Source organism: Salmo trutta, chromosome 26, assembly GCF_901001165.1.
Source record: "Salmo trutta chromosome 26, fSalTru1.1, whole genome shotgun sequence".
Classification (NCBI taxonomy): Eukaryota; Metazoa; Chordata; class Actinopteri; order Salmoniformes; family Salmonidae; genus Salmo; species Salmo trutta.
Genome location: NC_042982.1, coordinates 15,264,658 through 15,394,692, shown reverse-complemented (window position 1 = coordinate 15,394,692; position 130,035 = coordinate 15,264,658). Strand labels below are relative to the sequence as shown.

Here is a 130,035-nt window from a genome sequence, read left to right as displayed (position 1 = left end):
AAAGAGAATTGTAGATAGTGAGCAATATGTAATACAGATTAACGTATTAATATGGTACAATAAATAAATAATAAATAAGTGAAATTAGGCTACTAACAAACTGCATTTGTCTAAAAATTAATAATCCATATTTATTCAACGTTCATAAAAAGACAATGTGTTACATTTATAAAATGACTCACAAACCATTACATGGCACATTCAATTCACAACTGTCTCATCATATAACATTCATACAGGATATCATGGGCTACAAATCTGCCCACATGAAGAGAAAAATATAATGTTGTGTTATCTTAGCTACAGATTTTACATTTGATTGATTATAATGATGTCCATTATAAATCATTTAAAATCATCCTAGGCTGTTGGCTGCAATGGTACCAGATGGGTTATATGGTACAATCACACAGAACGCTTTCCTCATCTCCGCCTAGTGTCAAAGCAAAGACATGCACAGCATTACTACTGTATGGGTAACACTGGATTTGGATAGTCCTCTATAATAGAGCCTACAGATGGACCCGTTTATAGATGCTCAAGCACTATCAACAAACTTTAGCCCTAACCGTAGGAAGCCGTGGTGTTTCAAGTTAAGTCGAGTTATATAACAGAGTTGCAGTTGATAGTTTGAGCATCAATTAACCATTTATGTGGGACTATCAAAATAAAGTGACCAAACTATGACAAATAATTAAGCTCTTTTACATTGATTTCACTGCGTACACAGTATACAGTTTTGTTTAAGATGTGAAAGTATAAGTCTTATCAGTCTTCCTTGATCCAGATACAAGCCCACTACAGCACCACCACTGCCGGGCAGTTTCGCAGCTGAGCCAAACTGCATTGACAAGCAATGTAAGCAAACACAACGAATGATGAACAAAAAGTACAAAGAAACATAATAGGAAAAGATAAGAGAATCTTGAAAATTGTAACTCTATACTGAACCTGTCTTGCCAGTTGCACCATTTTGAGATTACCTGGTCCCAAACAGTCTTCTGTGTACACAGACCTATAGGACAGAGATTGTACCAGTATTAGTGGTTTCCTGTGTGAACAAAAAGTTGCCCTTACATCTTACTATGTAAAATCATACTGTTCGTTGATGACAATCAACTCTTTAGGGCCATGAGTTTTTCCTGATCAGGTCATGCGGTCAGGAAAATCTTTCTGGCTCTATGACATTTGGCGATCATGTTTTATCTTTCCAAGGTCACAGATATAAAAGCCTAATTCATGGGAGCAAAGAGATTAACTGCCTCAAATCAATGACAGACTCAAAGGATGTCACGCTTGTCTTTACCATCACAGTTCTAAATTCTCATCCATCAACTGGGCCAGCCTGCTCCAGTCCATTCCCTGCAGTGCAACCCTGTGGAGGACAAGAGAACCCAACCGTTACATTACCCGGTAATGCTCACTTAAAGATGCACTCTCAAACGTTTGTATAACTTCAGCCAGTAGTTTTGAGTGGTGCTTACGAGCCAAAAGTGGTCCCTGTTTTTTGTGTACTCTGTCATCAAAGTGTGTACTACATCATCCATTTCATATGATATGTTACATCCTGCAAATACATATATACTTTTTAAACATTACGAATTTGTTGTGCTTAAGATCCTAGATTGGCTCTTTAAGCCATATCAAAATCGATGAAGTGATAATTCCATCAGTACAGGAAGAAAAACTGAAATTCCCAATGGAATTGAACTCGACCTTGGTGAACATTGCTGCCTGCCAACTGAGCTTACCGTGTGTGTGTGTGTGTGTGTGTGTCTTACAGTTGAGACAGCGCTGTCAGATAAGCTAACCAGAACAGTGGCAGGTTGCTCATGTCCATAGGAGTGTAATCCCCTGTGTACAGTCAACACACAAACATGAACATTTTAAATGTTCATTGTAAACTCAGTTACACAATGTATACATAAATGTTCAGCTCTAGATATATGCAAGAGGATGCACAAAGATATCCACAGGTGCCTTTAAAAACACGCATGCACAAACCCTCATACGCCTAAAGAAATGAATTACCTTTCAAAAATCATTAATCAATCATTAGACCACACAGGGTGGGGCCGAGAGTCTGCGGGGTGTTCTCTCCACCCTTCTATTTGACTTATGAATTAAGGTAATCTGGTTGTCTAGGTATAAATTGAAAGTAAAAAACAAAAACCCGCAACTCGACAACTAGCCTATAATGAATTTGAGAATGATTAGTCACTGCATTCAAAGTCAGCCACGCCACACAACTAGATAGCAACATCTCACCCCAGGGCTATAAAAACTGAACCGATGGACATGGGGACATGACATTTGGTATGTAAACCTTAAGAACATTTCCTTAGAAGCTGTGTGAATATAAAGTCACTGCCACCTTAGATGGCTGCACCAGACTAGTTGGTGGCACTATAGACATCATTGGCACCAGTGCTAGATACAGTTGAAGTCGGAGGTTTACATACACCTTAGCCAAATACATTTAAACTCAGTTTTTCACAACTCCTGACATTTAATCCTAGTAAAAATTTCCTGTCTTAGATCAGTTAGGATCACCACTTTATTTTAAGAATGTGAAATGTCAGAATAATAGTAGAGAGGATGATTTATTTCAGCTTTTATTTCTTTCATCACATTCCCAGTGGGTCAGAAGTTTACATACACTCAATTAGTATTTGGTAGCATTGCCTTTCAATTGTTTAACTTAGGTCAAACGTTTATGGTAGCCTTCCACAAGCTTCCCACAATAAGTTGGGTGAATTTTGGCCCATTCCTCCTGACAGAGCTGGTGTACCTGAGTCAGGTTTGTAGTCCTCCTTGCTCGCACACGCTTTTTCAGTTCTGCCCACAAATTTTCTATAGGATTGAGGTCAGGGCTTTGTGATGGCCACTCCAATACCTTGACTTTGTTGTCCTTAAGCCATTTTACCACAACTTTGGAAGTATGCTTGGGGTCATTGTCCATTTGGAAGACCCATTTGCGACCAAGTTTTAACTTCCTGACTGATGTCTTGAGGTGTTGCTTCAATATATCAACATAATTTTCCATCCTCATGATGCCATCTATTTTGTGAATTGCACCAGTCCCTCCTGCAGCAAAGCACCCCCACAACATGATGCTGCCACCCCTGTGCTTCACAGTTGGGATGGTGTTCTTCGGCTTGCAAGCCTCCACCTTTTTCCAACAAACATAACGATGGTCATTATGGCCAAACAGTTCTATTTTTGTTTCATCAGACCAGAGGACATTTCTCCAAAAAGTACGATCTTTGTCCCCATTTGCAGTTACAAACCGTAGTCTGGCTTTTTTATGGCGGTTTTGGAGCAGTGGCTTCTTCCTTGCTGAGCGGCCTATCAGTTTATGTCGATATAGGACTCGTTTTACTGTGGATATAGATACTTTTGTACCTGTTTCCTCCAGCATTTTCACAAGGTCCTTTGCTGTTGTTCTGAGATTGATTTGCACTTTTCGCACCAAAGTACGTTCATCTCTAGGAGACAGAACACATCTCCTTCCTGAGTGGTATGATGGCTGCTTGGTCCCATGTTGTTTATACTTGCGTATTATTGTTTGTACAGATGAATGTGGTACCTTCAGGCATTTGGAAATCGCTCCCAAGGTTTGAACCAGACTTGCGGAGGTCTTGGCTGATTTCTTTAGATTTTCCCATGATGTCAAGCAAAGAGGCACTGAGTTTGAAGGTAGGCCTTGAAATACATCCACAGGTACACCTCCACTTGACTTAAATTATGTCAATTAGCCTATCAGAAGCTTCTAAAGCCATGACATAATTTTCTGCAATTTTCCAAGCTGTTTAAAGGCACAGTCAACTTAGTGTATGTAAACTTCTGACCCACTGGAATTGTGATATTCTAAGTGAAATAATCTGTCTGTAAACAATTGTTGGAAAAATGACTTGTGTCATGCACAAAGTAGATGTCCTAACCAACTTGCCAAAACTATAATTTGTTAACAAGAAATATGTGGAGTGGTTGAAAAACGAGTTTTAATAACTCCAACCTAAGTGTATGTAAACTTCCGACTTTAAAAACACGCATGCATAAACTCCCAATAACTATTGATCAAGTGGACTTTGTCTCATGCAAAATAATGTTAATTTTAATTATGCATACAAACAATTTCAAATATCGTGACTAGTAGATCAGTGTAATCACATAATGTTGCCCTATTATGTGGTATGAATAAATAGAAAAGTGGATATTTTATTTGGGAAAATAATATACTGGAAGTACTGCTGCTTGCACACACAATCAGCATATACAATGTGTACAAAACATTAACAACACCTTACTAATACTGAGTTGTACCTCCCCCTTTTGCCCTCAGAACAGCCTCAATTCGTTGGGACGTGGACTCTACAAGGAGTCGAAAGCGTTCCACTGGGATGCTGGCCCATGTTGACTCCAATGATTCCCACAGTTGTGTCAAGTTGGCCGGATGTCCTTTGGGTGGTGGATCATTCTTGATACACACGGGAAACTGTTGAGTATGAAAAACCCAGCAGAGTTGCAGTTCTTGACACAAACCGATGCAACTGGCACCTACTGCCATACCCCGTTCAAAGGCACTTCAATATTTTGTCTTGCCCATTCACCCTCTGAATGGCACTTCATACACAATCCATGTCTCAATTGTAGTTATTTAACCTGTCTCTCATCTACACTGATTGAAGTGGATTTAACAAGTGACGTCAATAGTTTAAATAAAGGTTAAATTAACAACAACAAAAAAGGAATCATTGCTTTCACATGGATTCACCTGGTCAGTCTGTCCTGAAAATAGCACGTGTTCTTAATGTTTTGTACACTCAGTGTGTATATATATATATATATATATATGTATAAATACTCATATTTATATATAAACTCAGTACATTAAGTATGATTACCTGCTGCATTCCAAGATAACCAACCTATACCACTAGACTTCACTTGTGTCATCCTTGTGGTATTAAGAGATAAACGTGGTAATGCTTTCACAGATTGCACGTAAAGGAAGATAGTTCCTACATGATAAAGTGCTTACTTTGTTATGAGACTGATCTTGTGTCATTTCTGACATCCTATGAACCCTGTTGATTGCTGCTCGCAGCTGTATTTATCATTATTGTTAGCGTTAATATACTGGCAGTCTATAGGGGCCCCACAAGTGTGCATGCTCAGCCCCCTCCTGTACTCCCTGTTCACCCATGACTGTGTGGCCACGCACGCCTCCAACTCAATCATCAAGTTTGCAGACGACACAACAGTAGTAAGCCTGATTACCAACAATGAAGAGACAGCCTACAGGGAGGAGGTGAGGGCGCTGGCAGGGTGGTGCCAGGAAAATAACCTCAACGTCAACAAAACAAAGGAGCTGATCGTGGACTTCAGGAGACAGCAGAGAGAGCATGCCAGTATCCACATCGACGGGACCACAGTGGAGAAGTTTCTTGCCGTACACATCACTGACAATCTGAAATGGTCCACCCACACAGATAGTGTGGTGAAGAAGGCGCCTCTTCAACCTCAGGAGTCTGAAGAAATTTGGCTTGGCCCCTAAGACCCTCACAAACTTTTACAGATGCACAATTAAGAGCATCCTGTTGGACTGTATCACAACAACTGCACCGCCAGCAACCACACGGTTCTCCAGAGGGTGGTGTGGTATGCCCAACGCGTCACCGGGGGCTCACTGCCTGCCCTCCAGGCAGTGGTGTAAAGTACTTATGTAAAAATACTTTTAAGTACTACTTAAGTAGTTTTTTTGGGTATCTGTACTTTACTATTTATATTTGACAACTTTTACTTCACTACATTCCTAAAGACAATCATGTAATTCTTACTCCATACATTTAACCTGACACCCAAAAGTACTCGTTACATTTCGAATGCTTAGCAGGACAGGAAAATGGTCCAATTCACACACTTATCGAGACAACACATGGTCATCCCTTCTGCCTCTGATCTGGCGGGCTCACTAACCACAAATGCATCTTTTGTAAATGATGTCTGAGTGTTGGGAGTGTGCCCCTGGCTATCCATACATTTTAAAAACAAGAAAATGGTGCCATCTGCTTTGCTTAAAAGAAGGGATTTGAAATGATTCATACTTCTACTTTTGATACTTAAGTATATTTTAGCAATTACATTTACTTTTGATACTTAAGTATATGTAGAACCAAATACTTTTACTCAAGTAGTATTTTACTGGGTGACTTTTACTTGAGTAACTTTCTATTAAGGTATCTATACTTTTACTCAAGTATGACAATTAGGTACTTTTTCCACCACTGCGTCCAGGATACCTACAGCACCCGATGTCACAGGAAGGCAAAAAAAGATCAAAAGACATCAACCACCCAAGCCACGGCCTGTTCACCCCGCTATCATCCAGAAGGTGAGGTCAGTACAGGTGCATCAAAGCTGGGACCTAGAAACTGAAAAACAGCATCTATCTCAAGGCCTTCAAGACTGTTAGGTAGCCATCACTAGCCAGCTACTACCCAGTTACTCAACCCTTTACCTTACAGGCTGCTGCCCTATATACATAGACATGGAATCACTGGTCACTTTAATAATGGAACACTAGTCACTTTAATAATGTTTACATACTGCTTTACTCCTCCCATATGTATATTCTGTATTCTACTATATTTTAATCAACGCCACTCCGACATTGCTCGTCCTAATATTTATATTTCTTAATTCAATTCTTTAACTTTAGATTGGTGTGTATTGTTGCGAATTGTTAGACACTACTGCACTGTCTGAGCTAGGAACACAAGCATTTTGCTACACTTGCAATAACATCTGCTAAATATGTGTATGTGACCAATAACATCTGCTAAATATGTGTATGTGACCAATAAAATGTGATATTACATATAAGAGTTCATAAAATATGTTAATGTGCCATAATAGCTATAATAGCTACAGGGTTAACTGCTATGGAGATATGTTCTTTTCACATTGTCCTTTCCAAGACAATTACAACTACAGTAACCATGCCAGCACAGTACAGCTTGGCTTGGTTTGGCTCAGCTCAGTAGTGTGAAAAGGGGAGAGTTGTCTTTTTATTGCTGACCTGAACAACTCTGTCCTGAAGACCAGCAGTGGCGAAGAGTTCATCCGTCTCTTCGTCACTGCTGGTCTTGGCCCTGATGGGTTTGGAAAGGTCCTAGGGCTAACAACGGAACAAAACAACTTAAAACACAGGTTGATCATTTGGCACATGAGTAGAGTGAACTCCAGGTAACATGTTATTCCTCTTAAACTTTCTGTGATGTTGTAGAATATCACTCTTCAGAGTGGCAGAAACTATTGCACTGTTAAAGAAGAGAACGTTATAAAATTGTATAAACAAATAGATGTAATTATTAACACAAAGGGAGTTCGAGATAGAAAAGATAAGACCAAAAAAAAGGCAAAAATCAAGAAGTATATGACTCAGAAGTAATACTGATTACTATGTGGTTAATCTATAAAATATAGAAGAAAAACTGAACACACTATTCTCTCAGGGACTTTCACAGGATAACTGTCATGAACTAGGCTCATGAGACATTTATAAGTGATATTCTTCAAGAATGAATGGGTATCATTAATTCAAAATGAACAAAAATACCTAATAAATATCACAGAGTGGGCCTTTAAATAGAGAGACTGTAGTGAAGACACTTACCACCGGGCAAGGAATGTTGGTATCATATTTAAGAGTGAAGTTCTGCTTTGTCAAAGCAGTACTGGCAAAGAAAGCGTGCAGGGACTCAAATTAGCATTAACCATGTCAGATCTCTGAATGCTCGGCTATGAAAAGCCAACTGACATTTACTCCGGAGGTGCTGACCTGTTGCATCCTCTTCAACCACCGTGATTATTATTATTTGACCCTGCTGGTCATTTATGAACATCTTGGCCATGTACTGTTATAATGTCCACCCAGCACAGCCATAAGAGCACTGGCCACCACTCAGAGCCTGGTTCCTCTCTAGGTTTCTTCCTAGGTTCCTGCCTTTCTAGGGCGTTTTCCCTAGCCACCGTGCTTCTAAATCTGCATTGCTTGCTGTTTTAGGTTTTAGGCTGGGTTTCTTTATAGCACTTTGTGATATCGGCTGATGTAAAAAGGGATTTATAAATACATTTGATTGATTGATATGAGCGGCATGTTATAGGTTTGGCAGAGTATTCCTGTTGCTGGGCAGAATAGTGGGCAAGCCATTTGGTGTAGTCTGACAGCCCCTGTGATATCCAGAAGAGAAATACATATTGTCAACATACATCATCATCATCAAATTACTCTTTCCAATAGAGCTAACACTCTAGTCATACCACCTTCCTTCCACTATATTGTGATGCTTAAATGATTGTCAATCTATTCACATGCTCTCCAGTGGACATTTACAAATCTCATTTCATAACAACTTGAACTGAAACTTACACTATAGTAACACCATTTGTCATTCAGCATATTCTGTTAACTGAGCTGGAACCCTGTGGGCAGTTTCATGACAAACACAGATAACTTCTCCTCATTGATAATCCACTGCTGGGTGAAAAGACAAACAGGGAGTCTTGTGACGCGAGTGTTAGTTGCTAACTGATTTGATAGACAGTACTAATGATATAGTAATAACCTGGGTTGTTACTGAATTGAAATTCAAATCATGACTAGAAAATCCTTCTATAAAACAATAATATAATACATTTTACTTCCAGAAGTCACTGAATTGAAAACTGAACCCTGAACTCACAGTCCTTATTGACCCAGAACCTGCTGAAGGTCCTGTCTGGGCTTGTGGCTGCAGGATGAGGAAATCTGAAAGGTAAGGCAGTGTTGCTTTGTAAAGGCAGTAGAACACCACACTGGCCAGACGCAATGCTGTCACTCCCTCCTGTGGCTTCTGAAGGAAGTGAGTTATCCTAAAATACACAGAGATACCAAGGCTTTTAGGCTTTTCTGTTGGTGGCAAATGACCAATACAGTCATCAAATGTGAGTACTGTTATCAACAATATACTGGTATCAAGATGGGTTGATTTTTCCTGTTGCCTACCAGTGGGTCTCAGAGCATACCCCCACTATACCCTTTGAGCTGCTCTTCTCTCCCTCCTCTTGCTCATAGTATATGGCCAGCTCTCCATGCAAAGTCAAAGAGAGAGATACTAACATGTAAACAAGGCCAAAAAACCTACTCCACTATGAATTTGGTTACAGCTTCTCAGAGGTGAGGTACATGTTGTTATTCACCAGAAGGAGCACATATGTTATCTTACCTTGGAGCTGAAGAAGCGGAGAAGCTGAGCAATATCAAAGTTCTGGTCTGCACAGAACATATCCCCTGCAATCTGTGGGTTATCAGCCACTGCTCCTAGCCGGCCCTCGAGGGTGGTGCTGCCGTCATTCGCTACATTCTCCACAGAGAAGTTATTAGCCGTTGCCCAGCACGCATAGTGCTTATACCTGGAATGGGAGACAAGTGTCAATACTGTTACTACATGTTACTGTACTTACTTGTCTGCATTTGTGACCAGACAGACCTCGCTGCACAACTGCCGCCTGGAGAGAAATGAATATTCCAAAGTTAAAGGGATTCAATAATGTATTTATGTAAACTGGGACTGAGTATAAGACATGTAGTACTGTTGGTGCTGACATCTTCAGGACAGGAATACCGGTTTACTTAACGGAGGAATAAACACACATGTTCATCATTGGTGTCTTAACCAGAACGGGGGAAAAATGCACTTTATTTATTTTCGCACATGCGCAGTCATACATCTCTCATATGGCATGACTGTACCAGTGTAAGAACACAACTCAACAACATATTAGTCCACATGCCAACACCCCCACTTGCTCTTATACTGTACAAGTCGTATTCAACCTAACTTTATCAACACATTTAGCTTACAGTTATTCATCTCACAAATGTCAGTTTATATTCCAAACATGTAACCCAAGAATTTTTCATTTTTGAACTTCGTTACAGGTTTAGTCAAAACATCTGCAGCCATGTCTGCCGTTGGACAATATTCAATACTTATTTTACCATCACTGAGTGCAGATCGAATGAAATTATATCTGATGTTGACATGTTTACATCTCTGACGACACACTGGGTTCTTTGACAGAGCAATTGCACCTTGGTTATCTTCAAAGATTGTTACTGGTGTATATTGGCACTCACTATCCATCACGCCCAATAACTGTACAAGGTACAAACTTTCTTGTGTAGTAGCAGCCAGTGCCATGTACTCTGCTTCACATGTAGATAAAGCTACTGTTGGCTGCTTCTTAGACCTCCATGAAATGACAGGTCCACATTTAGTTAAACTAAAACAATACCCTGTTATGCTTCGTCTGTCACTTTGATCTGCTGCCCAATCAGCATCACTATATGCTGAGGTTGAGTTTTTCCACCCCCTTTTTGTAACACAACTCCTGATTCATTGTTCCCTTCAAGTACCTCAACACATGTTTAGCTGTTATCCAGTGTTGCTCTTTTGGTTCTGATAGGTATTGTGACAGCTTGCTGACAATCCAACTGATATCCGGTCTTGTACATGTCATTACATATATCAAGCTGCCTATCACTTCACAATACCTTTTTGAATCAATAAGTTCACCATCAAAGTTTGGTTTTTGTTCACATGGTGTTGACCTTGTTTTACAGTCTGACATACCAAACCTTTCCAGTATCTTGGTTATATACCTTGTTTGGTTCATCGTTATTTTCCCTTCACTTTGTGTAAAATCAATGCCTAGGAAATGTCCAAGCCTCCCAAGATCTTTCATCTTAAATTTTTCACGTAACATTTCTTTTACACTTGTGAGTGAGTCACTATCACTAGCAGCGATAATTAGATCATCGACCCAAATTATCAAAATGATCCTTTCTGTTGCAGTTTGTTTGTTATAAACACAGTGATCAGCTGGGTTCTGTGTAAAACCATTTTCACTAAGGTGATCATGCAACATTTTGTTCCAGTTCCTTCCTGACTGTTTCAGGCCGTACAGTGACTTGTTCAGTTTGCAGACTAGTTGCTCACCTGTATCTGACCTTACTTCAAAACCCTCTGGTTGCTCCATGTACACTTCACAGTCAATAGGAGCATGTAGATATGCTGTTTTGACATCCATCTGATATAACTCTAAGTCATACTGAGCTGCTAGCTGCATCAAACAGCGTACTGATGTCATATTTGCAGTTGGAGAAAAAATCTCCTTATAGTCTATTCCTGCCACTTGACTATACCCCTTTGCAACATATCTTGCCTTGTATGTCTCAGTCTCATCTGAATTGTTTTTGACCGCATAGACCCACCTGCCCCCCACTGCATTTTTACCCTCTGGCAGTGTGGTTAATGTGAATGTATCATTTTCCCTAAGGGAATCCATCTCCTCCTTCATAGCAGTAGCCCAAATCTCTGATTTTGGTGAAATCATTGCTTCTTTGAAGGTTTGTGGTGCATTGCACATTACTCTGTAGCAGTAGTCAACACTAGGTGGTATCTGGTCATCACATTTCACTTTACACTCATAGTCTTTTAAGTACTGGGGTTTCTTCCTCGCTCTGTCTGGATAGCGTGGACTCTGACCATCTGATGTCTCAATTTGCACATCTTGTGTCTCTTCTGAGTTTTGATCTGCCATCTTGGCTTTCGGCATGGGGTTTTCAAATCTCTTCCCATGAAGATCATCACTGATTTCCAAATCTGTCTGAGTTTGGTGTTCGACTACACCTTTTGTAACACACTTGACTAATCTGTTTTTAAGAACTTTCCCAGTGTCTGGGTAGTAGACTAGGTATGCTGGACTATTTTTATCATACCCGACAAAAATACCCTTTTCACATCTTGAGTCTAACTTTTTCTTGTTCTGTCTATATGCATAGCAAACAGATCCAAATTCTTTCATCTTTGAAAGATCAGGCTTTCTCCCAGTAAACATGTAGTGTGGAGTCTGTCCTACACGCTTATTGTAACACCTATTGCGAATTACTGCAGCAGTCATTACAGCATATGCCCACAAGTTCTTTGGTAGGTTGCTTTCAAGTAGCATGCATCTTGCCATTTCGAACAATGTTCTCCAATTTCTCTCAGCCGTCCCATTTTGATGGGGTGAGTAAGGGGCTGAAGTTTCATGTCTTATGGCGTTCTTACTGAGCAGTGACTGGAACTCTTTGGCTGTGAATTCTGTGCCATTATCTGACCTGACACACTTTATTTTCCCATAAGGGGCCACATCAGCAATAAACTTCTCAGTAGCTTTTACAGTATCACTCTTTGCTTTTAGGAAATACACAAAAACTGCCCCTGAATAATCATCCGTAAATGCTAGAGTATATCTGAACCCATCTTTCGCCTCTGGCTCAATAGGGCCAGCCAAATCAGTGTGCACAAGCTCAAGAGCCGCTTTTGCTTTTTCATCAGGCTCTCTGTTTCTGCTCTGAACAAATTTTCCCTGAGTGCAGATTTCACAGTTGAGGGTAGATTTGTCAATCTTACCTGTGATTTTCATTCCCTCTGTCACATTTTCTAACTTTGACACATCCTCAAAATTACAGTGTCCAAGAATTTTGTGCCATGTGTGAATATCATAGCACCCATGACATCCATCATCATATTCATCACTTACAGTGTTAAGATAGTAAAGTCTATCGTACTCCTCGATGTCAAAAGTGGTACCGTTCTTGTGAATGAGCTTGTTACACCCCTGTCGAAAGTTGACTGAAGCTCCGTTGGCTGTCGCTGCTTTAACAGAGAAAATGTCCTGTGGAAACGACGGCACGTACAGCGCCTTCATCAGCGTTGTTTTTACCCGACGACCCGTGTTGTCTCTCAGGTAAACCTCCGCTGCACCTCTCCTCTCCGCGACACCATTCGTTCTTGTTCCGTCAGCCAGCTCCACGGAATGTTTTTCCGGTTTGAAAGTCTCGTCAAACTCCTTAAACTTCCCGATGTCCGTGACTATATGTGACGTTGCTCCCGTATCAACCATCAGCCCTTTCTGTTTCAGTCCACTAACCTGACAGTCACTTATTCTGAATGCAAATGTGTGGCTTTCAGCATCTGTTGCTTGTTTCACATTGTCTCTTCTTTTTCGTCTGCAATTTGCGTCAGTATGAGTGGAGCTCTTGCAAAAACTACACCACTTTCTCCGTTCTTTGCGCTCTCCAGTAACGGTACATTCCCGGGCCTTGTGCCCTTTCTGGCCACAGTTGAAGCAGGTTATCTCGGTCCCTTTATCTCTCCCTCTTGGCCAGCTAACTTTAATGTTACTTGCCTTCATCACGTTGTCGTCAGTGGAAATGGCGCTAAACTTCTCGGTGCTTTCATAGCTCCTCAACTTGGTTTTGAACTCGCCAAAAGTTGTCGGCTCGTCACTCTGCGTTATGTGGATGGCAAACGGCTTAAATGATTCGGGCAAACCTTTCAGAATCATTGCAATCAACAGCCCGTCACTTAAAGTCTCTTCAGCATTTCTCAGTGCTGTAATAGCCGTCTCAGCACGAATGATATAGTCCGTAACACTTTCGTCAGCGGCTTTCTGAAGAGAAGTTAGTTCAGTGTAGAGGCTAATCACACGTGGCTTCCCTTTACCTGCATAATGTTCCCTCAATATCTTCAACGCTTTTCTCCCATCATCTGCTGCTTCTCTCATTATCAGGGAAAGGCTTTTATCATCCAAAACCTGTATCAATTCGGCGTAGGCTTCTTCATTTTTCTCTCTGTCTTCTTCATCTTCATCCACGCTCAATATGGCGGCCTTTAGCCCAAGCAAACGCAAGTGCCCCAAAAACTTTGTCTCCCATAACTCGTAGTTTTTTTCATCTCCGTCGAAATATAATCTATTCCATCGGCTTCCATGTTCCCTCCTGGGCCCATAACCTGTTGGTGCTGACATCTTCAGGACAGGAATACCGGTTTACTTAACGGAGGAATAAACACACATGTTCATCATTGGTGTCTTAACCAGAACGGGGGAAAAATGCACTTTATTTATTTTCGCACATGCGCAGTCATACATCTCTCATATGGCATGACTGTACCAGTGTAAGAACACAACTCAACAACATATTAGTCCACATGCCAACAAGTACAGCAAAACTGTAAGGGCAGTCGACAGTCATTAACTTGACTGATAACTCACTTGTTCACGTCTCCCACCAGGAATCCAGGATTTTATTTTCTCCTATCCCAGACAATGCATTTGGTACCCCAGTCAGCTGTCCATACAAACCTGTGACATCATTCTAGAAAAATGACAAATATGAAGTAAAGGGATGTGGGTTTGGCAGTTGTTGCAAACCTTAGAACTTTATTTACTCTTCTTAAAATAATATTCCCCCAAAATATGTTGATACTTGAATATATTTCAGCAGGCCTATAGCATAGTGACCAGTTATCGCTCTGTCGCTCACACCTCAGCCTGGCCTACAGTCGTAACGGTGAATAGGGATAAAGGGACTTACGTAACTCTCCGAGACTGACTGAACGCTGCGTCATTTAACATACCCTTTTCTTCCTGAGAAAACTAAACTAAATCTTTGCATTATTTTGGTAATTTGCCTATCTTGTGCGGCGGTAAGTCTGATTTGTTATTATTTAAGTGCAGTTTATGTGTTTGTGTGCATTGACCTGCTTGTGTTGTGAAATGAACCAACCACGTATGCGAATTCTGCACCCAAACCTTGCCTGCTCACATAAACAACCTACCTTCATCTGAGTTTATAGAATGGTGCTGTGGCCAGCTACCAATAAAATGCATATACTTTTCTTGGCCCTAGTCTTATTCGCTTGTAAACGACATCAAATACATTGGTTTATGCGATACAGTACAACAAACAGCAAAATTGTGTACCCATACGATTTCACGTCGAAATGTGACTGCTACACTGAAGCCTAATTCTTAAAGGGCCAGAGTCTCTGAATGATGACTCCTGGCCGACGAGTTCCCATAAATTGCATGCATTCAGGAAACAGTAAAATTCCAAGTCCATATTACTTGTATATTTGTGTTTAATTAAAAATGCTAATAACAATCATACATTATGTAATAGGTTAGCTAATGATGAAATGAAAAACTCAGAATGATACAATTGATGTTCATAGTGGATTCAATAAGTGAACCGAACAGAAAGCTCTGAATCCCATTACGTTTTTCACTCAATTGTGAAGTTCCATCATAATTTACCAATACAAAGATACTTTATTACAATATATATATATCATTGTAATACATATTCCACTGACAACTTTAGAAAAACAAAGTGCTGAGCCATTTCTGGAAGTGGGGACATCTGATACTAGATGTATCAAATGTAAATGTATTTTTGAGACTTACACTAAGAGTTACTAAATATACTTGATACAATGAAGCGCAATTGTGTCAAAGGTAAAAAAGCTAAACAATTGTATGTACATGACAGCTGAATAGCTGCAGGGAAAATCTTTACTTATAAGAGCTAAGATGGTTTTCCGTATGTAAAATGTGACCATTTAATGACCTATCTGCAAACTCCTTCAGACTGATTTTGTAGTGAAGTGAGAATTTTCTTCTGGTTTGAGGTCCAAAGTTCTGTCACAAGGTAATTCTACCATTCCTCCACTGAGATATTCAAATTCTATGATCTAACATCTTTCTTCTCCCCTGACTACCCATGCTGCCCATCACTGAGGGTCTGCTGTTGCTGCTCCAACAATGCCATTCTGTCGCATCTGGTTCCTCAGAATCTGGTTCTTGGATTTCCAGTCTTCTACCTGTGCAAAATTGGAGGGAAAAAGCAGCCCAAACAAAGCCTATTATTACAGCTGATGCATGGATTTGTGAAAAGCTATCCTATGGTTTGGTATTTTGTTTGAGGGATACAGTTTGAGCACAGCGAGGTGCAGAACACCTAACCTTGATCACTTTATAAGTAGTTAAGTTGTTGTTTGGATGCACAGTGATTCGTAGATCAGTGATGCTGCGCAGTCTGACTACAATGCTGTCAAATCTCCAACATACATTTTTTCTGTGGTTATGTGTGATTGCACATAATTAGTGTTGCAGTAAGTAGGTGAACAGGATTGATGATAGAACAAACATCTCTCTCACTCACTAATCCTACAGCCCGATCAGCAAAATCCAAATCTGAACCTAATTTGAACCGATTACAAAGAGTGAATGAATCATGGTAGGCTGCCTGATTACACAATTGCGCTTCATTTACAAAGGCAGCCCAATTCTGATCTCTTCCCACTTATTGGTCTTTAGACCAATCAGATCAGCTCTTTCTACAATAATTGGGCAAAATATCAGAATTGGGCTTCCTGTGTAAACACAGCCTAGAAAGAAGTTAGCTATAAAACTTACCTCCTGCCTCAGTAGTTGGTTGTCCATTCTGAGCCTCTCCAGGGTGCTTAGGTCATCCCCGAGTCTGAGGTTGTTCTGCCGAAGCTCCTGGATATAGTCACAGGCTTTGGAGAGGATCCCACCTTTACTCTGGACCAAAACAGAAACACCGTGTCACCCTCTCCCATGTAGGGCCAGGATGTTTTTCCTGAGAATGTGTTCTGACAAGGAAAAACTCTAGGTCCTTATTTTTATAGCTAAGTTCTTTCTAGTCAGTTGACATGTTCAGGAAAAACTCCTGGCCATACCCATGAGACTTGAGTGTGACCCATTTTATGGTGATACTGACCTCATTACTGATACTGACCTGCCCTGACTTGGTAGGGTCAATGTTGCAGTCTGGGATGGTCTTTGAGAGCGTGACAATCCAGTTGTTGATCTTGTCCCTGCGTCTACGTTCAACTTGGAGACAAATTACACAATAACACATTTGAGTAGGCAAGCAGGGCAACATAGGATTCTGTGCTCAACGTGACATGCAAACCCAACTAGCATTTAATAGACCTTTCATATGAAGTATTGTATGAGTAATTTATGATGGGTATCTAGGTCTCACCCTCGTTGTGCTGGGCTCGCCTTTTGTCATCTCTAGAAGTGCGTGGGACCTCTGATTTTCTGCAAGACACAATCAGTATAGACATGAATAAACAGATATTACCATGGAAACCATTGTCATACACAGCATACATCCATATGTGCAGCTAAAACAGTAACAAGGCTAAGTAATTAAGCCCCAACACAAAAAGAAACATGAATGTGCACGGGACAGTGTGACTAACTAGTATGGTAACTGTGATGATTCTCCTGGCTTCTCCAGTCCAGTACCTACTGTACTGATCAAAATGGCAGCTTACGTGTTGTAAGGTTGTGTGCGAGGTGCAATGGACCTCTGGTTAGCTCCTGTCAGCACTTCCTGGGGGGACATCATCACATACAACTGCCCTGAAACAAAGAACAAAGAAGCCCCTTGCTTCCTTCAATCCAAATTGTCCATATAAATGTATCAATATCAAATGGAAATCAAAATGGAGAGCCAATTGGAAATAAATGCATAACCTGATGGAGCATAGAAATAGGATCTATTCATTCTATGTGATTGAGTCTCCTTAATCTCCTCACCAGTGGGAGTGCTCTGACTTAGATGTGTATCAGATGCCTGCACCACGCTGGTTACCATGGTGCCTGGTGAAGTATCAGCGATGGTGGCAGGGTAGTAGGTGTAATGTGTCTCAGTGCCGTCCCCTTCCAACCCCTCGGACTGAGAGAACACAGCCTACAGTAAGAGGACACCTTTGTCAGTGTTGAATAACAATCAGAACTGTATACAGTGAGAAGTAGAAGTAGAGGAATAGAGTAGAGAATCTGTATTATCCCAGATTAAAAACAATGTTGCTTGATTTACAGAATCTGATTGAATACTACTAGCCTGGTGGACAAAACTGGTTAAAATGTATGTAATTACAACCAGAAACAGGTTGAAATGACTCATTTTGGCATAATTTCAAACCAGTGTTTCCCGCTGGGAGAGCCCCAAGTCCTGCTCGTATAAATTCTCACCTGGGTCATAGGCTGTGTGGCTGCAGGAAATCCAGTGAGCACACTGACCGCTGTGGCTCCATCACTTTGAGCCTCCAACTGTCCATCAGACACCTGGATGACTCTGTATGTCACCTTCAGCAAAAGAAAACACACAGGTTTGCTGAGCGAAACATCAAATCGGTCATTAGTAATGACAGAAAACTGAGCCTCAGAAAACTGTGGATGGGCATTGGCTGGGCTCAGAGCTCAGAGACTTCATCTAGATCTAGTGAGCCCTGTAGAGTATGCTCTCCCTAACTGTACCTGCCCAGCGGGAGGGTAGTACAGCTCCCCTACCTGCCCCCCAGCTCCCTCCGTCTTGAATAGATACTTTATGGGATGCTCTGAGGAGAAGTTGGCGGCAGACTGAATGGTGGCGATGGCAGCTGATGGGTCATCAGCTGTAGCCACTGCACCTGAAAGAGCAAAAATCTCTATAATATAAGCAAGAAAATACCATGGGTGTCTTCTGATGTTTTGAGGGGCATTATTTCCTTTCCACGTGACGTTACCTTCTTCAATGACATGTGCACTTTCATCCGGGTCTGGGCTTTTCTGTTGACTACATAACAAAATGAGAGGAACAATGATAATATACGGTAACACACCCAGAATATGATCATCCAGCACAACACTCAAATTCATTACAACAAATCATGTGGACGTAGCTTTGGTTAAAAATGGATGATGGATGAATAAATGTATTGTTAGCTCACCCCTTCATTTTCACAGTGTCAACTGGAAAGAGAATCTCCTTCATTCACCCGGGAGATAAATAGGCTTGAGGAAAATGGACAAGTTGGTTATTTTTTGGGGGAAACAAACTAGGCTACAGAAACACAATCACAAACCTGAAACCTCTGATTTCCAAACATTGGTACAGGCTCTGCGTGTATTCAACTAGAATCTATAAAGCCTTCAAGGAACAAGCTATACTGTGTGTTTAATTGAAGTGATAACAGTACTCTTTAGGCCCCTTCAGTAGTTAGTCAACGTTACACACTAGAATGTAGCCGCGAGCGTAGAACCTCATTCAGCAAATAACTAGCGAACATTACCCTGTAACTTTAGCAGATGCCTTATATTGCTGAGGACGCCACGCACACAGCTGCCGAATCCAGCTTTCTAAAGTAGTAAATTAACTAACCAACACACATACCGATGTTTACTTGTTGTATAAATTACGAATATGTAGCTAGCATTAGCATAAAGCTGCATTATTCCAGCGGTTCCTTCAAGCTGCGACGGGTCAGTTCAACAAAGCATCTTTGCTATAGCTAATGTTGTGATTTAACGTAAACTAGCTATTTAGCCAGTAATAAAGCCAAGCAAATGTCCAATGTTTGGTATTTGTACAACACTGCTTGAAACATCGAAGAAAATAGCTACATACAAGATCGGAAAATTGTAGCCGCTTACCGTGCAATTGGCCCCTCCCCAATTGTTTGTCAACATTACTGGCTGTCTGCGCCAATGACTGAATGGTCTGCGCATGTACCAAATCTTCGGTGCGCTTAATTTACACCGTCTGGCGCGCTCAATAGCAGATTTGGCCTGTTTACCATTCCACTGCTCCTCGAAATTGCGCCGGGTAAGATAAATCAAACGGATCTAGAGTTGTGGCCATCTTTACCGGGCTTCATCAACTGTGCAGATCTAGGATCAGCGTTTTAACCACACCACTGGTATAAATCAAGAGATACAATATAAAACCGATCCTGAATCTGGGACCGTGGGCAAGTACATGAAAAGTTATTTTGGCCCGAAGGGGTTCATTATTTGTTCGACCGCAACTTCTGGGGTAGCTAGCTTTAGCTTGGTACCTAGCCGGCACCAGCCTGAAAACAATGACCAGTAGAAACTGCAGTCATTTTCTTTATTCTTAACAATTATTTAGGAATCCTTGTGAGCCACTTGTTGTTCGCCTATTGAAATTGAGCATCAGTTCATGAAAATAAATAGCCAAAGCTAACGCTATAAGCAGCCAGCTAGCTTCACCCTTGCTAGTGAGGCTCGACCAGACCGGGTTGTGTTGTGAAGCTATTAACAATACGTATTAGGCACAACCGTGGAATTTACGGTTGCCATATTTAGACTAGAGGTTAAACAAGGTTGGAATGTGAAGCAATGCAATGGGGTATCAGTCTACTCAATGACACGCACAGAACATAACTGTGAAGAGTTTACGCAAATATTAGCGTTGTAGCTCTTATCACGGGATTGTGACTGAAATCACCTCACCAGTCAGCCTATTGTGTGTATTGACATTCATGTTGCACTGTACAGCTTTACCTAAGGATTGGGGATCAATGAAACGGGGTATCAGTCTACTCAATACCCAATATATGTTTTCCCCAATGTCTTCCTCAGAGTTATCAGACTCCAAATCATCCATGCAGTATTGTTTTTCCTTTGGAATAGTGTTCAATACAGATAGGTTGACAACAAATGTGCCTCAATTCACAGTTGTTTCAGAGTCACGCAATAAGAGCTACGGTGCTAATGTTCTCTGGGTGTCACTGAGTAGACTGATACCCCATGTCATTGATCCACAATGAATAGGTCAGGCTCTACAGTGACATAAGTATTCCCCCAATGCAATTCTAAAGTATAATACATCCAGTGTGATTTCAACAGATTTTGTCAAACTAATTATTGTCTTTTGTTGATTTTATATAACAACATTCCAACCTCGTTTAGCGTGATCTATTCAATTACGGCATAATTCTACTATTTGTATTCATTTGCATCACTGTCAATGACATACTTTTATTTTGAAGGCTAACCGCAAAGTCCACTATTGTGGCTAATCCTTATTGTGGCTAGCTTCACGTAGATGGGTCCGACCACCATTAAACTGTTTTAGGGTTATTTTAGATGATGACACCTACTGAAACAGATTATGTCGTTTTGCTATGTTTTTGGGGAAGAACATAGTTTGCATCCATCAGCTAGCCAGCTTTTTTTTTATGACCAGCACTGTAGGTGCGCGAAACAACTTTTACCAGCATCATTGCATACTTATCGACGAATCGTTGTGACATATAAAATACGAGTGATAGTGTAATCAATGTGTTATAACTAAGGAAAACATGTATTAACGGTAAAATTATTATGTGACTGCAGTCATATTAAGGTCCTGACTGGTCAACAAGCTTATTTGACACGTCAAATAGTGTTATTTGATTACAAATAGTGGAATCATGCCATAATGGAATAGATCACGCTAAACGAGGTTGGAATGTTCTTATATAAATTCAACAAAAGACAATTAGTTATTTTGACAAAAATCTGTTGAAATCACACTGGATGTATTATACTTTAGAATTGCATTGTGGGCATACTTATTTCACTGTAGAGCCTGACCTATTGATTGTGGATCAATGACATGGGGTATCAGTCTACTCAGTGACACCCAGAGAACATTAGCGTCGTAGCTCTTATTGCGGGACTCTGACACCACTGTTAATTGAGCAACATTTATTGTACCAGTCAACCTACTATGTGTATTGAACATTATTCCAGAGGAAAAACAATACTGCGTGGATGTTTTGGTGCCTGATAACGCCGAGGACATTGGGTAAGGCTGTACAGTGCAATATCAATGTCAATACGCACAATGGGCTGACTGGGAGGTGAATTCCCAAAGTCAAAGTCCAGCAATAAGAGCTACGACGCTAATATTTGCATAAACTCTTCACAGTTGTGTTCTGTGGGTGTCACCGAGTAGACTGATACACCACTTCATTGCTCCACATTCCAACCTTGTTTAACATCTAGTCTAAGTATGGCATGATTCCACCAATTGTAACCTTCTGCATCCCTTTCAAATAGGGACTTTTATTTTGAAGGCGAAACGCAAATTCCACTATTGTGGTTCATCCTTATTGTGGCTACCTTCACAACACAACCTCTTTCCGGTCAAGCGATACTAGCCAGATGAAGCTAGCTGGTTGCTTATAACGTTCATTTTGGGTAACAGGGTTAAGTAGCTGGCTAGCTAGTTATTTCAGTAGGAGAACAACAAATGGCTACCTAGCTGATACTTACTCGCATGGATTCCTAAATCATTGCTAAGAATATTGAAAATGACTGCAGTTTCCACTGGTCATTGTGGAACCTGATCACATTTTAGAACCTGATCTCATTTCAAATGCTCACACAGACGTGTTTCCATTCGGTCAAACAAATAATGCCTTATTACCAGCGCGGTACTGTACAGCTTTGACAGTGATCGTAATGGTGGCGCTTTGCTTACACGTGCAAATTCAGCACACACAACATTATATAATATAATTGTGTTGTTTGACATGTCAAATAGTGTTATTTGAAATTTATCTTTTTTGACACGCAAAGATCCAAACGGCGTTTTATAGCACGTGTCGAAAGTAACCACTGAGCTATGCTGCCGCATTATTTTGTGTGGGAAATATGTTTATTATCCAAATAAGCGTCTTATATGCTCCAGGCGGACAGCTGACCTGTTTGTTGGGGTAGGTAGTGCATTCAGGAGAGGATCTTCCATAGTGACATGAATACCACAGGCCATAGCAGGGTGGGAGCTTGATGCAACATCAACCCCATGGTAGAGCAAGCTTTGATGTGTTCTGGGGAGAGGAAGGTTATTGTGTTAATTAACATGTACAAAGTCATCCACTTGAGGAAAATTGTCAGGATGATTTCTCTGCAGCAATGGGCCTAGTCTTTGTTCTTTTTACAATGACGATTTTAACAAGTAAATCTTGGTGGGGCAAAAAAAACAAAACATGTTATAGATGCATGCCAGCAAAGCCACTACACAACACAACACTAAACAATACATTAATTGGACTATAACGTTGACAAACGGTGCCCACAAACTGTTAGAGCCTACATAAAGCTGTCCTAACAGTAGAGTCCCAATAGTAGTCCCACATCTTAGCACTGTCTGGCAGCGAAACAGTTCATTTAGCCTCATTTACTGCCTTTAAAAAAAACATAGCTGATATGGCTGACTTGCTTTAACAAATATGGTTAATACTGACAATTACAAACTATGGCATAAGAGGACGATGAGCGGATAAGAGGCAATCCGTAATTTCGATTAAGACAGTAATGAGCGAGCTAGGACGGACATAGTCAATATAACTATTTGTTCAGCACTTTTGAAATGTACAGAGACAGAATTCAGAACATGGGCCGTTCTTACAGTATTCTCCCTGTACACCAAGTCGGAACTGTAGGATAAATAAAGGCAGCATATAAGCAGACAATGAAAGCTCATACAATATTCAATGATGACATTTCTCTAAAACAGACTATAGGCTACATGTGCACCACCAAGTCAGAACAGTAGGCTAAGTCAAGAGGGGGAAAAGGACAAAATGAGTAGGGTGAGGCACATGGCTACTAACAGCTTACTACACAATGTACACTGAGTATTACATTCTTGGCTACAGTATACATATCTCCCTGGCATATTGGAAAACTTGTAACTTGGAAAAAATATGGTCGAACCATGACGTTAGTGATCTTCAGGTCGGAGCTTTAGATAGAGGCCCAAGTTCCCGACTTGGAATTCCGAGTTGGATGACAGTTCAAAACGTATTTTCTCAGTCAGAGCTCATTTTTTGCCGAGTTCCCAGTTGTCTTGAACTTACTGAAGTTGGACATTTCCCAGTTCCGAGTTTCCAGTTGTTTTGAAAGCGGCAGAAGTCATGCTGGATTAACAGCATGGCCAATGTTGAATGTTTATCCTTTTAAACTTGGAAAAGAGACCATTAAACCCAGACTTGGACCACACATTCACTCCACTGAATAGCAGGCTAGTGTTGCTTTGCAATGTAACTCTTTGGCAGCACCCAAGGGGCCAGAATTTTCAAGCTCTCCCCGTAGATTCTGCGGTGATGTGGTTTCTCCATGAGTGACAGAACACTGAGCCAATCACGGCGCAACTAGAGAACATTACCAACCCCTACTCTCCGTATTTTCTGCTGGCTGCCCCACCACCACAGAAAGCACTGAGTTAGGCTGAAACACCTGCATTTTGGAGCTGCCTTACTCAAGAAAGAAAAAAAGAGACCATCTTTGTATGCAGCCTAATTAACTCAGTGATTTTTTTTTTTTTACATCGTTTGCAAACTGATATGTGACACGTATTAATGCTAAAATAACATGCAAAACAGGAACAACAAAAAAGTTATATATACACCTTTTTTTAAAGCTAAACTGCCCTGAATGATGTGTCACTGCTGTCCTGTTATGTGGTGGACATTTGTATTTTTTCCACTCAGCTAACACCATTTGTTTTTATTCAGCTCATTTCATCAAACTTTTATGGCTGCATTGCAACTTTCCCTAGTCATATGTGCTTTTTGACAATACAACAGGTCCCCGTTCTCTGCGGTGAGGATGTCACAAATAAAGGACACGGACCGGGGACATGCTGGGTACGTGCAATTCAACCTGAGACTGTTGTCTTCATTGATACAGGCAGTCAGTTTTCCAAAATTCAATTTCTTTGCTGAACAGGTGACTGAAAGTACAAGACAAACAAAAACGTATAATATTACTTCATTTGGTTTTTACAACAACGCCATGTATTGATACAGTAATAAGTCAAAGCGACATTTCACTCATAAATGAAAGTTTGTCAGATGTTTTTAGACTTCAAAAGTAGGCTAATGTGGCGATACAGTACATATGTCAACACCCCAGCCATCTGTTCTGTGGATCAATATATATGCCTCAATCCCAAATGAATGGAAAAGATGAACACCATCTAATTCCATGGTTTTATTCAGTGCTTATATATTTTCCATTAATTTATGGTGGAGGTATATACCTGGATCTACACTCAACCATTGTCGAGGGACGTGGTTTTATCTTGACATTAGACTATTTTGGAGGTCTAAAAACGTCTGGCAAACTTTGATTTGAAAGTGTAATGTCCCTTTAAGTGAATGTAACATAAATAGTCCTTCATCACGGTACTTGTGATAGTGTGTATTTGAAAGCCTGACATTTCTAATAGCCCCCACCCACACAAGTATAAATGTGATGCAAAGAGATAAAGTATGTATGTATCTTTATATGAAATAATGTATTTTTATGAATTTAAGAAAATCATGACAAAGTCCAACATGCATCTAGCGAGGTAATTCAATCAGTGGACAGATTGGATTGGAGGGATTCTCCTGATTTATGAGCTTGTTGTGTGTGCAGCCCTGGTCTGGAGCTTGCTAGCTTACTCACCCAGAAACAGGAAGAGAAGTGTTGGGGAAAAGAGGAACATGTTTCCGACACCCGGTGTCGCTCGATGGGAGATAAAACCCACTGGTTCTGTGTACAAAAATCCCTAATAAACCTCCCATTTGCATTCTAGTTGTGCTACTGGTGCATGTTTTGTTATTGAAACATGGAAACCCCACACCCTTGAGCCTGCTATATTGCGTTAATCTTTTTGCAGGCAGTTGTGTTCTTTAAATGATTGTATTTATGTTTTGAGAAGGCAACTACATTTTGAAAATACATTTACTGTTTTGTCTTGTGGACTTGAAAATCAACAGCATTGTTCCAAAGAATCTTGAGCTTTTGGTTAGAATAAGGTTGATTTCCTTCTACCCTTAAAATCAGTAACCACTGAATTGGATGTGATATTTGTATCCATTGATCTTGAAATCGTCCAAGAATTCCTGCCGTTGTTTATCTAATTGGGATTGAATAGACAGGAAGTCACGAGACACTACAAACTGTAAAATATGTTGTTAAAAAATGACCAGAGCTGGGAAGCTTGTTGGCAGTAAATATCTCCATGGTTTTTCCCCATTTTAGGATTTACAAATGGAAATAGATATCCACGAGTTGTATTTATGACTTGTACAGCATCTCTGAAAAGCATGTTTTCCATAATATGATGCCAAAGAGTACGTTTGAACATTTTGTATTGTCTTGAATTTGGCTGGAGTGTTTCCAAGAGTTCCTCCATTCAACCGGTTTAAAGCCATGCTATATTTCAGGTGGGAAATGTATTGTCTTACCGATGTCACTGACTGTATTTCAGGGTTGTCTTCGATGTTCTAGCTTCAGCAATGCAATACGTACAGTATATTGTAATATAAGAGCCCAGATATCTGAGAGTCACTGTTGTAGGCTGGGCAGGGCACAAATGAAGAGAGCAAGAGGAAGAATGAGTTGGAAGGGGGTTTAAAGAGCTACTGTCCAATCAAGTGGGCTTCTTATCTTCTCTGAGCAAAAAAAACAGGATGTATTGACATCTGAAGTGGAGTGTGATTGAATACTCTTTCTTGATATCAGATCAATATGTACACTTGTCAACCCATAACAAGGACGTCTTTCATTTCCCTTTGCTAAGTCTTGCTGCTCTTCAAAAGTAGTGTTTTTCACAGCATACTCATATGTTCATAATTCTCATGTTTTGATATTTAATATACTGTGATATCTAATATACTGTATTTAGTGAGCTGTGCTGTCAACAACAGAGCTCTATAGTATCTGTTATCTAAATTGTTCTGTTACTCTTAATCTAAATGGATTTGTGAGGTGTTTTCGTCTACTGCTTTGTCCACACCATTCTCTTACATTTTACATTTTAGTCATTTAGCAGACACTCTTATCCAGAGCGACTTACATTTCATACATTTCATTTCATACATTTTTTTTTTTTTCGTACTGGCCCCCCGTGGGAATCGAACCCACAACCCTGGCGTTGCAAACACCATGCGTTGCAAACACCATGCTCTACCAACTGAGCTACAGGGAAGGCCCTGGGTTATTGACATAATGCATTAGGAGATATTCATAATGGAGATTAAAGCCAGGACTCATTATGGGTATGATCAGGACAGGACACATCCCCTTGTAAATTGTTTGTTGATGGGATTTAGAGTGGATTTCCTGGAAACCATTCCCTGATGAGAAATAAAAGAGAACCACGCCTTGATTATTACTACAGGGGGCCCATGATGATTACAGATGGAGGAAGAAAAAAGCTGAGAACCAAAAGCTTTGAGCAAAATTGAGAGAACATTTACACACCTTCGTACAGTTGGCAACACCGATTAACAGCACGTTGCAGCTTAACAAATACAATCATTTGTTCCAGAAGGTATAGTGTTTTTGCCCTTTGATGTGGTCTAGAACAGTGCTTCGCAACCTTTTTTTGTTTACTGTACCCCCAATCACATATTGCTCTGCTCATAAGTCTTCCCAAGTACCCCCTGTGGATAGGCCATGTACCCCTATGGGTACTAGTACCCCAGGAGGAGATACACTGTCTTACATAAAGCATTTCACTATTCACCTTGTCTTCTGAGCCTACACCTTGGAACTTATTTCTTGCCACAGTGTGACGTCAAAACCTACACGCAAAACAATCTGGAAAAAATGCTAAAGAATTGAGTTTACTAAAAAAACTAATTCCAGTTACATAGTTTACTTTAGTGCTTGAAGGACGTCTCAGGGGTTGCAGGTGTGACCTCTGAATGTAATTGTCTTCTTGCATCTGCAGAGGGGCATATACAATGATAGATAGATATGTAAGGAATGAACGCTTTTAACTGAACAGCATTTAGGTAAACGGAATGAAGGAATATTGACTCAGTTCAATAAAATAATTTAAATTGCATGTATAGAGTGTACATGTATAGCATATGGGTCATTTATAAAAAAATGACCAATAATTTGAGATTTAAAACAGCTCATTAGTTTGTAACCCCTACTTGCAAGGGAAGACATATTCTTTCTCAATTTGGTCACCTGAATAAAGCCATACGACACATCAGTCTCAGTAAATTAACACAATTTAGCCAAATGTTACTAAAAACAAGAGGGAAAATACTTTTGGGGGAAGGTTAGACATAAACTTACATGGCTGGTTGTAGATCTTGACCACCGTTGGCTTTAGATTCTGTACTGGGAGCTCCTGTATGATGTCCAGGGTGTGGTTGAAAGTTAGGAATAGTGATGAACTTTTGGGAGAAAAAAACTGATAAAAGGATTTATATGTCTGAGGTTTTGACTAAAGTAGTTCACTCTGAAACCATATAACTTTGTGAAATGTATTAGAATTATAAGTATTATTAATGTGTTAAAAACTATAATCCAATACTGTGTGTGAGTAGACTGTTTAAGACTAAGACACTGTTACTATTTAAAAATGAACAGGGCATAGTTGATAAGACAACCTTGTGAAAGGAACAGGAAAACGGGCCTCCCTAAGTTAGGGAGGGGAACAACTGCCCAAAATGGCTAGGCTGGCAAAAGATAAGGAGACAGGTGGTCTGGGTACTGTGGAAAAATACAGCCGCCTAAAGCGGGGTGGAGTTCTCTACTGATGTAAGTTCATTTGTGTGTGTGTGTGGTAATATAAAAGGCTGTGTGCATTGTATGAATTTTAGAGCTCTCGTAAATAAACATTCTGATCATTGTAGGCTGGGTCTCAGTCTGTTTCTTTCAACCGGAACCTTACACCTTCTGGTATACAAACTGAGTAGTTAAATTGAAGTTCGGTTTAAGAACATTGATAACTTAATTCCCGTAACAAAAACATATTGGGCACAATTATTTAAACGCTCTAATCAGAAGTGTAATTTCAGCTTTGCTGACTGAAGGACATTCTACACAAATAATAGAGTAGAGATATTGAGAGGACAGACGCTGGGAGACAAGCAGCAAGTACAGGGAGTGAAAATGGAATGAATAACGGACATGAAACGAAAGAAGGACAGCGTCTGACAAGGGAAACATAATGACAATAATCCTGACACAGGGATGAAACCGACGAATAGACACATATAGGGGAGGGAATCAAAAACGTGCAGGAGTCCAGGTGAGTCCAATGAAGCGCTGATGCGCGTAACAATGGTAACATGCGTAATGATGGGCAGCCTGGTGCCCTCGAGCGCCAGAGAGGGGGAGAGGGAGCAGGTGTGACAGTACCCCCCCACCCCCCTCTAGGGGCGCCACCCGGCGTCCCACCTGGGCAATCCTGACGAGCCGGCCGAGGCATGGGAGCCCGACAAGCCGGCTGAGGCATGACGGGGGGTGGGAGCCTGCCGAGCCAACCGAGGCAAGGAAAACGTGAAGGAGTCCAGGTGAGTCCAATGAAGCGCTGATGCACGTAACGATGGTGATAGGTGTGCATAATGATGGGTAGCCTGGCATCCTCGAGCCCCAGAGAGGGGGAGCGGGAGCAGGCATGACAGTATCCCCCCCTCTAGGGGCGCCACCCGGCGTCCCACCTGGGCAAGCCTGACAGACTGGCCGAAGCATGGGAGCCGGCCGAGGCGTGGGAGCCCGACGAGCCGGCTGAGGCATGACGTGGGGTGGGAGCCTGCCGAGGCAAGGAAAATGTGAAGGAGTCCAGGTGAGTCCAATGAAGCGCTGATGTGCGTAACTATGGTGACAGGTGTGCGTAATGATGCCTTCGAGCCCCAGAGAGGGGGAGTGGGAGCAGGCATGACAGTATCCCCCCTCTAGGGGCACCATCTGGCGTCCCACCTGGGTAGGACTGACGGGCCGGTGGAGGCATGGGAGCCGGATGAGCCAGCTAAAGCTTGGGAGCCCGACGAGCCAGCTGAGGCGTGGGAGCCCAACGAGCCGGCTGACGCGTGGGAACCCGACGAGCCGGCTGACGCGTGGGAACCCGACGAGCCGGCTGAGACATGACATGGGTTGGGACCCTGCCGAGCTAACCGAGGCAAGGAAACCACTGAAGCCAGCTGAGGCACCACCGGTTCCTTCGGCAGCGGCACCTGGACCCGACGTCACTAACCAAAACAAAACTCCCTGATGCTTCCAATATTGGTGTCAGAATTCTGAGAGGACAGACGCTGGGAGACAAGAAGCAAGTACAGGGAGTGAACATTTGAATGAATAACAGACATGAAACGAAACAAGGACAGCGTCTGGACAGATATAGGGGAGGCAATCAAAAATGTGAAGGAGTCCAGGTGAGTCCAATGAAGCGCTGATGCGCATAACGATGTTGACATGTGTGTGTAATGATATGTAGCCTGGCACCCTTGAGCGCCAGAGAGGAAGAGCGGGAGCAGGCGTGACAGATATGTTACCACAAGTACATCAAAATACATACACTACCAGTCAAAAGTTTTAGAACACCTACTCATTCAAGGGTTTTTCTTTATTTTTACTATTTTCTTCATTGTAAAATAATAGTGAAGACATCAAAACTATGAAATAACATAGTAAACAAATAGCCACCCTTTGCCTTGATGACAGCTTTGCACACCACTGGTCATCTTTAGTATCAACACGATCCACTAAAAGTAAACCCCTCAGCTGTGAAGAAAACCAATTCAACGATTATTCATAATGCATGGACAAAAACGTTTCAGAAAGGTTCACAGATGAAAGAGGCAAGAGCTAAACTCAGCAAAAAAAGAAACATCCTCTCACTGTCAACTGCATTTATTTTCAGCAAACTTAACATGTGTAAATATTTGTATGAACATAAGATTCAACAACTGAGACATAAACGGAAGAAGTTCCACAGACATGTGACTAACAGAAATGGAATAATGTGTCCCTGAACAAAGAGGGGGTCAAAATCAAAAGTAACAGTCAGTATCTCGTGTGGCCACCAGCTGCATTAAGTATTGCAGTACATCTCCTCCTCATGGACTGCACCAGATTTGCCAGTTCTTGCTCTGAGATGTTACCCCACTCTTCCACCAAGGCACCTGCAAGTTCCCAGACCTTTTTCGGGGGAATGGCTCTAGCCCTCACCCTCCAAACCAACAGATCCCAGACGTGCTCAATGGGATTGAGATCTGGGCTCTTCACTGGCCATGGCAGAACACTGACATTCCTGTCTTGCAGGAAATCACACACAGAACGAGCAGTATGGATGGTGGCATTGTCATGCTGGAGGGTCATATCAGGATGAGCCTGCAGGAAGGGTACCACATGAGGGAGGAGGATGTCTTCCCTGTAACGCACAGCGTTGAGATTGCCTGCAATAACAAACAACAAGCTCAGTCCGATGATGCTGTGACACACCGCCCCAGACCATGACTGACCCTTCACCTCCAAATCGATCCCGCTCCAGAGTACAGGCCTCGGTGTAATGCTCATTCATTCGTCGATAAACGTGAATCCGACCATCACCCCTGGTGAGACAAAACCGCAACTCGTCAGTGAAGACCACTTTTTGCCAGTCTTGTCTGGCCCAGCGACAGTGGGTTTGTGCCCATAGGCGACGTTGTTTCCGGTGATGTCTGGTGAGGACCTGCCTTACAACAGGCCTACAAGCCCTCAGTCCAGCCTCTCTCAGCCTATTGCGAACAGTCTGAGCACTGATGGAGGGATTGTGCGTTTCTGGTGTAACTTGGGCAGTTGTTGTTGCCATCCTGTACCTGTGCCGCAGGTGTGATGTTCGGATGTACCGATCCTGTGCAGGTGTTGTTACACGTGGTCTGCCACTGCGAGGACGATCAGCTGTCCGTCCTTTCTCCCTGTAGCGCTGTCTTAGGTGTCTCACAGTACGGACATTGCAATTTATTGCCCTGGCCATATCTGCAGACCTCATGCCTACTTGCAGCATGCCTAAGGCACGTTCACGCAGATGAGCAGGGACCCTGGGCATCTTTCTTTTGGTGTTTTTCAGAGTCAGTAGAAAGGCCTCTTTAGTGCCCTAAATTTTCATAACCGTGACCTTAATTGCCTCCCGTCTGTAAGCTGTTAGTGTCTTAACGACCGTTCCACAGGTGCATGTTCATTAATTGTTTATGGTTCATTGAACAAGCATGGGAAACAGTAAACCATTTACAATGAAGATCTGTGAAGTTATTTGTATTTTTACAAATTATCTTTGAAAGACAGGGTCCTGAAAAAGGGACGTATTGCTGAGTTTACATGGAAAAAGGTCACAGGTAAAACTATAAATGTATGTTATCACAAAAAAAAATCCCCCTCCACAAAGACTCTGGGTCTGGGACAAACCCAGACAGCATTTTCAAATCCACTACAATCATATTGGGGGTCAGCTCCTTACTGATCCAAGCTTAGGTAGAAATTAGAAGTGAAATAACCTATATATAGGTATAATGAAACCAAGTGATATGAGTCAAATCCAAAATTAACGTTGGATTGTCATTAACGACCTGATTGAAATAATAAACTGATTGAAAGAATGCTTTTGTGAATGCAAATAAGTCATTCATTCTTACTGAGACTGGAGTTTCAGCGTGACTCTGGGTCTCAAAGAGTTACTGTTGCAGTCCACCTCTGGCTTCACCTGGATACTGAGCGTTGTTGTCAAGCTTGGGCGTAGTGGGTGAGGAATCAAGCGCAGGAAGCAGCGATACAGGGTAGTGGCTTTTAATGAGCACAACGGCGAAACACAAGCCACCCCAACAGCGATCCAGAGCGCACACAAAACAATGTGCCCCAAACACAGGGGACAGAAAACAGTCGGCGCAAAACCACGCACTAGAGCATAAACACAATCAGCGTGAACACAAGCCAAAATACAGAACACCCCACCGAACCAGGACCAAGCAGCGGGAGGATAAGGAGCGCGAGAGATGGGCTCGCGAGGGGAAGGAGTTCTGGACCTGGGAGGAGATCATGTCGGGGAAAGGACCCTGGCGGAAGGATTCCCAGGTCGAGGAGGTGATGCCAGCCGGTGGAAGGAGTCGCAGGCGGCGGTCGAGGAGGCCCGGAAGACACCCCCAAGATTTTTTTTTGGGGGGGCTAATGGGGTGGTCCGGAAGGGCAGAGGAAGAGCCCAGACCACTGCTCTCGTGGGGGATAACGGCGAAGGAGGAGGCAGAGATGTGGCAGGTCCTGGAGGACCTGCGTAGGGACAGCGTGGAGGAAGAGCCTTGGGTGGCAGAGGTGCGCACGGTATCGCCAGTGCGCCTGCACAGCCCAGTGCGCTCTGTGCCAGCGCCCCACATTTGCCGGGCTAGGGGGAGTGTTCAGCGAGGACGTGTTGTGCCGGCTCAGCGCTCCTGGCCTCCGGTGCCCCTTCTCGGTCCGATGTATCCTGCGCCGAGGACGCGCACTGTGTCTCCGGTACGGCTGCACAGCCCAGTGCGTTCTGTGCCAGCGCTCCACACTTGCCAGGCTAAGGTGGGCGTTGAGCCAGAACGGGTGATGTCAGCTGTGCACTCCAGACCTCCAGTGCGCCTCCTCGGTCCAGGATATCCGGCGCCGCTTATGCGCACTGTGTCGCCGGTGTGCGGTCACGGTCCAGCACGTCCTGTGCCAGCACCTCGCCCTTGCCGGGCGAATGTGGTGAGTGTCCACAGTCCAGTCCGGTCCATCCCTGCTCCCCGCACCAAGCCAGTGGTGCGTGTCCCCAGTCCTGTCCGGCCCATCCCTGCTCCCCGCACCAAGCCAGTGGTGCGTGTCCCCAGTCCAGTCCGGCCCGTCCCTGCTCCCCGCACCAGGTTAGTGGTGCGTGTCCCCAGTCCTGTCCGGCCCATCCCTGCTCCCCGCACAAAGTTAGTGGTGCGTGTCCCCAGTCCTGTCCGGCCCATCCCTGCTCCCCGCACCAAGCCAGTGGTGCGTGTCCCCAGTCCTGTCCGGCCCATCCCTGCTCCCCGCACCAAGCCAGTGGTGCGTGTCCCCAGTCCAGTCCGTCCCGTCCCTGCTCCCCGCACCAGGTTAGTGCGCCGGGAGTACGCACCGTTGGAGGGGGGTTACTGTCACGCCCTGACCAGGTGAACTCTTCTATTTTGGTCAGGGTGTGGCATTTCTATAGTTTATTTTCTATGTTTTTGGTATAGCCTTGCTTTGGGGCTTATTTCTATGTTGGGTTCTGTCGATTCCCAATCAGAGACAGCTGTCGCTAGTTGCCTCTGATTGGGGAATCACATTTAAGTTCCTTTTCCCCCACGATGTTTGTGGGGTGTTGTCTCTTTGTTTGAGCAAGTAACGTATCGGTATTTTTCTTGAATTTTGTGTACATGTTTAATTCCATGGTGTTGAATAAACATGTGTTCGCTCCCAGCTGCGTTTTGGTCCGCTTCCTCGTCACCAGGCGACGAACGTTACAGTTGTGCTGTCAGTAGGAGTAGGGATGTTGTAGTGGAGCGCCACCTGGGAAAGAGAGAAGAACAAGTCAGGGAAACCATCATGTCCAAACATATACATTTTAAAAGATAGCGAAAAAAACATTTCAAACTAAATATCAAGCCAGACAAAGCTTCTTAAATGTTTGAACTTCACAGTAATATATAAAACTGTATTTTACACCATAGGATTGGTAGGAGAGATGTGTTTTTACTAACCTGAATTGAGGCACAAGCATTGCCCTTCCACGATCTACTTCCCTTCTGTGTCCTGCAGTGCCAATTGAAGAGGTGCTGTCCCCCACTGGGACACTGTACTGTGACTGTGCTGGCACCCTCTCTACTGAACACCCTGGTGGAGTAGAGAGCCAGGGCTTGGAGGGCCACCACTGTGTCCTAAACACACACACCAACAGACCACAGACAAATGTGTTCAAAATGAATGAAAATACCACATTTACAGAAAGGGTAGATTTTTACATTGATCTGTTACTAGAGTAACTATTTCCCATTTGACTATTTCCCATTTCCATCCATTATGGTTTCTTGCCTCCATTTCAGTGGAAGTTAGCCTCAACAAGCTTGACATGACAAGAAGCACATACATGCCTGTGGTCTGCTAAATGTCAAGGTAATAATGCCTCACTACTTGTGCACAGCACAGGGTGCCATTTCGGAACAGAGGTGTTTAAGAAATACACATGTGTGGAGAAGAAGTCTCCGTAGGTGTTCTGCTGCCTCACCAGCCACCTGAAGATACGGGAGGCATAGCCCAGGTCAGTGGTAGACAGAGGGAGGCACTGAGGGCAGCAAGCAGAACGTAGGAGCTGATCTCCACTGCCAGGGAGGCTGAGACATACACACCAGAGAATAGGGCTATCTTATTCATCATTATACAGACTATAAAGTTCTTCTCTGACCTCCCCAATTCATTTTATGACCGACATCGGAGTTGAAATAGTATTTTTGTTCTTTAAAATACTTTTGCCAGACGTGTGGATGGTTTGCACATTTGGGATTACTCCATTGGCTCCATTGTCCAGGTAAGCTCAATCAAGACAAGACAGCACAAAGATCTTGGACCAGGGTATGTCTCACCTTCTTGTAATGAGATCGTGTCCAGGTGCTGCAGAAGCTGGGCCTGGGTCTCCATGTCCCCTGCCAGGGTAAAGGTGTAGGCCAGCAGAGCAGTAGTTTAGTGTAGGTGTTGTACAAATCACTGGTGGAGTTCCTCAGGCAAGACAAGCTGACAATAGGATCCTGGAGCACAAAATAACAGAGCAGCACGTTAAGAAACATGTTAGTCTGGTCCCGGATCTGTTTGTTCTGGCAATGTAATACTAACAGATCTGGGACCAGGTTAGACACATTCATGCTGGAGCACTTTTAGTTTTTTAGTTTACAGTAGCATAACTAAGCTGACTATCAGTTTTAACAGCACAGTACCATTCTGATTACAGTAACAGCTATTTCTATGCTTATTTCATAGGCTACTTTCTGAGAAAAAATACTTTCACTGTGAATTAAATGAATACACAACTCACTACATTTTAGAATCTCTAAATGACAGTTGACATAAGATGTATACAACAGACTTCATACAGGAGGCTAAATCAGTTTCCTGTAATGGACGTTGTTGTAGTGAGAAACAATGGTTATGTGGAGATGCTACGTACCGACACTGACATGTTGAGCTCCAGCATTGAAGATGTGATGTAGGCCGTCAGCGTGACTTCATCTGTCACCCCACCCTACAAAACAATATGTTTAAATACTAAAACATGTCCATGAAAATGTGTCTAGCCTGATACAATTCTGTAGAAATCATCATTCCCAACTGTATGGCTGGTCTGACGAGACGTAAAACGACATCTTCTATCAGTTTATTATCAATATAAATACCTTCATTCTGTTGTTAAAGAGTTTCCCCAATCTGACAAAACAGCCATGTTTGTCTTTTTGACGTTCCAACCAAGTCTTCGATTCCTTCATTTTTGCCGGGTCAATATAAATGTGTTTTGCCAAAGGATCTCAATACAAAAGTAGTCAGCCCGAGGAAAGGGAAAACTTCATTTGACTGTCCCATCATAATATCCACATAAGGTTGTCATAAACATGATTTAGAGCTTGACATTACTTGCAATGAATGCTCATGTTAACATATGACACATCCATGGTCCCCATGCCAGAGACAATGCCATTTGATTGGTTAATACTTCCTTGAAACAGACAGAATTATGTGTTTACCAGTATGTGAAAAAAACAATACTCACCTGGTGTTCCCCTAGCCTTGTAGGGAATAGGTAAGATTTGGTAGGTTACTTTTTAAATGTAATCCGTTACAGTTACTAGTTACCTGTCCAAAATTGTAATCAGTAACGTACATTTTGGATGACAAAACATTTCAGATTACTTTCCATTTAAGAGGCATTAGAAGAAGAAGAAAAAAAGGATCCATCAAACGCATTTGGTGTCATCATATTGGTCCAGTGGCATTTATTCATGAATGCCAATGGAAGCCAGATTTCCCCAAAAAATTTACCAAAAAAGAAAAAAATACATAAGAAACGTACCTTTCATCTCTCCGTGCTTCATAATGTTCTCTCAATTTGCAAGAGGCTGTATGTATCTCACCAGAAAAAGCATCCGAGTGAGCTAAACAGCGCCCCTTTATGTGTATATAGCCTATCTGATGCTGTCTGGTCAAAAAGAGTATGACATTGTTGCCACCCGTAGCATTGAATGCAATGTAAGTCAGCGAGCATTTGGCCTCCCTTGATAAGTTTTTCAACAAAATAACAGCCAATCAGCGTTGAACTAAACTGAGTGAGCTCAACTGTGAATGGTCCTGGCGCACCAAAAGAAGTGTCAAGGGAAGCCAGTTTGGATTTGGCTTCACACCAATCACACCAACTACAACAAAACGAAGGAGCTGATCGTGGACTTCAGGAGACAGCAGAGGGAGCACACCCCCATCCACATCGACGAGACTGCAGTGGAGAAGGTGAAAAGCTTCAAGTTCCTCGGCATACACATCACTGACGATATGAAATGGTTCACTCACATGCCTTTTCAACCTCAGGAGGCTGAAGAAATTTGGCTTGCCCCCTAAGACACGTACAAACTTTTACAGATGCACCATTGAGAGTATCCTGTTGGACTGTATCCTCGCCTGGTACGTCAACTGCACTGCAACTTCAGGGCTGTCCAGAGGGTGGTGTGGTCTGCCCAACACATCACCAGGGGCACATTTCCTGCCCTCCAGGACACCTACAGCACCTGATGTCACAGGAAAGATCATCAAGGACATCAACCACCCGAGCCACGGCCTGTTCACCCAGTTTTCATCCAGAAGGCAAGGTCAGGATAGGTGCATCAAAGCTGGGACCAAAAGACTGAAAAACAGCTTCTATCTCAAGGCCATCAGACTGTTAAATAGCCATCACTAGTCAGCCTATACCCTGAACTGAACTTAGTCACTGTCACTAGCCAGCTACCACTCGATTACTCAACCCTGCACCTTAGAAGCTGCTGCCCTATGTACATAGACATGGAATCACTGGCCACTTTAATAATGTTTACATACTGTTTTACTAATGAATGTATATACTGTATTCTGCTGTATTCTAGTAAATGCCACTCTGATATTGCTCTTCCTAATAGGTATAGATTGTCTTATACCATTATTTTACTTTTAGATTTGTGTGTATTGTTGTGAATTGTTAGATATTATTGCACTGTCGGAGCTAGGAACACAAGCATTTCGCTACACCCGCAATAACATCTGCTAAATATGTGTACGCGACCAATAACATTTGATTTGATTTGATCACATCAAAAGCAAACATCATTGACAGAAAAAAACTAGCTAAAATTTGCCATTTCCTAAATTAGCCATAGCTGGAGATAGTTTTTTTTTTTTATTATCCGTACAGGCCAGTGATTATAATGGCGATTCAGATCCAACCAAAAATTCATACATTGTGCCCCAGGGATGAGAGCAGTGGCGAATTTAGGTATAGGCAACATGGGCAGCCGCCCAGGGCGGCATCTTGCTGGGGCGGGCACAGGGCGCCCGCACAAAAGATGTTGGAATTGTGACATTTGTGCAATCGGTTTTCTATCGCTCATTTGCATGTCACGTCAGTGACATCATGTCACCGTGTGGGACTGTGGGTCATTTAACCTTGTCGGAGTGGGCGCCCCGATTCTAGTTTGTGAGTCCCACTCAGAAGTACGAGATGGGAAGGGGGGCGGGGGTAGGTTGACCTCAGGCCTCCCCACAGGGGGAGCGGGGGAATCTATCAAATAGCGCACCTCTAACTTTGTATCAACACAAATTTATTTCTATTTGTCTTTGTTACTTCTTTTTGATATTTATGTGTCTTATTTTTGTATATATTTTCATATTTATATAGTTTTAAATGTTATGATTATTGATTTGTGTTGTTCCAAATGTCTAAATAAAAATGACAGTTAATGCAGAATGGTGCTTTTTGGGGGGCGGGGGAGGGGGCGCTGAAGGGGGGGTTTGCCCAGGGAGCCATACAAGCTAGAACCGCCACTGCATGAGAGGATGGAAGTTCAGTATGTAGCTAGATGTAGTAGGCTAATGTTAACTAGCTGGTTCATCGTTGACCATGAAAGGAAGTTAGGGTAGTGAGCAAGCGTTTTAGCCAGGTAGCCTAGGACAACAAAAACTAAAAGTGTGTACTGTATGACAGAGTGATAGACTGTTTCATCAACATGAAAGAGAGGAGGATGGCCTTGGGGTTTCTCTACAAGTAGGGTGAGTCAACATGTTTTTTCTGCTTGCACAAACACACACACACACAAATTAGAACTATGGACAGCCACATCATATTTAGCTTACGTTGATTGGACTAAATCGTTTTTGGTATATTTGATTTGTCACTGTATTGGATTAAGCATAGATGATTTGATGATGTTGAAATGTTGAAGTTGAAATGGTGCTGGAGTAATGGAGGCAGCTCCTGTTTTCTTTGTGACTTGCAGTAACTCTCTGTGGTTCTAAATCAATAGTTGTTAACCAGTCTGAAAATGTCAGAAACATTCAATTGCTTGACCATGCTGTAGGTGATGTAACTGTTTGTTACATGCAATATGCTATGTGGACTTCACTGGACAGAGGTTGCTCTCCGGTTTTGTGATGAAACAAAGGTGTGGTTTAATTTATTCTGCCGCTGTCTTATTATTGTCTCGGCCTTAGGCCTATATATCACAGTGGCATGGCATATGAATTAACAGGTTATAGAGCAAACAAGATAATTATCACAACACATAGGTTGTAATATGGATTTTTTTCTGGCTTGGCTTCGCTGACTACTGGTCAGACTCATTCAGGTGGAACAAACTTACATTTCTGCCTTTTTCAATGCTGAATTGAATTTCATTGAGAAACACAAAGGTGTCAATATGTTTTTTTTCTTCTTCGCAAACAACCTTTCTGAATTTAAAAGTAATCATCCAGTTTTTTAAAAGTATCTGTAATCTGATTACAATATTTTAGCTGGTAACGTACATGAAATCAGTTAGCCCCCAACCCTGGTGCCATTTTGGATGCAGCCTCAATATTCTATGATCAAATGATTTCAGTGGGAAAACATCTGGAAGTCTCTACATGTATTGGGTCAGTGATGCACTTGTTGATAAGACACCATGATGTCATCAAGGGGCGCAACTTTGGTTTTAGAAGTGGGGGGTACATAATTCAAAATGTAATATATTTTTTTAATACAGTCGTATAAACTCTCCAAACAGCCTACCCGACCGCTCGGAGGCGTCCGCATGGTCCTAAAGCACACCGTTGCCTCGTTTTGTATTTCACTACATTGATAAAACACAATTTCAGAATGTGTGGGGGACATGTGGGGGACCAGTACAACAAAAAAGTATGTAAATGTATGCGCTAAATTACTAAAATGTAGAAAGTTGCGCCTCTGATGCCATCTATAGTGTAGCTCTGTCATTTACATGATAGCAGGGTCATAGTCACTGTGATGAAACGTTTTCAAAGGTTCTTCAATGGAAAACAAAAACAAAGGACTCCTATTGGACAAATCCAGCCCTGTATGACCCATATTTTTAGGACCTCTCATACCACTAGTGAGGAACTTGGGGGCCGTGTCTCGGATGGCTGGGGTGAGCTGCTCTCTGTTCCTGAGGTACTCCAGGATGTAGATATTTTGGGGCGAGGAGGGCCATATTCTGCTCTCCACACCCATACGGCATCAGCAACAGTCCATCCAGGTTCTTGAGGGCCCGACCCAGGACGTCACCTACAGGTAAACATGGGACTTCTTTAGCGAACAGCAGCATTATCATTGGATAACGGCTGCTTTTCCCACCACTACGCCTTTCTAAACTCACCACGCCTGTCTAAACAATATAATGGTTGATTTTACCCAGGACTGAGAGAGAAATTCCATCTGATCAATCCACCACGTTCTTGGGGACTTGCAGTTCAGGTCCACCTCCTCTGTCAGAGCTTCTGCTGTAGACGTACAGATGATAAGATGAATGAAGAGTATCAGTTCAATCAAAGTGAACATTGGATGTGTCCTCTATCCAGTACGTTCACAATCTCATTGTCACATACAGCGTGGGACTGGACAGCCTCTGCACTAACAGACACATTCAAAACCCCTACACACACATTGACAGACAGAGTGCAGCACAGGTTACACAACATCCAAAATGGTGACAGAGTACACGACTCAGGCTGACATCCATTCTGCTGTTTGAACGGTTGAATGAAGACTGGTGATTTACCCAGGATAGAGGGTGCCATCGTCCAACTGAAGGTCTTTCGTCCATTGGCACACAAGCACGATGAGTACTGCACATCCTTCAAGGGTGTGAGAGTGTAGTCTAAGGAGTGAGCTGGAGTCACAGAAACCTGCCAAATAGGAACACTTGTAAAATAACATGGAAAACCCAAGACTGATACATTGGGTGTAAAAAATTATTAAAAATAAACACTGACCAGATAAACTGTAACAAAACAAAATGCAAGAGTTTAAGAACAACTCAAGTAACAGTTAAACACAGTGGCCTTTAGTTCAAAGTGCTCTCCACGGATGATGGAGTAGGGGAGGGTGAGTTCCAAATTCATGCTGTGGGCGATGACAGTCTCACTAGGTAGCATACTGTACACAAGCACCTGTATCACAGGCGCCATCTCTGGAACTACTGCCAACTTCAAGGTAACTTCACCCTCAGTTGCTGTAACGCAAGAGCATGTCACACTGTCATTGTCATCAAGCACCTTCCAGTAGGTTCATAATTACTTAATGAAACTCCCTCACCAGGACTCCCGTGCTGCACGGTAACCTTCATGTGTCCATGCTGAACTATCACCCCTCTGGATAAGGCCTGGAGGAGGGAAAGGGAAAAACAGCTATCCCGGTTATCCCATCAAGTCATCAAGAAGGATATGATGAGAAGTACTGGTGTTGTATAGAGACATCTTTCCTTTGAAGATGAGAGGCTGGGACTATGTCTGAAATGACCCTGGTCAAAGTAGCGCACTAGAGAATAGGGTGCCATTTTGAACTCGCCCTGGGTTTGCAGGTTGTCACAACTTGTTCCTGGTTCTACTCACCAGGTAGATGACATCCACGGAGCCCTTTGGGACGGTCTCCCCTACGATGGCGTACTGGATGGTGATTGACACTTCCTCCCAACATGTCAGTGGTTTCTCCATCTTCTGAATAGCCAGAGAGCTGGACGTTTTACTGTCAGGGTCAGTGGGCTGGATCAGGGAGAGTTCGTGTTGCCCGCTTTTGAAATAGGGGACCCTGTATCTATTGTTCTCTATTTGTGGTGTGTTGCTAACCTGGAAAGCAACAGAAGAGAGAGAGAGTACAACTAAAGACCCAATCCAAAATCGACCCTTAGAGCTCCACCTTGCACTCTGATAGGCTAGGTGGAAGATTCACCATATTACTTATTATACCAATGGAATCTTCTCAGATCTCCACAAGAGCATGATAGACCCTAGAGGGTAGGGTCAAGGAGGTAATTTGGGATTGAGCATAAAGAATCTTTAGAGTCTCAGAGTCTTTCAAAACCTAGAAGGATTTTCAAAACCTCTTACTTACTATGAGGTTAATATTCTCTTTGGGCACACTGGTTGTGTTGAGGGAGAAACTGGCAGTACCGTGACTGTCCATTGGACTCCTCTCCAACCACAGACACATGATGATCATAAAGAAAGTGATGGAATACAGTATATTAAAAAGACACAAAGTAGACTGACATTTCAGAGCTAGGTGTCTTGTTGAAGTGAACATAGTTTCTTCATGAAAGCATACAGACCTCTATTGACTCTTTATGGCAGGAACTCCTTCTGGATTTTTCTCATCAATTCTTATTGGTATTATTATATTGCGCACTAAGGGTCGGCACAACTCTACCTCTGCTTTACCAGGTACAGGCTGCCCATAAGTGTATCTGATTTTATTTCATAATAAAACATAAAAAACATAAAACCTACATTTCCTATAGAAAGTATATTATAAGCCTCATTATAAAGGCTCATACATGCATGTTTATAATGCGTTATACCTGCAGGCTTTAAGTAAGTTAAATTTAGACCTGCATTCATAAAGACTCTCGGTGTGTGAGTGCTGATCTAGGATCAGTTTAATATTTTGGATCACAATGAACAAGGTTACATGGACAGGGGGAGACCTGATCCTACAGTCTTATAAAAAAAGGTGCTATCTTGAACCTAAAAGGGTTTGTCGGCTGTCCCCATATGAGAACCTTTTGAGAACCCTTTTTGTTCCAGGTAGAACCCTTTCCGCAGAGAGTTCTACATGGAACCCAAAAGGGTTCTCCTTTGGGGACAGCTGAAGAATCATTTTGGAAACCTTTTTTCTAAGAGTGTAAGTCAGCAATCCTTCACTGAGGTGCTTTATGAATACAGGCCCAGCTGTTCATGTAAATGCTAAATGTGTCCCAAAGTCTCAGAGCCTCATAGGAGCAGTTACATTGTAGGTCTTCAATTAGTATTTGTCATTAGTGCAGACCTGGGTTCAAATAAATGCATATTTAAGTATTTAAATACACATTTTCTGTGTATTTTAGTATTTTCAAATAATATATGCAAATGAACTACTTCTATTTGAACTATTTGAAACTATTTTCAAATACTTGTTTCCAAATACATTATTTCAAATATCCCTAGGACCAAACAGACCTGGGTGCAAATGCATGAAGTATTGAAATTGATTGGACATGAGTTGGAAAGGCATACACCTGTCTTTACAAGATCCCACAAGTTGACAGGGCATGTCAGAGCAAAAACCAAGTCTTGAGGTCGAAGGAATTGTCCGTAGAGCTCCGTGACAGGATTTCTTCGAGGCCCAGATCTGGGGAAGGGTACCAAAAAATGTCTGCAGCAAGAACACAGTGGCCTCCATCATTCTTAAATGGAAGAAGTTTGGAAGCACCAAGATTCTTTCTAGAGCTGGCCGCCCGGCCATACTGCGCAATCGGGAAAGAAGGGCCTTGGTCAGGGAGGTGCCCAAGAACCCGATGGTCACTCTGACAAAACTCCAGAGTTCCTCTGTGGTGATGGGAGAACCTCCCAGAAGGACAACCATCTCTGCAGCACAACGCCAATCAGACCTTTATGGTAGAGTGGCCAGACGGAAGCCATTAATCAGTAAAAAGGCACATGACAGCCCGCTTGGAGTTTTAGTGCCAAAAGGCACCTAAAGGACTCTCAGACCATGAGAAACAAGATTCTCTGGGCTGATGAAACCAAGATTGAACTGTTTGGCCTGAATGCCAAGCGTCACGTCTGGAGGAAACCTGGCACCATCCCTACGGTGAAGCATGGTGGTGGCAGCATCATGCTGTGGGGATGTTTTTCAGTGGCAGGGACTGGGAGACTATTCAGGATCTCAGACTGGGGCGAAGTTTCACCTTCCAACAGGACAACAACCCTAAGCACACAGCCAAGACAATGCAGGAGTGGCTTCTGGACAAGTCTCTGAATGTCCTTGAGTGGCCCAGCCAGAGCCTGGACTTGAACGTGAGCGAACATCTCTGGGGAGACATGAAAATAGCTGTGCAGCGACGCTCCCTATCCAACCTGACAGAACCTGAGAGAATCTGCAGAGAAGAATGGGAGAGACTCGAGACTGTAAATGCTGCCAAAGATGCTGAAACAAAGTACTGAGTAAAGGGTCGGAATACTTATATAAATGTGATATTTCATTATTTATTTTTTATAAATTTGCAAAAATGTATAAAAACCTGTTTTCGCTATCTCATTATGAGGAACTCTCAGTAGTGGAAAAAGTATCCAACTGTCATACTTGAGTAAAAGTAAAGATACCTTAATAGAAAATGACTCAAGTAAAAGAAAATGTCAACCAGCAAAATTCTACTTAAGTAAAAGTCTAAAAGTATTTGGTTTAAAATATACTTAAGTTTAAAAAGTAAAAGTATGAATCATTTCAAATTCCTTAAATTAAGCAAACCAGATGGCACCATTTTATGAATTTATGGAAAACAACATGCACACTCCAACATTTAGACATAATTTACAAACAAAGTACTTGTGTTTAGTGAGTCCGCCAGAACAGAGGTAATACGGATGACCAGGGATGTCCAGTGAATAAGTGTGTGAATTGAACTATTTTCCTGTCCTGCTAAGCGTTGAAAATGTAACGAGTAGTTTTGGGTGTCACGGAAAATGTACCGAGTAAAAAGTACAGTATTTTCTTAAGGAATGTAGTGAAGTAAAAGTAGTCAAATATATAAATTATAAATAGTGAAGGAAAGTACAGATACCCCAAAAAACTACTTAAGTAAAAATACTTTAAAGTACTACTTAAGTACTTTACACCACTGGGTATTGTGTGTAGATATAGGAGGGAAAAATACTATTTAATCCATTTTAGAATAAGGCTGTAATGTAACAAAATGTGGAAAAAGTCAAGGGGTCTGATTACTTTCCTGATGCGCTGTGCATTCCAATATACTTGTATTTTCTCCAAAAGACATATCCAGATATTTACTTTAAAATTTAGTGAAAGTAATGTAAATAATGAAAATAGTATTTGAATCCAGGTCAGCATAATTGGACAGTGACATTTGCTGGAGTTCCACATTGTCTTGTAACTACAGTGCATTACAAAACAGCAATAGTGCTGACTCACGTTGCACACACTTCCACTTTATACTCCTCTTGAACAACGCTGATCTCGTCGGTGAGGTTCATTTTGATCTCAAACTTTGGCAAAACTAGATATAAGAGAACAGCAGTTAACTCATGAATGTTCCAGGATTGTGATGCATTGATTCAACTGTCAGATCCATAATATTGCCTAGCATGACAGGTAAAAGAAAGAAGCTCAAACTGAAATACTTTTCTATCTTGAAGTGATGGTATATTTTGTTTTTACCAATCCACACTACAATAGCATAGGATCCTACGGGTGCTTCAGAGTTCAGGGGGTGAGAATGCTGCAGAATGTTGCCACTAGATGTAATTTTGACCCACTGTCCAATCCTGTTCTGATGAACATCCTGTTGGTTCATAGAACGAACACGTTTAGCAGGGCGCAAAATTGTGGAACTGTCACGGTTGTCGTAGGAATGAGCGGACCAAAATGCAGCGTGTGTGTCGTTCCACATTTTATTTATACTGTGAAACTATGCAATACATAAATAAACTTGAATGACCAAAAAAAAAACAGTGACACAGAGGTGAAACAGACACTACTCAAAACTAATCTCCCACAAACCCAGGTGGAAAAAAAAAAACCTACTTAAGTATGATCTCCAATTAGAGACAACGAGGACCAGCTGCCTCTAATTGGAGATAATCCCAAACAAAACCAACATAGAAATACAAAACTAGAACATGAACATAGAAATACAAAACATAGAAAAACACCCCCGTCACACCCTGACCTACTCTACCATAGAAAATAACTTCTTACTATACTCAGGACGTGACAGGAACGTTCAGATACAAATGATGTTATGTAGGCCAAACATGCCTGTCTGATATGAAGAGTAAAGAGTCACATCAGCTCCATTCATGACATTTCTATCTGCAACATTCTGAAGTTTGCTTGCTGAAGGTGGCCCAGATGTGATCACATAAAGCTGATAGGGAGTCTTCTGGTAACTGTCATGTGGAAATGAATGATGACCTACAGTACCTAGTTGGTGGAGTCATTGTCTTATAATGTAGTACTATTTACAGTGACAGTCATCATACATTGATAGACTAATAAGGGTCTTACCTGCAGTTCCACAATGTTGTACTGTGAAAGGCAAGACAAAAGACTGGTTAATGTTTTATGAACTCATATTCCCCCAAAATTAAAAGAGGAGCAAAACTGTCAACAACAATAGGAACTAGACAGTTGCTTGGCTTTGTCTCTTAAATTAAACATAACATGTTGCTTTTGCAATAGATTAATTCAATCTCAGGAAAAAAACTCCAATACATTCCAATCTGACCTATATGAGTGGAAAACACCATGACTTGTGGTGAATGTTTGAGGACCTTGAAATCCACCTACGCAGGTTTACTTAGAGAACCTCTCAGACATGTACAGTATGTTTGCCCTGAGTGATATGTGTCACAACTGTTTGTGTAGCCTTATCACACACAGGCTACACAAACAGGCTAACTTTGCCCAATAGTTGTTCGAAACATTTCCCATTTCCAAAGCCTTATTGTTCATGAAGTACAAATGAGATCAGTATGACACGTGGTGGATAGTTTCAAATAAGATTTTACAGTATATTGTACTTAATAATCCTTGTCCTTGTCCATAGGGCAGGAGCCCATCTCCTGTTTCTGTAGCGTGAGGAAGCCTGGACAGGACGCTAGTCTATCGCAGGGCATTAACCCCAACCCGTCACACAGCATTATGATGTGTTGATCCTTGTGATTCCTCTGTCTTTTCCTTTGAAATAGTGGAGATATCGTTCTAAAGGAAGACCAAATAAGTCATTGTTTTCAATATTCAATGTTTCACATTTTTAACACTCACCAGCTGATTGACAGGGCTAAAACTGGTATCCAAGGTGATGACTCTAAACTGCACTGTAAAAAGACAGAGAAAAGAGAAAGACAAGCACTCAATGAGAGCTTTAGAAGCATAACTTTGAAGGATTTCCAGATACCAGGAATCGTTCAACTGGGATTTCTGGAAAAGCAGGGATTTTAGGGAAAATTACCTGAATTTTGGAAGACAAACTTTTGACAGCTACTCTGGATAATATTTTACACTGTTGGTACTAAGGCCCCATTACAATCAATTGCAGATAAAGGAAAACTGCACTGCAAGTTTACTGAAAATATTTACACTCTCAATACCCAATGATAATGTCCAGGAGAGGAACACCTTACAACATGTGGTATGTTGGTTTAACTCCAGTGTACATATCCTCAGTGAACCCACAGTGTATTTTATCTATATGATGGTGCTGTTGCAGGTGTCTCTTAGGAGCAACATGTGGTGACAGAGCAAACCATCATAGAAACATGATAGCACCTAATTGTCCTGTTTTTTAGCAAGCATGACCTTTCTCTCCTCTGTCAATAGAAATGTTTCACCTCGAACCTCCACTTTAAATGTGTGCACTTCATCACTCTCCACATGAGGGGCTTATCAGCAAGACAATGAAGCAATAACATATAGTCCTTTGCGGTTCAGTTGGTAAGAACTAAAATTAAGAGATGCGTCACAAAGATGAGAACTACAGTACATTCTTATTGGAATTGTTCTGGATGTTGACCAGTGCTGGGCTGACCTGAAACTGGAAGCAGCGGTGAAACTCTTGGTCAGAACTCTCTTGGAGAAGAATTTTGTTCTGTCCATTGGCGATCAGAGATATACATGGTCATGACCAGGGTCTCGTTGGGCTGCAGAAGCATGGCACAAAGCTTGACCTCTGAGCCTGCCCAGATCACTGTAGGAATGGCTACCATGTAAACCCTACAGAGAACATATACACGCACACACCAACAAACACACAGGAAACAGGATTTGAACGTTTAGTCCATAATGTTGCTTGATCAGTGGGTTACCTTACAGGGAAATATAAAACACATGAAATTCACGTGATCACGTAAATGAAAATATTTTTATTTAAAAGGCATAATTGACATTAATTCAATTAAACAGTCGTTGTCCCCTGGAGGATTTGTGTTGTTCCACTTTGTCCAGGGACGTCCGCAAGAGCGTATTTAGGACGTTCATTGAACGTTGTGTCATTGTCCCCAGGAGGGTTTAGTATAGTTCTGGTGAAAATACAGTAAATCTACAAGTGTCTGTATTTTTTACAGCGAAATGAAGGTGCTAATGTTAAAGAAAAGTATGCTGCTGTACGCTGATTACTTGGGACTCAACCTGCCTTGCGATTTTAACTTTAGGTTGCTAGCTACCTAAAGTTGCTGCTGTGCAACCAGGTCTGTAGACATAACTGACGTTGGCTATACATATATTGCCAAGCACATATTTTTGCACTTTGCCTAAAGTATATACAAAAACTTGAAGGTAATTTCTATCAAATGACAGTATGCTGCTCTATTTGGATTTAAATTAATGTAAAAAATGGTGTATCATTTTGTACTGCGACCAGACTCAGCCTTAACTGTGATTTGAACTTACAACCTCTTGGTTGCCAGTAACCTACATGTCCAGCTACACCACCAGGTCTTTGAGCATAAAATATATACACTACCATCTCAATTTGGTTGAGATTGGGTGATTGTGGAGGCCAGGTCATCTGATGCAGCACTCCAGCACATTCCTTCTTGGTAAAATATACCTTACACAGCCTGGAGGTGGGTTGGGTCATTGTCCTGTTGAAAAACAAATGATAGTCACACTAAGCCCAAACAGATGGGATGGTGTATCGCTAAAGAATGCTGTTGTGGCCATGCTGGTTAAGTGTGCCTTGAATTCTATATAAATCACAGACAGTGTCACCAGCAAAACACCCCCACACCATCACACCACCTCCGCAATGCTTTATGGGGGGAAATACACATGCGGAGATCATCCATTCACCCACACCGCGTCTCACAAAGACTCGGCTGGATGAAACCAAAAATATCCAATTTGGACTCCAGACCAAAGGACAGACCTCCACTGGTCTAATGTCCATTGCTCGTGTTTCTTGGCCCAAGCAAGTCTCTTCTTCTTATTGGTGTCATTTAGTAGTGGTTTCTTTGCAGCAATTTGACCATGAAGGCCTGATTCACACTGTCTCCTCTGAACAGTTGATGTTGAGATGTGTCTGTTAATTGAACTCTGTGAAGCATTTATTTGGGCTGCAATTTCTGAGGTTGGTAACTGTAATGAACTTATCCAATGCAACAGAGGTAACTCTGGGTCTTCCTTTCCTGTGGTGGTCCTCATGAGAGCCAGTTTCATCATAGCGCTTGATGGTTTTTGCGACTGCACTTGAAGAAACTTACAAAGTTCTTGAAATAATATGGACTTGGTCTTCAACCAAATAGGGCTATCTTCTGTAGACCCCCCCCCCCCATCTCAACACAACTGATTGGCTCAAACACATTAAGAAGGAAAGAAATGTCACAAATTAACACTTTAACGAGTGCACACTGTTACACCCTGATCTGTTTCACCTGTCTTTGTGCTTGTCTCCACCCCCCACCAGGTGTCTCCCATCTCCCCTCATTATCCCCTGTGTATTTATACCTGTGTTCTCTGTTTGTCTGTTGCCAGTTTGTTTTGTTTGTCAAGCCTACCAGTGGTTTTCCCCTTGTGCCTGACTTTTCTATAGTTCTGGTTTTGACCATTCTGCCTGCCCTGACCCTGCCTGCCGTCCTGTACCTTGCCCCACCACACTGGATTATTGACCTCTGCCTGCCCTGACCCTGAGACTGCCTGCAGTTCTGTACCTTTTGACTCTGATCTGGATTACTGACCTCTGCCTGCCCTTGACCTGTCATTTTGCCTGCCCCCTGTTTTAGTAATAAACTTTTGTTACTTCGAAACTGTCTGCATCTGGGTCTTCCCTAAAACGTGATACACACCTGTTAATTGAAATGCATTCCAGGTGACTACTTCATGAAGCTGGTTGAGAGAATGCCAAGAGTGTGCAATGCTGTCATTGAGGCAAAGGGTGGCTATTTGAGGAATCTCAAATATAAAATACTTTTTTGGCTACTACATGATTCCATATGTGTTATTTCATAGTTTTGAAGTCTTCATTATTATTGTACAATGTAGAAAATAGTAAAAATAAAGAAAAACCCTTGAATGAGCAGGTGTTCTAAAACTTTTGACCGGTAGTGTATAGCCACAGACTTGTTGACAAGAATGCATTTCTGCACTTTGCTAAAAGCTGCTCAGAATCAAGTAAGTAATTGTCCAATTATCACCACCAATGTAGATCTAGCAGTGTGCAAGGACATAGAATATACATAAATGCTTTGCGGATTTGAACTTGGTTAGGGTACAGTCAGGCTTGTCTCCAGGACGACATGCAGTGGTGTAGTGGTGCCTGAAGAAGTGGGTATACTCTAACATGGCCCTCCCGGCAAAGGAAGGGGCCCTGTGGGAAAAATGGTTTTCCTATAGTTTTTTTGAGTTTTCAGGTTATCATTCTCAAATCACACTTTATATATAGAAAAACGACCACAATTGTATGTTCTCAGTCCACAATAACGCTTAACCCACATCAGAAAAAAAATATTTAGTTCTGGAAAAAAACCATTTTAACACATTTTTAGAGGATGTAGTTTTCATTCAATTGCCACCCAGCAAGAAACCTGGTTAGCAGTATTTCTGTACTGTACAATGTCCTACTGGTGACGGCAAAGTTTGCAAAACAAATGCCCTCCTGATTGATACAAATCATCATGATATCATTCTGCCAGTTAGGCTTACTTTGTAGTCAGCATTTAATTGGGAAGTTTAGAAATGTTTCTTCAAACAGCACCACTAGCTTATCAAAAATTCTTACAGGCTTCATAGTTTAAACTTCAATAATTACAACTATATCTGTCGAATTTCTGACACTACACAATGAGCGTAACCAAGCCGCCACATCACAAGGTGCAAAATATTTTCTGTGGGGGAGTTTCAGTAAAGCAAACTTAATCAAACTAAGTGCATATTCTATAGTCATAGCTTATGTGAAATGTCCTACATGGCAGTAGCTAATTTGTATCTGCTGCGAATAAGAGAAAATGCCCATTCCGAGAGCCACAGCAATAGAGCAGGAAGGGGGCGAAGTAGTAGGATGTGTCGGTTTCATAGCATTGACATTACTTTTACAGTAGCCTATCACACAATGACTGTGTAATGCAAGTTAATGATAACAGAGTGAGTTTCCTTCTTGTTTTAGTAGGCTACAGACGGTAATGATCCTACATAAGAAAATGTAGGCCTATCTGAAATGCAACCATATACACAACAACTGTCACTTTGCACACAAGAAAGCACGTTGAAGAGAAGCCCCACGAGCCAAACGGCCAGTAGGCTTACATGAGGGAAAACCAATCAATTAGTCATTCTGGCACGGCGGTCAGGGCCTTAAAGGTTTAGCTTACCATTTAGACGAGTTGCAGTCTCCTCCATGCTCACGAGAAGATTCTGATTCCATTCTCCTTCCTGGCGAAATGTACTTGTCAGGACCCTCTCAAATGCCAGCTGGACAAGCTGGGCTTTCATTGATGTAACATGCTGCGTCAGTGTTCACTGAATAAGTTCTTCAGAGTGGAGAAGGAATTTTTGCACATAGCAATAGATGTCCCAAATGTTAATCCATTCCACAATCGGCATTTCTGCTAAAGGCCCGTCATATCTTTAAAGAACACTGAGTGGGGTCCATTTGTTGTTGCTGGCTGTGGTCGTGATGGTTAAGTCCAACAGGTCGTCAGGTGCATTGTAATTGATATATCATTTGTTATGTTTATAGGGAAACAAAACTGGGGAGGCACAAATTATTTTGGGGGAGTCCATGCCCAGCTTTACCACCCTGTAGAGCCACCTCTGTGTTGTTCCCCGAGGTACAAAAAAGGTACACTTCACAGGTACACATAGTAAATAAAATCAAATCAAATTTATTTATATAGCCCTTCGTACATCAGCTGAAATCTCAAAGTGCTGTACAGAAACCCAGCCTAAAACCCCAAACAGCAAGCAATGCATGTGAAAGAAGCACGGTGGCTGGGAAAAACTCCCTAGGAAAAACTCCTGAGAAAGGCCAAAAACCTAGGAAGAAACCTAGAGAGGAACCAGGCTATGAGGGGTGGCCAGTCCTCTTCTGGCTGTGCCGGGTGGATATTATAACAGAACATGGTCAAGATGTTAAAATGTTCGTAAATGACCAGCATGGTCAAATAATAATAATCATAGTAGTTGTCGAGGGTGCAACAAGCACGTCCGGTGAACAGGTCAGGGTTCCGTAGCCGCAGGCAGAACAGTTGAAACTGGAGCAGCAGCATGGCCAGGTGGACTGGGGACAGCAAGGAGTCATCATGCCAGGTAGTCCTGAGGCATGGTCCTAGGGCTCAGGTCCTCCGAGAGAAAGAAAGAGAGAAAGAGAGAATTAGAGAGAGCATATTTACATTCACACAGGACACCGGATAAGACAAGAGAATACTCCAGATGTAACAGACTGACCCTAGCCCCCCGACACATAAACTACTGCAGCATAAATACTGGAGGCTGAGACAGGAGGGATCAGAAGACACTGTGGCCCCATCCGATGATACCCTCGGACAGGGCCAAACAGGCAGGATATAACCCCACCCACTTTGCCAAAGCACAGCCCCCACACCACTGGAGGGATATCTACAACCACCAACTTACCGTCCGAAGACAAGGCAGAGTATAGCCCACAAAGATCTCCGCCACGGCACAACCCAAGGGGGGGGCGCCAACCCAGACAGGAAGACCACGTCAGTGGCTCAACCTACTCAAGTGACGCACCCCTCCCATGGACGGCATGGAAGAACACCAGTAAGTCAGTGACTCAGCCCCTGTAAAAGGGTTAGAGGCAGAGAATCCCAGTGGGAAGAGGGGAACCAACAAGGCAGAGACAGCAAGGGCGGTTCGTTGCTCCAGCCTTTCCGTTCACCTTCACACTCCTGGGCCAGACTATACTTAATCATAGGACCTACTGAAGAGATAAGTCTTCAGTAAAGACTTAAAGGTTGAGACTGAGTCTGCGTCTCTCACATGGGTAGGCAGACCATTCCATAAAAATGGAGCTCTATAGGAGAAAGCCCTACCTCCAGCCGTTTGCTTAGAAATTCTAGGGACAATTAGGAGGCCTGCGTCTTGTGACCGTAGCGTACGTGTAGGTATGTACGGCAGGACCAAATTGGAAAGATAGGTAGGAGCAAGCCCATGTAATGCTTTGTAGGTTAGCAGTAAAACCTTGAAATCAGCCCTTGCCTTAACAGGAAGCCAGTGTAGGGAGGCTAGCACTGGAGTAATATGATCAAATTTTTTGGTTCTAGTCAGGATTCTAGCAGCCGTATTTAGCACTAACTGAAGTTTGTTTAGTGCTTTATCCGGGTAGCCAGAAAGTAGAGCATTGCAGTAGTCCAGCCTAGAAGTAACAAAAGCATGGATTAATTTTTCTGCGTCATTTTTGGACAGAAAGTTTCTGATTTTTGCAATGTTACGTAGATGGAAAAAAGCTGTCCTTGAAGCAGTCTTGATATGTTCTTCAAAAGAGAGATCAGGGTCCAGAGTAACGCCGAGGTCCTTCACAGTTTTATTTGAGACGACTGTACAACCATCCAGATTAATTGTCAGATTCAACAGAAGATCTCTTTGTTTCTTGGGACCTAGGACAAGCATCTCTGTTTTGTCCGAGTTTAAAAGTAGAAAATTTGCAGCCATCCACTTCCTTATGTCTGAAACACAGGCTTCTAGCGAGGGCAATTTTGGGGCTTCACCATGTTTCATTGAAATGTACAGCTGTGTGTCATCCGCATAGCAGTGAAATTTAACATTATGTTTTCGAATGACATCCCCAAGAGGTAAAATATATAGTGAAAACAATAGTGGTCCTAGAACGGAACCTTGAGGAACACCGAAATTTAAAATTGATTTGTCAGAGGACGAACCATTCACAGAGACAAACTGATATCTTTCCGACAGATAAGATCTAAACCAGGCCAGAACTTGTCCATGTAGACCAATTTGGGTTTCCAATCTCTCCAAAAGAATGTGGTGATCGATGGTATCAAAAGCGGCACTAAGATCTAGGAGCATGAGGACAGATGCAGAGCCTCGGTCTGACGTCATTAAAAGGTCATTTACCACCTTCACAAGTGCAGTCTGAGTGCTATGATGGGGTCTAAAACCAGACTGAAGCGTTTCGTATACATTGTTTGTCTTCAGGAAGGCAGTGAGTTGCTGCGCAACAACTTTTTATAAAATTTTTGAGAGGAATGGAAGATTCGATATAGGCCGATAGTTTTTTATAATTTCTGGGTCAAGATTCGGCTTTTTCAAGAGAGGCTTTATTACTGCCACTTTTAGTGAGCTTGGTACACATCCGGTGGATAGAGAGCCGTTTATTATGTTCAACATAGGAGGGCCAAGCACAGGAAGCAGCTCTTTCAGTAGTTTAGTTGGAATAGGGTCCAGTATGCAGCTTGAGGGTTTGGAGGCCATGATTATTTTCATCATTATGTCAAGAGATATAGTACTAAAACACTTTAGTATCTCCCTTGATCCTAGGTCCTGGCAAAGTTGTGCAGACTCAGGACAATGGAGCCCTGGAGGAATACCCAGATTTAAAGAGGAGTCTGTAATTTGCTTTCTAATGATCATGATCTTTTCCTCAAAGAAGTTCATAAATGTATTACTGCTGAAGTGAAAGCCATCCTCCATTTGCGAATGCTGCTTTTTAGTTAGCTTTGCGACAGTGTCAAAAAGAAATTTCGGATTGTTCTTATTTTCCTCAATTAAGTTGGAAAAATAGGATGATCGTGCAGCAGTGAGGGCTCTTCGATACTGCACGGTACTGTCTTTCCAAGCTAGTCGGAAGACTTCCAGTTTAGTGTGGCGCCATTTCCGTTCCAATTTTCTGGAAGCTTGCTTCAGAGCTCGTGTATTTTCTGTATACCAGGGAGCTAGTTTCTTATGACAGATGTTTTTAATTTTTAGGGGTGCAACTGCATCTAGGGTATTGCGCAAGGTTAAATTGAGTTCCTCGGTTAGGTGGTTAACTGATTCTTGTCCTCTGACGTCCTTGGGTAGGCAGAGGGAGTCTGGAAGGGCATCAAGGAATCTTTGGGTTGTCTGAGAATTTATAGCATGACTTTTAATCTTCCTTGGTTGGGGTCTGAGCAGATTATTTGTTGCAATTGTAAACGCAATAAAATGGTGGTCCGATAATCCAGGATTATGAGGAAAAACATTAAGATCCACAACATTTATTCCATGGGACAAAACTAGGTCCAGAGTATGACTGTGGCAGTGAGTAGGTCCAGAGACATGTTGGACAAAACCCACTGAGTCGATGATGGCTCCGAAAGCCTTTTGGAGTGGGTCTGTGGACTTTTCCATGTGAATGTTAAAGTCACCAAAAATTAGAATATTATCTGCTATGACTACAAGATCCGATAGGAATTCAGGGAACTCAGTAAGGAACACTGCATATGGCCCAGGAGGCCTGTAAACAGTAGCTATAAAAAGTGATTGAGTAGGCTGCATAGATTTCATGACTAGAAGCTCAAAAGACGAAAACGTCATTGTTTTTTTTTTGTAAATTGAAATTTGCTATCGTAAATGTTAGCAACACCTCCGCCTTTGCCGGATGCACGGGGGGTATGGTCACTAGTGTAACCAGGGGGTGAGGCCTCATTTAACACAGTAAATTCATCAGGCTTAAGCCATGTTTCAGTCAGGCCAATCACATCAAGATTATGATCAGTGATTAGTTCATTGACTATAAATGCCTTGGAAGTGAGGGATCTAACATTAAGTAACCCAATTTTGAGATGTGAAGTATCACAATCTCTTTCAATAATGGCAGGAATGGAGGAGGTCTTTATACTAGTAAGATTACTGAAGCGAACACCGCCATTTTTAATTTTGCCCAACCTAGATCGAGGCACAGACACGGTCTCAATGGGGAAAGCTGAGCTGACTACGCTAACTGTGCTAGTGGCAGACTCCACTAAGCTGGCAGGCTGGCTAACAGCCTGTTGCCTGGCCTGCACCCTATTTCATTGTGGAGCTAGAGGAGTTAGAGCCCTGTCTATGTTCGTAGATAAGATGAGAGCACCCCTCCAGCTAGGATGGAGTCCGTCACTCCTCAGCAGGCCAGGCTTGGTCCTGTTTGTGGGTGAATCCCAGAAAGAGGGCCAGTTATCTACAAATTCTATCTTTTGGGAGGGGCAGAAAACAGTTTTCATCCAGCGATTGAGTTGTGAGACTCTGCTGTAGAGCTCATCACTCCCCCTAACTGGGAGGGGGCCAGAGACAATTAATCGATGCCGACACATCTTTCTAGCTGATTTACATGCTGAAGCTATGTTGCGCTTGGTGACCTCTGACTGTTTCATCCTAACATCGTTGGTGCCGACGTGGATAACAATATCTCTATACTCTCTACACTCGCCAGTTTTAGCTTTAGCCAGCACCGTCTTTAGATTAGCCTTAACGTCGGTAGCCCTGCCCCCTGGTAAACAGTGTATGATCGCTGGATGATTAGTTTTAAGTCTAATACTGCGGGTAATGGAGTCGCCAATGACTAGGGTTTTCAATTTGTCAGAGCTAATGGTGGGAGCCGTCGGCGTCTCAGACCCCACAACGGGAGGAGCAGAGACCAGAGAAGTCTCGGCCTCCGACTCCGACTCGCTTAACGGGGAGAACCGGTTGAAAGTTTCTGTCGGCTGAATAAGCGACACCGGTTGAGCATTCCTACAGCGTTTCCCTCCAGACGCCATGAGAAAGATGTCCGGCTGCGGGGACCGTGCGAGGGGGTTTATACTAACGTTACTATCTGTACTTGCTGGTGGCACAGACGCTGTTTCATCCTTTCCTACACTGAAATTACCCTTGCCTAACGATTGCGTCTGAAGCTGGGCTTGCAGCACAGCTATCCTTGCCGTAAGGCGATCGTTCTCCTGTATATTATGAGTACAACGACTGCAATTAGAAGGCATCATGTTAATGTTACTTAGCTTCGGCTGTTTGAAGTCCTGACGAACCATGTCCAGATAAAACCTCCGGGGTAGGAAAGTTGAATGAAAAAAAAAAGTTGAGTGAGGGAAAAAGTAAAAATATACGGTAATGAAAAAGTAAAAACCGTCAGGTAGCAAAGTAAAAACGGCAACAAAAACGCACAGCAGCGTAAACAAGTCTGCAAGTTGTGACCGGATAGTTCAAATGATGATGTATGGGAGTCTACTCAAGTGAATCTTCCAGCAAGACAATAACCCTAAGCACAATTCAAAATCCCCCCAAAAGGTTAATTGACCACAAAACCTACATTTTGCAATTGCCATCTCAGTCTCCATGTCACGCCCTGACCAGGTGAACTCGGGTAGATTGGGTCAGGGTGTGTCATGTTAGGTATTTTTCCTTGGTTTGTGTTTTGTTTACGTTTTAGCCTTGTGTAGGCTCTAGGTGGGAAATTCTATGTTGGGTTCTGTCGATTCCCAATCAGAGACAGCTGTCGCTAATTGTCTCTGATTGGGATCACATTTAAGTGCTGTTTTCCCCCACGCTGTTTGTGGGGTGTTGTCTCTTTGTTTTGAGCACGTAACGCATCGACATTTTTCCTTGATTTTGTGTACATGTTTATTCCAGTGTGTTCAATAAACATGTGTTCGCTCCCAGCTGCGTTTTGGTCCGCTTCCTCGTCACCAGGCGACGATCGTTACACTCCAGACTTGAACTTCATTGAAAACCTGTGGTTTGAATTGAAGAGAAAAGTCCATAAGAAGGATGAAGGATCTCAAGGATCGGGAAAGATTCTGTATGGAGGAATGGTCGAAGATCCCTCCCAATGTGTTCTCCAATCTCATAAAACATTTTAGAAAAAGGCTCAATGTCGTTATCACCACAAGGGGAGGGTGCTAGAGATTTTTTGTATTAATTGTTAAACAAAATATCTAACTCTGAACAATTGTATTAGCATAAAATAATCTAATTGTTCCTTTTTTTTTAGCATGCCATACAGCCGCAATATTTCTATTATTTATTTTATAGAATTTTTTGCTCATCAATCATTTTGGACCCAACTGTATATTATGAACAAACAAAGAAAACAGGCATTGCATGCATATTGAGATGTAATCAGGTTATAGTGCATGCCAATGGCATGCACAATGTACTGTATGCATATTAATGGTGCATCAAGAGAATCAGCCAATCATACCACTGAAAATCATTGTTATTGACACAAATTAGTCAAACATTCACAACGCTTTTACTTCAATCATGCTATACCAGTTCCTCTGCTTGTCCTCTACACAGTGCAGTAGGGAAGTCTTGCAAGTAGGAATACTGGGACATAGGCTGACTTGGTGTTTTTTAATTCTCTCCTTGAGTCATGGTTCCTTCTGGGCTTCAGGTTTGGAGATGGATACTGTTTGTCTGCTTTCACTGGCTTTGTGTCTGTCAAGAAACTCCAAGACCGTAAGTAAATCTACACAGTCAGTTAGAATTGAGTAATCAGATGTGGCGTCTCATCCTGGTGTAACATTCTCTCTTTGAGAGAGCAAATATAGAACTGCTTTTCATCTACCCTTTCTGTAGATCTTTTTTTCTGTGTATTTCACCTACACCTACACCTTAATATTTTTTATCTTTTTATTTTATTATTATTATTTTTGTTACATTTTTTAAATTAATATATTCACTGAAAACCTGCACTAACGCATGGTATATTAACAGTATTGCACATTTCATGTAGCCTGTACCCTACTTTTGTCCTGCTAATAGCCGAACCACATATCAAGCAACATTATGGACAAAACGTTAATCCTGTTGCTGCAGGATTATTTTGCTATGACAATACTGGTCAAATTAAGATCCTAGTTTCTTGTTTAGAGGTGCCCTCTCATTTGTATTGATTTTCCTGTCTGTTTGTTGGTTTGTGCGTGCGTGTGTGTGTATGTTCTCTGTAGGGTTTACATGGTAGCCACTCCTGCAGTGATCCAGGCAGGCTCAGAGGCCAAGCTTTGTGCCAGCCTTCTACAGCCCAACGAGACCCTGGTCATGACCATATCACTGATTGCCAATGAGCAGATCAAAATACTTCTCCAGGAGAGTTCTGACAAAGAGTTTCACCGCTGCTTCCAGTTTCAGGTCAGCTCAGCACTGGTCAACATCCAGAACCATTCCAATAAGAATTTACTGTAGTTCTCTGCTTTCTGATGCATCTCTTAATTTTCTATGTAATACCAGGTTATTTAATGGGAAATATCAATGTGGTGGCTTACAATAATTTTTCTGTGATTCAGGCTGAAATTATACATAAAAAGATGACATCAGCTACTGAAGAAAAATCACTTTTAAAACACACTGATGAAAGAAAACGTGATTGAATCTGCACAACCTTGACGTTGTTAGCAGCACTTTCTTACCAACTGAGCCACACAGGATCATATGTTATTTGTACATTGTCTCCCTTTCAGGCCCCTCATGTGGAGAATGAGGAAGTGCAAAATTTTAAGGTGAAGGTTCAAGGTGAAACGTTTCTATCGACAGAGGAGAGAAAGGTCATGATTAAACCCTACAAACCGATAACATTAGTCCAAACAGATAAACCAATCTACAACCCGGGACAAACAGGTAATTTTACACAGAGCCAGTTCACAATTAGTCTGCTTGCTAAGAAACAGGACAATTAGGTGGTATCATGTTTCTATGATGGTTTGCTCTTTCATCACATGTTACTCCTAAGAGACACTTGAAACAGGACCATCAGGTGCAGATAAAGATCAAATACACTGCAGGTTCACTCAGGATATGTACACTGGAGTTTGAACCAACATACCACATGTTACAAGCTGTTCTTCTCCTGGACATTATCATTTGATTACAATTAGCTCATTCATCCCCCATCCTCTCCCATGTAACTATTCCCCATGTCATTGCTGTAAATGAGAATCTGTTTTCAGTCAACTTACCTGGTAAAATAAGGGTTAAATGAAAATAAAAAGTTGTGATCTCGATAGAGTAACGTGATATCGCAGTGCAGTTTTCCTTTATCTGCGGTTGATTGAATAGGGACCTTAGTACCAACAGTGTAAAATATTATCCAGAGTAGATGTCAAAAGTTTGTCTTGCAAAATTCTGGTAACTCTCCTGAAAATCCCTGGTTTTCCAGAAATCCTGGTTGAAAGATTCCCGGAATCTGGGAATCCTTCAACAGGGATTTCTGGAAAACATGGGAAAGTTAGCAAAAGTATGCTTCAAAAATTCTCATTGAGTGCTTGTCTTTGTCTTTTCTTTGTCTTTTTACAGTGCAGTTTAGAGTCATCGCCTTGGATACCAGTTTTAGCCCTGTCAATCAGCTGGTGAGTGTTGAAATTGTGAAACATTGAATATTGAAAACAATGTCCCGTCTCCACTATTTCAAACAAAAAGACAGATACAGAAGAAGGATCACGACGTCACATTGCTGTCTGATAGACATATCAGTCAGGTATTATGTAACACTATGTATGATATTGTCTGCGATCCTGGTTAGGGTGAGAATGGAAGGTTAGGAGGGTTGAGACATACCAAAGACTCAAAAAATTGGACCCGATGCCTCTCTGCTTAGCACTCAATATTAAGGAGATGAGGATAAGGTCCAGCAATAGATTAGTATCCCGTCCAGGCTGCTTCACGCTACAGAAACAGAACAAAGGTGCCTGCCCTATGGACAAGGACGAGGCTTATTATGTACAATATACTGTATTTATACTATATTTTAATTCAGCAATCAACTAGCCACGGCATGTCATACAAATCTTGTTAGCACTCCATAAACAATAGGACTTTGGAAATGGGAAATGTTTTGAACAACTTATTGGGCAAAATCCCAAATCCAAATCTTTAACCAATGTTATCTGTTTGATAAGGCTACACAAACAGTTGAGACACATAGCACTCAGGGCAAACATACTGTACATGTCTGCAGAGGTTCTCTAAGTAAACCTGCGTAGGTGGATTTCAAGGTCCTCAAACATTCACTACAAGACATGGTGTTTTCCACTCAAAGGAATGCGTAGGAGTTTTTTTTCGTTACAGTCCCAATGCAAAAGCGACATGCTATGTTTAATTTAAGAGACAAAGCCAAGCATCTGTCACGTTCCTATTGTTGGTGACAGTTTTGCTCCTCTTTTAATTTTGGGGGAATTTGAGAGTTCATAAAACATTAACCAGTCTTTTGTCTTGCCTTTCACAGTACAACATTGTGGAACTGCAGGTAAGACCCTTATTAGTCTATCAATGTATGATGACTGTCCCTATGAATAGTACTACATTATAAGACAATGACTCCACCAGCTAGGTACTGTAGGTCATCATTCATTTCCACATGACAGTTACCAGAAGACTCCCTATCAGCTTTATGTGATCACATCTGGGCCACCTTCAGCAAGCAAACTTCAGAATGTTGCAGATAGAAATGTCATGAATGGAGCTGATGTGACTTTTTACTCTTCATATCAGACAGGCATGATTGGCCTACATAACATCATTTGTATGTGAATGTTCCACAATGTTGCACCCTGCTAAACATGTCCCTTGTTCTATGAATCAACAGGATGTTCATCAGAACAGGATTGGACAGTGGGTCAAAATGACATCTAGTGGCAACATTCTGCAGCTTTCTCACCCCCTGAACTCTGAAGCACCCGTAGGATCCTATGCTATTGTATTGTGGATTGGTGAAAACAAAATATACCATCACTTCAAGGTAGAAAAGTATGGTAAGTAGAGCTTCTTTATTTGACCTTTCATGCTAGGTAATATTAGGGATCTGGAAGTTGAATCAATGAATCACATTTCTGGAACATTCATGAGTTGCCTGCTGTCTCATCTCTAGTTTTGCCAAAGTTTGAGATCAAAATTAACCTCGCCGATGAGATCAGCATTGTTCAAGAGGAGTATAAAGTGGAAGTATGTGCAACGTGAGTCAACACTATCCCTATTTTGTAATGCACTGTAGTTACAAGACAATTTTTAACTCCAATAAATGTCACTGTCTAATTAATTGCATTGCGCTAATGCAGACCTTGATTCAAATTCAAATACTTCAATACTCCATGCATTTCAGCCCAGGTCTGTTTGGTCCTGGGGGTATTTGAAATAGTGTATTTAGAAACAAGTATTTGAAAATAATCTAGGAAATAGAAGTTCTTGATTGGGCCATATTATTTGAAAAATACTAAAATACGCGGAAAATATGTATTTAAAATACAAATACTTAAATATGCATGTATTTGAACCCAGGTCTGTGCTAATGACAAATACGAATTGAAGACCTACAATGCTACTGCTCAATGTCATAATCTGTTCTTATGAGTACCCTGAGAATTAAAATGTTTGGGACAGTGGCATTTACATGAACAGCCGGGCTTATATTCATAAAGCCTCTCAGAATGGGATTGCTGAACTACGATCAGGTCTCTCCTGTCCATGTGACCTTGTTCATTCTGATACAGAAGTTTACACTGATCCTAGATCAGCACTCATACACTGAGAGACTTTATGAATACAGGTCCAGATGCATTGGCAATGTTGAAAACACTTGACTTAAAGAAAGCCTGCAGGTATAATGCATTGTAACTTGTAAGATGCATGTATGAGCCTTTGTAATGTCTATAATATAAGGTTTATAATATACTACGCCTCTCTAAGTAGGAAATGTATGATGTTTTATGTTTTTTATGTTTTATTATGAAATAAAATCAGATACACTTATGGGCAGCCTGTACCTGGTAAAGCAGAGGTAGAGTTGTGCCGACCCTTAGTGCGCAATATAATAATACCAATAAGAATTGATGAGAAAAATCCAGAAGGAGTTCCTGATTATACACCCCCCTGCCATAAAGAGTCAATAGAGGTCTGTATGCTTTCATGAAGAAACTATATACTTGTTTTTACCATCATATTACATTTGAATGTGATCTGGTTACATTTATTTAAATCATTTCTTAATGTGGTTTTGCTTGCTTTTCCCAGATGGACCTAACTGGCTGTGCTTCTCATGTCTTCAACATGTCAATTTTCACAAAGGATGCTGGCCAGAAAATGCTCATAGACAGGCTGAGTTTTAATGCAAAAGTAGAGGAGGAGGGGACAGGCAAGTCAATTATCACAAGAATTTGAAGATGGTAGAAGTGATGACAACATTTGCCTGAAGTCAAATGAAAACAGATTTCTTCTTGAGAGTGAATTACATAATGTCAAGATTGCATGTTTAATTAGATCATGAAGATTGGCGTGACCTGCGTATTTGACCTTTGGTGCTACATCCTCATATGATGCTGTTTTTATTCATGTCTTCTGTTTGTAATCATGTTTTTAATACGTTGAGGAAGCTGCATTGGAATTCAGCTTCTGCATTGTGAGCTGCCATTGTGCATCATGGTGGCGTGTGTAGTTGTGAAGTAAACCATCCTATTTTCATTTGTTTTCCTTTGACAGGTATTACACAGTCAAAGGAAAAACACATTGAGCTCTCCTATGTGGTTGGAAAACTCACATTTATTGACACACCCAAAATCTATGAGCATGGATCAATTATCGAGGGAAAGGTACAAATTGTTTATTACACTTAGTTGAATTGTAGATGCCATTTGTCTTTGACATTCCTGTTTACTTAACTACCAATGGTAGGTAACAGTGACACGTGTAGCATCACTACTTACAACTTTCCCCCCCTTCTTCCTCAGATAAACGTTGTTCACTTCAACAACACACCTATCTCAGACATGTCAGTCTACCTTTTGGAGAAGAACGGCTGGTCCTCACATCATCTCCAGAACCTAACCACGGACAGTCACGGTACTGCCAGTTTCTCCCTCAACACAACCAGTATGCCCAAAGAGAATATTAACCTCATAGTAAGTATGAGGTTTTGAAAGTCCTTCTAGGTTTTGAAAGACTCTGAGACTCTGAAGACTCTTTATGCTCAACTCCAAATCACCCACTTGACCCTACCCTCTAGGGTCTATCATGCTCTTGTGGAGATCCTAGAATATTCCATTGGTATAATAAGCAATATGGTGAAACTTCCACCTAGCCTATCAGAAGGCAAGGTGGAAATGTTAGTTACCATATTTACAACTGTCAAATCCTCTCAGATCTCCACAAGTATATTGTACAGGGTCTAAGGGTTGATTTGGGATTGAGCCTTTAGTTATACTCTCTCTTCCCTCTGTTGCTTTCAAGGTTAGCAACACACCACAAATAGAGAACAATAGATACAGGGTCCCCTATTTCAAAAGCGGGCAACACGAACTCTCCCTGATCCAGCCCACTGCCCCTCACAGTAAAACGTCCAGCTCTCTGGCTATTCAGAAGATGGAGAACCCACTGACATGTGGGGAGGAAGTGTCAATCACCATCCAGTACGCCATCGTAGGGGAGACCGTCCCAAAGGGCTCCGTGGATGTCATCTACCTGGTGAGTAGAACCAGGAACAAGTTGTGACAACCTGCAAACCCAGGGTGAGTCCAAAATGGCACCCTATTCTCTAGTGTGCTACTTTTGACCAGGGTCATTTCAGACAGTCCCAACATCTCATCTTCAAAGGAAGGATGTCTCTATACAACACCAGTACTTCTCATCATATCCTTCTTGATGACTTGATGGGATAACCGGGATAGCTGTTTTTCCCTTTCCCTCCTCCAGGCCTTATCCAGAGGGGTGATAGTTCAGCATGGACACATGAAGGTTACCGTGCAGCACGGGAGTCCTGGTGAGGGAGTTTCATTAAGTAATTATGAACGTACTTGAAGGTGGTTGATGACAATGACAATGTACGATTACATGCACACAATAATGCGATTATTGTGGATACTCAGAATAAGATAATACTTAGATTAAAACGCTTTGCAAGAAAAACAATTTCCCTAATAATACTGTTTACATGGATGTCTGAAATCAGGCTACTGATGGCAGTCTGATGAATGCAGAAATTGTCAATCAAAACAAATGTTCTACCTCAGTGAACATGCTATTTTTGGGAAGCATTGTTGATTTTGAGGTCAGACATAAAATGTCCATGTGAAAATTACTTCTAAGACACATACAGTGCATTCAGAAAAGTATTCAGACCCGTTGACTTTTTCCACATTTTGTTACGTTACAGCCTAAAATGGATAAAAAAATTAATCCTCAGCAATCTACACACAATACCCAATTATGACAAAGCGAAAACAGGTTTTTTGAAATTTTTGCAAATGTATTAAAAAGGTGCATCCTGTTTCCATTGATTATCCTTGAGATGTTTCTACAACTTGATTGGAGTCCACCTGTGGTAATTTCAATTGATTGGACATGATTTGGAAAGGCACACCTGTCTATATAAGGTCCCACAGTTGACAGTGCATGTCAGAGCAAAAACCAAGCCTCCATCATTCTTAAATGGAAGAAGTTGGGAACTACCAAGACTCTTCCTAGAGCTGGCCATCCGGCCAAACTGAGCAATCGGGGGAGAATGGCCTTGGTCAGGGAGGTGACCAAGAACCCAATGATCACTCTGACAGAGCTCCAGAGTTCCTCTGTGGAAATGGGAGAACCTTCCAGAAGGACAACCATCTCTGCAGAAATCCACCAATCAAGCCTTTATGGTTGAGTGGCACACAGCCAAGACAACGCAGGAGTGGCTTCGGGACAAGTCTCTGAATGTCTTTAAGTAGCCCAGCTGGAGCCCAGACTTGAACCCGATTGAACAACTTTGGAGGGACCTGAAAATACTTGTGCAGCGACGCACCCCATCTAATCTGATAGAGCTTGAGAGGACCTGCAGAGAAGAACGGGAGAAACTCCCCAGATACAGGTGTGCCAAGCTTGTATCGTCATACCCAAGAAGACATAAGGCTGTAATCGCTGCCAAAGGTGCTTCAACAAAGTACTGAGTAAAGTGTCTGAATACTTATGTAAATGTCATATTTCTGTATTTTATTTTTATACATTTGCAATAAAAAAATCTAAAAACCTGTTTTTTACATTATTGGGTATTGTGTATAGATTGATGAGGGGAGAAAAACATTTTAGAATAAGGCTGTAACATAACAAAATGAGGAAAAAGTCAAGGGGTCTTTCTGAACTCCCTTCCCTTGAGCTAAAGAGGGCAGATCGCTGAGATGGTGAAAGCACATGCACAGATCAAATGCACAGCTCGAACACCGATTAGGGTGTTTACATGTCCTAATAATGTGAAAGATTGCTCAGAAAACCAGGGGCCTCATTCACAACCTTTGCGTAAATGTATCACTAAATATCCACGTGTGCCATTTAAGAAAAGGCTGCACACACATAAATATTGAGATACATAAGCTAGGCGCACACCCGTTATGAGCTAGACCTGTCTTTAAACTGTGCGTGAACCAGCATTATAACTCCACCTGGAAAACGCTCATCATTCAACGTGTATGGTGACAGTAACGCCCTTATTGGCTGTATACTTTCAAAATATTGGAATTAGGCCAAGACAGTATCTAAATTAAATAGCAATGGCGAACTTGATTAAATGTCTTTGGAGGTGTTGGCAGAATTGCTTCTTTGCAGTGACATTTGCTGTAGGCTAGCTGACTGTTTCTGAAAGACAAAAACAATAGCAAACTGTAGTGGACCTGTGAACAGATGGTTTGAATGCAATAATGTTTTGCATTCATTTTTTCCCGAACTTAAATATGATGCACTGCCCACGAATTCTGAAACATTGTCTACAATGAAAACTACGGTAGGCCTACTTACAGTGGTAGCCTACACACTTCAATGCTAAAGATCAACTGCTGTTCACCTGTTAAGGGCTCCCTGCCTGATGCATTGAGTAAAAACGTGAAATTACAATAGAATAGCCTATCTAATAGGCTCAATAAATGAGAGATGCGCATGGTAATTTGTTGTATGGCTACTTCGGGAATATGAGCTCATCATGCCAGGAAAAGTATTCTGCAATGGTTATGGTATATGTATTATGTTAATAAATGGAATATTGTCAACAAGAGAAATTCGACATTACTGTATTCAGACGCCTACAAAAGTCAAGGAAAAAGGTGAACTGTCTGTTCTATCATTAAACTGTGCTTCGAATCGGATCGCCTCCCGAGTGGCGCAGCGGTCTAAGGTACTGCATTGCAGTGCTAGAGGCGTCACTACAGATCCTGGTTTGTTCCCAGGCTGTGTCACAACCGGCCGTGAGCGGGAGTCCCATAGGGCAGCGCACAATTGGCCCAGTGTCGTCCCAGTTTGGGGAAGGTTTGGTTTGGTAGGCCTTCATTGTAAATAATATTTTTTTCTTAACTGACTTGCCTAGTTAAATAAAGGTTAAATAAAAAAAATACTTGAAATAGCTTATCCATTTATTCTGAAGTGGGTCCAATGAAATGAGAGATGGGATGAACGGTAGCCTATCCTAACTTGTTGTAGGCCTAGGGGCTATTTTGCGACTAGCCTATGAAACCATGTGGTCAGAAAAGGTGAGGGTTTATTCTGCAATGATCATGGAAATGAAATGAAATAAGCATCTATTTCCTATTACTTTAGAATGCAAAGATAAAATAAATATTTGGTCTTCTCACTAAGGGCAAGTGATTGCATCTTGTTATATGTAGCTACCTGTTTTTTGTTATGAATATGAGCGTCATTTATTCCTGCACAAGGCTATAAACTACTTTTGCCTTCTTGCAATGCAATACTTTAACCACTAGAAACTGTACATTCGCATGGTCTGGAGTTTGCAGGAGGATAATAAGCATATTCTCACTTCAAGATCAGTTTTTATAAATACCAACTTTTGCGTGAAAACTGGCGCATGCATGTTTTGGGGCATATTTTGTGCATACCTAACGTTTATATGTCCTTGTGTTTTAATAGGCGTAAGCTTTCATCGATTTTGACCATACGCCGATTAAAATAAACAGAGTAAAGTGACTACTGCATAATCTGCCATAGTAAACTGATTATCTAATTATTACTATGCATGTAAACGTACTCAGTGTGACAAGCTCTTGCGTTACAGCAACTGAGGGTGAAGTTACTTTGAAGTTGGCAGTGGTTCCAGAGATGGCGCCTGTGGTACAGGTGCTTGTGTACAGTATGCTACCCAGTGAGACTGTCATCGCCCACAGCATGAACTTCCCCACTGAGAAATGCTTCAGCCACAAGGTGTGTGTATATGTGGGCATGCTTCTTCGTGTGTTATACCCTCTGACTTCTGCACATCACAAACATACTATGTTCATTTTATGGAAGGTATAAAAAGTGTCAAATATTTCCATGCACATAGATATCATTCCTTGTATAAAGGTGTATAATGTACACATGTATGTCATATGCACCAGGTGTCGGTGGAGTTCTCACCCTCAAAAGCAGTTCCAGGGGAGAAGAACACCCTGCAGCTCTCGGCCCAGCCCGGCTCCCTCTGTGGCCTCAGTGCTGTGGACAAGAGTGTTCACATCATGGAGCCAGGGAAGAGGCTGGATGCTGACAAGGTAACACAGCTCGGTGTAGTGAATATCAACGGTCATACAGTACCACCATATAAACAGCTTTTGTGGTGCTGGCAATACAACCAGCTTTGGGGGACTAAGAAGTGACAACGGCAGACTTGGAGTGGGTCTGTTCACTGTTGGCCATTTGGTGTGCTTTCATTAAAGTAACTGAAAAGCACCTCCCTATTGGTTCATATTCTGTTCATATTCATGTTCATATTCTGGGTTGGGTTCATTAGGGCTCGGAAAGCATTAAAAACGTTTAGCAATGGAAAACAAAATTGAGCATTTCTTATTTGACAAGTCCAAGTAGTCCCTGCCTTCTGTTTGGTGCCCAATGAACAAGGTCATTTCACGTCTCCTTATTGTCCCATTCCAGATATTTCATTTGTTACCAGTCAAGGCGACAACAAACATTCCCTACCAGCTTGAAGATCCAGTAGCATGTTTACATGTAAGACCAAGGAGATCTATAATGCCATACCCAGGACAAACTGAGGAGAAAAATGAACCATATGAAGTTTTTAAGGTAACTTCTGCCTTGTTTTCTCTTAACTTGAAGCCTCTTTTCCCCTCTCGTAAGAATCAGTTACCATACTGTTACCATGCATTCATCTCCTTAAATGATCAATTTCTAAAATAGCCAGTTTGAAGCAAAAAACACACATTTTGAATAGAAAAATAAAACTGAGACATTCATTAATATCGAGCTCACATGTTTGTGATTTCTAGAAACTGGGACTGAAGCTGGCAACTAATCTGGTTCTAAGAGTACCTTCCTGCCTAAGTTATAAGGGAAACCAGTACCATCGTTCCCATGGTGAGATGTCATTCTTACCATCTCTTACTCTTGTCATTGCCAGAAGTCTTTGGTGAATCTTTGGAAATGTTATTCTAACATAGCGTGGTTAAAACAGTCTGAACACTGCATGCATCACCAGTGACCACAGGATTCGGTCTGGTTTGATCAGGTTGATTCTAACACGAGAATAATGACTATGTTTTGTTTTAGTATACTATGTAGGCTACTCTAACCGTAGAACCATGGACAGACTTTTAGTGGGTCAAGCTAAAGGATTCGGTAGCTCTGCACCTCTGTCACCCATACAGACGGTCCGTACGTTCTTCCCTGAGACGTGGATATGGGATCTTGTGGAAGTTGGGTAAGAGCACTGCACAGTGAGGCTGTTGTATAATAGACAGGTTGGCTGACAACGTCATAAAAATAATGCGCACATTGATGAGGCAGAAGGTGATGTTATGATTCTGAACGGTCAGATAGTTAGCAACAATAACAAGAGGCTGCCATGTGGGGAATCGTAAGTGTCTCGTTTCAGCTCGTTTTATCTTGTTATTGATGCCATGTCTTGTTTCGAGGTGTTTTGACTCATGTCATGTCTATGCTAATATGGCAAACATTTGCTAGATAGCTAACCAACAACTGTAACGATGTATTTGAGACAACAAGTGCTCATTGTGCAAATGTATTTATGTTTTCAATAGACATTTGAAGGCAAAATATAGTTTAGATGTTGTCAACAAGCTAAGCCAACCCTGTCTGTTTTGCTCCATAATTGCGCACGTGTAGATTAGGAACCTGTACCTCATTAAACTGCATTACAAAGTAGGGGAGAGTGTGGTAAATTTAGATTTTATTTACATTCAGCATCACACTCTTAAGGGAAATATAGTGTTATTTCTAACAAAGATATTGACATATGTTTCAGGATGTTGTTTATCCCTGGAAATGATCAGAATTAATGTATACATTACAGATTGAAAACATAGCTTGTCCAAAAAAGTGGTATGGGGTAACACTCTACTCAGCAAATTAGATCCAGTCTATCACAGTGCGGTCCGTTTTGTCACCAAAGCGTTTGACATGCTTCTAAGTACGGTAATGGAACATTTTTACTTTTCGTCTCTGGTTCCGCGCTCGCGCGTTATGCATTTGGATAAGTGATCTGTATGCACGAACAAAACGGAGGTATTTGTACATAAATATGGATTATTTCGAACAAAAACAACATTTCTTGTGGAAGTAGCAGTCCTGGGAGTGCATTCTGACGAAGATCAGCAAAGGTAAGAGAATATTTATAATACTAATTCTGAGTTTAGGTTGCCCCGAACTTGGCAGGTGTCTGAATAGCTCTCTGTGATGGCTGATCTATGTACTCAGAACAAAACATTTATCGAACAAAACATACATGTATTGTGTAACATAATGTCCTAGGAGTGTCATCTGATAAAGATCGTCAAAGGTTAGTGCTTCATTTAGCTGTGTTTTGGGTTTTATTGACACATGTCCTTGCTTGGAAAATGGCTGTGTGATTATTTTTGTCTATGTACATTTACATTTAAGTCATTTACTGTCCTAACATAATCTAATGTTTTGCTTTCGCTGTAAAGCCTTTTTGAAATCGGACAATGTGGTTACATCAAGGAGAAGTGTATCTTTAAAATGGTGTAAAATATTTCTATGTTTGAGAAAGTTGAAGTCACGTCCTGACCAGTAGTGGGAGTATTAGTTATTGTAGTTTGGTCAGGACATGGCAGAGGGTAATTGTTTTATGTGATTCGGGGGTTATGTGTATGTAGAGGGGTGTTTTATTTATGTGTTCCGGGGTTTTGGTGTATGTTCTGGTTTTTGTATTCTAGGGTTTTTCTAGTGGTTATATTTCTTTGTGGTCTGTGTGGCTCTCGATCAGGAACAGCTGTTCATCGTTGTTCCTGATTGAGAGTCACATTTAAAGAGCTTGTTTTCACTTGTTTGTTTGTGGGTAGTTTTTGCACTGCTTTTAGTTAGCCTGCAAAACTGTTCTTGTCGTTTATTGTTTTTTCGTGTTCACTTTAATAAATAAGTATGAGTATTCACGTACCCGCTGCGCCTTGGTCTTTACATTACGACACCCGTGACAGTTGAATTATGACATTTTGTTGTTTTTGAATTTGCTGCCCTGATATTTCACTGACTGTGTCCCGCAGGTGGGACGTAGCGTCCCACGTAGCCCATAGAAGTTAAACGAATGTGGCTTCTACTGACAATTGACATGTACAAACTATGGCATAAGGGGATGACAAGCAGATAAGATGCAATCCATTATTTTGATTAAGACATTAATGAGCGAACTAGGACGGACGTAGTCAATATAACTATTTGTTCAGCACTTTTGAAATGTACGGCGACATAATTCAGAACATGGGCCATTCTTACAGTGTTCTCCCTGTACACCAAGTCAGAACTGTAGGATAAATAAAGGGGGCATATAAGCAGACAATGAAAGCTCTTACAATAGTCAATGATTACATTTCTCTAAAACAGGTTATAGGCTACATGTGCACCACCAAGTCAGAACAGTAGGCGAAATTAAGAGGGGAAAAATTATTAGGTTGAGGCACAAAGGCTACAAATAGCTTTCTACTGTTAGGTTTTAATTCTCAGTAAAAAACTAAACGGACACTATGAAAGCTTAACCAAGTTTATTCTCCCAGAGGGTCAACACAGCTGCATCAGACAAAACATGTCTCCTCCAACACAGGTACATATACTCCAATTTAGATGCACTTCCTCTTTCTCTCCAACCCTTACATATTTTATGGTTCGACAGGAAGACGACGTGATGGGGCAATAAACCGTTCCTTCTCCCTTAAGGTGACCTGACCTGACCTCAACCCCCTTAATGCATAATCCAAAGCTCTCTCCCCTTATCAATGCTTGCCACATGCGATCACTTCCCTGCCCAACTCACGGCTGTCATGGTGCCTGGTACCAGACGTAGTGTTCCCATGAGTGACAGAAAACTGAGCCAAACACGACACAACTAGAGAACATTACCAACCCCTACGCTCCATATTTTCCGCTGGCTGCCCCACCATCATATAATGCCAAAATAAAATGCAAAACAGCCCCCCGCCCCCCCAAAAAAATGAATTACTCAAAATGAGTAACATGGGTTTTTCCAAATTGGGGACTAGTGTTCTATCTATTCTTACTGCATGTGCAAGGGCATAGTCACATGGCTCCATACTAAAATGTTCAGTTGGTGGCACCAACCCATGATTTGGTTGCGCCACAATTACTGTGGGGTCACGCAATAGAAAAAATGTATAGCCTCATCGTCAAAGTGTTTCATTAAGAAGCGGGGTGGCAGGTAGCTTAGTGGTTAGAGCGTTGGGCCAGTAACCAGCAGGTAGCCTAGTGGTTAGAGCGTTGTGCCAGTAACCAGCAGGTAGCCTAGTGGTTAGAGCATTGGGCCAGTAACCAGCAGGTAGCTTAGTGGTTAGAGCGTTGGGCCAGTAACCAGCAGGTAGCCTAGTGGTTAGTGCGTTGTGCCAGTAACCAGCAGGTAGCCTAGTGGTTAGAGCGTTGGGCCAGTAACCAGCAGGTAGCCTAGTGGTTAGAGCGTTGTGCCAGTAACCAGCAGGTAGCCTAGTGGTTAGAGCGTTGGGCCAGTAACCAGCAGGTAGCCTAGTGGTTAGAGCGTTGGGCCAGTAACCAGCAGGTAGCCTAGTGGTTAGAGCGTTGGGCCAGTAACCAGCAGGTAGCCTAGTGGTTAGAGCGTTGGGCCAGTAACCAGCAGGTAGCCTAGTGGTTAGAGCATTGGGCCAGTAACCAGCAGGTAGCCTAGTGGTTAGAGCGTTGTGCCAGTAACCAGCAGGTAGCCTAGTGGTTAGAGCGTTGGGCCAGTAACCAGCAGGTAGCCTAGTGGTTAGAGCGTTGGGCCAGTAACCAGCAGGTAGCCTAGTGTTTAGAGCGTTGGGCCAGTAACCAGCAGGTAGCCTAGTGGTTAGAGCGTTGGGCCAGTAACCAGCAGGTAGCCTAGTGGTTAGAGCGTTGGGCCAGTAACCAGCAGGTAGCCTAGTGGTTAGAGCGTTGGGCCAGTAACCAGCAGGTAGCCTAGTGGTTAGAGCGTTGGGCCAGTAACCAGCAGGTAGCCTAGTGGTTAGTGTTGGGCCAGTAAACAAAAGGTTGCTGGATTGAATCCCTGAGCTGACAAGTTAAAAATCTGTTGTTCTGCCCCTCAAGGCAGTTAACCCCTGTTCCCCAGTAGGCCGTCATTGTAAATAAGGTTTTGTTCTTAACTGACTTGCCTAGTTAAATAAAGGTTCAATTTGAAAACGTAACTGCTAAAATGGTATGATTCAAGAACCAGTGATTGTCATGCATTTGGGGTTTGACAACTAGGCAATTGTTGTTACTATTTTACTATCAAAATAATTTTCCAGAATATTCAGATATTTTGTTCAATAGAGATTTATTTGTCTACATTTTTTTTGCCACTAATATCACATAGGCTAATTCATTTGGGGCCAATTCACCACCTGAGGAAATGGTTAGGAGATTGCTAACTCTAATTGTTGTTATTATTTGACTATAGCCTATTACAAATAGTTAGCCTTCTTACTGATATCTAACAGTACATTTAATGTATATGGCTATGCACGCACCTTGAAAGGCCTATGCACCCACCTTTTTAATATTGCCCTTTGTTCAATATTAAATACAATTCAGAGCAGAAACCTGGGCCCATTATCTCTTGAACAGCAACAATAGTGGTTGCTTTCAATTTAACCTTTATTTAACTAGGCAAGTCAGTTAAGAACAAATTCTTATTTACAATGACGGTCTACAATACTGTGTTTTCCCGCCATTAGACCTACATTTTGAAGTATTGTGCAATCTGAAAGCATTTGAAAAAGGAGAGAGCGAGAGAAACTGCACTGCTTCAAAGCAGCAAGCAGGAACTCTATAGTTCAGGCGACTGTCTGATTGACCAGTGGGCCAGGTGTAAATGTTAGAAAGCCTTACCTTCAACAACAGAAGCCACCCACCCTTGATGGGCAATCAGCAGAACAATAGAATCTCTGAGAGCATGTTAGAAGTCTTGATGATGAGTAAATGAAAGCATTGAGTTTTATCAAATGTTCCTATTGATACTAGATTAAGTCATCCCGAAAGTAATCAGCTGTTTTTAAGAATGTAACATAAAATGTTTATTATTGTAATCGGATTACATAATCCCTATTAATCTTTTACTACCCAACCGTTCGCCTGGGAAGAAAACACTTCAATTTGCTCAACTTGCCATAGAGCTCACCAGCTATTAGTCCTAATACCCGGAAAAGAGTTATCTCTGGTTCGTTCAGACATTCATATAAGGAAAATGAATGGGGAAAGAATAGGATTTTTGGGATAAACGCTGAAAATAAGGTCTGAGGTTAACACAGGTTTAGGAGATCTTATACGTTTTGTTCAGTGACATAATATCAGTCAATTAACATGACCTTTATGAAATATGAATCATTTATGTAATTTATGTGCTTTTATTATTACATTACAAAATTCACAAGACTGACGTTAGCTGATGAAGATGATCTCATAGAGCAAAACATACAGTTCTAAGATCTCTGAAACCTGTGTTAACCACAGACCTTATTTTCTGCATTTATCCAAAAACCCTACAAAAATCTGTTTTTTGGACCTAACTTCCTTACCACTTTTTCTATGTGGTTTCTTCCTTTATAGACTCCCTGAAATGTCCTCTTCCTAAATATGTACTCAAATTATATATTTTGTGTATAGTTTCCTAGAAACAAGGGTGGTTCAATTTACCCCATTGGCTCAATTTTTCTCAATGGAACACTTAATGGCTTTCTGTTTGAACTCTGACCTCTGTATTACAGGGAATCTGGAAGAGCAGATGTGCCCCTCACAGTTCCAGACACCATCACCACCTGGGAGACAGAGGCATTCTGCCTGGCTCCTGGCGGTTTCGGCCTGGCTCCTCCAGTGGAGCTCACTGTCTTCCAGCCCTTCTTCCTGGAACTAACCCTGCCCTACTCCATCATCCGTGGAGAGCACTTTGAGCTGAAGGCCACTGTGTTTAACTACCTGTCCAAGTGCATCATGGTACGACACTGCATCATGATCGTTTCTTGAGTTGTTTCATGAGTTTCTTGAGTTGTTTTTAAACTCTTGTATTTTGTTTTGTTACAGTTTATCTGGTCAGTGTTTATTTTTAATATTTTTTTACACCCAATGTATCAGTCTTGGGTTTTCCATGTTATTTTACAAGTGTTCCTATTTGGCAGGTTTCTGTGACTCCAGCTCACTCCTTAGACTACACTCTCACACCCTTGAAGGATGTGCAGTACTCATCGTGCTTGTGTGCCAATGGACGAAAGACCTTCAGTTGGACGATGGCACCCTCTATCCTGGGTAAATCACCAGTCTTCATTCAACCGTTCAAACAGCAGAATGGATGTCAGCCTGAGTCGTGTACTCTGTCACCATTTTGGATGTTGTGTAACCTGTGCTGCACTCTGTCTGTCAATGTGTGTGTAGGGGTTTTGAATGTGTCTGTTAGTGCAGAGGCTGTCCAGTCCCACGCTGTGTGTGACAATGAGATTGTGAACGTACCGGAGAGAGGACGCATCGACACAGTCACACAGAGCCTGCTGGTGAAGGTATGCAGCCTATTGTTGTGACGGAACATACTGTTGTACAGATACCTAGTGTAACTGCTCCTGACTGAAAATAATATCCTCTCCTCTCAGGCTGAGGGAACAGAGAAGACCGACACCTACAACTGGTTGCTGTGTCCAACTGGTCAGTCAGTAATGAATGAACGTTGAATGTTCACTTTGATTGAATTGATCATCTCCATTCATCTTATCATCTGTGTGTCCACAGGAGTAACTATGACAGAGGAGGTGGAACTGCAACTCCCCAAGAACGTGGTGGATGGATCTGATCGAATTTCTCTCTCAGTCCTGGGTAAAATAAACCATTGTATTATTTAGACAAGCGTAGTGGTGGGAAAAGTACCTTTCTCCAATGATAATGCTGCTGTTCGCAAATTGTAGTTTCTATTTTTCTATTTAACTAGGCACTGACCTAAAGAGGATAATCTTACGGAGGTCCCATGTTTCTCTGTAGGGGACATCCTGGGTCGGGCCCTCAAGAACCTGGATGGACTGTTGCAGATGCCGTATGGGTGTGGAGAGCAGAATATGGCCCTCCTCGCCCCCAATATCTACATCCTGGAGTACCTGACGAACACAGAGCAGCTCACTCCAGCCATCCGAGACAAGGCCACCAAGTTCCTCACTAGTGGTAAGAGCCCCTCAAAATATGGGTCGTATTGATTAGGCACCAAACGGATGAAAACTGTCTGAAACAGTGCTGGATTTGTCCAATAAGAGCCCTTTGTTTTTGTTTTCCATTGAAGAACATTTTTAAACGTTTCACCACGGTATGCCCTAATGACTATGACCCTGGTTTCATATAAATTATAGAGCTACACTATAGATGACATCACGGTGTCTTATCAACAGAGCATCAGTGACCCAACACATGCAGGGACTTCCAGATGTTTTGCTAAAATCATTTGATTATAGATTATAGATTTTTATCCCAAATGGCACTCTATTCCCTACATAGTGCACTACTATTTTCCTGGCAAAAAGAGTACACTAGGGAATAGGGTGCTATTTGGGGCGCACTCTCAGTGTCTATAAAACACACCTGGTTACTGTTGTTTGCTTTAAAAACTCACCGACAGGTTACCAAAGGCAGCTGAACTACAAGCATGTTGATGGTGCATACAGCACATTTGGACAAGGCTCAGGGAACACTTGGTGAGTATTGGATGTGTTATTCACTTATTGGTAAACTCATCATAACTGTCTGTTTCAATTAAGTATTGACCAACCAAATGGCATTGTCTCTGACAGGGAGACCATTGATGTGACATAAGTTGACATAAGCTCTCATTGCATGTAGTGTCAAGCTCTAAGTCATGTTTATGACAACTTTATGTGAGTATTAATTCAAGTTCTCTTTTCTCAGGCTGACTGCTTTTGTTTTGAGATCCTTTGGCAAAGCAAAGTCTTTCATTTATATTGACCCGGCAAAACTTGAGCAGTCCAAGACTTGGTTGGAACGTCAACAAGACAAACATGGCTGTTTCGTCAGATTGGGGAAACTCTTTAACAACAGAATGAAGGTATTTATATTGATAATAAACTGATAGAAGATGTCGTTTTACGTCTCGTCAGACCAGCCATAAATTTGGGAATTATGATTTCTACAGAATTGTATCAGGCTACAGTTTACACATGTTTTAGTATTTAACATATTGTTTTGTAGGGTGGGGTGACAGATGAAGTCACGCTGACGGCCTACATCACATCTTCAATGCTGGAGCTCAACATGTCATTGTCGGTACGTAGCATTTCTCACTACGACAGCATCCATTACAGGAAACTGATTTAGCCTCCTGTATGAAGTCTGTTGTATACATCTTATGTCAACTGTCATTTAGAGATTCTAAAATGTAGTGAGTTCTGTGTAAATAATTATCTGAAAGTAGCATATGGAATAGAAATAAGAATAGCTGTTACCATAAGCAGTCCTGAATGACAGTGTGCTGTTAACAAATAAAGTACAGGCATAGTTATAATACTGTAAACTGAAAAACGAAAAGTGCTCCAGCATGAATGTGTTTAGCCGGATCCCAGATCTCTTTGTATTGCCTTGCCATTACAAACAGATCTGGGACCAGGCTAACGTGTCTCTTAATGTGCTGCTCTGTTATTTTCTGCTCCAGGATCCTGTTGTGTACAGCAGCTTGTCTTGCCTGAGGAACTCCACCAGTGATTTGTCCAACACTTACACTACTGCTCTGCTGGCCTACACCTTTACCCTGGCAGGGGACATGGAGACCCGGGCTCAGCTTCTGCAGCATCTGGACACGATCTCATTACAAGAAGGTGAGACTTATCACGGTCCAACATCTTTTTGTGCTGTCTTGCTTTCATTGAGCTTACCTGGGCAATGGACCCAATGGCGTAATCCCAAAAGTGCAAACCCTCCTCCGTCTGGCACTCCAGATAAGCTCAATCAAACACCCAAACTATTTTATAGAACACAAATACAATTTGAACTCAGGTGTCTGTAATTTAATTCACTTTAAGTCATAAAATGAATTGGGTAGGTCAGATAAGAACTTTGTATCTTTTATTATGATGAATAAGCTAGTCCCTATTATGTGTGTGTGTGTGTGTGTACTACTCATCCCTCAGGGGGTCTTCTGCACTGGACTCAGACCTCCTCAGAGACCTCAGCCTCCCTGGCGGTGGAAATCAGCTCCTATGTTCTGCTGGCTTCCCTCAGTGCCTCCCCTCTGTCTACCACTGACCTGGGCTACGCCTCCCGCATCGTCAGGTGGCTGGTGAGACAGCAGAACGCCTACGGAGGCTTCTCTTCCACACAGGTATATTTCCAAAACACCTCCGTTCTGAACTGGCACCCTGTGCTGTGCACTAGTAGTGAGGCATTATTACCTTGACTTCACAACAGGCATGTATGTGCTTCTTGTCATGTCAAGCCTGGCAAGGATAACTTCCACTAAAATGGAGCCAAGAAATCATAATGGATGGAAATAGTCACTCTAGTAACAGATCAATGTAAAAATCCCCCCTTTCTGTAAATGTGGTATTTTCATTCATTTTGAACACATTTGTCTGTGGTCTGTTGGTGTGTGTGTTTAGGACACAGTGGTGGCCCTCCAAGCCCTGGCTCTCTACTCCACCAGGGTGTACAGTAGAGAGGGTGCCAGCACAGTCACAGTACAGTGTCCCAGTGGGGCACAGCACCTCTTCGAAGTGAACCAAAACAACAAGCTTCTCTACCAGGAGAGGGCGCTGCAGGACACAGAAGGGAGGTACAGCGTGGAAGTAAAGGGCAGTGCTTGTGCCTCAGTGCAGGTCAGTGAATGCGCTCCTCCCAATACTAAAGTGCAAGATATGGTTTTGTATATTACTGCGAAGTTCAAACGTTTAAGAAACTTTGTCTGGCTTGATATTTAGTTTATGAAATGTTTATTTTTCGCTGTCTTTTAAAATGTATATGTTTGGACATGATGGTTTCCCTGACTTGTTCTTTCCTCTTTCCCAGGTGGCGCTCCACTACAACATCCCTACTCCTACTGACAGCACAACGCTCAGTATCCAGGTGAAGCCAGAGGTGGACTGCAACAGTAACTCTTTGAGACCCAGAGTCACGCTGAAACTCCAGTCTCAGTAAGAATGAATGACTTATTTGCATTCACAGAAGCATTCTTTCAATCAGTTTATTATTTGAATCAGATCAATGATGACACTCCAGTGTTTTTTTGGAGCCTGTCTTACAGAATGTATCTGACCCAATTGAATTGATGTTATTATACCTATAGTGCCCTCTGTAATTATTGGGACAAGGAAGCATTTTTTCTTCATTTGGCTCTGTACTCCAAAAGTGTGGATTTGAAATAAAACAATGACTATGAGGTTAAAGTGTGGTATTAACATCGTGTTGAAGTTACAGTGTGTTTTGTACATAGTCCCCCAATTTTAGGGAACCAAAAGTATCGGGACAAATTCACGTATATGTTTATTAATGTAGTAAAAAGTTAAGTACTTGGTCCCATATTAACGCTACAAATTTGTTGGATGCATTTCCTTTTTGTTTCAGATTATTTTGTGCCCAATATAAATGTATGGTAAATAATGTATTGTGCCATTTTGGAGTCAGTTTTATTGTAAATAAGAATAGAATATGTTTCTAAACACTTCTATATTAATGTTGATGCTACCATTACATTTACATTTAAGTCATTTAGCAGACGCTCTTATCCAGAGCGACTTACAAATTGGTGCATTCACCTTATGATATCCAGTGGAACAACCACTTTACAATAGTGCATCTAAATCTTTTAAGGTGGGGGGGGGGTTAGAAGGATTACTTTATCCTATCCCAGGTATTCCTTAAAGAGGTGGGGTTTCAGGTGTCTCCGGAAGGTGGTGATTGACTCCGCTGTCCTGGCGTCGTGAGGGAGCTTGTTCCACCATTGGGGTGCCAGAGCAGCGAACAGTTTGGACTGGGCTGAGCGGGAACCGTGCTTCCTCAGAGGTAGGGGGGCCAGCAGGCCAGAGGTGGATGAACGCAGTGCCCTTGTTTGGGTGTAGGGCCTGATCAGAGCCTGAAGGTATGGAGGTGCCGTTCCCCTCACAGCTCCGTAGGCAAGCACCATGGTCTTGTAGCGGATGCGAGCTTCAACTGGAAGCCAGTGGAGAGAGCGGAGGAGCGGGGTGACGTGAGAGAACTTGGGAAGGTTGAACACCAGACGGGCTGCGGCGTTCTGGATGAGTTGTAGGGGTTTAATGGCACAGGCAGGGAGCCCAGCCAACAGCGAGTTGCAGTAATCCAGACGGGAGATGACAAGTGCCTGGATTAGGACCTGCGTCGCTTCCTGTGTGAGGCAGGGTCGTACTCTGCGAATGTTGTAGAGCATGAACCTACAGGATCGGGTCACCGCCTTGATGTTAGTGGAGAACGACAGGGTGTTGTCCAGGATCACGCCAAGGTTCTTAGCATTCTGGGAGGAGGACACAAGGGAGTTGTCAACCGTGATGGCGAGATCGTGGAACGGGCAGTCCTTCCCCGGGAGGAAGAGCAGCTCCGTCTTGCCGAGGTTCAGCTTGAGGTGGTGATCTGTCATCCACACTGATATGTCTGCCAGACCTGCAGAGATGCGATTCGCCGCCTGGTTATCAGAAGGGGGAAAGGAGAAGATTAATTGTGTGTCGTCTGCATAGCAATGATAGGAGAGACCATGTGAGGATATGACAGAGCCAAGTGACTTGGTGTATAGCGAGAATAGGAGAGGGCCTAGAACAGAACCCTGGGGGACACCAGTGGTGAGAGCGCGTGGTGCGGAGACAGTTTCTCGCCACGCCACCTGGTAGGAGCGACCTGTCAGGTAGGACGCAATCCAAGTGTGGGCCGCGCCGGAGATGCCCAACTCGGAGAGGGTGGAGAGGAGGATCTGATGGTTCACAGTATCAAAGGCAGCAGATAGGTCTAGAAGGATGAGAGCAGAGGAGAGAGAGTTAGCTTTAGCAGTGCGGAGAGCCTCCGTGACACAGAGAAGAGCAGTCTCAGTTGAATGCCCAGTCTTGAAACCTGACTGATTAGGATCAAGAAGGTCATTCTGAGAGAGATAGCAGGAGAGCTGGCCAAGGACGGCACGTTCAAGAGTTTTGGAGAGAAAAAAAAGAAGGGATACTGGTCTGTAGTTGTTGACATGGGAGGGATCGAGTGTAGGTTTTTTCAGAAGGGGTGCAACTCTCGCTCTCTTGAAGACGGAAGGGACGTAACCAGCGGTCAAGGATGAGTTGATGAGCGAGGTGAGGTAGGGGAGAAGGTCTCCGGAAATGGTCTGGAGAAGAGAGGAGGGGATAGGGTCAAGTGGGCAGGTTGTTGGGCGGCCGGCCGTCACAAGACGCGAGATTTCATCTGGAGAGAGAGGGGAGAAAGAGGTCAAAGCACAGGGTAGGGCAGTGTGAGCAGGACTAGCGGTGTCGTTTGACTTAGCAAACGAGGATCGGATATCGTCAACCTTCTTTTCAAAATGGTTGACGAAGTCATCCGCAGAGAGGGAGGAGGGGGGGAGGGGGAGGAGGATTCAGGAGGGAGGAGAAGGTAGCAAAGAGCTTCCTAGGGTTAGAGGCAGATGCTTGGAATTTAGAGTGGTAGAAAGTGGCTTTAGCAGCAGAGACGGAAGAGGAGAATGTAGAGAGGAGGGAGTGAAAGGTTGCCAGGTCCGCAGGGAGGCGAGTTTTCCTCCATTTCCGCTCGGCTGTCCGGAGCCCTGTTCTGTGAGCTCGCAGTGAGTCGTCGAGCCACGGAGCAGGAGGGGAGGACCGAGCCGGCCTGGAGGATAGGGGACAGAGAAAATCAAAGGATGCAGAAAGGGAGGAGAGGAGGGTTGAGGAGGCAGAATCAGGAGATAGGTTGGAGAAGGTTTGAGCAGAGGGAAGAGATGATAGGATGGAAGAGGAGAGAGTAGCGGGAGAGAGAGAGCGAAGGTTGGGACGGCGCAATACCATCCGAGTAGGGGCAGAGTGAGAAGTGTTGGATGAGAGCGAGAGGGAAAAGGATACAAGGTAGTGGTCGGAGATTTGGAGGGGAGTTGCAATGAGATTAGTGGAAGAACAGCATCTAGTAAAGATGAGGTCAAGCGTATTGCCTGCCTTGTGAGTAGGGGGGAAGGTGAGAGGTTGAGGTCAAAAGAGGAGAGGAGTGGAAAGAAGGAGGCAGAGAGGAATGAGTCAAAGGTAGACGTGGGGAGGTTAAAGTCACCCAGAACTGTGAGAGGTGAGCCATCCTCAGGAAAGGAACTTATCAAGGCGTCAAGCTCATTGATGAACTCTCCAAGGGAACCTGGAGGGCGATAAATGATAAGGATGTTAAGCTTGAAAGGGCTGGTAACTGTGACAGCATGGAATTCAAATGAGGAGATAGACAGATGGGTCAGGGGAGAAAGAGAGAATGTCCACTTGGGAGAGATGAGGATTCCAGTGCCACCACCCCGCTGGCTCGATGCTCTAGGGGTATGCGAGAACACGTGGGCAGACGAGGAGAGAGCAGTAGGAGTAGCAGTGTTATCTGTGGTAATCCATGTTTCCGTCAGTGCCAGGAAGTCTAGGGACTGGAGGGTAGCATAGGCTGAGATGAACTCAGCCTTGTTGGCCGCAGACCGGCAGTTCCAGAGGCTGCCGGAGACCTGGAACTCCACGTGGGTCGTGCGCTCTGGGACCACCAGGTTAGAGTGGCAGCAGCCACGCGGTGTGAAGCGTTTGTATGGCCTGTGCAGAGGGGAGAGAACAGGGATAGACAGACACATAGTTGACAAGCTACAGAAGTGTTGTTTCTTGTATTATTGTCTCTTGTGTCTTTAGAGAACTGTTTCACTTTGATATCCTTTTTCTTCTGTCCTGATTTTCTTCTGTTAACTAGATATTCTTTGTTATTCTTCGTTAGCTAGCTAGCTTCTTCCAAAAGAGTCCCTAGCAACTGCTTAGCAACTGGTAAACAATTCAGCTAGCTAAGATAACTACAATTTTATGAAAAATAGTAACTTTTTTCAAAAGCCTATCTTCTTTGTTTGTTGCTTGTTTTTTCTCCTATTCAGTCTTGCAGTTTTCTTTTGATTTTTTCCGATGTACTTCACTCTAAAAACCATGTAAATTTCAATATTTGTAGGAGCTCATTTTTCAGCTGCTGCTGCTCAAATTGGAATTCCAAAGAGTATGATGTACCATGATTACAGATAATCATGAATGAATTGTGAATAATGATTGAGTGAGAAAGTTACATACTCACAAATAGCATACCCCCAAGAGATGCTAACCTCTCACCATAACAATAACAGGGAGTTCAGTATTTTTAGGGGGTTTGATATTTTTGTGTCTTTAACTTTCTCACTCATCATTATTTACGATTCATTAAGGATTATCCGTAATCATAGTAGCATCCACATGTATATAGAAGTGTTTAGAAAAATATTATATTCTTATTTACAATAAAAGTGACTCAATTACACAATACATTATTTACCATTCATTTTATTGGGCACAAAATAATCTGAAACACAACCAAAACAAACAGCAAATGCATCCAACTAATTTATAGAGTCACAAGCTTGATGTAGTCATTGTGTGCTATGAATATTGGACCAAATACTTAACTTTGTACTACTTTAATACACATATAAGTGAATTTTTCCCAATAGCCTACTTTGGACCCCTAAAATGGGGAGACTATGTACAAAAAGTGCTGTAATTTCTAAAGCTGAAAGTCTGCACTTAATCCTCATAGTCATTGTTTGATTTAAAGAAATGCTTCGCTGTCCCAATAATTACAGAGGGCACTGTATGTATAGGTAATTTCACTTCTAGTTTGTACATAGGCATGGATCGGTAACAGTAAGAAAGCATATCAGGCAACCATGTTTTTTATGGGTAAATAGTCAAAGTAACCATTCATTGGATTATTACAAGCACTTGTCAAAATCAAACTTAGATATTTTGGCTTTCGACTCTGTCAATCACCACATTCTTATTGGCAGACTCAACAGCCTTGGTTTCTCAAATGATTGCCTTGCCTGGTTCACCAACTACTTCTCTGATCAAGCTCAGTGTGTCAAATCGGAGGGCCTGTTGTCCGGACCTCTGGAAGTCTCTATGGGGGTGCCACAGGGTTCAATTCTTGGGCCGACTCTCTTCTCTGTATACATCAATGATGTCGCTCTTGCTGCTAGTGAGTCTCTGATCCACCTCTACGCAGACGACACCATTCTGTATACTTCTGGCCCTTCTTTGGACACTGTGTTAACTAACCTCCAGACGAGCTTCAATGCCATACAACTCTCCTTCCGTTGCCTCCAACTGCTCTTAAACGCAAATAAAACTAAATGCATGCTATTCAACCGATCATTGCCCGCACCTGCCCGCCCATCCAGCATCACTACAATATGTGGATAACTACAAATACCTGGGTGTCTGGCTAGACTGTAAACTCTCCTTCCAGACTCATATTAAGCATCTCCAATCCAAAATTAAATCTTGAATCGGCTTCCTATTTCGCAACAAAGCATCCTTCACTCATGCTGCCAAACATACCCTCGTAAAACTGACCATCCTACCGATCCTCGACTTCGGCGATGTCATCTATAAAATAGCCTCCAACACTCTACTCAACAAACTGGATGCAGTCTATCACAGTGCCATCCGTTTTGTCACCAAAGCCCCATACACTACCCACCATTGCAACCTATACGCTCTCGTTGGCTGGCCCTCACTTCATACTCGTCGCCAAACCCACTGGCTACAGGTTATCTACAAGTCTCTACTAGGTAAAGCCCCGCCTTATCTCAGCTCGCTGGTCACCATAGCAGCACCCACTCGTAGCACGCGCTCCAGCAGGTATATCTCACTGGTCACCCCCAAAACCAATTCCTCCTTTGGTCGCCTTTCCTTCCAGTTCTCTGCTGCCAATGACTGGAACGAACTGCAAAAATCTCTGAAGCTGGAGATTCCCATCTCCCTCACTAGCTTTAAGCACCAGCTGTCAGAGCAGCTCACAGATCACTGCACCTGTTCATAGCCCATCTGTATACTGCCCATCTATCTACCTCATCCCCATACTGTATTTATTTATTTATTCTGCTCCTTTTCCACCCCAGTATCTCTACTTGCACATCCATCTTTTGCACATCTACCATTCCAGTGTTTAATTGCCATATTGCAATTACTTTGCCACCATGGCCTATTTATTGCCTTAATTCCCTTATTTTACTTAATTTGCACTCACTGTATATAGACTTTTTGTTTTATTTTTTTCTACTATAGTATTACTGACTGTATGTTTTGTTCATTCCATGTGTAACTCTGTGTTGTATGTGTCTAACTGCTATGCTTTATCTTGGCCAGGTCGCAGTTGCAAATGAGAACTTGTTCTCAACTAGCCTACCTGGTTAAATAAAGATAAAATAAAAATATGACAGGCAACTCTTTGCTTTCACAGATATCATGGAAAGGAGCTGACCACCAATATGATTATAGTGGATTTGAAAATGCTGTCTGGGTTTGTCCCAGACCCAGAGTCTTTGGGGAGGGTGAGTTTTTGTCATAACATACGTTCGTTTATGGTGTTACCTGTGACCTTTTTCCATGTATAGTAGCTCTTGCCTCTTTCACCTGTGAATCTTTATGAAACTGAACGTTGTTGTTAATGCAATATGAATAACATGTATGGCTTGTCTTCACAGCTCAGGAGTTCACTTTTTGTGGATCGTGTTGATGCTAAAGATGACCATGTGTTAATGTACTTGACAGAGGTGAGACCAAAATCAAATTATCCATTCTATCAACTTCGCACAACTCTTAGGGCAACATATGCCCATTGTTTCTGTCAAAATTGCTTTGGTTAAGAATCATTGATCGAGAGCAATATTCAAATCTTGTCTCTGATTTTCACATTTTAGACCATTCAGGAACACGCTTAACACCTTTTGGTAAGCAATTCTGGTCTTTGGCATAAACATTTGTTTAATTGTCTCTCTGAACAACAGAACTCTATCCCAGGGTTAGGTTTTCAGAAGATTGAGGGGAGTTTTCTTTTACCTGGGTTTTGGGCCTTTCATATTTACTTTGATCCTGACAAACTCTCCAGTCCCTTCCAGTGACAAGCATACTCATAACATGATGCTGCCACTACTGGAGAATATAGAGGGTTTCTCTCTGTGTTGTATTGGATTTGACCCAAACCTGTAGTTTTTCATTTAGGCCACAACGTTAATGTCTTTGCCATGTTGTCTTGCAGTATTACTTAACAGCCTTGTTTCAAACATAATGGATGATTTGGAGTGGATTTTTTTAACACAGACTTTATTTTTTTTCACTTTGTCATATAGGCCAGTAATGTGTTGTGAATGCAATGTTGTTGTTCCCTTCGTATTTTCTAGTATTGTGGTGGCAGCATCATGTTATGGTTATGCTTGTCACCGGCAGGGAACGGGAGTTTTCTAGGATCAAAATAAATATGAAAGGAGCAAAGTCCAGGTAAAAAGTTAGAGGAAACCAACCCACCCCCCCAAACCTTACCCTGGGTTGAAGTTGTATTTTTCTGCGGGACAATTACACAATTTATAATGCCAAAGACACAACAGAATGTCTTTCCAATAGGTGTTGTGTTCCTGAATGGTCAAGTCTCCATCCTGATTTAAATCTACTTAAAAAAAATCTGAGACAAGATTTGAATATTGCTGTCCATCAATGATTCCCAACCAAATTTACCGACCTTGAGACATTTGGACAAAAACAATGGATATGCAGTGCCTCCGGAAAGTATTCAGATCCCTTGACTTTTTCCACATTTTGTTACATTACAGCCTTATAAAAAAAATGACATAGTGTTTATCCCTAATCAATCTACACACAATACCCCATAATGACAAAGCAAATAAAAAAAGAAAATATCACATTTACATAAGTATTCAGACCCTTTTCTCAGTACTTTGCTGAAGAACTTTTGGCATCGATTACAGTATCAAGTCTTCTTGGGTATGACGCTACAAGCTTGGCACACCTGTATTTGGGGAGTTTATCACGTTCTTCTCTGCAGATCCTCTCAAGCTCTGTCAGGTTGGATGGGGAGCATTGCTGCACAGCTATTTTCAGGTCTCTCCGGAAATGTTAGATCAGGTTCAAGTCCGGGCGTGGTCGGGCCAGTCAAGGACATTCAGAGACTTGTCCGAAGCCACTCCTGCATTGTCTTTGCTGTGTGCTTAGGGTCGTTGTTCTGTTGCAAGGTGATCCTTCGCCCCAGTCTGAGGTCCTGAGTGGTCTGAGGAAGGTTTTCATCAAAGATCTCTCTGTACTTTGCTCTGTTCATCTTTGCCTCGATCCAGACTAGTCTTCCAGTCCCTGTCACTAATAAACATCCCCACAGCATGATTCTGCCACCACCATGCTTCACCTTAGGGATGGTGCCAGGTTTGTGACGCTTGGCATTCAGGCCAAACAGTTGAATCTTGGTTTCATCAGACCAGAGAATATTGTTTCTCATGGTCTGAGAGGAAAACTCCAAGCAGGCTGTAATGTGCCTTTTACTGAGGAGTGGCTTCCATCTGGCCACTCTACCATAAAGGCCTGATTGGTGAAGTGCTGCAGAGATGGTTGTCCTTCTGGAAGGTTCTCCCATCCCCACAGAGGAACTCTGGAGCTCTGTCAGAGTGACCATCGGGTTCTTGATCACCTCCCTGACCAAGGCCCTTCTCCCTCGATTGCTCAGTTTGGCTGGGCGGCCAGCTCTAGCAAGAGTCTTGGTGGTTCCAAACTTCTTACATTTAAGAATGATGGAGGCCACTGTGTTCTTGGAGACCTTCAATGCTGCAGACATTTTTTGGTACCCTTCCCCAGATCTGTGCCTCAACACAATCCTGTCTCAGAGCTCTACAGACAATTGCTTCACCCTCTTGGCTTGGTTTTTGTTCTGACAATCACTGTGGGACCTTATCTAGACAGGTGTGTGCCTTTCCAAATCATGTCCTATTAATTGAATTTACCACAGGTGGACTCCAATGAAGTTGTAGAAACATCTCAAGGATGATCAATGGAAACAGGATGCACCTGAGCTCCTTAAACTTGACCCCAAAAAACCATCTGGGTCAGATGGTTTAGACCCTTTCTTCTTTAAGGTTGCTGCCCCTATCGTCGCCAAGCCTATCTCCAACCTTTTTAACATGTCTCTTCTTTCTGGGAAGGTTCCCATTGCTTTTAAGGCAGCCACAGTTCGTCCTTTATTTAAAGGGGGAGATCAAGCTGATCCTAACTGTTATAGGCATATTTCTATTTTGCCCTTTTTATCAAAAGTGTTGGAAAAACTTGACTGGCTTTCTTGATGTCTTTAGTATTCTCTCGGGTACGCAATCTGGTTTCTGCTGGCTAAGGACTATTGCTGTCTCTGAGGGGTCTTTGGTCTGGTTTGCTAATGACCTCTCTCAAAGAGTGCAATGTATAAAGTCAGAAAATCTGCTGTCTCAGCCACTGCCTGTTATCAAGGGAGTACCCCAACGCTCAATCCTAAGCTCCACACTTCTCAATTTACATCAACAACATAGCTCAGGCAGTAGGAAGCTCTCTCATCAATTTCTATGCAGATGATACAGTCTTATACTCAGTTGGCCCCTCCCTAGATTTTGTGCTAAATGCTCTAAATGCTCTTAGTGTCCAACAAGCTTTCTCTGCCCTTAACCGTGTTCTGAACACCTCCAAAACAAAGGTAATGTGGTTTGGTAAGAAGAATGCCCCTCTTCCCACAGGTGTTATTACTACCTCTGAGGGTTTAGAGCTTGAGGTAGTCACCTCATACAAGTACTTGGGAGTATGGCTAGACGGTGCACTGTCCTTCTCTCAGCACATATCAAAGCTGTAGGCTAAAGTTAAATCTAGACTTGGTTTCCTCTATCGTAATCGCTCCTCTATTGTAATCGTTCCTCTTTCACTCCAGCTGCCAAACTAACCCTGATTCAGATGACCATCCTACCCATGCTAGATTACGGAGACATAATTTATAGATGGGCAGGTAAGGGTGCTCTTGAGAGGTTCCCAAAGTACACACATCCCTGTCTCACTTCTCTTTTCAGTTCGCTGCAACTAGCGACTGGTACGAGCTGCAACAAACACTCAAACTGGACAGTTTAATCTCAGTCTCTTCATTCTAAAGACTCAATCATGGACACTCTTACTGACAGTTGTAGCTGCTTTGTGTGATGTATTGTTGTCTCTACCTTCTTGACCTTTGTGCTGTTGACTGTGCCCAATAATGTTTGTACCATGTTTTGTGCTGCTACCATGTTGTGTTGCTCCCATGTTGTTATGTTGTGTTGCTGCCATGCTGTGTTGTCATGTGTTGCTGCCTTGCTACGTTGTTGTCTTAGGTCTCTCTTTATGTAGTGTTGTGTTGTCTCTCTTGTTGTGATGTGTGTTTTGTCCTATATTTATGTTGTATTTACTTCTTTATTTTTAATCCCAGGCCACCATCCCTGCAGCATGCCTTTTGCCTTTTGGTAGGCCGTAATTGTAAATAAGAATTTGTTCTTAACTGACTTGCCTAGTTAAATAAACAGCTAAATAAAATACAAATAAAATAAAAGAAGCTGGGTGTCAAGTAGAGTGTTACTGAAACAGAAACTTCTGCTTATAGCATTTAAATAATTGTGACCCATATGTTTATTACATTTTTGTTTTTATCTCCCAACAGTTATCATCACGTTTTCCATTCAACCACACCCTGGACATCATACAGGAGCTCCCAGTACAGAATCTAAAGCCAGCAGTGGTCCAGATCTACGACTACTACCAGCCAAGTACGTTTATATCTAACCCTCCAAAACGTATTTTTCCCTCTTCTTTTTAGTAACATTTGGCTAACTTGTTTTCATTTACTGAGACTTAACTGCCTTATTTTTTTATTCAGGTGACCAGGCAGAGACAGAATATGTCTTCCCTTGCAAGTAGGGGTTACAAACGGGTGAGCTACTTTAAATATGGAATTATTGATGTTGAATTATTAGATTTACTATACATGTATACTCTATACTTGTTCTACAAATTATTTTGTTTAACTGTGTTGATATTCCTAAATTCATTTGACCTAAATGCTGGTCAGTTTGTTAAAGCATTCATTCCTTACATGTACAGTACTGTATGTATTTACTCCTTTGCAGATGTAAGAAGAAAATGACATTCACACAGAGGTCACACCTGCAACCCTTGAGACAGCTTTCTCTAAAGTCAAATATGTAACTGGAATTAAAGTTTTCCATTATAACCATATTCTTGAGCATTTTTACCAGAACGTTTTGTCACACTGTGGCAAGCAATGAGTTCCAAGGTCTAGGCTCAGGAGACAATGTGAATATTGAAAGGCTTTATGTAAGACAGTGGGTCTCATCCTGGGGTACTAGTACCCGTGGGGGTCCATGGCCTATTCACAGGGGGTACTTGGGAAGACTCATGTGCAGCGCAATATGTGAATGCGGGTGCAGTAAGCAAAAAAGGACTACTGTAGTAATAACAGAACATCTACACAGAAGAAAGATTTAAAAGCATGGTTTATGACCTAAATGTCAAAGGTCACGGACACGTACATCTACGTGTGTAAAGTAGGCATGGTGGTTTAGACACTGGAGGGATTTTGTTCACCTAAGAATGTGGGAGTATTCTGATGTATGTACGTACATATACGTTGTGTATATATATGTACACATGCACGGTGGAGATATAGGAGCATGTGCACGTGTTTGGTGAATTTGGTTAAAAGTATATTTGTTCACTCAAGAATGTGATTGTTGATGTATATACTGTCACGATTCTCTAAAGCTGAACCCAGAAGCAGACCAGGACAAGGTGAGTAAAATGACAGTGAGTATTTATTCACAGACTCGAGGTGAAAATAGAATAATCCAGGAGACGGAGCGGCAGCGGAGGTGAGTTGATGAGAGTGAATAGGCAGATCCAATGATGTCACTGAAACCACCGACGACCAGGCAAGGGGGGTGAATGTTCCAGGAGGATGACTGTAGACAGAGTAAACGGGGTTGAGTAACCGGCAAAAAGTACATAACAAAACTAACTCTGGTAACATGAGGCTGATACGCTGGCACAACCTACTGTTCATTGCTAACGATCCAGCAGGGAATGGATGTCAGGTCAGAGCTTATGAAGAGAAGAGGTGATGATCAGGACCAGGTGTGCAGATGGCTGATGAGATGCAGGTGCGGGTAATTGAGAGATCTCCTGCCTAGCTTCGTCGCCCGGCAACCAGACAGGGTGTGTTCAGAAACAACGCCAAAACAAAACAGGCAGCTCAGGCAGAACACAGACTCAGGAAGCGGGATTCATGACATATACCAAACATTTGTACGTGAGTGAAAGTGTCTATTTGTCTATTACACACTGTTTAAATATGTGTATATGGGTTTGTGTAAGACGTTGTGCATGTGGGTTTAAATATGAAAGCATGTATGTGTGTCTAAGATGTGTTTATGGTAATATGTAAATATTGTGAGTGTGTGAGGTTTTTCTAAGAATAACTGGTTCTGGGTGGGATAGCTCAGGGATACAGTATGTGAGGAAAGAGTGAGTAAAGTAAACAGACTTGGGGCTTGTAGGGATAGCTCATGGCTTCCATATAGCCAGGTTTGAGAGGGGGAGAGTAAGGTGGAGTCAATATTCAAGACCGTGTCCATGACCGAGATTCAAGTAACTGGGGAAGTTGACTTAACTGGAAAAGTTACCGGTGTCAAGTTTGTCCTTAGAGAGTTGGAGAAACTTTTACAGGTCTGGCTTTAATTAGTCTCTGTCCCAGGTCCATAAACAATATGTGGGGGTTTTCCTGACTTCAGCCCCACTGTCCAAACAAAGTTACTACTAACTTTGATTTTGTAGGCATGGTCGGACACATTTTGTTCACTGAGGAATGTGGGCATAATCTCATGATGATGAATGTACATATGTACAAGTGTACGTGCACGATAGGGGTGTGGTCCAATATTCAATGAGTAAGATTAGTCCAAAACACTCTCAAACCACCTGTAAAAATGACTCTCGGCTTTACATTATATTTAAAAAAATGTATCTGGCCCTCAGCACCACTCTCTCTCCCAAGTGTTATCTAAGTCTATGTCTTCATTGGCATATCAGTAAAAGCCGAGTCCTGACATAAACAATGCAGATTCTAGTTTTAGACCTAATCAAATAAAATATCCTTGTCAGGCATTAATGTCTTATATAGGGGCTGTCACGTTGGCATGAATGATTCGGGAGACAGGCGCAGGAATGCGTAATAGTTTTTTTAATATGCTCAAATTACGGCGTGCCGTGTAAAGGCAGGTGAATGAAGACCAAACAAACACGTAACAAAACACAGGGTAGAAACCCAAAACAAACGAGAGTGGAGTACCTCGAATAAATAACACAAACGCACAACGATTAACACACGGGACGAGACCTGAAATGATCTGCGCAATCCACAATGGCACGAAAGCCAAAACACAGCACAGGTACTCACACGAACCAACAGACATTGTACAATAATCGACAGCCCAATTGAAACCAAAGGGCACACTTATTTCAAGTACTAATCAGTGGGAATAGGGGACAGGTGTGTGTAATGAATGTTCCGGAGGGATCCGTGACAGAGGCTACCTAAATAAACTGATGCCTGTATAATTCCATGTGGTTGTTAGCAGTTGATGTTACTCTTCAATAACACAAACCCTAAAACAAATCAGGGGGAGGAAAATAGATTTATTCGAAGAGGACAAATCATGCGGGGAGGTAGATGGTCATTCTCCCCTTTCCTCAGTAATGCTTTCTCAGTGATTCTCTCCCCAGAACAAAGGAACAGGATATAGTATATAACCCAGCCATAGCCTGTGGTTGACCTATTAGAACGTGCCACACGTTCAGAACTGACATGTCCGCTCCTGAACTCCAGGATCATCCCTTTGGTTGGCGTCCTGCGGATGGAGCTGAACGCGCCGGGGAGGGGGCACCGTCACGTATGCTTTCTCTCCGGCGCTTTAGGTCGCCATGCTCCTCCTCAGCCAGATTGACAGGTTTCCCGTGCCTCATTAGAGGTGACCGGTCCGCTCCTGATCCCTGGGATCATCATTTTGGTCGGTGTCCTGCGGATGGAGCCGTGCGTCGGTGAGTGGGTACTGTCACGTGTGCTCCTTCTCCGGCCTCTAGGTCCCCAGGCTGCTCGTTATGGCGCACACCTGTCACCATTGTTACGCACACCTGCTCGTCATCAGACTCACCTGGACTCCGTCACCTCCCTGATTACCCTCTCCTTTGTATTGTTAGTCCTTCCATTTCCTTTGTTAATATGGACTCTTTTGACATAAATTGCTTTTGTTTTATAGATGAGTACTGAACTGCATGGCCTCTAAAGGCACATTTAAAAGTGTCCCATACAATAAGGGGGATCTGCTGTACCTATGTTATGTCAGGAAAAGTCAGTTATAAATTCTTCTGTCCGAAGTTATCATCCAATAGACTAGCCAGTGTTTCTCGGTGGTGCTATTAGTTGGAGAGTTAGACCCTTCTTTTGCACCCTGGCTAAGGTGTGGAAAATCAGGGCCAGTGGGGGCAATGCATACAGGAGGAAACGTGGCCCCTCATGCGCCAACGAGTCCACTCTCATCAGTGCATTCCGATCCCTTAGGGAAAAGAACAGTGGACACTGTGTATTCTCCATTGATTCATAAAGTGCATCCAAACCTGATTGGCTACCTCTGGGTAGAGCTTCCATTCCCCATATAGAGGGTTCCCCCTAGAGTAAATCTGCCCCCAGATTCAGTACTCCCGGTACATGAGTGGAGATGCACACTGCTCTACATAATCAGTCTGTGTGCCAGTGTGTGTAAGTGAGGGCATCGCAGTCCCCCTTGTCTGTTTATGTAAGACACAATGGTGGTATTGTCTGTTCTGAATAGAACATGACTCCCCTCCTGAAATGGGAGAAATTACTTCCATGCTAGAGACACTGCAAGGAGTTCCAGGCAGTTTATCTGAGTAGAACGGAGATGGGGTCCCCACACCCCATTGACCGTTCTGTCCTTGCCTTGTGGGTCGCACCCCAACCTGAGAGAGACGCGTCCATCATGACTACTTTTCTGGATAAAACAGTGCCCATCTGGGCACCCTGTGACAGAAACGTCAGGTGTCTTCAGGAGTGCAGTGCTACTGTGCAATCTATGGAGATCTGTACACGGGGATGTTTGTGACATAATTGCTAGGCAATTCTGGAATGATCTTATATGTTCCACTGAAAGGCAAGCTTTGAATGATACCAAATCTATGGTTAAACCTAGGACAGAGATTGTCTGCGTGGGAATCAGAACGCTCTTTACTCTGTTTATTCTGAAACCACTTGAACATTGTCTCTTCTCCTCTTTGGGCTGTACTCTCTGACCACCAACTTGGGCCTGGTATGCCGGAAAAAACACTGAGGTGCCTGGGAACTTGCACCCTGGAACAAGCTCAGGATTGGTGGAGGAAATAGAACTGTGCTTGGAGGGGGCTGTTCTCGCCTCTCTAGCGATGGGGACACCTTTAGGCCATCTGCTTCTTCCTCCCTACCCCCTGGGTGGGGTTAGAGGCCCTCTGGCTCCTTGGTGCCATGGGTGGGAAGGGAGGCTTCTTAGACCAAGGGCCCTTAGGGTCCAAGGTTCTCTGCTGCCCTGGGCTTGCAGCCTGGGAGCTGGGCATCTGGGGATCTTAAAGGTTGAGGGGGTCGACCTGCTGCAGCCTGGTCGACGGTGCGGTGAGGCACAGGGGAGACACTGGGCTGTGTCTTCCTGAGCAGACAGGGTTGGAGGGCTTCACCCTCCCTCTTTTCTCCTCGCACTGTTTCTGCATCATCTCAACAGTGGGACCGAAAAGGCCTTTTAAGGTATACTGCAGCATCCATGATCTTCAGCTTCTCACTATCAGATACCGTGGATAGATTGAGCCAGCGCACCCTCTCCTGGAATATCATGAGCCTTATCACTCTTCCTGACGCCTGGATGGTGGCATTAAGCAAATGCAGGTTGAGGTTTGTGGCAATGCAGTTCTTGTCCTATAAACCCAGCACCGGTGTGACCGCTTTCTCCTCCTGTAGTTCAGCATGGTATGCCGAGAGAATTGAGGTTCTGCTGAGAGCCCTCACAACTGTGGCAACCGACCTGTAGACGTTCTCTTTCGCGGAGGACTGGAAGCGTTTGTACTTGGTTGGTAAGGTGGGGCTAGTCAAGGTCATGGAGGACTTCTGGCTGAGGTGTAGATGGAAAGCAATCAAGTGTTCGATGGGGGGCATGTGGGCAAGCCCAATCTCTTCCATGTCAACACAGTCCAACAACAACCCATCTTGAACAGGGTTCTTGGAGGAGAAAGGTGTACTCCAGGTATGAGTAACCTCCTCCATGCTTTCTGAGAAGACTGGTAGTAATTGCCTGGCTGCCCGTTTGGCTTTGGGTAGCCTCTTACCCTCATATCGGGACGTGGTGGTCTCTGCTACTGCATTGAGCCAGGGAATCACCAGTCTTCATCTCCATCAGATGATTCCGAAAGGAGTCTGTCGGAAAACCCTATGGAGTCATTGTCGTCTCCAATCAGGAAGCCCGGCAGGGAGGTTGCCGGGTTGTTGCTGGAGTCAGCGGGGCAATGGCATTGAGCTGGTCGCCCCAGATAGCGCTAACAGTCAGTCCAGTACTCCCCGTGGGGATATCCATGGCCTCTGATGAGCCATTGGGGATGCCAGCTCCCATGTTAGGGTCCTGTTGACTCAGGCTAGCTTGGCGTGCTAGCCTGCGATGGAGGTTATTCACAGTGAAGAGGGCACAGTGTGGACAAAAGGCAGGGGAGGCTAACGCATCTTAACACAGCTTCTGGGTATAAGAGCAATACCAAAATAATTGTAAAGCAGTCTCCGGTTGTTCATTACAGAAGGTACAAGAAACATCAATGTATTTTTTTTTTTTTACTTTTCAAGATAATGTTTAGTAGGGTAGCACTTGTGACTTAATTTATATGAAAAGTATTCAATCTTATTAGTTAAAAGAAACTTCTGAGAAAGAGACCAAACATTTTTCCAATGAATATTTCTGATAAGGCCATTCCAGAAAGACATGACATATGGGACAGAAACAAAATCACATTAAAATAAGGCACGTATTTTCCTATCGTTGTTAAAAACATAAATATACCTTGCCTACTGGTGAGTCAGTTGGATCAAGAGATGGTAAAGAAGAGGGCATAGATTTGTCCGCATCCTTAACAAGTACAATAACTCTAGAGGTGATTGCATCAAAAACAACAACATTATCCTTTGTAGTTATTGGTATTTTATGAAAAGCAAAACCTTTAGCATAATTAAATAAAATACCTTCATCATTGATCAGTTGACTCACCAATAGAAGATTGTTTTCAACCCAAGACCAGATGCTTTAGAGAATGAATTAATCACATTAGGCACAATTGTTGGTGTTATCTGCTAATTGACTAATAATGATCTTCCTGTCTGCAATAGAAATACCCTTAATAGTTTTACAAAATACATCTCCGAAGCCACATTTTGAAAGGGCATGAAAATAAAGCCATGTTTTACTGTAACAAAGGCTTTATAAAAATACAAATGGAGTATAAAACTCATCAGAGTCCAAATCTGAGTAATCTATGATATCTTATACCAGTCTGACATTATTCAAGATGTGTCTATTTCTCATCAACCCTGACTTGGACTAATCTATAATGGCATCCAAAAAAGTGATTCATCGTTTAGCAAGGACAAGTGCTATTAGCTTATAATCGTTATTTAGGAATTTGAGTAATTAAACCTTATGTTAAAGTGGGAGGCAGTGCTTCATTGGCTACACTTTCAAAGTACACTTCCAATAGAAAGGGAGCCAATTCTTTGGAAAACAAACTTTGTAGAATTCTGCAGTAAAACAATCAAACCCAGGGGATATGTTAATTTTACGCCCTGAGCCAGAGCCACCTCCGTTGCTGGAGGATCGGGAGAAGAGGAAGGTTCTGGGTGGGGCACATGTGCCGCCATGGACTGTTGTCACCCTCCCTGCCCTCCCTTTGTGTTTGGGGTTGTTGTGTTTTTTGGTTTGGGTGCAGTCGGAGTCTGCACCTTTGGGGGGGGGGGGGGGGGGGTACTGTCACGTCCTGACCCTGGTATGAGGTCATTTTTCCTTAGTAGATTGGTCAGGGCTTGACAGGGGGGTGTTTTGTCTATGTGTTTTGGGTTTTCTGTTTTCTATGAGGGTTGTCTAGAGTTTCATTCTATGTTGTCATTTTTCTATGTTGTGGCCAGGTATGATTTCCAATCAGAGGCAGCTGTCTATCGTTGTCTCTGATTGGAAGCCATACTTAGGCAGCCTGTTTTTCATGGGGTTTTGTGGGTGGTTGTTTCTGTTTAGTCTAGTGTACATGACGGGACTGTTCTCGGTCGTTTGTTTTGTTGTTGAAAGTGTATTCATTAAAGTCAAAGAATGAGCACTATACACGCTGCGCCTTGGTCTCCATTCAATGACCCCTATGACAGTCGTAAATTGTTTTGTTAGAAAATATCAAAAGTGTTCAAGTATGTGTCCTTAAAGACCCTGTAATCAAGGCTTATGCTCACGTCAAATGTTTAAAGAATGTCACAAATGTTAAATTCTATCATTTAAAAAAATAACATTTATTGAATTTAATCATAGTCATTCAAAAGTCTAACCACCCTGAGGACTCCTCCATGATTGAGTTATCATCAGCCCTTTCAAAGGGGTCAGGGGTTGTTAGAACATCTTTAGGGGTGCTGTAGCTCATTGACGTTTTTTGTTTTGAAGTTTGAATCTGTTGGCGAAGCTTATAGTTTTGTACACCCGATAGGGGAATGTTGAGGATTGCCAGGGCCTTAAGAAACTGACGCCACCCAGGAGGCCTTCTGTCATCAGCAACCTTGCGGGCTGCTGTGGTACTTTTAAGCAAGTCCATCATATGAGAACTCTTGACAACATCGCCCTGAAAGATAAACTCTCATTTGTCATCCAAGTAGCGGCCCCCTTTGAGTCTTTTATCTTGTTCATAATGTATATAACATTTTTCCTGTTACGTGCCGGAACATGTGTCAACATGTCATGCATAATGTTATCTTCAACAGGCATTTGACCTTCAACCGGTAAGATCGCCGGTCCAGGCATTACAGGGGCTTTGCTCTCTCTAGGCGCGTCACCTTTTAAAGGGTCCGGTAGGGAAAGTGATAAATGGTTGGTCTCTCTCTCACCTTGTTTTACCAATGCCAAATACCTTCGCAAGAGGTTTGTGTATTTTTGGACCTTATCATAGGGGTTCAATCCTTTTCGGTTCAAAATATCTTTCATGGCCGTGTCCAAATCATTTTCCGCTGTTTGTCTGATATTTTCAGGACCCTGTAATTGCTGTTTAAGTCTATCCAACTCTTGTTGAGGCTCCAAGTACATTTTATTTACCATCACACTATGTGTTCAACCCCCACGTCTGGCAGTAATAAGGCTGGTGATGAAGGGCACGGCTATACTTAGTAAAGGTAGAAGAAAACCCCCAGACTGTTGTATGCTATGTCTTTTCTTTTGAAGACTGGCCCATTTATTGGCAAAGAGTTTGATTGCGGTCTTTTGTCTCTTGAATTTTTTTAATTGGGTCAGGGTGAGTAGAATGCATCATTTGATAAGATTCAAAGCAATCTCACATAGGGATAATATGAGATCTGAAGAACAGTGACCCAAGATGGCCTTCCTTTCTTTAGGGGTAGCCCCAACTAGGCTTCTCAAAAGCGGCAGGTTTCTTTTAAACGCAGACATAGCGGTTACTTTTTAGGAATGTAAACCGCCGGCCACTCCCACGGAAACAAGCCTGTTCGGAGCCTCAGGTGTTCTGGAGTATTTGATTTTAAATCCAGCTCTCCATAAAGTAGGATTTCCTTTCAGGGTACATCTGCTGAGCTAGAGTGTTTGTTTATTTGAAGTTTGTCTTCAAGGTTTTTGAACAAAACCATGTAATTGGCGTTCAAACTAATGGTACTGTAACGACTGTCATATAGAGGGGACCAAGGCGCAGCGTGTTGAGTGCTCATAATTATTTTGATTTAAACTCAGAACACTAAAGAAAATAAAGAGAAAACGAACAGCTAACATATCTGTCAGGTACTGAAGTCTACACAGAACACAACTAAACAGAATACAACTGCCCACAAACACAATAGAAAAAACCCCAACTTAAATATGATCTCCAATTAGAGACAACGAGAACCAGCTGCCTCTAATTGGAGATCATCCCAAAAAACTCCAACATAGAAATAGAATACTAGAACTAAACATAGAAAACCACCTAAAAACATCCCCTGTCACGCCCTGACCTACTCTACTATAGAAAATGACATCTTACTAGGGTCAGGACGTGACAGTACCCCCCCCCCAAAAGGTGCAGACTCCGAATGCAACTAAAAACAACAAAACAAACCACAAAACAAAAAGGGAGGGTAGGGAGGGTGACAATTGTCTATGGCGGCTCTAGTGCAGTACCCAGAACCTTACTATCCAGCAGATCCTCCAGCAGCGGAGGTGGCTCCGGTTTGGGGCGTAACCCCCGCTCCGCCCGCAGATCCCTCTACTTCTGTAACACCGGATCGTGGATAGTCGTCTGAGGAACCAGACTGTAGATCATCGCCGGAGGCTCTGGGCTGCAGGCCGCCGCCGAAGGCTCTGGGCTGCAGGCCGCCGCCGAAGACTCTGGGCTGCAGGCCGCCGCCGAAGACTCTGGGCTGCAGGCCGCCGCCGAAGGCTCTGGGCTGCAGGCCGCCGCCGAAGACTCTGGGCTGCAGGCCGCCGCCGAAGACTCTGGGCTGCAGGCCGCCGCCAAAGACTCTGGGCCGGGGAACTTCTCAGGAGGTTCCGGACCGTGGGCCGTCTCAGGAGGTTCCGGACCGTGGGCCGTCTCAGGAGGTTCCGGACCGTGGGCCGTCTCAGGAGGTTCCGGACCGTGGGCCGTCTCAGGAGGTTCCGGACCGTGGGCCGTCTCAGGAGGTTCCGGACCGTGGACCGTCACTACAGGCTCCGTGCCGTGGACCGTCACTACAGGCTCCGGGCCAGGGATCATCCCTACAGGCTTCTTGCCATGGATCATCCCTGCAGGCTCCGGGCCATGGATCACCTCTGGAGGCTTCGTGCCATGGAACATCCCTACAGGCTCCGGGCCATGGATCATCACTGGAGGCTTTGTGCCATGGATCGTCTCTACAGGCTTCAGACCATAGATCTTCACTGGAGGCTTTTTTCGTGGAGCTGGAACAGGTCTCACCGGACTGGGGAGACGCACTAGAGACTGGGTGTGCAGAACTGGCACAGGGCGTACTGGGCTATGGAGGCGCACTGGAGGGAGAGTGCGAGGAGCAGGCACAGAACATACTGGGCTATGGAGGCGCACTGGAGGGAGAGTGCGAGAGGCAGGCACATGCTCACCACGATAAGCACGGGGAGTTGGCTCAGGTCTCACCACGCCAAACTACCCGTGTGCCCAGGGGAACAGGTGGAGGCAGTAAGAGCGCGCCAACAAAGGAAGCACGAGAGGCAGCCCCCCCAAAAAAATTTCTCTCGTGCTTCCTTTGTTGGCGCGCTCTTACTGCCTCCACCTGTTCCCCTGGGAGGTGCTCTTCTCCTGCCCCTAAATCCTCCAAAGCCCTGGATATACTCCTCCTTATCTCCTCAAATGTCCAGAGGTCCATATCACGCTGCTTGGTCCCTTGGTGGTGGGCAGTTCTGTAACGACTGTCGTATAGAGGGGACCAAGGCGCAGCGTGTTGAGTGCTCATAATTATTTTGATTTAAACTCAGAACACTAAAGAAAATAACAAAGACTATTTTACAGCATTTTAAAGACAAGACTCTCGTTAATCTAACCACACTGTCCGATTTCAAAAACAACGAAAGCAAAACATTAGATGTCAGCAGAGTACCCAGCCAGAAATAATCAGACACCCATTTTTCAAGCTAGCATATAATGTCACAAAAAACAAAACCACAGCTAAATGCAGCACTGACCTTTGATCTTCATCAGATGACAACCCTAGGACATTATGTTATACAATGCATGCATGTTTTGTTCAATCAAGTTCATATTTATATCAAAAAACAGCTTTTTTACATTACATGTGACGTTCAGAACTAGCATCCCCCCCGCAAACTTCCGGTGAATTTACTAAATTACTCACGATAAACGTTCACAAAAAACATAATTATTTTAAGAATTATAGATACAGAACTCCTCTATGCACTCGATATGTCCGATTTTAAAATAGCTTTTCGGGGAAAGCACATTTTGCAATATTCTCAGTAGATAGCCCGGCATCACAGGGCTAGCTATTTAGACACCCAGCAAGTTTAGCTTTCAAACTCCGATTTACTATTAGAAAAGTTTGAATACCTTTGGTGTTCTTCGTCAGAATGCACTCCCAGGACTTCTACTTCAATAACAAATGTTGGTTTGGTCCAAAATAATCCATAGTTATATCCATACAGCGGCGTTTTGTTCGTGTGTTCAAGACACTATCCGAAGTGTAAATAAGGGTCACGAGCATGGCGCATTTCGTGACAAAAGATTTCTAAATATTTCATTACCGTACTTCGAAGCATGTCAACCGCTGTTTAAAATCAATTTTTATGCCATTTTTCTCCTTAAAAAGCGATAATATTCCGACCGGGAAAGCGTGTATACGTACAAAGAGAGAGAAAATAAAAGCATGCTATCCCCTCGTGCACGAGCCTGAGTCTCATAGTACTGTTACTGGCCACTATCCAAACGCGCTAATGTTTTTCAGCCAGAGCCTGCAAAGCTACGATTCAGCTTTTTGCCGCCTTCTGAGATCCCATGGGAGCCGTAGGAAGTGTCACGTAACAGCAGAGATCCCCTGTAATGGATAGAGATAATCAAGAAGGGCAAGAAATGGTCAGACAGGGTACTTCCTGTACAGAATCTTCTCAGGTTTTGGCCTGCCAAATGAGTTCTCTTATACTCACAGACACCATTCAAACAGTTTTAGAAACTTTGGAGTGTTTTCTATCCAAAGCTAATAATTATATGCATATTCTAGTTTCTGGGCAGGAGTAATAATCAGATTAAATCGGGTACGTTTTTTATCCGGCCGTGAAAATACTGCCCCCTAGCCATAACAGCATATATTATGTATTTCAATTTCTTACACATTTTTAATAATACTTGTGGGTTGTAGACACGTTCTTCAGAGGTTATTGAAGCCTGGAGACCGGATGCTGGAGTGAGTAGTCGTGCTGTACTTCGCTCCGTGGGTAATATTACATTTCATTACATTACAGTACAACGGAACGATTTGATTAGTGTAATGTTAGCTAGCTAGCTACATAGTTGTCTTTGCATCAAGGATAAAGGTGTAGCTAAAGGTGTAGGTGTAGCTTTGAGAAACTAACAAGGTTAGCTAGCCAGCTGTATTCGTTCGTTCGCTCCGTTTTCCAAACGGTGTCAACACCACAGCCACTGCTAGCTAGCCAACTTTACCAACTAGCAGTACTGTAGAAACGAAATACATTACAACGGAACGTTTTGATTAGTGTAATGTTAGCTAGCTACATAGTTGTCTTTGTATCAAAGATAAAGGTAAACGCAGCCATTGCTAGCTGGCCAACTCTACCAGCTAGCAGCACTGTATAATTTTTTGTCAATAAGATTTTTCCAACGTAAGCTTAACTTTCTGAACTTTCGAGATGTGTAGTCCACCTGTATAGCTAGCAGGACTGATTTTGTGTTAGCTAGCCAACGTTTAATTACTTTTGCGTTATGAAAGGAACTAGACACGGACATGAATGATCCATTGGTAGTTTGTTGTAACCAAGTATTGGTGCTAACCGTGTGTTATTGGATGCTAGCATGCTAGTTAGCTACGGCGTCATAGGATACGGTGCACTGGGTGGGTTTCACGGAAGAATATTGTACCAAGTTATCTAGCTGAATAAGCTAAGTTTGAAACATTGAACCACTGTAGTTTACATCAATTATAATTTCTAAAGTGTAAGTTGGAAAAGTTATATTTGAGTGTTTCAGTGAATGGTTAGTGAGGGAGGCCCTGCTCTCTCGCTTCCCCAGTTGTTTAGTTAATTTTCATTCCAATCTCCTTTGCATTAGCGTAGCCTCTCCTGTAGCCTGTCAACTATGTGTCTTTATATCCCTGTTCTCTCCTCTCTGCACAGGCCACACAAACGCTTCACACCGCGTGGCCGCTGCCACTCTAACGTGGTGGTCCCAGCGCGCACAACCCACGTGGAGTTCCAGGTCTCCGGCAGCCTCTGGAACTGCCGGTCTGCGGCCAACAAGGCAGAGTTCATCTCAGCCTATGCTACCCTCCAGTCCCTCGACTTCTTGGCGCTGACGGAAACATGGATTACCACAGAAAACACTGCTACTCCTACTGCGCTCTCCTCGTCTGACCACGTGTTCGCGCATACCCGAGAGCATCTGGTCAGCGGGGTAGTGGTAATGGAATCCTCATCTCTCCCAAGTGGACATTCTCTCTTTCTCCCCTGACCCATCTGTCTATCTCCTCCTTTGAATTCCATGCTGTCACAGTCACTAGCCATTTCAAGCTTAACATCCTTATCATTTATCGCCCTCCAGGTTCCCTTGGAGAGTTCATCAATGAGCTTGACGCCTTGATAAGTTCCTTTCCTGAGGATGGCTCACCCCTCATAGTTCTGGGTGACTTTAACCTCCCTACGTCTACCTTTGACTCATTTCTCTCTGCCTCCTTCTTTCCACTCCTCTCCTCTTTTGACCTCACCGTCCCCCCCCTACTCACAAGGCAGGCAATACGCTTGACCTCATCTTTACTAGATGCTGTTCTTCTACTAATCTCACTGCAACTCCCCTCCAAGTCTCCGACCACTACCTTGTATCCTTTTCCCTCTCGCTCTCCTCCAACACTACTCACTCTGCCCCTACTCAGATGGTATTGCGCCATCGCAACCTTCGCTCTCTCTCTCTCCTGCTACTCTCTCCTCTTCCATCCTATCATCTCTTCCCTCTGCTCAATCCTTATCCAACCAATCTCCTGATTCTGCTTCCTCAACCCTCCTCTCCTCCCTTTCTGCATCCTTTGACTCTCTATGTCCCCTATCCTCCTGCCCGGCTCGGTCCTCCCCTCCTGCTCCGTGGCTTGATGACTCATTGCGAGCTCACAGAACAGGGCTCCGGGCAGCCGAGCGGAAATGGAGGAAAACTAGCCTCCCTGCGGACCTGGCATCTTTTCACTCCCTCCTCTCTACATTCTCTTCCTCCATTTCTGCTGCTAAAGCCACTTTCTACCACTCTAAATTCCAAACATCTGCCTCTAACCCTAGGAAGCTCTTTGCCACCTTCTCCTCCCTCCTGAATCCTCCTCCCCCTCCCCCCCTCCTCCCTCTCTGCGGATGACTTCGTCAACCATTTTGAAAAGAAGGTTGACGACATCCGATCCTCGTTTGTTAAGTCAAACGACACCGCTGGTCCTGCTCACATTTCCCTACCCTATGCTTTGACCTCTTTCTCCCTTCTCTCTCCAGATGAAATCTTGCGACTTGTGACGGCCGGCCGCCCAACAACCTGCCCGCTTGACCCTATCCCCTCCTCTCTTCTCCAGACCATTTCCGGAGACCTTCTCCCCTACCTCACCTCGCTCATCAACTCATCCTTGACCGCTTGCTACGTCCCTTCCGTCTTCAAGAGAGCGAGAGTTGCACCCCTTCTCAAAAAACCTACACTCGATCCCTCCGATGTCAACAACTACAGACCAGTATCCCTTCTTTCTTTTCTCTCCAAAACTCTTGAGCGTGTCGTCCTTGGCCAGCTCTCTTGCTATCTCTCTCAAAATGACCTTCTTGATCCAAATCAGTCAGGTTTCAAGACTGGTCATTAAACTGAGACTGCTCTTCTCTGTGTCATGGAGGCTCTCCGCACTGCTAACGCTAACTCTCTCTCCTCTGCTCTCATCCTTCTAGACCTATCTGCTGCCTTTGATACTGTGAACCATCAGATCCTCCTCTCCACCCTCTCCGAGTTGGGCATCTCCGGCGTGGCTCACTCTTCGATTGCGTCCTACTTGACAGGTCGCTCCTACCAGGTGGCGTGGTGAGAATCCGTCTCCGCACCACATGCTCTCACCACTGGTGTCCTCCAGGGCTCAGTTCTAGGCCCTCTCCTATTCTCGCTATACACCAAGTCACTTGGCTCTGTCATATCCTCACATGGTCTCTCCTATCATTGCTACGCAGACGACACACAATTAATCTTCTCCTTTCCCCCTTCTTATAACCAGGTGGCAAACCGCATCTCTGCATGTCTGACAGACATATCAGTGTGGATGACAGATCACCACCTCAAGCTGAACCTCGGCAAGACGGAGCTGCTCTTCCTCCCGGGAAGGACTGCCCGTTCCATGATCTCGCCATCACGGTTGACAACTCCATTGTGTCCTCCTCCCAGAGTGCTAAGAGCCTTTGCGTGACCCTGGACAACACCCTGTCGTTCTCCGCTAACATCAAGGCGGTGACCCGATCCTGTAGGTTCATGCTCTACAACATTCGCAGAGTACGACCCTGCCTTACACAGGAAGCGGCGCAGGTCCTAATCCAGGCACTTGTCATCTCCCGTCTGGATTACTGCAACTCGCTGCTGGCGGGGCTCCCTGCCTGTGCCATTAAACCCCTACAACTCATCCAGAACGCCGCAGCTCGTCTGGTGTTCAACCTTCCCAAGTTCTCTCACGTCACCCCGCTCCTCCGCACACTCCACTGGCTTCCAGTTGAAGCTCGCATCTGCTACAAGACCATGGTGCTAGCCTACGGAGCTGTGAGGGGAACTGCACCTCCGTACCTTCAGGCTCTGATCAGTCCCTACACCCAAACAAGGGCACTGCGTTCATCCACCTCTGGCCTGCTCGCCTCCCTACCTCTGCGGAAGCACAGTTCCCGCTCAGCCCAGTCGAAACTGTTCGAAGCTCTGGCACCCCAATGGTGGAACAAGCTCCCTCACGACGCCAGGACAGCGGAATCAATCACCACCTTCTGGAGACACCTGAAACCCCACCTCTTTAAGGAATACCTGGGATAGGATAAAGTAATCCTTCTAACCCCCCCCCAAAAAAGATATAGATGTACTATTGTAAAGTGGTTGTTCCACTGGATATCATAAGGTGAATGCACAAATTTGTAAGTCGCTCTGGATAAGAGCGTCTGCTAAATTACGTAAATGTAAATGTTATAATACAAATACATATTTTGATTTAGTTCAGCGATGAGTTGTTTTTACATGTAATCTAAGATTTTAACAACCTAATAGATATAACTTTTTTCATTCACCCCAGGGCTATATAAACAAAAGGTTTAATTTGGGTTATAATAATGATTTACACATGAAAAAGTCAGTAGTTCATTGCATATTAAGTAATTGTGGATTCGATTCTTTTTCATTATTTTGCCAATTTTCTCTTGAAACATATGGTCTATCCCCTAGAATCTCATGGGCAATATGGATACATACAGTATATTGCGGGGGAACAAACATATGTGTTCCTGGAAGGGTGAGCTTTCAGGAACGGGGTCAAAATAAATATGCAAGTAGCGATAGAAACAAGGTTGTATTTCCCAGAAACGAATAGTGTATATCATTGTTAACTCCCCTTATCATGGTTCAATGATAGGTGTTCCATTCTGTGGACTGAGAATAAAAATACTTTGCACAACACAGACAATACCCACTGTGAACAAATCTTTAACATTCATGATCCTTCACTATATTTATCCTTAAACCTCCCATAATAACTATTGTCTATCAAAGTTTTATACATACATTTATACATGTCTTTCACTATGCAAACATTTGTTTATTAGATTATATTTCTCATTCAGAATAATGTTTTTTGGGGTCTTTTTCATTTAGCCTGTTGCTTGGCTCCCTCCATTGGAAGCTCGGTGCATGTACAAAGAAATAACACAATTCAACCATTGATGGATGGTGAGGAAAATAATGACATTGCAAGTGGTCATGTTAAGGTTTTCATCTGTCGGAATTATTGCTGGATCTGTTGGCCCTGTCTCATTCATTTGATTAATTAAGGCTATGAGTTCTGCTGGGATCTGCGATAACAGGTTTTCATCTGTCGGAATTATTGATGGAGATGTTGTTTCTACCTCAAAATTGGCTGTATCAAGCTGTCTGGCCGCTTCATTCAGCAACAAATCGTCTACCTCAGAATTGTCATTTAAAGCGTTGAAATCATCCGGTTTCAGTGTTTTACTGGGTATGTCCTGAGCGCCGAAATCCACCTCGACCACGTCCTGTCGATGTGTTGGGCCTTCTGTGCCGGTATACGCCTGGGAGTAGTCTGAAAGAAAAATATACATACAAAATAGGGTATTAAAAATAAAATATATTAGATAAAAATGTCAAATACATTTCAGATATAATATATTAACTCATACTGCTCAAAAAATATATATATATACTGCTCAAAAAAATAAAGGGAACACTTAAACAACACAATGTAACTCCAAGTCAATCACACTTCTGTGAAATCAAACTGTCCACTTAGGAAGCAACACTGATTGACAATAAATTTCACATGCTGTTGTGCAAATGAAATAGACAACAGGTGGAAATTATAGCCAATTAGCAAGACACCCCCAATAAAGGAGTGGTTCTGCAGGTGGGGACCACGGACCACTTCTCAGTTCCTATGCTTCCTGGCTGATGTTTTGGTCACTTTTGAATGCTGGTGGTGTTTTCACTCTAGTGGTAGCATGAGATGGAGTCTACAATCCACACAAGTGGCTCAGGTAGTGCAGCTCATCCAGGATGGCACATCAATGTGAGCTGTGGCAAGAAGGTTTGCTGTGTCTGTCAGCATAGTGTCCAGAGCATGGAGGCGCTACCAGGAGACAGGCCAGTACATCAGGAGACGTGGAGGAGGCTGTAGGAGGGCAACAACCCAGCAGCAGGACCGCTACCTCCGCCTTTGTGCAAGGAGGAGCAGGAGAAGCACTGCCAGAGCCCTGCAAAATGACCTCCAGCAGGCCACAAATGTGCATGTATCTGCTCAAACGGTCAGAAACAGACTCCATGAGGGTGGTATGAGGGCCCAACATCCACAGGTGGGGGTTGTGCTTACAGCCCAACACCGTGCAGGACGTTTGGCATTTGCCAGAGAACACCAAGATTGGCAAATTCGCCACTGGCGCCCTGTGCTCTTCACAGATGAAAGCAGGTTCATACTGAGCACGTGACAGATGTGACAGAGTCTGGAGACGCCGTGGAGAACGTTCTGCTGCCTGCAACATCCTCCAGCATGACCGGTTTGGCGGTGGGTCAGTCATGGTGTGGGGTGGCATTTCTTTGGGGGGCCGCACAGCCCTCCATGTGCTCGCCAGAGGTAGCCTGACTGCCATTAGGTACCAAGATGAGATCCTCAGACTCCTTGTGAGACCATATGCTGGTGCGGTTGGTCCTGGGTTCCTCCTAATGCAAGACAATGCTAGACCTTATGTGGCTGGAGTGTGTCAGCAGTTCCTGCAAGAGGAAGGCATTGATGCTATGGACTGGCCCGCCCGTTCCCCAGACCTGAATCCAATTGACCACATCTGGGACATCATGTCTCGCTCCATCCACCAATGCCACGTTGCACCACAGACTGTCCAGGAGTTGGCGGATGCTTTAGTCCAGGTCTGGGAGGAGATCTCTTAGGAGACCATCCGCCACCTCATCAGGAGCATGCCCAGGCGTTGTAGGGAGGTCATACAGGCACGTGGAGGCCACACACACTACTGAGCCTCATTTTGACTTGTTTTAAGGACATTACATCAAAGTTTGATCAGCCTGTAGTGTGGTTTTGCACTTTAATTTTGAGTGTGACTCGAACTCCAGACCTCCATCGGTTGATAAATTGGATTTCCATTGATTATTTCTGTGTGATTTTGATGTCAGCACATTCAACTATGTAAAGAAAAAAGTATTTCATAAGATTATTTCTTTCATTCAGATCTAGGATGTGTTGTTTAAGTGTTCCCTTTATTTTTTTGAGCAGTATATATATATATAGTTCAATTAACTCTGTTTTTTAATGCAGGCTGTTCTGAAGAATCGTGGATACTGGGGGTTCTAACCTTTTTTCCTCTGGCTTTGCAGATTCTGCAGAGTTTGTATCGTTGGAGTCTGAAAAAAAACATTATTTGACATTGTTTTAACATGTTCTATTAAAAAATGTATAACTAATAAAACATGTATAATGGGGTCATACCGTATCCATAGAGCGCCTGTTCTTGAATCCGTGCGTTTTCAGACCAATAGCCCTTCTCGGGCCGGGGTGATTCTGCGCGATGCACTTGTGCCAAAGTTGTGCGGAGTCGTGAAGGACTGTGATGCGCTGTAAATGCTAGATTATGTAGCGATTGGCTTGTGGTTCCTGGGGGTGTGTATCTGCTGGTTAAAGCTGCGGTTCTTGGGGTGTTTGGAGTTCGGGTAAAACCGTTCATACAGAACGGTAGAAATCTGTCTGTTTCATCTGCTCATCCGAAGTCGTTCAGAGTCCATAATGCATCATGTATCCTTGTTGGGGGACTGTCCGCTGTAAACACAAGATTAGCTTGTGTATGGAATGAGTTTACAGATGGGGGGGGTTGTTTAGTGTTTTTTTTGGAGACATCCTGTATGCAAAATGAACCGATAGTACCGGTATTGATTAGAAAAAACACTGTTTTTAACCCTTAGGGGGTTGTCTAGACCTATTCTATTCTGGTTGTGGGGTTTGACTTTTGAGCCCCCACATCCTGGAGGGGAAATAAAGTCTGATTTGAGAGGCTTATGTGCTAATGACACGATAGTGCCAATATTGTTTCAAACACCCCTGCAGAGACACGCACACCCTTAGACACTCACCTCCGAAAAAAACATTGTTTTTGAAACACACACACGCCCGCACACACACGTCTTTCCTGAAAGCCTTTTTCTGAGACACACTGGGAGAGAGAGAGACGGATATTTCAGGCGTTAAAGGTGAGATACAATTTTAAAACCCTTTATTTAATTCGAAATATTTAGTAGACCTTTTAAAACATGCTATAATTAGTACAAACAATTTTACAGCTCAATATGTAACAAAGCCCGAATGTTTTTTTACACATACAAAAAAATTGTTATACATCCGATATATACAGTGGGGGAAAAAAGTATTTGATTATATATTCTCCAATCACCACATCTAAAAGTGTGGCTACAGAGGCCTTGATGGTGTCCACAAAAATAGTACTGACCATCCCATCATACACATCCTCAGGCGGTGTACATGTAGGGGGTGTCGGGGGGCTTGCCTGGGGGGAGTAGAATGGAGGGCTGTGAGGCATAGGGTCCTTAGGGTCTGGTACCTATGACGTATCGGAGTCCTGGTATGGTATACAGTGGGGGGGGGGGGGGGGAGTATATGATCCCCTGCTGATTTTGTACGTTTGCCCACTTACAAAGAAATGATCAGTTGATAAGAGAATTATCTAATAAAGGTAAATGAATCAATAAACCATTATGAATTATTAGTCATACAGCATGGTTAATGAATAATCAATGTAATGATCAATGTAGGGATCGATTGGTCTGATTAGTTCCGGAAAGTCCAGGAACCACGGGAGAGGGAAAGAAATGTGTGTATGCAATTAGTATAGCTAGAGAAGCAGATGGCCAAGGGAGTAAATCTTCAGAGAGTTCCTAACCTTGAAGGAAAGGAACAGGCTGAGCCAGAAGGTGATAAACAGTGTGAGAAGTTTATGGGGGTTGCAGGTCACCAACAGATTGTGTGTAAATGCATGTGCGTAAGTAAGCAAGAATTATATAATGACTGTTTTGTTATCCTGACGCCAGAACGTTCTCATGAATAAAGCTGCAGAAACCTTTTGCAGAAAGCTGAGTCCTTGCCTAATTATTTTAACCCATTGTCTTACAAACCTTGGGCATTAGTCAAGGCGAATTGATTATTGATTATTATCATAAAGATATAAAATTATTATAACATCAGTCTATAATTTTAATAGTAGGTTTATTTGAAGAGTGAGAGACAGAATAACAACAACAAAAATCCAGAAAAACGCATTTCAAAAATGTTATAAAATGATTAAATCAAATTTCAAATCAAATTTATTTATATAGCCCTTCGTATATCAGCTGAAATCTCAAAGTGCTGTACAGAAACCCAGCCTAAAACCCCAAACAGCAAGCAATGCATGTGAAAGAAGCACGGTGGCTAGGAAAAAACTCCCTAGGAAAAACTCCCTAGAAAGGCCAAAAACCTAGGAAGAAACCTAGAGAGGAACCAGGCTATGAGGGGTGGCCAGTCCTCTTCTGGCTGTGCCGGGTGGATATTATAACAGAACATGGTCAAGATGTTAAAATGTTCATAAATGACCAGCATGGTCAAATAATAATAATCATAGTAGTTGTCGAGGGTGCAACAAGCACGTGCGGTGAACAGGTCAGGGTTCCGTAGCCGCAGGCAGAACAGTTGAAACTGGAGCAGCAGCATGGCCAGGTGGACTGGGGACAGCAAGGAGTCATCATGCCAGGTAGTCCCGAGGCATGGTCCTAGGGCTCAGGTCCTCCGAGAGAAAGAAAGAAAGAGAGAGAGAGAATTAGAGAGAGCATATTTAAATTCACACAGGACACCGGATAAGACAAGAGAATACTCCAGATGTAACAGACTGACCCTAGCCCCCCGACACATAAACTACTGCAGCATAAATACTGGAGGCTGAGACAGGAGGGATCAGAAGACACTGTGGCCCCATCCGATGATACCCCCGGACAGGGCCAAACAGGCAGGATATAACCCCACCCACTTTGCCAAAGCACAGCCCCCACACCACTAGAGGGATGTCTACAACCACCAACTTACCGTCCGAAGACAAGGCCGAGTATAGCCCACAAAAATCTCCGCCATGGCACAACCCAAGGGGGGGCGCCAACCCAGACAGGAAGACCACGTCAGTGACTCAACCCACTCAAGTGACACACCCCTCCCATGGACGGCATGGAAGAACACCAGTAAGTCAGTGACTCAGCCCCTGTAATAGGGTTAGAGGCAGAGAATCCCAGTGGAAAGAGGGGAACCGGCAAGGCAGAGACAGCAAGGGCGGATCGGTGCTCCAGCCTTTCCGTTCACCTTCACACTCCTGGGCCAGACTATACTTAATCATAGGACCTACTGAAGAGATAAGTCTTCAGTAAAGACTTAAAGGTTGAGACTGAGTCTGCGTCTCTCACATGGGTAGGCAGACCATTCCATAAAAATTGAGCTCTATAGGAGAAAGCCCTACCTCCAGCCGTTTGCTTAGAAATTCTAGGGACAATTAGGAGGCCTGCGTCTTGTGACCGTAGCGTACGTGTAGGTATGTACGGCAGGACCAAATCGGAAAGATAGGTAGGAGCAAGCCCATGTAATGCTTTGTAGGTTAGCAGTAAAACCTTGAAATCAGCCCTTGCCTTAACAGGAAGCCAGTGTAGGGAGGCTAGCACTGGAGTAATATGATCAAATTTTTTGGTTCTAGTCAGGATTCTAGCAGCCGTATTTAGCACTAACTGAAGTTTGTTTAGTGCTTTATCCGGGTAGCCGGAAAGTAGAGCATTGCAGTAGTCCAGCCTAGAAGTAACAAAAGCATGGATTAATTTTTCTGCGTCATTTTTGGACAGAAAGTTTCTGATTTTTGCAATGTTACGTAGATGGAAAAAAGCTGTCCTTGAAACAGTCTTGATATGTTCTTCAAAAGAGAGATCAGGGTCCAGAGTAACGCCGAGGTCCTTCACAGTTTTATTTGAGACGACTGTACAACCATCCAGATTAATTGTCAGATTGAACAGAATATCTCTTTGTTTCTTGGGACCTAGAACAAGCATTTCTGTTTTGTCCGAGTTTAAAAGTACAAAGTTTGCAGCCATCCACTTCCTTACTTCCTTATGATTAGCATTTTAATGAGGGAAATAAGTATTTGACCCCTCTGCAAAACATGACTTAGTACTTGGTGGCAAAACGCTTGTTGGCAATCACAGAGGTCAGACGTTTCTTGTAGTTGGCCACCAGGTTTGCACACATCTCAGGAGGGATTTTGTCCCACTCCTCTTTGCAGATCTTCTCCAAGTCATTAAGGTTTTCAGGCTGACGTTTGGCAGCTCGAACCTTCAGCTCCCTCCACAGATTTTCTATGGGATTAAGGTCTGGAGACTGGCTAGGCCACTCCAGGACCTTAATGTGCTTCTTCTTGAGCCACTCCTTTGTTGCCTTGGCCATGTGTTTTGGGTCATTGTCATGCTGGAATACCCATCCACGACCCATTTTCAATACCCTGGCTGAGGGAAGGAGGTTCTCACCCAAGATTTGACGGTACATGGCCCCGTCCATCGTCCCTTTGATGCGGTGAAGTTGTCCTGTCCCCTTAGCAGAAAAACACCCCAGAGCATAATGTTTCCACCTCCATGTTTGACGGTGGAGATGGTGTTCTTGGGGTCATAGGCAGCATTTCTCCTCCTCCAAACACGGCGAGTTGAGTTGATGTCAAAGAGCTCCATTTTGGTCTCATCTGACCACAACACTTTCACCAGTTGTCCTCTGAGTCATTCATATGTTCATTGGCAAACTTCAGATGGGCATGTATATGTATTCTTGAGTAGGGAGACCTTGCGGGCGCTGCAGCATTTCAGTCCTTCACGGCGTAGTGTGTGACCAATTGTTTTCTTGGTGACTATGGTCCCAGCTGCCTTGAGATCATTGACAAGATCCTCCTGTGTAGTTCTGGGCTGATTCCTCACTGTTTTCATGATAATTGCAACTCTACGAGGTGAGATCTTGCATGGAGCCCCAGGCCGAGGGATATTGACAGTTCTTTTGTGTTTCTTCCATTTGTGAATAATCGCACCAAATGTTGTCACCTTCTCACCAAGCTGCTTGGCGATGGTCTTGTAGCCCATTCCAGCCTTGTGTAGGTCAACAATCTTGTCCCTGACATCCTTGGAGAACTCTTTGGTCTTGGCCATAGTGGAGAGTTTGGAATCTGATTGATTGATTGCTTCTGTGGACAGGTGTCTTTTTTACAGGTAACAAGCTGCGGTTAGGAGCACTCCCTTTAAGAGTGTGCTCCTAATCTCAGCTCGTTACCTGTATAAAAGACACCTGGGAGCCAGAAATCTTTCTGATTGAGATGGGGTCAAATACTTATTTCCCTCATTAAAATGCAAATCAATTTATAACGTTTCTGACATGCGTTTTTCTGGATATTTTTGTTGTTATTCTGTCTCTCACTGTTCAAATAAACCTACCATTAAAATTATAGACTGATCATTTCTTTGTCAGTGGGCAAACGTACAAAATCAGCAGGGGATCAAATACTTTTTCCCCCCACTGTATATATATTATTACAGCACAGTACTACACTTTAATACCCTTTAAATGCTTATATTTATAACTGTCTGTTGTAGGAAAGACTGTATTCATATAAAAAAAATATTGTTTTAAATCAACTGCAGACACACCCCCTCCGAAAAGCCCATTGTTTTGAAATGCACACGTCTTTCCTGAAACATTTCTCTGAGAAAAGACAGATTCCTTTCGTTAAAAGGTGAGATACAATTTTAAAACCCTTTATTTAATTCTAAATATTTAGTGCAGACCTTTTAAAACATTCTATAATTAGTTAAACATTTTTACTATTCCTTTCTTACAGAAAAAGGGGGGTTAGCCCAGACACCCGTCTCTAATTCACTATAGGGTTAGCCCAGACACCCGTCTCTAATTCACTATAGGGTTAGCCCAGACACCCGTCTCTAATTCACTATAGAGTTAGCCCAGACACCCGTCTCTAATTCACTATAGGGTTAGCCCAGACACCCGTCTCTAATTCACTATAGGGTTAGCCCAGACACCCGTCTCTAATTCACTATAGGGTTAGCCCAGACACCCGTCTCTAATTCACTATAGGGTTAGCCCAGACACCCGTCTCTAATTCACTATAGAGTTAGCCCAGACACCCGTCTCTAATTCACTATAGGGTTAGCCCAGACACCCGTCTCTAATTCACTGTCGTCAAGACAGGCTCTCTTGCTCGCAAGATATCCCGCACACTCCACGTTCCGTAAGTTTTCATTCCCTGGATAGATCAAACGTCTTGCCATTATTCCCTTGTTCACGATGTTGGAAAAGATTGTCCAGCTGTTTCATCAGTGTCAGCAATATATGATAATCGCCCCACTTAAAGCTAAAGACAGGCATAAAATAGTTCACATCCTTGCAGGCTTTGGAAAATACATATGATCTGATTTTGTAACATTTGAACTATCATATTGGGCACATGCTAAAATTGTCACTTTGGAGTCAGGGCTATACGCCATTGAAGAGATTCTTATGGCTTTCAAATCATCGCGCTGATCGACACTACCTCTTCCAACGCGTAGCTGGGCAGGGATGTACCACTCAGGGTGTGTTCGATCTGACATAGCGCTAGCCATATCTTAAGCCATTCTCTCATACGTAGCGCAGGAGAAAAACCCCCGGGTTTTGTTTGATAAAGGGGCTGTGGCCGCTGTCTGTGGAAATCTTCACAGTTGAATCCCCTGGTTGGAATATGTAACCCATATGTCCCTCACTCATATCCGAAACGCCTTTAAAACATTCAGGGGCCTCACACAAAATGTCCTCTATGTTTTTGTCATTGTCACAACTTCCGCCGAAGTTGGTGCCTCTCCTTGCTCGGGAGGCGTTCGGTGGTCAACGTCACCGGCTTTTAGCCGCCACCGATCTACATTTCTTTGTCCATTTGTTTTGTCTTGATTGTACACACCTGGTTTCCATTACGTTATAATTTATTCCCCATTTAACCCTCTGGTTCCCACATGGTTTTGTGCGTGTTTGTTCTTTATTAAGTGATCGCTCTTTTGTGTCGAGCTGGATTGTTTTCCCTGTATGGAATTAGTTTGTGATTATTTTGAGTAAAACACGTTTTTTACTCAGTTCTGTGTCATGCTCCTGACTCCGCCCTACCCGCTGCACACTGACACTTGACAGAAACACGCACCTCTCTATGGAGTCAGCAGGTACACCCAGTCCTCCGTTACCGGTGGAGGAGCGTGTCCAGCAGCACGTGACGATGCTCCAAAATCTTGGCACAGCCATGGATTGCGTGCTGCACACCATGGAGCGATGGGAGAGAGAGGATTTTCCCACACCTCCATCCACTTCACCCCAACCCACACCGCTGTCCACTCCTCCGTCACCTGAACCCAGTGGGATTCGGCTCTCGCTACCGAGGGCATATGATGGGACGGCTGCTGGGTGCCAGGGGTTCCTGCTCCAGTTGGAGCTCTACCTGGCGACCGTCCACTCGGCTCCCTCGGGACACGAGAGCGTGTCCGCCCTCATCTCCTGTTTGTCGGGGAGAGGACTTGAGTGGGCCAACGCCGTATGGGGGAGAGAAGGCACAGCGTTAGTCCACTACGAGGATTTCACCCGCCTCTTCCAGGCAGTATTCGATCATCCACCTGAGGGGAGAGCGGCGGGGGAACGGTTGTTCCATCTTCGACAGGGGATGAGGAGCGCACAGGACTTTGCACTGGACTTCAAAACCCTGGCAGCCAGCGCGGGATGGAATGAAAGGGCCCTGATCGACCATTACCGGTGCAGTTTACGTGAGGATGTTCGTCGGGAGCTGGCATGCAGGGACACCACCCTTACCCTCGACCAGCTGGTGGATTTATCCATCCGGCTGGATAACCTATTGGCCACCCGTGGACGTCCGGATCGGGGCCTGTCCATTCCATCCCCCAGCACCTCCGACCCTACACCTATGGAGCTCGGAGGTGCTGCTCTGAGGGCGACCGTTTCCTGCACCACATCTGGCCGCAGAGGGCACACTGCTGGTCGGTGCTGGGGAGGTTCCCCAGGGAGTCGAGGCAGCAGGCAGGGCACTGGTGGATCATCCCAGGTGAGTAGGCACCCGACTCACCCAGAGCTCCCTGTTGCGCACATGTGTGTGTGTATAGAATTTCCTTCGTTTTCCCCGCATTCCCAGCATAAGGCGCTAGTAGATTCAGGCACAGCTGGGAACTTTACTGACCGTTCATTTGCACTTAGATTAGGGATCCCTATTGCTCCTGTTGATGTGTCCTTCCCTGCACATGCCTTAGATAGTCGTCCTTTGGGGTCGGGGCTGATTAGGGAGGTCACAGCTCCACTATGTATGATAACGCAGGAGGGTCATGAGGAGAGAATTAGTCTCTTCCTGATCGATTCTCCTGCGTTTCCTGTGGTGGTTGGGCCTTCCCTGGTTGGCCTATCATGACCCCACTATTTTGTGGCAACAGAGGGCTCTCAAGGGATGGTCACATCAGTGCTCAGGGAGATGTTTAGGTGTTTCCATATGTTACGAATCCCTTTGGCCCTCCAGTCTAGGGGGGATGGAAACGAGACCCGTAACATAACTCATTCAAATCATAATAGTGAAAAGAAACAGAGAACTAATAACCACAGACAACTTAAATTTACCGTCAAACACTATAGGTTTATTGTTAAACACACGGTCAGGGGGGCGGGAAGAGGGGCTGAGCTGGACCCAAGGAAAGAAACAATAATCCAAAAACACCCCTAAGCTAGACTAGCCTACTTCAATAACAGCTAGCTAACTAACCAAAAATACAGTGGGTGGTCCGCCCAGTTCTAAATAGTGTATTTAGATAGGTGCACATAGGTGCAACTACGGTGGAAAGACCAAACCAGGTCTCCACCATGCACATCCCCCCTGAATATGCCGATTTGGCTCTCGCCTTCTGTAAGAAGAAGGTGACTCAACTACCACTCCATCGACGGGGTGATTGTGCGATAAATCTCCTGGTAGACGCAGCACCTCCCTGGAGTCACGTGTATCCTCTGTCACAGGAGGAGACAGCGGCTATGGAAACACATGTCTCCGAATCTCTGGGACAGGGATACATTCGGCCTTCCACTTCACCTGCCTCCTCGAGTTTCTTTCTTGTGAAGAAGAAGGATGGAGGTTTACACCCGTGTATTGACTATCAAGGTATAAATCAGATCACGGTGAAGTACAGTTACCCGCTGCCTCTCATAGCCAGTGTAACAGAGTCATTGCACGGGGCGCGCTTCTTCACAAAATTGGATCTTAGGAGCGCTTACAACCTGGTGTGTATTCTGGAGGGGGATGAGTGGAAGACGGCATTTAGTACCACCTCTGGGCACTATGAGTACCTCGTCAAGCCATACGGGTTGATGAATGCTCCATTAGTCTTCCAATCCTTTGTAGACAAGATTTTCAGGGACCTGCACTGGCAGGGTGTAGTGGTGTATATAGATGACATTCTAATATACTCCGCTACATGCGCCGAGCATGTGTTCCTGGTGCGCAGGGTGCTTGGTCGACTGTTGGAGCATGACCTGTACGTCAAGGCTGAGAAATGTCTGTTCTTCCAACAGTCCGTCTCCTTCCTAGGGTACCGCCTTTCCACGTCAGGGGTGGAGATGGAAAATGACCGCATTTCAGCCGTGCGTAATTGGCCGACTCCAACCACGGTAAAGGAGGTGCAGCGGTTCTTAGGGTTTGCCAACTACTACTGTAGGTTTATCCATGGCTTTGGTCAGGTAGCGGCTCCCATTACCTCCTTGCTGAAGGGGGGACCGGTGTGACTGCAGTGGTCAGCTGGGGCGGACAGGGCTTTTGGTCACCTGAAGGCTCTGTTTACCTCTGCTCCCGTGCTGGCTCATCCTGACCCCTCCTTGGCATTTATAGTAGAGGTGGACGCGTCCGAGGCTGAGATAGGAGCTGTGCTGTCTCAGAGCTTGGGTACGCCACCAAAGCGCCGCCCCTGTGCTTTCTTTTCGAAGAAGCTCAGCCCGGCGGAGCGAAACTATGATGTGGCGGACCGGGAGCTGTTGGCTGTTGTCAAGGCTCTGAAGGCATTGGCTTGAGGGGGCTAAACACCCTTTCCTCATTTGGACTGACCACCGCAATCTGGAGTACATCCGGGCGGCGAGGAGACTGAACCCTCGCCATGCAAGGTGGGCCATGTTTTTCACCCGTTTTGTTTTCACCCTACCCTACAGACCAGGTTCCCAGAACGCTAAGGCAAACACACTGTCCCGGATATATGACACAGAGGAGCGGTCCACAGATCCCACTTCCATACTTCCGGCTTCTTGCCTGGTGGCACGGGAGGTAGACGCGGACATTGAGCGGGCGTTACGTACAGAGCCCACTCCCACCCAGTGTCCAGTTGGGCGTCTGTACGTTCCGTCTGATGTCCACGATCGTTTGATCTGTTGGGCTCACACGTCACCCTCCTCTGGTCATCCTGGCATCGGTCGGACAGTGCGCTGTCTTAGTGGGAAGTACTGGTGGCCCACTTTAGCTAAGGACGTGAGGGTTTATGTTTCCTCCTGCTCGGTGTGTGCCCAGTGCAAGGCACCTAGACACCTGGTGTCTCAACGGCCGTGGTCACATCTATCGATGGATTTCGTGACGGATCTTCCTCCGTCACAAGGAAACACCACGATCCTGGTCGTTGTGGATCGGTTTTCTAAGTCCTGCCGTCTCCTTCCTTTGCCCGGTCTCCCTACGGCTCTACAGACTGCGGAGGCCCTGTTTACACACGTCTTCCAGCACTACGGGGTGCCTGAGGACATAGTGTCTGATCGGGGTCTCCAGTTCACGTCGAGGGTCTGGAGGGTGTTTATGGAACGTCTCGGTCAGCCTTACCTCATGTTTTCACTCCGAGAGTAACGGGCAGGTGGAGAGAGTTAACCAGGATGTGGGTAGGTTTCTGCGGTCCTATTGCCAGGACCGGCCAGGGGAGTGGGCGGCTTTCATTCCCTGGGCAGAGATGGCCCAAAACTCCCTCCGCCACTCCTCCACTAACCTGTCTCCTTTTCAGTGTGTCCTAGGTTATCAGCCGGTCCTGGCACCAGAGCCAGATTGAGGCACCTGCGGTGGATGAATGTTTTCGGCGCTCGGAGGAGACATGGGACGCTGCCCATGTGCGCCTGCAACGGGCCATCAGGCGGCAGAAGGCGAGTGCCGACCACCACCGCAGTGAGGCCCCGGTGTATGCACCGGGGGACTGGGTCTGGCTCTCGACCCGAAACCTACCCCTTCGCCTGCCCTGTCGGAAGCTGGGTCCGCGGTTTGTGGGGCCATTTAAAGTCCCGAGGCGACTGAACGAGTTTTGTTATAGGTTACAGCTCCCCCTGATTACCGTATTAACCCCTTGTTCCATGTGTCTCTCCTCAGACCGGTGGTGGCTGGTCCGCTCCAGCAGTCTGAGGTGCGGTAGATTCCTCCGCCCCCTCTGGACATGAAGGGGGCCCCGGCGATACTGTGTGGGTACCTCATGTAGTGGGAGGGGTACGGTCCGGAGGAGAGATGCTGGGTGCCGGTGAAGGACATCCTGGACCCTTCCTTAAGAATTTCTGCAAGAATTTCACCGTCTCCATCCGGATCGTCCTGCGCCTCGTCCTCCGGGTCGTCCCCGAGGCCGGTGTCGGCGTGCGGGGGGGAGGGGTTAACTGTCACGACTTCCGCCGAAGTTGGTGCCTCTCCTTGTTCGGGCAGCATTCGGCGGTCAACTTCACCGGCTTTCTAGCCGCCACCGATCTACATTTCTTTGTCCATTTGTTTTGTCTTGATTGTACACACCTGGTTTCCATTACGTTATCATTTATTCCCTATTTAACCCTCTAGTTCCCACATGGTTTTGTGCGTGTTTGTTCTTTGTTAAGTGGTCGCTCTTTTGTGTCGAGCTGGATTGTTTTCCCTGTATGGAATTAGTTTGTGATTATTTCGAGTAAAGTACATTTTTTTACTCAGTTCTGTGTCCTGTGCCTGACTCCGTCCTACCCGCTGCACACTGACACTTGACAGTCATTGTGTTCTTGACACGAGGCACAAAGTACACCTACAATTGGCCTAGGAGACATGTTTAATTTGCTGTTTAATGTTGTGGGTTTATTTTTAATTTCTTGTTTAGTGTTCTGGGGTTTATTTATAATGCGTCTGCCCCACAATACCCCCGGACATTCCTGACTCATAGACAACAGCTCTAAGGTCACTACAACATGATGGGGGCCATACTCTTTGAAATGTTCAAACACATCCCCCAGTTCAACGAGGTCCCTAAACATCAATCATCATGACAGCTTCAAAGGAACAGATGCACTATATGCTTAAATAAACACTCACTCTAAAGCGTGCGAACCGAACGACAGTATGCCCATATATGGGCGCTCCCTAGAGCACGTGAGAACTTATAGGCATTCACACGTGACCCATGACCTAAGGTTATAAATCACACGTTTGACGTGTGCCGTCTACTGTATTCTCTCTGCCAGATACTGCCATGGGTGCTTAGCCCAGGAAGAGACCCACTGTCTTACATAAAGCCTTTCAATATACTCCTGAGCCTATATCTTGGAACTCATTTCTTGCCACAGTGTGACATCAAAACGTACACGCAAAACAATCTAGATTTATTTTTTCAAGAATAGTGTTTTAATGAAAAACTTTGATTCCAGAAAGTTACATCATTTACTTTAGAGCTTGAAAGATGTCTCAAGGGTTGCAGGTGAATTTCATTATCTTCTTACATCTGCAGAGGGGAAAATGCAATGAATAGATAGATACAGTACATGTAAGAAATGAATGATTTAACGAACTGACCAGCATTTAGGGAAAAGGATTGAAGGAATATTGACTCAGTTAACTAAATAATGTATAGTACATACTGTATAGTATATGAGTCAGACACACTACATTACCAAAAGTATGTGGACAACTACTCATTAAACATCTCATTCAAAAATCATGGGCATTAATATGGAGTTGGTCCCCCTTTGCTGCTATAACAACCTCCACGCTACATGCTTCAGCAATCGGCAGTCCTGTTTTGTGACCTTGTGTGGCCTAAAATTTTGCAGCTGGGCTGTTGTTGCTCCAAGACGTTTCCACTTCAGAACAGCAGCACTTACAGTTGACCGGGACAGCTCTTGCAGAGCAGAAATTGTATTAACTGACTATGACGGTGCCACATTGAAAGTCACTAAGGTCTTCAGTAAGGCTATTCTACTGCCAACGTTTCTCTATGGAGATTGCATGGCTGTGTGTTCGATTTTATACACCTGTCAGTAACGGGTGTGGCTGAAATTGAAGAATCCACAAATAGTTTTGTGCAGTACATTTGTAAAGTATTCAGACCCCTTGAACTTTTTCCATATTTTGTTATGTTACAGACCTATTATAAAATGGATAAAACATAACAAATGTCATCAATCTACACACAATACCCCTAAATGACAAAGCAAAAACTATAATTTTTTATGAAATATCACATTTACATAAGTATTCAGACCTTTTACTCAGAACTTTGTTAAAGCACTTTTGGCAGCGATTACAGCCTCAAGTCTTCTACAAGCTTGGCACACTTCTCTGCAGATCCTCTCAAGCTCTGTCACGTTGGATGGTGAGTGTCGCTGTACAGCTATTTTCAGGTCTCTCCAGAGATCAAATCAAATTGTATTGGTCACATACACATGGTTAGCAGATGTTAATGCGAGTGTAGCGAAATGCTTGTGCTTCTAGTTCCGACAGTGCAGTAATATCTAACAAGTCATTTAACAATTCCCCAACAACTACCTAATACACACAAATCTACAGGGGTAAATGAGAATATGTACATAAATGTATGGATGAGCGATGGCCGAGCGGCATAGGCAAGGTGCAATAAATATAAAATACAGTATATACTGTACATATGGTATGAGTAATGTAAGATATGTAAATGTTGTTAAAGTGGTATTATTTAAAGTGACTAGTGATCCATTTATTAAAGTGGCCAGTGATTGCATCTCAATGTAGGCAGCAGCCTCTCTGTGTTAGTGATGGCTGTTTAACAGTCTGATAGCCTTGAGATAGAAGCTGTTTTTCAGTCTCTCGGTACCAGCTTTGATGCACCTGTACTGACCTTGCCTTCTGTATGGTAGCGGTGTGAACAGGCAGTGGCTCGGGTGGGTGTTGTCCTTGACGATCTATTTGGCCTTCCTGTGACATCGTGTGTTGTAGGTGTCATGGAGGGCTGGTAGTTTGCCCCCGGTGATGCGTTGTGCAGACCGCACCACCCTCTGGAGAGCCTTGCGGTTGAGGGCAGTGCAGTTGCCATACCAGGCTGTGAAACAGCCTGACAGGATGCTCTCGATTGTGCATCTGTAAAAGCTTGTCAGGGTTTTGGGTGACAAGGCAAATTTCTTCAGCCTCCTGCGGTTATTGTGCCTTCTTCACCACACTGTCTGTGTGAGTGGACCATTTTAGTTTGTCTGTGATGTGTTGAGATGTTGTTTGCTACCTTCACCACCTGGGGGCGGCCCATCAGAAAGTCCAGGATCCAATTGCACCGGGCGGGGTTGAGGCCCAGGGCCTCCAGATTGATGATGAGCTTGGAGGGTACTATGGTGTTGAATGCTGAGCTGTAGTCATTGAAAAGCATTCTAACATAGGTATTCCTCTTGTCCAGATGGGATAGGGCAGTGTGCAGTGTGATGGCGATTGCATCGTCTGTGGACCTGTTGGGGCGGTGTGCAAAGGGAAGTGGGTCTAGGGTGGCCGGTAAGGTGGAAGTGATATGATCCTTGACTAGTCTCTCGAATCACTTCATGATGACAGAAGTGAGTGCTACGGAGCGGTAGTCATTTAGTTATTTTTGTAGTCCGTGATTTCCTGTAGACCCTGCCACACGTCTCGTGTCTGAGCCATTGAATTGCGACTCCACTTTGTCCCTGTACCGGCATTTCGCTTGTTTGATTGCCTTGCGGAGGGAATAACTACACTGTTTATATTCAGCCATATTCCCAGTCCTCTTTCCATGGTTAAATGCGGTAGTTCGCTCTTTCAGTTTTGCGCGAATGTCGCCATCCATCCACGGTTTCTGGTTAGGGTAGGATTTAAATAGTCACCGCGGGTACAACATCTCCATTGCACTTCCTTATAAACTCACTCACAGAGTCAGCATATAGATCGATGTTGTTCTCTGAGATTGACCAGAACATATCCCAGTCCGCGTGATCAAAGCAATCTTGAAACGTGGATTCCGAATAGGTCAGACCAACGTTGAATGGTTCTAGTCACTGGTACATCCTGTTTTGAGTTTCTGCCCAGATCCTGCAACATGGCATCGTGGTTGGATTTGCCGAAGGGAGGGCGAGTGAGGGCTTTGTATGCATTGCAGAAGTTAGAGTAGCAGTGATCGAATGTATTACCCCCGCGTGTAGTGAAATCAATATGCTGATAGAATTTAGGTAGCCTTGTTCTCAAATTTGCTTTGTTAAAATCCCCAGCTACAATAAATGCAGCCTTAGGATATGGTTTCCATTTTACATAGAGTCCAGTGAAGTTCCTTGATGGCCATCTTGGTGTCTGCTTGAGGGGGAATGTAAACAGCTGTGACGATAACTGACGAGAATTTTCTTGGGGAGGTGATACGGCCGTCATTTGATTGTAAGGAATTCTAGGTCGGGTGAGAAGAAGGACTTGAGTTCCTGTATGTTGTTATGATTACACCATGAGTCGTTAATCATGAAGCATACACCCCCGCCCTTCCTCTCCCCAGAGAATTGTTTATCTCTGTCGGCGCGATGCATGGAGAAGCCCGGTGGCTGAACTGATTCCGACAACATATCCCGAGAGAGCCATGTTTCTGTGAAACAGAGAATGTTACCAATCTCTGATGTCTCTCTGGAAGGCAACCCTTGCTTGAATTTTGTCGACCTTGTTGTCAAGAGACTGGACATTGGCGAGTAGTATACTCGTGAGCGATGTGCACGTCTACGGAGCCTGACCAGGAGGCCGCTCCGCATGCACCTTCTGCAGCGAGCTCACAGAACAGGGCTCCGGGCAGCCGAGCGGAAATGGAGGAAAACTCGCCTCCCTGCGGACCTCGCATCCTTTCACTCCCTCCTCTCTACATTTTCCTCTTCTGTCTCTGCTGCTAAAGCCACTTTCTACCACTCTAAATTCCAAGCATCTGCCTCTAACCCTAGGAAGCTTTTTGCTACCTTCTCCTCCCTCCTGAATCCTCCTCCCCCTCCCCCCCCCTCCTCCCTCACTGCGGATGACTTCGTCAACCATTTTGAAAAGAAGGTTGACGACATCCGATCCTCGTTTGCTAAGTCAAGCGACACCGCTGGTCCTGCTCACACTGCCCTACCCTGTGCTTTGACCTCTTTCTCCCCCCTCTCTCCAGATGAAATCTCGCGTCTTGTGACGGCCGGCCGCCCAACAACCTGCCCACTTGACCCTATCCCCTCCTCTCTTCTCCAGACCATTTCCGGAGACCTTCTCCCCTACCTCACCTCGCTCATCAACTCATCCTTGACCGCTGGCTACGTCCCTTCCGTCTTCAAGAGAGCGAGAGTTGCACCCCTTCTGAAAAAACCTACACTCGATCCCTCCGATGTCAACAACTACAGACCAGTATCCCTTCTTTCTTTTCTCTCCAAAACTCTTGAACGTGCCGTCCTTGGCCAGCTCTCCTGCTATCTCTCTCAGAACGACCTTCTTGATCCTAATCAGTCAGGTTTCAAGACTGGGCATTCAACTGAGACTGCCCTTCTCTGTGTCACGGAGGCTCTCCGCACTGCTAAAGCTAACTCTCTCTCCTCTGCTCTCATCCTTCTAGACCTATCTGCTGCCTTTGATACTGTGAACCATCAGATCCTCCTCTCCACCCTCTCCGAGCTGGGCATCTCCGGCGCGGCCCACGCTTGGATTGCATCCTACCTGACAGGTCGCTCCTACCAGGTGGCGTGGCGAGAAGCTGTCTCCGCACCACGTGCTCTCACCACTGGTGTCCCCCAGGGCTCTGTTCTAGGCCCTCTCCTATTCTCGCTATACACCAAGTCACTTGGCTCTGTCATATCCTCACACGGTCTCTCCTATCATTGCTATGCAGACGACACACAATTAATCTTCTCCTTTCCCCCTTCTGACAACCAGGTGGCGAATCGCATCTCTGCATGTCTGGCAGACATATCAGTGTGGATGACGGATCACCACCTCAAGCTGAACCTCGGCAAGACGGAGCTGCTCTTCCTCCCGGGGAAGGACTGCCCGTTCCATGATCTCGCCATCACGGTTGACAACTCCCTTGTGTCCTCCTCCCAGAGTGCTAAGAACCTTGGCGTGATCCTGGACAACACCCTGTCGTTCTCCACTAACATCAAGGCGGTGACCCGATCCTGTAGGTTCATGCTCTACAACATTCGCAGAGTACGACCCTGCCTCACACAGGAAGCGGCGCAGGTCCTAATCCAGGCACTTGTCATCTCCCGTCTGGATTACTGCAACTCGCTGTTGGCTGGGCTCCCTGCCTGTGCCATCAAACCCCTACAACTCATCCAGAACGCCGCAGCCCGTCTGGTGTTCAACCTTCCCAAGTTCTCTCACGTCACCCCGCTCCTCCGCACACTCCACTGGCTTCCAGTTGAAGCTCGCATCCGCTACAAGACCATGGTGCTTGCCTACGGAGCTGTGAGGGGAACGGCACCTCCGTACCTTCAGGCTCTGATCAGGCCCTACACCCAAACAAGGGCACTGCGTTCATCCACCTCTGGCCTGCTCGCCTCCCTACCTCTGAGGAAGCACAGTTCCCGCTCAGCCCAGTCAAAACTGTTCGCCGCTCTGGCACCCCAATGGTGGAACAATCTCCCTCACGATGCCAGGACAGCGGAGTCAATCACCACCTTCCGGAGACACCTGAAATCCCACCTCTTTAAGGAATACCTGGGATAGGATAAAGTAATCCTTCTAACCCCCCCCCCCCCCCCCCCCCCTTTAAAGGATTTAGATGCACTATTGTAAAGTGTTTGTTCTACTGGATATTATAGGTGAATGCACCAATGTGTAAGTCGCTCTGGATAAGAGCGTCTGCTAAATGACTTAAATGTAAATGTAATGTAAATGCAGCGCCGTTGTTTTGGGTCGGCTTTTGGGATTAGATCCATTGTCCTGGGCGGTGGTCCAAACAGAGGATCCTCTTCGGGAAAGTCGTATTCCTGGTCGTAATGTTGGTAAGTTGATGTCGCACTTATATCCAATAGTTCTTCCCGGCTGTATATAATAAGACTTAAGATTTCCTGGAGTAACAATGTGAGAAATAATACATTAAAAAAACAAAATACTGCATAGTTTCCTAAGGACTCAAAGCGAGGCACCAGATCGGGTTCAAGTCCGGGCTCTGGCTGGGCCAGTCACGGACCTTCAGAAACGTGTCCCAAAGCCACTCCTGCGTTGTCTTGGCTGTGTGCTTAGGGTTGTTGTCCGGATAGAAGGTGAACCTTTGCCCCAGTCTGAGGATCTCTCTGTACTTTGCTCTGTTCATCTTTCCCTCAATCCTGACTAGTCTCCCAGTCCTTGTCGCTGAAAAACATCCCCACAGCATGATGTTGCAACCACCATGCTTCCAGACGTGACGCTTGGCATTCAGGCCAAAGAGTTCAATCTTGGTTTCATCAGACAAGAGAATCTTGTTTCTCATGGTCTGAGAGCCATTTAGGTGACTTTTGGCATACTCCAAGCGGGCTGTCATGTGCCTTTTACTGAGGAGTGGCTTCCGTCTGGCCACTCTACCATAAAGGCCTGATTGGTGAAGTGCTGCAGAGATGGTTGTCCTTCTGGAAGGTTCTCACATCTCCACAGAAGAACTCTGGAGCTCTGTCAGAGTGACCATCGGGTTCTTGATCACCTCCCTGACCCAAGGCCCTTCTCACCCGATTGCTCCATTTCGCCAGGCAACGAGCTCTAGGAATAGTCTTGGTGGTTCCAAACTTCTTCCATTTAAGAATGATGGAGGCCACTGTGTTCTTGGGGACCTTCAATGCTGCAGAAATGTTTTGGTACCCTTCCCCAGATCTGTGCCTCGACATAATCCTGTCTCAGAGCTGTACGGACAATACTTTCGACCTCGTGCCTTGGTTTTTGCTCTGACATGCACTGTCAACTGTGGGACCTTATATAGACTGTTGTGGGCCTTTCCAAATCATGTCCAAGCAATTGAATTTACCACAGGTGGACTCCAATGAAGTTGTAGAAACATCTCAAGAAGGATCAATGGAAATAGGATGCACCTGAGCTCAATTTCGAGTCTCATAGCAAAGTGTGAATACTTATGTAAATATGTTTTTAATTTGTAATACATTTGCAAGCATTTGTCATTATGGGGTATAGTTTGTTTTTTTATTAAAAAAATTATTTCACCTTTATTTAACCAGGTAGGCTAGTTGAGAACAAGTTCTCATTTACAACTGCGACGTGGCCAAGAAAAAGCAAAGCAGCACGACACAAACAACAACACAGAGTTACACATGGAATAAACAAACATACAGTCAATAACACAATAGAAAAAGTCTATATACAGTGTGTGCAAATGAGGTAGGATAAGGGAGGTAAGGCAATAAATAGGCCATAGTGAAGAAATAATTACAATTTAGCAATTAAACACTGGAGTCATAGATGTGCAGAAAATGAATGTGCAAGTAGAGATACTGGGGTGTAAAGGAGCAAATACATTTTAAAAATAAATAACAGTATGGTGATGAGGTAGTTGGATGGGCTCTTTACAGATGGGCTAAGTACAGGTGCCGTGATCTGTGAGCTGCTCTGACAGCTGGTGCTTAAAGTTGGTGAGGGAGATATGAGTCTCCAGCTTCAGTGATTTTTGCAATTCGTTCCAGTCATTGGCAGCAGAGAACTGGAAGGAAAGGCGGCCAAATGAGGAATTGGCTTTGGGGGTGACCAGTGAAATATACTTGCTGGAGTGCGTGCTACAGGTGGGTGCTGCTATGGTGACCAGTGAGCTAAGGCGGGGCTTTACCTAATAGATGACCTGGAGCCAGTGGGTTTGGCGACGAATATGAAGCGAGGGCCAGCCAACGAGAGCATACAGGTCGCAGTGGTGGGTAGTGTATGGGGCTTTGGTGACAAAACAAATGGCACTGTGATAGACTGCATCCAATTTGCTGAGTAGAGTGTTGGAGGCTATTTTGTAAATGACATCGCCAAAGACAAGGATCGACAGGATAATCAGTTTTACGAGGGTATGTTTGGCAGCATGAGTGAAGGATGCTTTGTTGCGAAATAGGAAGCCAATTCTAGATGTAGTTTTGGATTGGAGATGCTTAATCTGAGTCTGGAAGGAGAGTTTACAGTCTAACCAGACACCTAGGTATTTGTAGTTGTCCACATATTCTAAGTCAGAACCGTACAGAGTAGTGACACTGGACGGGCAGGCAGGTGCTGGCAGCGCTCGGTTGAAGAG

The 130,035-nt window shown here is 43.6% G+C and overlaps 3 protein-coding genes, 1 long non-coding RNA gene and 1 pseudogene across 14 annotated transcripts in view; 1 reads left to right on the top strand and 4 right to left on the bottom strand.

The window, feature by feature from the left end:
* Nucleotides 1-15,002: 15,002 nt before the first annotated feature.
* Nucleotides 15,003-19,493, bottom strand: LOC115163236 (upstream stimulatory factor 1). 7 transcript variants are annotated; one of them, XM_029714955.1, is made up of 11 exons: nt 19,393-19,490; nt 18,690-18,753; nt 18,486-18,535; nt 18,238-18,389; nt 17,953-18,066; nt 17,515-17,668; nt 17,250-17,337; nt 16,952-17,010; nt 16,685-16,797; nt 16,357-16,485; nt 15,003-15,761 (listed from the first exon to the last, which is right to left on the bottom strand). In XM_029714955.1, exons 2-11 carry the CDS (start codon nt 18,731-18,733, stop codon nt 15,672-15,674), a joined length of 993 nt encoding a protein of 330 aa, XP_029570815.1. In that variant the 5' UTR covers nt 18,734-18,753; nt 19,393-19,490; the 3' UTR covers nt 15,003-15,671. The 7 variants fall into 7 exon arrangements, with proteins under 7 accessions (XP_029570815.1, XP_029570819.1, XP_029570820.1 ...); XM_029714959.1 differs by having other exon boundaries at nt 16,703-16,797; nt 19,393-19,489; XM_029714960.1 differs by having other exon boundaries at nt 18,271-18,389; nt 19,393-19,489.
* A 16,190-nt stretch (nt 19,494-35,683) lies between these two features.
* On the bottom strand, nt 35,684-36,601 carry LOC115163235 (uncharacterized). Its single transcript, XR_003869705.1, has 3 exons — nt 36,587-36,601; nt 35,916-36,302; nt 35,684-35,764 (listed from the first exon to the last, which is right to left on the bottom strand). It is a non-coding gene; the product is annotated as an uncharacterized LOC115163235 (long non-coding RNA).
* Nucleotides 36,602-37,125: 524 nt separating this feature from the next.
* Nucleotides 37,126-47,278, bottom strand: LOC115163234 (alpha-2-macroglobulin-like; annotated as a pseudogene).
* Nucleotides 47,279-58,487: 11,209 nt separating this feature from the next.
* LOC115163232 (alpha-2-macroglobulin) lies at nt 58,488-90,915 on the top strand. Of its 2 annotated transcripts, none has more exons than XM_029714954.1 (36): nt 58,488-58,666; nt 59,158-59,338; nt 59,668-59,824; nt 60,500-60,552; nt 61,428-61,448; nt 61,788-61,953; nt 62,070-62,154; nt 62,939-63,089; nt 63,209-63,329; nt 63,674-63,783; nt 63,922-64,092; nt 64,421-64,654; nt 64,883-64,949; nt 68,220-68,365; nt 68,542-68,691; nt 69,071-69,220; nt 69,424-69,511; nt 69,704-69,854; nt 75,376-75,601; nt 75,784-75,910; nt 76,037-76,158; nt 76,249-76,300; nt 76,385-76,468; nt 76,631-76,807; nt 77,256-77,331; nt 77,543-77,699; nt 77,843-77,917; nt 78,303-78,465; nt 78,778-78,968; nt 79,246-79,461; nt 79,652-79,776; nt 86,102-86,192; nt 86,346-86,414; nt 90,341-90,446; nt 90,557-90,610; nt 90,807-90,915. In XM_029714954.1, the coding sequence occupies exons 1-35, from the start codon at nt 58,581-58,583 to the stop codon at nt 90,595-90,597; spliced, it is 4,386 nt and encodes a 1,461-aa protein (XP_029570814.1). In that variant the 5' UTR covers nt 58,488-58,580; the 3' UTR covers nt 90,598-90,610; nt 90,807-90,915. The 2 variants fall into 2 exon arrangements, with proteins under 2 accessions (XP_029570814.1, XP_029570813.1); XM_029714953.1 differs by having other exon boundaries at nt 64,883-64,967.
* Nucleotides 90,916-122,200: 31,285 nt separating this feature from the next.
* Nucleotides 122,201-130,035, bottom strand: part of LOC115163231 (alpha-2-macroglobulin-like) — a 41,056-nt gene continuing 33,221 nt past the window's right edge. For all 4 annotated transcript variants that reach the window (XM_029714948.1, XM_029714950.1, XM_029714949.1 and 1 more), the window contains one exon: nt 122,201-122,322. The gene's annotated coding sequence lies outside the window, so the exon portion shown is untranslated. The remainder of the gene's footprint in view (nt 122,323-130,035) is intronic.

Coding starts and splice junctions, on each gene's coding strand:
- LOC115163236 (XM_029714955.1), bottom strand. CDS start 18,733: ATGAAGGAGATTCTCTTTCCAGTTGACACTGTGAAAATGAAGGG. Junction 18,067..18,237: donor ACTACCCTCCCGCTGGGCAG/GTACAGTTAGGG, acceptor CTTTTGCTGAAG/GTGACATACAGAGTCATCCA. Junction 15,762..16,356: donor ACCAACTACTGAGGCAGGAG/GTAAGTTTTATA, acceptor AATTTTGCACAG/GTAGAAGACTGGAAATCCAA.
- LOC115163232 (XM_029714953.1), top strand. CDS start 58,581: ATGGTTCCTTCTGGGCTTCAGGTTTGGAGATGGATACTGTTTGTCTGC. Junction 76,469..76,630: donor AATTTCTCTCTCAGTCCTGG/GTAAAATAAACC, acceptor GTTTCTCTGTAG/GGGACATCCTGGGTCGGGCC. Junction 90,447..90,556: donor CTACGACTACTACCAGCCAA/GTACGTTTATAT, acceptor TTTTTTATTCAG/GTGACCAGGCAGAGACAGAA.